Here is a 144,179-nt window from a genome sequence, read left to right as displayed (position 1 = left end):
GGCAGTGCAGTACCCCCCAACTGAAGACCTTTGCCGTAATGCAAACTCCAGAAAGCTGCTGAATTTTTCAAAGTATGCACATGAAATAGCACAACCCATTGGCAAACATTTATCATAGAAGTAATCATCTTGTACCTTGAAACCCAGCAAATGATAGCTTTCCTTGTGTATTGGCAACAAATAGAATGCGGACTCTATGTCCGCCTTACCCATTAGTCCCCCTCTCTCTGTGGCTTTCACCATCTCCACTGCCTCATCAAATGATGCATAATGAACCCTGCACTGCTCATCTGCTATCCCATCATTCACGGATTCAGCTTCCGGGAAGGAAAGGTGCTGTATCAATCTGTACTGCCCTTCCTCCATTTTGGGAACCAAACCCAAGGGTGATACCACTAAATTCTCCAGAGGAGGGAAGGTGAAAGGGCCCGCCACCCTCCCCAATTGGATTTCTTTCCCCACTTTCTGAGCCAATACCTCCGGCATCACCAATCCTAACTTCAGATTGCTGGCCTCTTTGGCAACCTTCGCCCCGGTGAAAGGAATCTTGAACCCCCACCTAAAACCTTCCCATAGAATTTTAGCATCGCCAATGTTATGGCACATATTTAGAAAAGGAATCTTGGCCTGTACTTATACTGGTGTGGGTACATTATTTTTAATCACGCTTTGTTTTCTCCTTGGGCTTGACACTGCTTCGCTGTTTCCCATCCCCAGCTGTGGAGCTGCATCCCCTGAGTCTTTGCCCTTCGTGTGCTTGAATCTACAAGCCTTGCCGAAGGTACAGTTCCCCTCTGCAAACCCCCAGCATTTAGGCTGCTCCCCCTGGAAGCTGGAACGGTTGTTCCAGGAGGAGTTCCCTCGAAAAGACCCCCTATCTCTGTGCGGATATGACCCTCTGTTTTTCCCGTAATGTGGCTTCTCCCCTTGAACCTTTTCTCCCGCTGCCCTGGCAGGTACCATCTTGTCTATGTACCCGCCCACATCCACTTCATCCCAGGTCATAGCTGGCCACACCTGCATCTTAAGTCTAAACCCCCATCATAGTTGAGCCATGCATCTGCTCCATGTTTTAGATACAGTTCATGAATGTATTGCTCATATATGATCATTGCCACCCCATCCTGTGGAGATTTCTCTAGCATGATGGTAGCATACATCCTAAATGCCCTCAACCAGTTGTGAATAGTAGACTCCACCTTTGGTCTCTCTCTGTCTTTCTTCTCCCTCTCTCTCTCTGTCTCTGTTAATTCCCTTAACCCTTGGGTTCCATCCACACCAAATCCAGAATTTCCAGGAATTCTTTCCACCATACCCTCTTCTTGTATGCCAAGGGTATATGCCATACTAATGCGTTCACTGCCACTCTTGCGGGTGAAAAGCCCAGCATAGGCCTCCCGTACGCCGTAATATTGCTCGCCACTCTACCCTGCACCTGACTAGCTGTTGGTGTTGCTATTGGCTGCACTCCCTGACCGTCCACACCCCGAGGGATGGTCCCCTGTACTGCTGACCCTTGTCCCCACCAAAACGGTCCTATCACCTGAGGGCCTGTTGGCGATGGCCCCCCATGTGGCAACTGCCCCACTCGTACCACCTCAACTGGCCTAGGTGCAAGCAAGGCCTGCCCCACCCCAGGGCGTGGGACACTCAACAGCATTTCCCCACAGCCCCAAGCTGCATTTGCACAGAAAAAGTCAAATGGCTGCGCTGACTCCTGTGAGCGCCATGGCTCAAAAACTGCATTTTGCAACAACAACCAAAAATGGCTGCACCGTCCTGCCAAAGCACCCATTGCGCAAGATGGAACAAGGGGGCAAATTTTAAGGAGATTGTCAGTGTGTTCTGACATAAACAAAAGGAAGATAGTGAAAAAAGCAGCGTGGCTTTACTGCAAAAGCCAAAATCCCCATTGAAAAGAAACCCTTTTTCACCTTTAAAGAAAAATGCGACTGTGACGCTAATTCCCTCTGTCCCTTAAAGCCACTGTGATTAATAAGCCCTACCAAGCCCTGTGTGTCGTACTGTACCTCAGCAAAACCAGGCATGATTCTGAATTGACAAGCCCTGTCAAACCAACTCTAAAAAAGAAATCAACCAGACACTTTACTTTTACTTACACGGGAAACGTTTTAATGTTCTGTGCAAAAGTATCCAAAACTCAGCTGTTCAGAGAGAGACTCTAACTACCTGAGCCATGCCTGTTTCAATGTATCTGTGCTTCAGACCAACTCCAGCATTTCAAGAGAATAAGTATAGCTGCAAGACAGTGTGTGAATCTGCTGGAGATGAAAAGTCGAATGTAAGAAGGAAGGCCAGCCGCACCAGGGTAAAAAAATGGGCCTTTGCAACCAAAGAAAAACAAATGCCTGTGTTGGAACAGTACACTGGTGAATGAAAGCCTGCCATTCTTTAGCAATATGAAGAGGTTTATTGCTGGTGAGACCATATACAATGGGTTATTTTGTGCAACCGGCCTGTTTTAATTTTGGATCTAAGATCAGAAAATAAAGGTTAAAACAATGGTGGCTGGAGCTGCAAGTTGAAAAACAGGTTTTCTGCTTGGAGGGGTGGCACCAAAAGGAGGGCTCTCTTTCAGTAGATACTAACAGCACCCTGATAATTACGGGGTTGCACAGACTTTCATCTCTGCTGGGACCCTGACAATGAAGCTCCCAGGGAAGGAAGTCTGGAGTGTGAAGGGGCAATAAAACTTCAATCAAGAAAGAAACCCCCACCATGCTCTGAAGGAAATGACAGTTGGCAGCAGTTGAAGGAAAGGAAACAAAAATGACCCATGGACAAAGGGACTGCCACTTGTTCCCAAAGACTATTTCAGGAATAAACTTTAAAGACTTCTATCTCTGCAGCAAGACTTTGAAAAATTGTAAACATTTTGCAGTTTAAAAGTGATATTTTTGTGCTTTCTTTTGAGACGCGATAGAAGTCACTGACACCTTGGGTACAGAAAGGTCAAAGTATTGAGGATAAATCAAAAAGTATCAATGTTGCAAACATAAACTTTTGTACATACATCCCTTGGGGTAATTCACATCTGTGTATAAAGTTATGGAATTTTAGGCCGAATCTTTCATGCTCAAAATTACCAAAATGTAGCAGAAGGGTGGAACAAGGTCCCACAGACTGGAGCATTGGACTGACATGTACTGCACAAAATGTGTAACCTGCGTATACAATTTGCAAAGCGATTGCAATTGTATAAATGTATGTTTTTGGCAAAATCGGATTTTAAGTAAAGTAATTGTGGGAGTTTTTAGACATTGAAAAACTTGCATCATAAATCTAATAACATTCCCTTGGAGATTCAACCAGTTGAGAGCGAGGCGAAGATTAGTACCCCTGTCCAATTCAAGTTTTAGTTAACCCTGCCAAACCTATACTTTGATGATGTCATTAAGCACTATAAATAAGGGTCCATGACAAGACTCTACACACACACTCTTCCTGATTTCCTGCGCTGCGTTCCTGTTCCCATCATCTTCCAGATCCAGATTCCAACTACAAGGCCAAAGCATTGCTGATCCTGCTCCAGGGTCCACTGCAAAACCCTCAAATCTTAAAAAAAACACTAAATCTCCTATTAACAAGGGGCAAGCTGTGGTAACTTTTGGCATCCTGATCCAGCCTGGCTTGTTGCCACTCACTGCATGCTGCTGCCATCCTACTACCCTGATGACCTTTAGTATCCAGAATGGCCTGTCCAATCCTTGCCAGCCAGTGACCAGAACCGCACAGCTGTTTGCCAGGTGCCCTGCCGTGTAGTGACCAGACCCTGTTGACTGTCCAAAAAGCCCAAAACTGAAAAGTGGATTGTGAGTATTTCATCAACACATAGAAATCTAAAGTATACCTTGCCTTGTCCTTATTCCCCTCTATAAGTCATCCTATCCTTATACTGATAACTTGTCCAACTGTCAGAATTCTCTGTGCAATTTGTCATTAACCTCCAAGCATTAGCGCTACTTTTCTTTTCATTTCTGTCTTATATAGAGCATATGTCATTAGCGATATTTTGATTAAATAAAGTAATTTTCCTTAAAGAGAAGCTGTACACTTCGTGAAGGGTTACATCTGCAGCTTAACCTAGAGAATTCACAGGTGGCGTTCTTTTTTCTTAGTCCTTAAATCTAGTTAAAGTAAACTGTTCTTTTCACAAACTGATTTCCTTTCCAATTTCACCCTTCATTTTACTCAAAGCTCGCCTCCTTCTAGATTGCATAACTCTTTCAATCTACCAGCTAGAGACTTACTTTCAATTCTATTTGGTACCTGTGATCTATATCTATTCCCCAACATATAATCCACACTACTAATCAGTGTATTTCACTGTTTATATTAAAAACCGTTTGGGTAATTTTAGGCGGGAATCGCATAAATTGTAAATTTTAAACGCGTTATTTGACTGCAATTCTGTTTAAACTTTCCACTTATTTCTGAACTGTATGCTCTTGGTAACCCATTCTTTGTGATTGTTCATATCTTTGCATTGTTGCGTTAGTAAAGAATTGTATCTGCTCTAAGGTATAACACACATTCATTATTGATTTACCCAGTTCCGAGTGTCATTTCACCACATTGCAAGGGGTTTAAAATCTGTTTCCTCTTTTTTTTGGGGAGGGAAGGTCAGAATTGATTATTAGTGGGTTGAGGGAACATTGCAGGTGGAAATTCTAACTTGGGTGCTATCTTTCCTAAATCAAAACGTGCTCCCATTCTGCTCTGCTGTGTATGCTCCATTAAAAAGTCAAACCCAGTGCATTGCTCACATTTGCATTGTCATTCATCACCCCATTGGTGATTGCTGCCCCATATTAAAAAGTGTGTGATTTCTTTTGAATTTTAAATAAATAAATATTGCATTTGACCAACCAGCCTGGTTCATGGTCCATTGTCACCGGGGGTATTTGAAAAGGGGGTGTGATATGAGTGGTGTATCATCTCAAAACTGAATCCACATAAATAAGGAGAAAAGCACCTCACTTGGTCTCAGCCTAGTATGGGCGCTACATACTAGGCCGAGTCCAAGGTATGCATGTCGCCTGATTGAAATCCTTAACAGGGGCCCACCTCTCTTGATGCCAGGGCCTCCCCTTGGAGATGAACTGCCTCTGCATTTCTACCAAACTGGTTAAATGCATTAATATTATTACATAACATTTGCCCATTACTCCCATTTCCTCATGCTTGCATACACTGCATGAACATACCTTTTACCATCTCCAAGGTTGTGGTGCCCTCTGCTGCTACCGCCGAGTTGGCTGCAGCAGTGTTGGGAGCGCCGCCATGATTCCTCTGAGCCTCAGCAGGTAGAGGCGCCGTTGCAGCTACAACCACCTGCGCCCTCCCCTTTCCTTTAGCACCAGCCGCTTTGTGTCTTCTGGCAGCTTCCGCCTGCTGCTTGCTGGCCTTTGCTTTCTCTGTCATGACCATCTTCTTTTTGGCAACTTGCTCTTCTTCCTCAATCTCTTCTTCTTCCTCCTCTTCACCCTCTTCCAGGGCATGGATCTCCACCCAAACCTCCTCATTGGAAGTGGAGGGGAATAACAGAGGTGATTCATCCATCTGGTTGCGCCCAGCAACCTCAACTCCCATTTCAGATGCCACCAGCTCCATCCAGCTTGTGCCATGTTTGTTAGCCGCCATCCGTGCCATGGTGAGGAAAGCCTCCAGGTCCTTCCAAGGGCAGACAGACCCCTTAGCACCTTGGCTCTGTGCTTCCATCCTCTCAGCTCACAATGCAGTCCAAATTCTTACAGCTGGTCCCTCATAGCGCTTCACCAGGTGCGCCCGCTTAGCGCAGTTTACGCCAGTCCCAGAGGCCCCCAGAAGGGCACGGGCTGCTTCATCAGGCCAGATTGTTGTTTAGAACAGGACAGGCCTGGTATTGCAACAAATGTAAAGTAATCCCTTCCGGCACAGTTCTCCCAGATGAGCCTGCTTTGCGCAGCTCTACATAATCAAGTAAGGGGGAAGTATTTGTTCACCCAGGCAGGCCCGTTATCTTTAACAGTATTAAACGTATCCTGACCTTTCCCCGGCTTCTTTCCCTTAGGCTGCCCGCTTTGAGCCGCTGACCTCAGTCACAGAAGGGGACGTTTTCGTTCACCCAGGCAGGCCGGTATCTTTAACAGTATGTCCCGTATTTTGGCCTCCCCCGGCTTGATTCCCTTAGGCAGCCCGCTTTGCGCAGCTGACACCAGTCACAGTAGGGGATGTATTTGTTCACCCAAGCAGGCCCGGTATTTATAACAGCATGTATCTTTTTCCGGCCTCCCCCCGGCTTGTTTCTTTTAGGCAGCCCGCTTTGTGCAGCTGACCCAGTCACCGGAGGACCCCGGATAAAAAGAACCTTTCTTTTCGCGCCGTGTGTTGCCGCCTGTCTGATCCTCTACTCCTCCTCCCTGCTGCTTCCGATTGCATGCAGCTGCTCCTCTTTCTCCTGACGCGCAACGCCTCCCTCGCTGCTCCGGCGTATTCCCTCGTAACTCTGGCGTCTCCCCCGGCCCGGCTCCCTCATTGCTCTGGCGACTTCCTTTGTCATGGCACGGCTCCTTCACTGCTCTGACAGCTTCGGTACTCGCGTCTCCGCTCCGCTGTTCCTGATCTCCTCCGCTTGACGCTGTCCTCACAACAAAGCCTCCACACCATGTGCAGCACCCACGAAACCTCCAAGCGAGATCATCTTCCAAAAGAAACGAAACAAAATGAAATCCTTTTCCACAGCGGCGGGTGTCCTTCTGCTGAAAGCTGCAAGTCCTTTCCAGCAGGATGCCCGCCACTTATATGGGGCTTGCCCCGCCCCTTTCTTTTTTTGCCCTTCGCGGGCTTTCCGAGTGCTTTGGCGCACTTTGAGCTTCCACCTCCCCCTTACCCAGGGGGGAGAGAAGAGGAGTGAGGCCCCTGCCCTGGTTATCGGGGTGCCTCCTCCATTTTGGCAGCTCTTTTTCCGTCGTCACCTTCAGATGCCATGCAAGTGACGGCCAATGGCCTCCAAAAGGAATCCCGGTGATTTCCATTGTGCATGTCAACATTATAAATACTGTTAAAATTCAGCGAAAAGGCACTTGCGCAGGTCCTTTTTCTAAATGAAAAATAATATTTTCAAATTGCAAAGACATGGGGCCTATTTTACAAAAGCGTTTTACAATAGCACAAACCCATTGAAACACACTTGGTAAATCAGGCCCCTGGTGTATTGTCAATGGGGGAATACCTGGCGCATGCCCATTGGTAGCGTGGCAGTCTTCCAAATGTATTGGTGTATTTTCCATTTCCTGTATCTAAATAATTCGCCAAGGCTGTAAATTACAAATCCGTAAAACATTTCTTTTGCAACACAGATCTTCAGGGAGCTATTCATATTTTCTTAAGACCCACGTTCTGATACAAGAGCCGCAAAACATGCCTAGACTTTCTTCTCTGCGAATCATGAATTGCTTTCTTTTTACAGGCTGGGCACGTCTGCAGCGCTGGACCGCCACTCCTCACGCAGCCAGGCTGCAGGCAGCGGCCATTTTAGGTCATCTGGTTTGGGTGTAAGTCGTCACTGAGCGACATTATAGGTCAAGTAATTAGAAAACCTCTGGACAAAAGTGCTGCTTTTATCCTTGAATGAGTGGGTCTGTGGCAGCCAGAGAGTGCCAACCCCTTCTCCAATTAGTCGCACTTAGCCTTGGAAGGCACACAACATCTTTAAAATCCAGGAAGCTTGCCAAGTGACTAACGAAAGTCCTCGGCTTGATGGAGAAAACGGGTCTAATTTTAGCCCAATGCAATGAATGGAGCAATGTCTTGCCTCTGCATACTGCCTACCAACAAAGCACTTCTGTGCTTTGAACCCTAAACGGGCAGGGAATCGTCCATGCCCAAATTTAACACGTTAATACCGGAGGGAGAAGTCCACATGCTGAATGCATGCAATGGAACAACAGCACTGCTAACTAGGCACATGCGACAATGTGTGTGATTATGCATTTAGCCATCAGGTAGCACAGCAAGTTTAAGCACTCTCCTCGAGGAGCGGGTCAGCAGCCTGCAGTCACAGGTTTGAATCCCAGCAGGACTGATTTGGACATCCATCCTTGCAGGGTTATAAATGGTCATTGAGTGCAATACAATTGGGTAATAATAGCACCAGCTATTGTGGCAGCATCCACAGAAAGATATGTATACAGTATATATATATATATATATATATATATATATATATATATATATATATATATATATATATATATATATATATATATAGTTGAACCTATGCTAATGGTTTGACTGTGGAAAGGTGGCAGAACCTTTACGTTGGACCATAGAAAACGCCATTAAGATGAAATACCAATTCTGCCCTAGATTTTGGTATGTTTGTATGAGTTTGGCTTTGCCAGCATAGAACGCGTACCGTACAGAGGTAGTGTTCAATATGTACTGTGGTCCCCTGTACTCTATCAAGGAAAATCGTAGAACACTGCCAATCTTACATTAAGTACAGCAAAACCAACTTATCCTTAATCTGTGAGTATTTGGATAGTCTAAATTATGAATATTGAATAAAGTACAGCTTTGCAAGTCTGTTTTGGAAAAGTGTTGACTACGGACACCACTCTGGCATGCCCACGACTCCACTAAAGTCTAGGGGCCCGATTCATGGAATTTATTGCGCGATTCAAAGTGACTTTGCACTGTTAAAAAAGTGACTTTGCACTGCCGGCACAAACTCTGATTCATGGAACCGTGCAAAGTGTGTGGTTGTAGTGCAGGCGTGAAGAGACAAGAAAGACTGAACCCTGGTGAACACCCTGCACGATGCCTAGGTTTGGAGAGAGGGACAGCCAGAGGCAGGCAAGTGACGCTTCCGAGGATAAAGGGCCCAGTGCCGCTGCCTTCCGGCGACCAGGCCCATTTGACATGGGCGATCAACAAGCCCTAGGACAAAGATTGGAGAGATGGCTATGGAGATCTGAAAACTACATGGCCGTGTATGCTGAAAAGGCCCCTGACAAGTTTGCCAGAACACTGCTCATAAACCTTGTTGGGGACAAAGTTGAAGATCTCATCCCCACGTTCCTGCCTGAAGAGGTCAAGACGTATGAAGGACTTATAGAGTCGTTGTGTATGTACTTCGACCCCCAGCGCAACATAGACCACGAAAGACACACTTTCAACACAGCCTATCAAATGACTGGTGAGTTCATGGATGCCTTCGTGACTCGACTGCGCAAGTTAGCGGCTCACTGCGACTTTCACAAATTCTCGAATGAGGACGCCATTCAACTCAGGATCCTTGGAGGGTGTTTGTCATCCACTTTCAGAAAGAAACTACTCTGGGAATCGGTCCCTCTGGCCACCATTCTCCCGATGGTACAGACGGAAGCGAGAGCAGACTCACAAGCTACGCAGATAGAGACTGGCAAGGGACAGGTGAAAGAGCAAGCGTACTACATCAGTGAAGGCGGGAGAAGTGGTGTCAGCGTTCACACTTCTAAAAGAAAGTATGGCACCACTGGAAAGTGTTGCAGGTGTGGTCTGCCTTTTCCCCATGAAGAAGGAATACCGTGCCCTGAGTTTGGACAGAAGTTCACCAATTATGGACGTGAAAACCAAATGGCGAGGGTATGCAACACACTGCCAAACAGGGTGCAAGGAAGTGACCCCAGCAGGGTGAGAAGGGAGTATCATTCACATACCCAAGGGCCCAGAAGAGACACCAACGCGAGAACAGACCTGGTCAGTCACGCTCAGCAAATCACTGGACGGTCGCCATTTCCACCACCAGAGCGAAAGAGAGAGACCCACATGAATATGCATACATGATGAGCGACGTAGTCACTGACCCAAGCTGAGAAATCGACATTCAAGAGGGTTAGCACTCCGCCAATTTTGACATTGACACGGGAGCCACACTAAACATCGTGTGCATATCTGAATTTCGCAAAATGGAACACCCACCAGAGTTGGAACCCTCGGAGCTCAAGATATTCCAGTGGGCCGCTAAAGGTCCAGTTTGGAATCATGGAAAGTTCTCGACGCTCCTTAATTACGAAAGGAGAAGAGCCATGGCAGAGCTGCACGTTCTTCAAGGGGAAGTGCAGGGAAGTAATCTGTTAGGTCGACCAATGGCCCTTGAAATGAAGATTGCAGCCGTGACATACTCCATGCAGCACAAAGTGTCAGTGGTGCAACGATTCCCAGAATTAGTCAAAGGACTGCAGTGCTTGAAAGGGGACCCCATCACCTTACACATAGACGACTCAATACCCCTAGTGGTGCAACAACCATATCGGAAACACATCCACCTGCATCCGCAAGTAGAGAAAGAGATCCAGAGTCTGCCGAGGGAGACATCATAGAACAAGCTCCTGGCCCCACTCCGTGGGTCTCACATGTGGTGGCGGTACCCAAGCAAGGGTCATTTGAAAAAGACTCTGTGTGGACATGCGCCAGGCTAACAAAGCAATTCAATGAGAGAGACAACCCAGCATGCATTTGGACGACATGATCGGCATGCTAAATGGAGCCACGGTATTCACAAAACTTGACCTCTACAAGGGGTATCACCAGATCCCGCTAGATGAGCAGTTGCAGTACATCACCACATTTCCAATGCACAAAGGCCTATTCTGATATGAGGTTATGTTTTTGGATATCGTCAGCTGCTGAGATTTTCCAAGAGAGCATCCGGAGGGTCATTCGGCATATAAAGAACAGTTTCAACTATAGAGACACCATCTTGGTTTTCAGAGCAAACCTTGAACAACATGACAAGGCACTACACCAGGTATGCCTAGTCTCTTCCAGACGGGGCTGATGCTGAATGCCGAGAAGTGTGCTTTTCACAAAAGGAATCTCAAATTCTTTGGACACGTGTTCTTGCAAGAAGGAATGAGCCCTGACCTGCAAGATGTGAGCGACATAAGGTCATTTCTGGGGATGGCAAGCTACTGCAGAAGGTATCTGAGAGACTTCACCACCACTAGTGCACCGCTAAGAGAACTCACCAAGCAGGGGGAACACTTTTCAGTGGGACCAAGCCTGCGAGAGTGAATTCAGCCAGATCAAGAGAGACATTGGAACGGCTGAGTGTATGGCCTATTTCGACCCGGCAAAATGCACTGAGCTGACAGTGGACCAAGCGCGGTCGGCTTGCGCGCCATTCTAACACAGCATAAACCTGGCAGAGACAGTTCAAGGGCCATCGTCGCCTATTCGTCCAAGAGTCTGACAGACACCGAAAAGAAATACTTGAGCTGGAAAAGGAGGGGCTGGCAGTCGTCTGGGCATGTGAGCACTTCCAGATGTTCCTCATGGGAAAAACGATCACGGTGGTGACCGACCATCAGGGATTGGTCACAATCTACGGAAATCTGCAGTGCAAAATGTCTCAGAGGATTGAAAGGTGGGGACTAAGACTGCAAGATTTCAACTTCACCATCATGCACAAGCCGGACAAGGAATACAATCTGGCGGATTTTATGTGAAGGCACCTGCTTATGAAACACGACCGTGGCTCGTCTAGGGCGGAGGAATACATAAGCTTCCTCGCTCAGAAGGGACCACCAAAGCCACTCACGATGAGCAAGGTGAGAGACCACACCATGAACGTATGGTGCAGAAAGTGAAATAACTCATTATGTCACGATGATGGAGAGACATCGAGTTAAAACACACACACACAGACAGAGAGGCTGTGAGGCAAGAAATGCTGACTTTCAAGTAAGTGAAAGATGAGTTGTCAGTTACTGAGGAGGGTCTTGTGATGTGTGGAAGGCGGAGCATTATACCCACAGGCTTCCGACAGCAAGTATGAAGGGCATCATGACATGGTGGCCACCAAGCGTCAGATAAGAAACACAATGTGGTTCTCAGGGATTCACTGCATGGTGGAAGACACAGGGACAGGATGCCATTTATGTCAGTGCACGTCGAAGCCCAGTAATCAAGAACCACTCAGGATGTCTGAGCTGCCCGAGGCACCATGGACAAGTGTTGCGATCAAATTCTTTGGACCGTTTGGTGGAGGGAAATACTGGATGGTGATCATGAACGAATTCTCTCGATTCCCTCTGGTACAAATGATCCCATCCACCGCAGCCAGCACTGTCATCCCTGAGTTGGACGTCATATTCTCAGCGTGGGGCATTCCTGAGATGCTTAAGTCAGACAACGGGCCTCCGTTCAGCAGTTGGGAGTTTGCCTGATCCATGAGCCACATGGGCATACGTCATAGAAAAATTCCACCCCTGTGGCCACAAGCCAACGGGATGACAGAAAAGGTTATGGTAAGTTTGAAAAAGGTGCTGCAACAGAATGCATTGAGTCAGAGGTTGCTGAACCAGGCACTGTGTAGCATGCTCCGGGATTATCGGACCTCACCACATGGAACTGGTGTTTCAGAGGAAAGTGAAGAAGAGATTGCCCCAAGATGGGACTTCCGAGAAACAGATCTGAAGGTGCACCAGAATGAGGATGCAACAAAGACACAGGAGGTGAAAAGGTATGCTGATGAGAAGAGGGGAGCAAAGTGGTCGACACTGCAAATGGGTGACAAGGTTATCGTGCGTCGGAAGCAAAAACGGAAGTCAGAGTCCAGATTTGATCCTGATCCCTGTGTCATCACGCAGATCAAAAGGTCTATAGTGAGTGCCCTGTCCATCACAGTGTCTCCCCTCCCCTTGTCAATGCCCAACTTTCCAGAAGCGGCCTAGCCAGTGACCCTGAGAAGCAGGTAGGGCTGCTGGAGAGTCAGGACTCTCACTCAGTCATTTATACCTTTCCTAAAACTGATTTCCAGCACAGCAAAGTGTGACTTGCACGATCTATGTTCTATATCAATTCCCGTAAAACAATGTTCCAGAAAGTTCTGCCATCTTTCCTTACGATTATTAAAGGACATTGAATGGGAGAAGAAAACACCAGCATAATTTCTGATTCTTATTATAATACAAAGTAAGAAAACACCCAAGAGAATAGAAGTAACAGAAGAAACCAAATGAGTGAAAAGGAACAACTTTATCCTGCATCAGACGAAAACATAAGATATTTAGAAACAGAAGAATGGGACTATGCATAGCCTTACATTCCACTTCCCAGGCTATTCTGAATCTTTGACATTGCAATTTTAAATTCATTTTCCTATTGATCTTCGATGCTTGCCAAACATGCCCAATGATAATTGGGAGATGGTGGTCCAGGCCTATTTTATTGGGTCTTAAGGGAACAGCAAAAACAGTAGTCCCAGGAAGTAGAGAGAAACAGGGCTGGAAGGAGCATGTTGGGTCATGCTTACTGTTTGCTAGTGCAGGGGAAGTAGGTAGTCGCCGGCCACAAGTCAACAGCAAAAGTGGGAGGACGGCTTGCCCCTACTTTCTTCGGAGGGCAGACATCATCCATCATATGTTTTTTTCAGGCTGGCAGTAAAACATTTTCATTTGCTCCATTTCACTGAATTACTAACTGCCAGGCTATTATGCATGTCTATGTAAAAAGGATGCGCATACTCATCCTTGGCACTTATGCACGTGTGGCAGCATTATGTTCCCAGACTGCTGGAACAGGCACTTCCCCAAGTAGACGGCATAAAAGCATAATGTAGTACCTTTAAAAGGTCTCATATTGAGACTGTGCTTTGCAGGGCATGTTTCGATACAGACTTGTTGGGTTTAAAAGTTATGCACATTTTGGAGGAAAGTTCTACAAAAAACTCCCTTCTCGTGCGATTTCTTGTGTGTGCATGATTTTCTGAAAGGCGCATGTCGAGATTACATTTTAACTTCCTGCGCATAGCACTCAGGGCACAAAATGTGCACTCACCACCAGCCATTGGCTAGTGACGATCTTCTCTTGGCGAGTAAGAAATGGCATGCTCTGTGTATGTGTAGGAACGAGGTGGCGATTGACTTTTAATGGCTGGCTAGTAGCTTGTAACTTGACATTTTTACCCCGGCATAGCTTGTCTAGTGCTTGCAATTAGCCCTGATCAAAACTAGAGTGCATAAATTAGTTTCAATAACTGCGAATCAGGTTGACACCGACTAAGAGGGTACGCTACACAAGGGTTGAGGCATTCTCCCCGGTGCATCGATTGCATTAAAGGGTGAAACGCCTTGCAGAATATTTGGAAAGCTCGACTGAGGCGGGGGCGATGCTCATCATTTTGTGCTATGCCGATTGTCTGCACAGAGGCAGATTTTCATCAAGAATTACAAAATCTGGCTTTATTGGTAGAGATCAAAGAAGGCAAACACTTTTTTTTAGATGCAATGAAGCAAATGGAAACTGCAATGGAACTTAAAAGGCCTTATTTACATTTGTGTGTTGCTTGAGTGGGGCTGCCTTTGATCTCTGGCCCTTTTAAATATGGAAATATAGGAGGATGGAAGCTGCACTGGGAATCTTGTTTATCTAGGAGGCAGCCTGAGAAGAACACGAAAGATGGGAAAACTATCAAAGTCCAACATGACAGGCCTATATTCTGAGTCATAATAGAGGCTCCAAAGAAAGAGTGCACAGCATCGAGCCTGTCAAACTAAAGAGGGGGGAAAAATCAGCAAAAAACGAAGGCATTGGTTTGAAGAATGTTCAAGGGATTAGGGTGGAGCGGGGGATGGAGATGGGTAACCACATGCCTAAGGGGAGCCAGTGGGGCTCAGGGTCGGACTGGGGAATACAATTGTCTCCAGTACCAATGACAAAGTGGCCCACAGTTGCAAATGGCAATTCATTCCTTTGGCAACAGACTGTTTGAATAGTGCCCAAGGGGGAGTTTTTTTGATGTTATGTTATGTTAATTTATACTGTGCACCGCTACCACCCAAGGGCAGTCTCCAGGCGCTCACGTGGCTCTGCAAGAAAGCGGACGGGGTTGGTTAGTGAGGGAAGAGTGACAGGACAGGTTCAGAACCAGGAGACACTGATACCTGTGTGTGTTGGCTTGAAGATGGTAGGGCGTGTGCACTGGCTTATTGTATCCGCACGGGTAAGATTCAATGCTTGAGTTGTTTCTATGTGAAAGTTATGTTGGATTGTGTCTGTGTGTTTTATTTGTAGAATACATGGTATTTCAGGTTGTGCGCACTGGCTTGTTGTATCTGTATGGGTATGGTCCAATGCCTGGGTTGTTTCTATGTGATTGTTTGTTATGTCGGAGTGTGCCTGTGTGGTATTTTATGTCGATTGGATGGTATTTCAACTTCTGCAAACTGGCTTGTTGAATCCGTATGGGTAATGATCAGTATCCAGTTTTGATGTTGTAAGTTTGTGTTACTTGTATTGAATTGAATTGATATCATTTTTATATCACGCTCATACACAAGTGTTTCAGAGCACGACAAGTCAAGGAAGAGGAACAGGGGAAAACAAAACAATAAACTTAATAGGCCCAGTGACATTGAGAATGCGCAAGTGCATGGGAAAAGGAAAAGGGGAAAAGTGCATGGAGGTAGGGAGAAGTGGAAAGTTTGGAGCACAGGAGAATCAGATAAATAACAAGAGATAATTTAAATAAATAAATAAATAATAAAAGCAATGAACAGTGGAACTGCAGCCAGCAAGTGCTGGGTTAAGCAGCCACGGTATGTCTGATAAGTGCAGACAGGGTATGTCTGATAAGTGCAGAAGAAAAGAAAGGGGGTGGGGGACTTTATAGGTACAGATACAGACCCCAGAGTAAAGGGGTGGCCCGAAGGCAGTGCAGGAGGGTGGCAGGGTGAGCAGGTACCTGGGCCCAGAGGACAGAGGGTGGCCAGGTGCACAGTGCCGAGAGAGGGAAACAGATCAGCAGGGGATGGGGGTGGGGGGCAAAGGCAGAAGCAAAGAGGAAGGTCTTGAGGTGCTTACGGAACCGGAGATGGTTCTCCTCAAGTTTCAGAGTGGCAAGGAGGCTGTTCCAAAGGGAGGCTCCAGCCGAAGACAGTGATCTACCCCCAGCTTGTTTCTTTAGGTAGAGGAGCGAAGAGCTCGAGAGGGGAGGTATATATTTAGGGATAGTTGAAAGTATTTTGGACCCAGGCCCAAGAAAGCCTTGTGGACAATGCAGAGGATTTTGAATTTAATCCTTGCATCCACTGGGAGCCAACGAAGGGATTTCCGAGCTGGAGAGATACCATCCCAGGGCTTGAGGCCAAGGACAAGTCTCGCAGTCCTGTTCTGGATTAGTTGTAAAGGGCAGAGAGTAGAGGCAGGTAGATTTAGAAAGAGGCTGTTACAATAGCCCAACCTAGAGAGAACCAGGGCTCGAGAGACGGTGAGCTTCTGGGGAAAGGAGAGGAAAGGCAGAGTACCTCTGAGGAGGTGCAGTAGGAAGTTTCACTTTTTAGAGACGTCAGAGATGTGGGCGGAGAAGGAAATTATGAAGTCAAAGATGACCCCTTGTGTTGGGTGTGTGTTAGTGTATAGTTTGGCTAGCGCAGTGGGCGTGTATAGTGTTTGGTGGTGTTTTGTAGGAAGCAGGAGCAGGGTGGTTAGTATATTGGCTACTCTCCAAGTTCTTCTATGTAGCTAATCTACACAATTCTGTATAGTGATACACTTGGTTAATTTCACAGTCTTTCTAAGTGTGACGCGTGCCTAATCTCCAACAAATCTATCTAAATGTGAGGCATGGCTAATCTTCACAAATGTATCTAAAAGTGCTGCATGGCTAATCTTCACAGGGCTATGAAAATGTGCTGCATGGCTACACTTCACAATCTATCTAAGTGTGACACGTGGCTAATTTTCACAATTGTATCTAAATACGACGCCTGGCTAATCTTCACAAATGTATCTAAGGGGCTGCATGGCTAATCTTCACAGGTCTATCTAAATGTGCTGCCTGGCTAAACTTCACAATCTATCTAAATGTGCTGCATAGCTAATCCTCACAGATCTATCTAAATGTGCTGCCTGGCTAAACTTCACAATCTATCTAAGTGTGATGCATGGCTAATTTTCACAAATGTATCTAAATGTAACGCATGACTAATGTTCAGAAATGTATCTAAAAGTGCTGCATGACCAATCTTCACAGGGCTATCTAAATGTGCTGCATGGCTAAACTTCACCATCTATCTAAGTGTGATGCGTGGCTAATTTTCACAAATGTATCTAAATGCATGCATGGTCCTTGCAATTGTAAATGCAGAGTGCGGCTACCTGACACAATTAGGCTAAAAGCAGAATATAGCTACATGACACAATTGGGCTAACAGCAGAGCATTTCTGCCTGGAACAATTAGGCTAAAAGCAGAATTTGGCTAGCTGGCGCAATTGGGCTAACTGCATGTTAACTAATATGATATTAGTTAATAGGAGGGGTGAGGTTTTTCACAAAACAGGGTGAGTGCGAGATATGGCTGACTAACACAAATGGGCTACAAGCAAGGTGAGGCTACCCTACACAATTAGGAAAAATGCTAAATATGGATAACTTAGACAGACAGGCTATATTTATAATCAGGTGGGGATGGTCAAGCCCCTTTTAGCTTCCCATGTCGAGTAGGCATGTGGATGGGTGCTGTGATGAAATGTGATGTAAATTGTGCAATTTAGAGAACATTTATTCAGCAACAATGGTCAAAACTGCTAGCCGCACAGTGAAGTAGCTCATCAAACTGGCACACATTGGCCAAAAAGGTGGGCCAATTTCATCCAAAAAACTGGCCAACACTGCCATTTTGCATTTTTGGTTCCGGCCTTGCCATATTTCCCTATAGACCAGTTCGAGCCTGGTGGCGCTGTGCACGGATTAATGCTTTGACAAGTCAGCTTTTTTACAAATGTATTTTGCAAAAGGCAAAGGCCGTTTTTTTCCATAGAATTTCATTGAAAGGGAAACATTGGTTAAATGGAGTATGTTCTTTGAGTGCAACAAATAGGCGATGAGCTGAAAACGTCCTGGCGTCATTTGCGCAGCCTTGAGCCCGCATTTGCAGTAACAGCGAGCAACACAGAGATCCGGAGTGGAAACGCGTTGTACGCTTGACTGGAGCCCCACCAGTTAAAGGGAAGCTGTCGAGGCACAAGGTCATAACATGGATTTTGGGGAGGTAGGCAGGGGTGGAATGGGAACCAAAAGAGGCCATGGAAATATTTTTCAAAGTGGCCCCATTTTGCATATTTTCAGCAAGCCCAACCTTTTTCCTATGAGAAAATGTGGAAATAATTACCACACAAAAGAAGCCCAGGCGGCAGAGGCCTACCAGAAAATCTTCAGAGTTTTCTATAGTCCAGCCCAGGATGTAGGTCTATATGTGCGCATGAGCAGGCAAGGTGCGAGCAATGGCCACTCCGTGTGTAGCCGAGTCGCAAGGACAGTCACCTGATGCTAAAGAGGTTATCGACAGGCTGATGCGCCTGTCGCTGTGCGAGGTTGGCAAGCAACGAGGTGGAGTTGACAAGCAACACCGTGGCATGCGTCCATCATTAAGCTATCCTGAGAGAACTGCTTAATGAATCCTGATAAATGCCAGTGTCAATCAGCGGCAGCCAAGAACTGAGTATCTACGTGTAAGGAGGGCACCCACAGTGCAGTGAAGATACCACACTATAGCGAAAATAAATGAAAAGAGGGAAAAAGAGGGCAACAAATGAAGCCGAAAACAAAACCCGCCCCAGGCTAAGATTTTCGGTGTTGGGAGGAGCGCTGTCCGAGGTGGCCCTGGGTCCCATATGTATTTGCAGTTGGTCATGGCAAATATACCTGGCCCGCCATTGTTCCTTCCTGTGACAGGTGAACCCACAGTGAAGTGGAAAGATTGGGAGGAAGGATTCATGAAATACATACTGGCAGTGTATGGCCCAATTATTCAGTTGAGAGGACAGACGCTCTCCTGTTTCACTGCCGGGCCAGGACATCTACAAAAGGCTGCCTGAACCAATGATGGTCTGAGGCAACGGGCCATGAATGTCTTTGAGAACAGTACAGCAAATATGGACAAACACTTTGAAGTGAAGGAAAATACGATGTTAGCACAAGACCATTTTAGCACCAGGAAGCACAGGCAGGGAGAATTGATTGAGGAATTTGTGACAGCAAGACTTTGGGGGTCATTCCGAGTATGGAGGTAACCATACCGCTACTAGCGGCATGGCTACCCCCATACCGGATACCGGGTCCGGGCTCCTTGAATGAGGAATTACCGGGCCATTCCGACCTTGGAGGGCCCAATAATTCCTCATTCAAGGAACCCATGCCCATTCCCATTCGAGCCCCCATAGGGCTCAATGGGAATGGGGAGGGTGCTAACAACGGGCCTGTTAATAACGGGCCCGTTGTTAGCACCCTGGTCTGTTCGCGAGACCCGCTAAGGCCGCCTGGTTTTACCAGGCGGCCTTAGCGGGTTCCGCAAGCAGAACTTTCAATGTGGCGGTATGGGGTTGACGGCTCCGGCACCTTTACCAGCGCCGTTAAACCCTTACCGCCACACTTGTAATGACCCCCTTAGTGTTGAAGTGTGATTTTGAACATTGTCATGAGGAGCACATACATGACCAGTTGATGATAAGGTGCTCAAATTATAACATTCGAACAGAGCTGTGGAAGCAAAAGTTTCCCACCCTAGATCGGCTGATAGAGATCACCAAGGATGTTGAGCACACAGAGAAGTGCATCAAAGAACTTTAGGGAGACAAGCCAAGGAAACAAGTCGAGACCAACGTGGTTGCAGGATCAGTAAGGAGGGAAGTTCCTAGGGAAGGACACATGGGACAGCGATGGAAGGCAAGTAGATGACGTTAAAAGAAGACTCAGGGAGGACAACAGAAGAACATCAAAGAATGTAAGGATTGAGGAATTTGCGATCGCTTTGCAAGGCTTCGCATTGAAGTGTGATTTTGAATATTGTCGCGAGGAGCACACACGGGACCAGTTGATGATAAGTTGCGTAAATGCTAATATTCGAGAGGAGCTTTGAAAGGAAAAGGATCCCATCCTCATTCGATGATCGCGCATGAGCCACTGAGAATTCAGTGGGACGAGTTGGCAGTGGATTTGTTAGGGCCACTTTTCAGGGGTGCGTGGAAGATGTACATACTAGTTGTGTTCGATTTGTTGTCAAACTGGCCATCTATCTTTGTGTTGAAGGGCACATCATCTTCTAGCCTCATATGAGCACTGGAGTCTATATTTTGGAAGGAAGGGTTTCCCTGCAGGGTTCTCATGAACAACGAGCCACAAATGGTGTCTAGAGAATTTGAGACATGTTTTTAATGATTGTGGCATCACACATGTGACCACTGCACTATATCACCCCATGACTAATGGCTGTGTTGAAAAATTCAACCGAACAATAATCCATTATATAAGGATGTCCATTCATGTAGGTCACGATTGTATTTTGAGCATTGAATGAAAGAGTATTCCAATACAGGATTTCATTGCATTACACCACTAGGAGGTCACCATTTGAATTGTTGAGGTGTAGGAAACCCAATACACATGTATGTCCAGGATGGCTGGGGAGGTCAATTTAAAGGCAGCGAAGGAGAGGATGAGGGAACACAGAATTGCATCCAAGGTGTGCTATGACAGGATAAATGGGTGTAAGGAGTTGTTGTGTACCTGGCACTGAATTAAAGATCAAACTACCCAAACATGTGAAGAAAGGTGAATCAAGTTTTTCTGGTAAAAAGATTGTGATGGAGGATCTTGGTAATGCTGTCAGATTACAGAGCGGGATGTTTGGAGCAAGGGAGGATTGCAAAAATGAGGAAGTAAGGAGGGTGTGGCAACCAACTGTTGAGTGTCAAACATCAATGGAAGGGAAGGAGGTGTGTTGTGTAGTTATCAATCAATCTGAAGCGTGCATATAGTCATACTTTTAAGTATTGTATATAGTTAAGGTCAGTAAGCAGCTGGTTAAATTGGTAGCGAATTGCAAATGTATAGAGGGCATGTGCGGCAACTTAGAACAATTCTTACTTTGGGACTCTACCTTAACTTAGCATAAGGACTTATTTTGCTTTTATACAAAATTGTTTTGTTCTTTTTTTGACTCTTACTTTGTTGTGAGGTAACAACCTAGTTAGAAATACTATTTTAACCTTAAGAAGAAACATTTGGTCTTGACCTAATGGAGAAACTGAGCATGTAAATGACATATATTTTCTTTCATGTTTAGTTCTGTTTCCTATTTTCTCCTTCTAAAAAAAAAACTTTTTTTATTTTTTATTTGAGTTATTTTATATTTATATATTCATTTCCAAGAATGCGTAATTGTTTATTGATTTAATACGCCCCCCTATGTTGGGCTTCACTGTGTGTAAATTCTTTGTTCTTTTCCACAATATATGTATATACCTTTTTGTAATTACAACATGTGAAATGTGATTCATTGATCTTTTTGTGTCCTCGATGATGGTATTCTTAATAATATCATTTTTTCTGTTTTTAAAATTTGGGACTCATAAGGTGTCGTTTTGTTATATATAATTGTATGTAGAAGTAATAACCTATGTGGTTAAATAGGATTGGACCAGGTATTTGCTCTAAATAATTCAAACCTAACAGGGCCAATCCTGGACGCACCAGTACCCTCTTTTCTGTTAACATTAGCAGAGCATGCCGGGACAGAATATTATGTTATAAAGATGGGGGATGTAGAGGTCCTGGTGCGGAGGCTGAAACTGTCAACTACTCATCTTAAATAAAGAAATTGTGAACCCAAAAACATTGGTTGAATGGAATAGGTTCTTTGAGTGCAACACTTTGCATGCAGATTTGATTGTTTCTGGTACCGGCTGTACTCAAGGCACTGCATTCTGGGCAGTGCTGTGTTTCCCTGACTCGTTACCATCATTACCCTCCACTCGCCATGCACTAACATGAATCCCTATGGGTTCCAGCATCTCCGCCCCCAAACTCCATGCTGCGAAAGCATGGAAATTACATTGATCGTAATTTACTAATGCAGAGCTTGTCCCCGTCCGTAAATTGCACTCTGGCTCTTTTTACAACAGGCCACTGACAATTACTCCCTTTGTGTTTTAGCCATGGGAGAAATGTCTTTTTTTTGTTACTGCCCAATCCATAAACCGCCTTCGTTTAGACTAACCATGATGATGTCCTGGACAAAGAAGGTTGTGTGCTGCATGTGTTTGCCATCTCTTCTGAAGGCATCTTTTCTTTTATCTAAGAAAAGGGGTCTGGTGGTTGTCATTCAGTGGTGCCACATTCTTCGTAATGGCTGATCACATGCAACCTTTGTAAATGCCATCGAACATGGCAGCTCTTTGTTCCCGTGGTGCAGCTAGGAAAAACGTTGCCAAATGCTTTTCTCATAGTCATTTCTGAAGTAAATTGTTTTCCAGTAAAAACAACATGTTTAGTCCTGATGAAGGCTGAAACACAAGGTGTCGACTTTTATTTTTCAGTTCATGCCACACTGATGGTATTTAGGAAGAACTCCAGTCTTTTACAGGATAGGGTTCCAGATTGTACTCTCTGGACTTAAACATCTTTAGAAGACAGAGCCCTGCCTACACACAGCATTTATTAGACTGCCATTATTGCTTTAACCATAAATGGCTATACGCTGTCACTTAATAACTTATGAGTACAAAATATTTCCATAGTCTCCAAAGTGCTTCCTTTTGTCATTTCATGGGTGGGGGGGAAGGGTGGTGGTAGAGCCCTCAGTGGAGTCGGCATGTGAACTTTCATAAGCATGTCTACTCACTAGACTTTCACCAGTATGGGCCTAGGGCCTGAATGCACCCACTGTGGTTGGGGCAGTTAGGCTCCTGGAGGTTGCACATGCGCAACCATTGATCAGAAGAGTACCCGTCTGCACAGGCAACATCTGTGCTTTTCACTCATATTGATTTGAAGGGGAACACCCAAGAGCTATCCAGTCCCTGGAAATATCCATGACTTCTTGCAAAGCCTGTGGTGGTGCAGTAGTGCTACCTGCTGATTGGCAGATGCCCTGTTGCTGCTGCAGGAGTGCATTCATACTAATGGATGCTCATTGGTGCGACGGTTATTCCCTGCGCTCCCCCATGCAAAACAGGGAGTCTCCTCTTTAGTGATCGAAGTGAGCGGGAACTGTCGGGAGCGGTGTTCCACCACTTTCCTTTTTTTCTCTTTACCATTCCTCTGCTTTTTACGACCATATTCGCTATTGTATACAGAGGATTTGTGCAAGTGTAAAGTTGTAATAGGAGCCTTACAAGTCACCAAGACTATTGGAATGCCCCGGCCGCAACACTTGTCACATGTTGCCCTATGCTTCCACCTACCCTCTCCCCTGCCGAGACCACAGTTCCACTACCTTTTCCGGTACACTTCTACCACTGGTCCTCTTCTGAATGTGAGGGTGCTGCTTTGGTATGACAGAAGAGGCAGCCCTGCGACTATCAAGTTAGTGTGTGGCTGGAATTGCAAAGATCGCTCAGTGCCCTTTGATGAGTTGCCATATAGCTGTATAGCACTGCACCATGCCGTAATGGGGGCATTTGACTGTATTGTGTATGGGTCTACAGCCATACTTGAGAATGACAATGGAAGGCTTGCCGTGCAGCCTATCCCTCACAGCAAGGATATGAATAATGCCTGCCTGCAAGCCACCGTTCCTTTTTGAAACAGCCTGTGGTGAAATGACCCCTAAAGGGACATCTCGCACTTTCATATTGCGGTTTTTCGTTTGACGACTTGCTGTTTTAGCTCAACGCATAGCCCCCGAGAGTATGAGCTGCCAGGCCATTTTACTTCAGCGTTCTTTTGCATTTAACTGCAGGGGCAGGGGGGCTCTTAGCCTTTGAAGAGAGGCGAGGAAGACAAGCGAAGATGGTGGGGGCAAGCAGATAAGTCCATAGCGATGCTTGAGGGCTGCTGTGCGCTTTATAAATGGTAATAAATAAATAGTGGCAGGGAGGTAAGCCTTGAGAGGAATGGCACAGTAAAAAGACTCTGCTGCAAGTATCAGAGTGAAGATGATTCTGCAGACCCCTCTAGCCAAGGGACCTTCAACCTTTGGCTCGCTGATTGTTTTGGACTACAGCTCCCATTGGCCCCCAGCCAAGGTACTCAATGGTGAAGCAAACCATAGCCAGGCCTAGGCTTGACTGAGTGTAATGGTGAAACCTACCCTTGATGTCGGTTTATGATCATTGCATCGAGAATCCCTTGCATCGAGGTGCCTTTGCATCACATTTTTTCCATCTAAAAAATTTGCATCAAATGCATTCTTTTTTTCTTTTTTTATTGGCGGGAGGTACCCCACAAACCCCTGTTTTTACCTGTAAAAAAACCAACTAAACAAAAATTAACCTTTTACCTCCGAAAAACACGTATTCAATGCAGATTGTTTAGATGTAAAACATTTGATGCAAATGCATTCGATGGTATGGCTTTCGATGCAATGACCAGATACCCTTGATGTCTACGTTTCTGGGTCTGTCTTATTCTCTTGGACATTTCTCTGTCACATTCCTCTTCAATATTTCTACTACGAGGACACCAATTACCATTAAATGAGTACATACACAAATACCCATCTGTGGGTTTTACTCTTCATTAGTATCACTTTGAGAACGTTCAGGGTAACCCAGCCAATCAGAAACAAGTACCTCTGGGCACTCATCTCTGTTTTCATTCCCAAGGCTGGACTGACCAGCTCTTCCACTGTGTCCCGCCTCAGCCCCAGGCTTTTTGTCATGCATGCTTGTATGTTGTGGCTGACGGCACATGGTGTGGGCATTTTCAGAATACTCTCCCCGTTCGCCTCCTCTTCTGCAGGTATTGCCTGCCATCCACGTACAGGCATTGCTATGTCTATGTGGCAGGCTAGAACGGGTGCTTAATTTTTCTTCCAGTGGTACTCTGCTTAAGGAGGTCAGTGTTGCACCTTGACAGCAGCTAAACGCATTATAAGATCGAGAGGGAGGTCATTCTGGGCATTAGGTGCCCTGAGCCCTCCAGAATGGCCATCACATCTCTCAGGACTCTTAAGTAAGGCTTCCAGGCACTTAATGGCCACCATTCCCCTCCACCAGGGGAGGGGGCTATCATTCTCAATGAGATATATCCTAATGTGTGCATCACTGTAAAGTATATGTATGCCCTTTCCACTACACACACCTTGTGCCTCTGAGGTTTAAAGGCAAGCAATGTTTTAGGGAAGGCGAGTGCACACAAAATAATCAGTCTTATGCACGCTCTGCCACAGGAGACCCCACTGATCATCCCACTAGCTTCTTTAGATGATCAGTGACCACCCCCATGGCAAGGAGGACTATCATTCACAGACGACTGCCATATACACCAAGCATAGTGGAATGCATGCTCCCCCGGCCCTCTCTGAAAACCCTTCAAAGGAAAAAGGGCTTTGGAAATATTTTGAATACTTGAACCAAAATACACTTCTACTTGCTGCTGGACATTTTTTTGATTGGTGGTTGGTCAACATTGGAGCAAACTAATGAGTCTTTTAACAGGTTTCAATGTAATCCCACCAGGGATTTGCAAGTGCCTTTGAAGTGTTACCCAGATTATCTACTCCCCAATACCGCATTGATCCTGTTGTTCACAAAGGGTCTTGGAGTTCAACTTTGCAGTAAACATATCTGTGTTGTGACAGGTCTTAATGTAAGCCAGCCTGTTGCTTTTATAGGGTTCCCTAGTGTATAAACTATGAGATTACTATTTCTCTTGCCTCTGGGTGCATTGTTTGGGGAAATGTGTTTGTGTTCAAGCTCATTTTCAACATTCTTGGCCTGAAGACTGCTAAGTGCTGTAGAAAGGGTAGGTTTTCCAGTAAACTGAGCTGTTTTCCCCAAAGCAAGCTGGGATTCTCCTTACTGACCCCTGTTCACCTAACTATGCAACTGACGCTGAAGGAAGTGGTCGGAACGTGGTAGTTTATATGCAGCCACTTAAAAGGGGCCCATTCTCCACAACAGTCCAGGAATCCTGAAAGGTTTGCTGGCAGAGCCATATGACTGCTCAGTTGGCAGCCTCAGGGCTTTGTCCTTAGCAGGGAACCTACCTCCTGAAAGCCACTCTCACTGGGAACTGTGTCCAAGGTCACCCATTTATCCCTACTATAGCACTGGCTATTCGTGGCCATTCGAGACGGGGAGGTCCTTCAATGCTGCACTTTGGGTGCACTTGAGTTGACATTGCTGGCCTGCAGCCTGGCAGATTTCCTCCCTGCTCCTTTGTGCTGAAAGATGGCCTTACTATGGCATGTAGCACTTTACATGCCACAATGTTTATTTTCCATCTATGTCTAGACATTATGTAGCTGCTTTATTAATTCTGTTCATCTCACTCCCTTGCCTGTTGATACTAAACATATTCACCCTTCACATGTTCTGCTCGTGGATTTGGCTGCCTACAGAGTTGACTTGGCAGCCCGGCCTGTGGTGCCATATTTATTTATTTTTCTTTGCTTGTTAGGCGTATGTACAATAAGAAAATACTGTTTAAAGCACCCACAGGGCAAAGAGGGAGCAAAGGTGGGAAATACATTGCAACATTACAACACAATATTTAGGAGGGAGGGGGACAAACCTACTATGCCTGTGAGTATTCAGAACGTGCAAGTGCAGAAAGGAAGAGAGAAGAGGTGGTAGGTGCCAGGGAGTCAGAGATCGTAGGTGAGCCATAGATGAAGTGCTAGGAATGTTGAGGTAGACACAGCAGGACTTTTAAGCCTCTTTATCTACTAGGATTGCCAGAGGACTCTCTAGAGCCTGTTACACACCCAACACTAGTCGATCCCTAGCTTATAATACCCCAAATCTGCCTTTGAATCCCAGTGCGTACATTAGCACAATGCCTACTCTTGTGTGTCGCCTCTCTCTAGAAGATAGTCCATATATTATGGACAAACAGACATCCATACTAATACAAGCATCTAGCCCAGCCAGGCCCCCTCGCTGTGTCAGCAAACTCTTTTCCTGACTGTCCTCCATTTTGCTTGCCCATGCTCTTGCTATTCTTCGGAGCAGAATAAGGTCTGGTGACCCTGGGCGGGTGTCATACACTCCGGGAAGAATCCTTCCTCACTCACAGCTTTGCATGCCCCTTCTGGAGATAGGGACGCCCAGACACATAGTGTTGGAATAGAAATAATATTATGCCTCCTATTGCATTATTTAAATGTGTGTTGGCCTACGCCAAGTTGTCTAAAAACATTGTGTAAGTAGATTCCGCGGCAAGGTCTTGACCTTAATGCACTGTGTAAATCACCATCTTGGATTTAGCCGCCATTTTAGGTTCTCTTGTAATGTGGAAGTCACCCTGAACACCAAAATGGAGGCCGAATGACATTCCGAGTGAGATTCTGGCCGTTGTGACCTCCGCACACATGAATAAATAATATGCCTGCAGGCCACTTGTTGGGGTCGCGAACTGAGACCTTGTCCTATCCCTGACCTATGTGTAAATGAACAACTGTATCAGCGAAACTGATCAAAATGCATACATTATGGGATTGACCTGGCAAGAAACCCTAGACCTGGTCCTAAGAATGGTTAACCCGCGAGGGGGTTGGCCAGAGCTGGATAAACAGTATAAAAACACGAGTATCCCAATGTACGGTCTCTCTCACTAACGCAGTGAACTCTCGTTGAAGTTCGTTCTGTTACTCTGAGAGCCGAATAGCTATCCGTTTGTCAATTGACTTTTTGGTAACTGTTGTAGCTTTTGAATAAAGCACTTTGTATGTTCTTTGTAACCTGTGTTGGTGTGTTTCCTTTGGGCTCCCCGGCCTCATATAATTTTTTCTGTTTTCACAGTTGGCGCCCGAATAGGGACTCTCAAGATTGATGCCGGATCATTGAAGGTTGACGCAGACTATCGAACCGGGATCCGACGGTGTGATTCTGCGGGCCCGACCGAACGAGACGCGATACCTCGGCAGCGCTGCACGATCCGATCCCTGGACGATAGTCGTGTGGTCTGACACGGCATCTTGACGAGGGTCCATTTTTGAGGCGGGCAGATTTGCCGAAACCACCAAACACAAGGTAAAATTTGTTAGGTAAGTTCTTTGATAAACCGTACGGTCCTCCTTAGGTTTGGTCAGGTGCAGTCGTGACCCGGCTCTTAATTTAACCCTGAGAATTTGAATTTGGCGTATTGTATCTGCAGACACAATTATTGACCAGGTAACACCAATTTTTTGTGAAATTCCTGGGAAATTGTCTAGCTGCTTTAGGGCTCTGTTTCGCAGCGATCGACAATCCTTGGAACTAAGCCGCCCGGCACCACAGGAGGGGTCACCGGCATGTACTATGTACTGTAAGTATGGCATTGGAAGTATAGTATTTAATGATATTTGGCACAGACAGACCAGACATGCCTCCGAATTTCAGTGGCCAATCAACGGTAGTTTTGAGATCCCCCGTATTGAATACTTAGAATCAATCTTGCTAAAAAAGAAGGCTAGACCTGCAGCCTTTGATGTTTTACAGAATTGGAAAAAAGAAGCGTTACAGCAGCTTAAAAGTAGGGATAAACATGCACGTCGTCATAAAACAAACGCCGAAAAAGCATTGTTATATGATAAAGAAAAACGTTCAGAATCAGTAAAAAATAAGGATAGAGCTTTTTCACTCGGAATCCAGAAAATTTACCCCTCTAAAGATTTCCATGTTTCTGAGGAATTTATTGAGAAATTGTTAAACGAACGCAGACCTGATGCCTCAGCGCCACCTCCGTATGCTCCTATTTTGGGCGCTCTGCCCATTCCTGCTGTCATTCCTGTTCCCCCTGTACAACCTATTGTTCCTAGTCCTCTAGTTGTCGTTCCTCCACCTATCGCACTGCCCCTTCCTTCTGCACCGATAGTTGCACCTTTATTAAATTTACCTACACCTCTGCTCCCGAGTGGCCCCGTATTGACTGAAGTTGATCCAGGTGCAGGATCAAAGATCGTCACCTGTAATACTGTTTCTGCAGATAAGAAACAGGAATTGTTTGCCTGGGCTAAGCATTGCATGGAGAAAGGTGATCAAGTTAATGTTTTTTCCACATTATCTAATTTGAATAGTTTTCCCGAGAAAAATGTTTTTATCGAAGGTTTGGGGACTCATTTGTGTGTGATGTGGGGTAGATTACAAAATTCAGATCTCCCGCAAGGAGTGAGAGATCTGAATGCTTTGGCACTTTCGAGGGACACAGAGCAGAAAGTATATGGGCATGTTGAAAAATTGTTCGAGTTTAGGGAAGACTTTGAAAAGTCACGAGATGAGGACGACGAAGACGATAGAATATATGTACAGAAACGGTTCCTTCCGTGTCGTAAATCGGCACCTGAGGAAGTACGAATTTGTACTAAAGATGCGGTTCGATGGATCTCGGATTCATCGATTCCGCCAGATGAAGTATATGACACGTATAGTCAGTATACAGTAGAAATGCAAAGAAAGGTAATTCAGGTGATGGTACAGTACCTGCAAGAAGAATGTGTAAGAAAGAAGGTTAGTTGCCCCATAGAATTGTTGGGGATTTGTAAAAGGGCTTTTTCGCCCGATACTTCTACAGCTGCCTTAGCGCTCGACCTGGCCCAGTTGCTTAGTAAGCGGCCGGAGGTACCTATATCTCAGTTACCTATGAGAGAGATTCCTCCGACCTTTGTCCCAAAAGTTGAGATCCCCGCCAACGCTGGGACTGGTGCCCCCGCTGTGGATATCCCTGCACATTATGTATCACAATTTGTTCACGTCCCGTTTTCACGACAGGAAGTGAACACAATTAGACAATCAGTTCCCGATATCAGGAAAAACCCGATGGGGTTTTACAAAGAAATAGAGTCCGTCTTGCAGTCCTCTGTGTTCACCTTGAGTGATATTGACTTGTTATTCCCTGTACTCCTACCTGTAGATGTATGGAAACAGGTTCGGACAATAGACGATGTGCCAGGGTTGGGAGATACGTGGGCTAATATGATTATAATTGATGGGGAAAGACCAGCTGGTGAGAAACCACCACAGGTAATACTTACTTTGCCTGATAGAATTGTCGCAAAACTAAAAACTATAATTCCAGAGAAAAGAATTATTTGGGACAAGTTTACGGCCTGTGTCCAAGGAAAAACTGAAGGCGCCACCAAATTTTTTAATAGATTCGAGCAGGTATTTTCTGACTTCAGTGGACAGGATTTAGGTACAGAGTCTGGGAAAAGGTTGTTCGTGGACAAATTTGTACGTGGATTGTTACCTGACATCCAGTCACAGATTATGTCCTCTAAGAGCGCTTGGCAGGCAAAATCTCAATCTGAGGTTTTGCACATGGCTCAGTATTATGAGAACCGTGTTAATAATGAGAAGGAAAAAATTGAAAAGAGGAAAGGAGATTTGAAAACCAAAGAATTATTACAGCAAATTGTTAGAAACCCCAGAGGAGGCACGACACAGACTAGAGGTCAGTATGTCCCAAAAGGAAATGCTACTTTGGGTCCTGTGAATATTAATCAATGTGCTTATTGCCGTCAGGAAGGTCATTGGCGAGCACAGTGCCCTGTCCTTCGCCAGAGGTCAAACAGTGCGTTTGGGGGTATGGGTAGACTACCTAGGGGCCGCCCTGGAGCAGGGGGCCCTGATAGAGGTCAGCTTTTACAAGATCCTCAGCAACCTTTTTCACGGGAAAATCAGACCTCGAGTATGGACTCGAGGAACATATTTGATCACCCTTCTGCTGCCTATCTTTCTGAAGAGCTTCCTTCCGACGATACTCTATTTCATTAGGACTGCCCGAAGCAGGGTTTGGAACCTTCACCTATTCCCGTTAATCAGAAAGGCCCCTACGTTTAATTATTAGTAGGGAATAGGAAACACCAGTTTCTGATAGACACTGGAGCGCAGAAGTGCTCCATTGATCATTTGCGGGTTCCAAACATTCCACTGTCAGGGCAAACAAATGTTTCCGTAGGGTTTTCTGGTATACCAACTGTCTGTTCGGTTTCTGGACCGGTATCTGTTTCTTTGGGTCCCTTTACAGACCATTGCCCTTTTCTTCTCACTTCAAACTGTGGAGAGAATTTGCTGGGGTTGAATTTGTTAAAGAAATTGAACGCAGTAATTCATTGTTCTTCTGATGGAGTACGGCTGACGGTTTCACCACAGCAACTTCCTAATTCTCAGTTCTTGATTCGACCTTTACCTCCTGAGTTTAGCATTGTCCCGGAATGTTTGTGGGCGGTGGACGACAATGATGTCGGGGTATTACAGATTGAGCCCGTTAAAATAGTTCTGAAACATGGAGTGAAACTGCCACGCATTCCGCAGTATAAAATATCAGTTGAGGGCGAAAGTGCTTTGAAATGGATTGTCTCCGATTTTGTGCATCGTGGGGTGATCGAGGAGATTACAGGTAGTTTGTGTAACAGTCCGATCTTGCCTGTATATAAGAAAGGCGACAATGCAATTCCATACCGGTTCATAATTGATCTTTGTGCTATTAACAGAGTGGTCGCCCCACAATTTCCAATTGTGCCCGATGTGACGACGATATTAACAATGATCCCTGCTACAGCTACGCACTTCAGCGTTGTGGATTTAAAAAACGCTTTCTTTAGCATTCCTATACATAAAGAAAGTAGATATCTGTTTGCGTTCACCTTGGGGGGACGCTCATTTACATTTACAAGGGCACCTCAAGGGTATACTGAAAGTCCCAGCATTTATAGTAGAGCTTTGAAAGAGCAGCTCGACACCCTTGAATTGCCACCTACTTGTACGCTGCTTCAATATGTTGATGATTTGCTTTTGGCTGCAGACTCTGAGAGTGCTTGTAAAGAAGGCACTGTACTGTTGCTTGTTCATCTAGCTAAAAATGGTCACAAAGCTTTGCTTAAAAAATTTCAATATTGTTGTCAGGAGGTCGCCTATTTAGGCTACCTCCTGTCAAAGGAGGGGAGAAGATTGACATCTGAAAGAATAAAACACATTTCTGGCATGTCTGTTCCAAATACACAGAAGGAAGTCAGAGCCCTAATAGGTATGGCTTCTTACTGTAGGTTGTGGATCCCAAACTTTTCGCTAGTGATAAAACCGATGTTGGCTTTGACGAAGAAGGGCATTTCTCTGCCACTGCCATGGGAATCAGAACATCAACGATCATTTGAGCTTCTCAAAACCGCGCTATGTTCTGCACCGGTTCTGGGTACTCCAAATTATGACAAAGCCTTTGTGTTGTTTGTGCATGAATGTGATGGATGTGCTTTGGCTGTGTTAACACAGGAACACGGAGGGAAGAATAGGCCGTGCGGCTACTACTCCTCCGCCCTTGATCCTGTCGCATGCGCTTTGCCAAGATGTTTGCGCGCTGTTGCTGCTGCTGCCGCGTCTGTAAAACAGAGTGAGGGGATGGTCTTAGGCCATGATTTGATTTTGATGGTACATCACTCTGTTGATATTCTATTGAACAAAACCCAAACGCAACACCTCACCTCTGCTCGGTTAACAAGGTATGAACTAATTCTGTTTGCCCCTCACATCCAAATTAAGAGGTGTTGTGTTCTTAATCCGGCTGAACTCTTACCTTTCCCGCAAAACACTGTTTGAGGTGACGAAGAATTACATGACTGCCTGTACACCACTGAACAAGAAACGAAGGGCAGGATAGATCTCATAGATACTCCTTTGGATAATGCAGAAGGGGAGCTGTTTTGCGATGGCTCCTGCTTCAAACTTTCGGATGGTACATCTACAGCTGCTTATGCAGTTACTACATTGAGCAAAGTTATTGAAACTAAGAGAATTTCGCATAACTCCGCGCAGGCCGCAGAGATTATAGCGTTGACCCGAGCTTGTGAACTTTCCCAAGGGCGTAGAGTAAATATATATACTGATAGCCAGTACGCATTTGGGGTGGCTCACAACTTTGGAAGGCTCTGGTCGGAAAGAGGGTTCCTGACCTCACAAGGGACCAAGATCCAGCATGGCCCCTTGATAGTGCAATTACTCTCGGCACTCTCACTCCCTAAACAGTTAGCGATTATGAAATGTGCAGCACATCGCAAGGTCATAGATGATGTGGGCAAAGGGAACGCTTTTGCGGACTTGATAGCCAGACAAATGGCCACAGACCTTAGCACGGACATGTATGCCTTGAGGGAAATGAGAGATGCTTGCATAATGGATGAAGGTATTGGGTCTGTGCGAGATATTCAAACTGATGCCACAATAGAAGAATCTAAAAGGTGGGCTGAAGGAATGGGGAAGCTGGATGATGAAGGGTGTTGGGTGGATACATCCGAAGGGAAATGGTTGCTCCCTGATTCATATGTATTGGCAATGGTTACGATGGCACACGGTCCTACGCATGTGTGTGCCCAGCAGATCACGAAAATGTTAGAACAAGTTTGGGTAAATGACAAGATTCTGGAGACTGCGAAGAGGCACGTCCAGAACTGTATGATCTGCTTACAGCACAATGTGGGTAAGGGGACAGTGACTCCAAGGGGAAGCTTTGGGCCCCCTTCTGTTCCCTTCGAAGTCATTCACTTTGATTTTATTGAAATGGAACGAAATAATAATCTGAAATATGTTCTTGTAATTATTTGTGCCTTCAGTAAATGGGTCGAGGCTTTCCCCGTTAAAGATGCTACCGCCATGACCACTGCAAAGATTATGGTAAAAGAATTATTTCCTCGATTTGGGCTCCCGAGGGTAATTTGGTCAGATAATGGTCCCCACTTTATTGCAGCAGTAATTTTGCAGATATGCATTGCCTTATGTATTGAGAAACGATTTCACTCAGCTAGACATCCTCAAAGCGCTGGGTTGGTGGAAAGACACAATGGTATTTTAAAGAATAAGCTTGCAAAAACATGTGCTGATACCAAACTAAAATGGCCAGATGCCTTACCTATTGTGTTATTAGCTATGCGTACCACACCTCAGACTAAGACTGAGCTTTCTCCATTTGAGGTAGTGATGGGGAGACCTGCTAACATTTGGGGTCTCCCAAAACCTAAAGCCCTGAGAGAGGTGGAAAATGTATTGCTTGTAGACTACTGTAACCAGTTAACTAAAAACCTGTATTTCATTTATCACCAGGTGCACTCAGCTTTACCTGTACGGTTCACGGGCCCAGGACACGATATACAGCCTGGAAGTTGGGTCCTAGTGAAGGCCTACGAGAGGTCTTCCTGTCTCGCGTCTCGCTGGCGGGGACCCCACCAGGTGTTACTGGTCACGAGGACAGCAGTGCGGGTGGCTGGAAAGAAGAACTGGATTCACGCGACGCATATCAAGAAACTTCCTCACCCGACGCCACACGTTACAGAAGAAGCAGAACCCCTCGCTGATGCTACAGTCTCTGATCTTGGAGTAGCAAACAGCGCTGTGAGTGCGTCGGAGAATTTCTCTGAGCCCGAGGAGCTTGGGGAACAGTCCATTTCGTCTCTGCACTCTCTTGAAAAATCACTTCCGGAAAACACTGTTTCAAGTTCTGCGACTTCCGTCGCCTCCGACACGTCGCTTCCCTCAGGAAGTGACGACACTTTACTTCCGGACCAGACAATTTTGGGTACCACCAGGTACAACCTTCGACGAAGGAAATAGAACTACGGCACGGGTTTTTCCGTGCATCTGGAAAAAGGAAGTGATTGGAAGTTCTCCTTTTTATGAGAAAGTTCTGTTGAACAAAAGGGATTCTGCTGGCTAGGGTTGGGAAGGACTAAGAAATCGCACGACCGTAGTGTCGCCAGCAACGAACATTGGGGACGTCGATTGAGGAACTACAATGCCTGCCACCTCCGCTGCTGCCCCCCGCACTGGACTTGTGAATAAGGGGGTGACCAAATTGGACAATGAACAATGTGCCTGGGCCCCGAAAACGTACTGCTGTGTTTTGATAATGATAATTGTTATTTTTGCAACTGCTGCTGTAGGACTTTGGTATTTTGAAGAAATCTATCCTCTGAAACCTTTACTACCGACCAAGATTGTACCAACTGTTTTGACTCCCTCTGTACACCTTCACACTCTGTCCCCTAGAGACTCCCAACATAGACAAAAGTATCATAATAACACTCTAATGATAGTAATGAATGCAACGCATGCCATTTTTAATAAGAGTAATTGTTGGATTTGTACTCATTTACCGCAACATGGGAACAAGGGACTGGGATGGTATATACATCCTTTACCTTTAACAACTGCTTGCTATGCCTCTCTTAGAGCACTATTCTTTGACCGATGGAATGATAGCATCTCAGGGAACTTTGATGGAACTAATCTGAATGATTTCGAGAAACGTGAATTGACTCCCCTGGGATGCTCGCTTTTCACAAATAGAAGTAAACCTAACGTCGCTTCTATTAGGCCGTCTGATAAACTATCTCTTCCTTTTCAAACTCTAATTTCCTTTAAAATGGCTCCGATAGGCAATAAGGACGCTGTACCTCCTTCTTATTCTATAAATCATAGCCCTGACTCGGTTCCCTTCTGTGTACAAAGAAATGGCACTAGGCCAATGGGAGATTTTGAAGGTTGTAAAAACATTGTAAATTTGACTGGAGAAAACAGGCCTCTGTATGTAGGGGGGCCTGTTTATTTTGTTTGTGGTAGTTTAGCATTTCCCTGGTTACCCAAGGATTGGCAGGGAACCTGTTATTTAGGAATATTGTTACCCGGGGTATTTGTAGCTAGTACATTGGAGGTTTCTAAGGCTCGCCCACGGCGAGACAAGAACGGAGATACCCCTGGGCAAGTATTGGGAGATATAGCGAAATCAGTTGTGCCCTTTTGGGGACAAATAACAAACTCAGAGAACATTAGGGGATTAGCAAGGGTACTGGAGAGAACGATCAACCGGACCACGGACATACTCTACAATATGACCTTAGAGCAAAAAGCAATAAGATTGGTAGCACTCCAAAATCGGATGGCATTAGATGTCATTTTGGCAGAACGAGGTGGAGTATGCAAATTAGTGGGGTCCGCTTGCTGTGTTTTCGTACCAGACTCCTCGCCAACAATTTTTAAAGCAATACAGAACTTGCATACTCTTAGTTCTGAAGTACATATCCCTGTAGGAGACTGGAATTTTAGCACTTGGTTCTGGGATTCTTTACGATCTTGGGGTTGGAAGGTGCTTTCTGTTATTCTGGTTATTTTGGGGATCCTGCTATTTCTTTGTTGCTGTTTTCAATGTCTTCCGAGTATATGTGGGATGCTAGTCGGATGTTGTGCCCAAGCAGTGAGCACAATAGGGCATAAAATATATGCCCCAGATACAGCATCTAAAGAATTCGTGTTACAAGAGGTTTTGATGAACGACCTAATGGCTATAGACATTACAGACAATGATTCGGGATCTATGGATGACAACACATGGAGTTATTTTCAAAAGTGTTAGGAATGATGTTAGCACTTGGCATAGGCCAAAAGGAGGGTCTGTTGGAATCGAAATAATATTATGCCTCCTATTGCATTATTTAAATGTGTGTTGGCCTACGCCAAGTTGTCTAAAAACATTGTGTAAGTAGATTCTGCGGCAAGGTCTTGACCTTAATGCACTGTGTAAATCGTCATCTTGGATTTAGCCGCCATTTTAGGTTCTCTTGTAATGTGGAAGTCAGCCTGAACACCAAAATGGAGGCCGAATGACATTCCGAGTGAGATTCTGGCCGCTGTGACCTCCGCACACATGAATAAATAATATGCCTGCAGGCCACTTGTTGGGGTCGCGAACTGAGACCCTGTCCTATCCCTGACCTATGTGTAAATGAACAACTGTAGCAGCGAAACTGATCAAAATGCATACATTATGGGATTGACCTGGCAAGAAACCCTAGACCTGGTCCTAAGAATGGTTAACCCGCGAGGGGGTTGGCCAGAGCTGGATAAAGAGTATAAAAACACGAGTATCCCAATGTACGGTCTCTCTCACTAATGCAGTGAACTCTCGTTGAAGTTCGTTCTTTTACTCTGAGAGCCGAATAGCTATCCGTTTGTCAGTTGACTTTTTGGTAACTGTTGTAGCTTTTGAATAAAGCACTTTGTATGTTCTTTTTAACTTGTGTTGGTGTGTTTCCTTTGGGCTTCCCGGCCTCATATCAATTTTTCTGTTTTCACAATAGGGACGCCCAGACACCTAGCATAGCCCAAATGCCCTCTACACAATCGCCTCCTCATTATGCCCTGTTACCTGTGGTGCGTAGGAAACATCAGCCTCCGTGACCTAGTATCAGCCGCAGGAAGCAGCTTAGTTCGTTTCCTCGTTTTCCTCATTTTCGCTGGCAGCTGCCATGGAGGATACGAACGGGCTGGGGCAGCCAATCACGCCCGCTTCCTGGTTCCGCGTCGGCATCCCGATCACGTGTCACGAAACCAAATCACGTGATCGGATATCGACGGACATAAAAGCCAGGCGATTCAAACGCTCCTCGCTTCACAGCTGTTTTCTACACTGTTAGGCGTTTACGTTACGGATATTCTTGTTCAAGACCTCGGCTCACGACACTCGGACTGGCTTTCTTGCTCCTCAAACTTTTCCTTGGAGTTGCTCGAACTTTGATATTTGGACTTTGGCTAAACGGAAACGGACTGGTTTTGGATATTCACTTTTCTGATTTGTTAACCTGGATCTTGATCTTCGGAGCATTTTTTGCTTACTACTTTTGGATTCCTTGAACTATGTTTTGTCACAGTACTACGAAAGACTCTAGTCTCTCAGGTGATTACTCCAGAGTCGGTGTTTCTTCATCTGGCTTTCAGGATCGCTGGCGTTCCCTCGCACCACAGCTTTGAACCCCACAGCCCTTGACTTTGAGTTTAGGTAAGCCTTATTCTAGTACTTATCACTGACTCAAGGTATTGTTGTTGCTTGTGTTAACCTTGCCTTCCTTCCAACAGCTTTGGGGTTCTCGACGCTGCTGATCCTTTGAAACACCATCCACCTGTGGTCCCAAAGCTCGCACAGGGAGTTCATTCTACCTCTCTGTGGGGAACTTGGGAACGGAGGTCCATACTCTCTTCACTACGTGTCAAGTCACGACAGCGGGGTACACTATTCCTTCAACGAGCACTAATCGCTCTGAAGCGATTACAGGATTGATCTGGCACAGTGCAAAAGCAGAGTGACATTAAAGAACAGAACTGCTGATGGAAGAGGCGGGGACAATGGCAGATTTAACTTACTCTGCCAGTAGGGGGCGCACGACATCATAAACTGATGCAAAGAGCTCAATGAATCTTTAACAGGAACTAGAAGGCCTGGGCCAGACGGGCAATTAAACGTGATGTCCGGTGGGCCAGCAACATCAAGGAGTCCAGCGCTGGCCCCTTGATGGTGTAGAACATCCTCCCTGCATGTGATCACCATCCTCCCACCTTCCCTCTAAAATCAAGAGATGCCTCAATGGATTCCAAAGAATTAAAAACACACATTCGCCTCCCTTCAGCACCCTCCTCCTGCAGTCATCAGTGTAAAGAGAGAATCGGTCACTAGTCTGCACATCTACACAGCTCATATCCATCGGCAGGCAGCTCACTCTGCTAGGTGCTTGCGGCTGTGGTCCCTGCCCCCTGCCACAGATAGCACGTTCAAAGGTCAAATCAGTTTTTCTTTCTGGATAATGTGCATTAACACCAGTGCGGTGACCAATGGTAGGTAGCATTATATAAACAATCAACAGTTATGTTTGTGTTTACCATGGCCTGTGCACACTGCCTTTGTTCCCCAATTCAGAGCAACGTGTTTGAGAGCATCGCTTCCTTATCTGGGGATGTGACCACGTAAGCAGCCAGTTTAGAAACTCTTTTTTGGCAGTGCTTTTGAGTATAGAGGCATTCACAGTGGGGGTATCACGACAATATTTTAAGCGGTTTTTAACTGGACTTGAGTCTCATTCTGCCAATGCTGCTAATGGCCTTCTGCCACCTGCACCCCATGCAGGAGGCTAGAGGCCCTGCTTGAAAGTCTCTCTGATTTGAATTATTCTTAACTCCAACCGATTAAAAAGGATGATATAACTCAATACGACAGTTCTGTGTTGTAATACATCTGCTGTGGATATATCTGTGTCCACCCACAGGCTCTGATCAGCTTTCCATCCTTCTGAGCTTCATCAAATAGGCAGCGCTGAGTTGGTTACTACCAACACCTTTAATTTTCAAACGTTACACAAAAAAAGGTTATTACTGAAAGTTGGGGATGTTTTACTGATTAGTACCTGGCGAGGGACAATGAGATTGTAACAAGCAATCTCATTGGCCCTCGCTGAGTTCTGCCCGAAAAAGCCTTCCTCCCGGTCACATTCACTGCTCGAATGGCAGCCATTGAAAGGGAGAGGGGACTACGTGTAGTCCCTTCTCACTTTTCCATGGTGGCCATCTTCTTTGTTTACCTTTTTTTATCCCTTTTTAATGGCCACCATGGAAAGGGAGAAGGTACTATGTGCAGTACTTCACCCCATTCCATGGCGGCCATCTTCTTGTTTACTTTTTTCTCATCTTTTGAAAGGGCCCCCATGGAAAGGGAGTAGGGAAAAGGTACAGTCCCTTCTCCCCATTCCATGGCGGCCATTTTCTTTGAGTTGTGAAACGCCAAAGGCTTTTAACACAACTTAAAAAAAGTGAATGCTAGTACCTGCTCTTACGGACCACAATAGTAATGCAATACGCCTCTCACTGGGGGGCATTGCCACTTCTGGTAATGACCCGGGGCCTGCTTGTAACTACGGGCCGGGGCATTACCAGAAGTGTTAATGATCCCCCAAGCTTATTGCTTACATCAATGTTGCTGTGACTTCTTGCCAGAAAAACATGGGCCCATAAATATGTGCATTCACAAAACTGTAGGAGACAATCTTTAATCGCAATGGCTTAAGGTGCATATTTCAATCTATGCTGAACTTTTCAAAACCTCCCTCTGTCAGATCTAAGAAAGGAGTGCATCAGGAATAAATGAATCTAAACATCTTGTTTTAAGTTATTCCTTGAAGGGAAGGTATCACATTCAACACATTGGCTGACATTTATGCGTAAATGTTACATACTCCGATTTCCCACAAAGGCCTGCTGTAATTCTGGATTTCCTTTTCATTTTAATTAGCTTGTATAAACCCACAACAGATGTTAGTCCATTTAAAGAAAAAAAGGACCCTGTGCTTGCCATGAATCTCAATGAGGCCTCTCTCTGTTTAAGATTCTTGGACGTGCCATTTGGAAAGCATGTGCGCAAATAATAATGACTAGTCTTTGCAATTCATAAATATGCTCAAACACGCACACACGCGCACGCACACACGCCCGCACGCACACACTCGAGGAGAATGCATATGCATGCATAAATGATGCTAATAAGCTGTAAGATTCCGTGCACCTGTGGACGCTGTAATATCACACCCTTCTCACAGCTGAGGGGCCTATCGACTGGTTGGGGTCTACAATAGCCCGTAAAGGGGAGCCGCGCATGCGCTCCTTCTCCTGCCACGCCCCGACCTTCTGGAACTCAGTCCCGACAGGGGCTTGAAATGCCCCCACAATCCTTCAGTTCCACAAACCACTGAAAACGTGGCTCTCTCAACAATACCGGCCAGACAGATAAAAAATCCCCTCTCCCTTCAACAACAGTGTTGCACCAGTGCATGCAATGGCAAGCACAATGCTGCCATCTGTTGTGAAGCGCTCTGCCCGCTCTCGAGCTGGGTTCGCTAAATAAGCAATAACATATTAATAATAACAATACGTTTATCTCCAAGTTCAAGTTATTTGAGCGCGGGGGCCCGATTTACAAAAGCCCCGTTCAATGGTGCAATCCCATTGGAAAAAAAGTTCTAAGTCAGGCCCTATGTGGTCCCACATTCAGGTTATTTAGCGATGTCCCATAGAGAGATGCCACATGCGGGGCTTCTAGCCAAAGCCCAGCGTGTGATAGGGCAGCGGCCCTCGTGTCACCTTCCCGCCCCTTATGCCTTCATCCCAAGCATGGGATGCAGTGCACTGCCAGTCTCCTTCTAAAGCTGCTAATGGGATCTTCTTTCACATCTTGTGACATGGGACATTGTGGCCTTGTGTAAAGTCAGGTCACCAGGATAACCCAGGGGCCGGCCTCATGAGTATAAGAGTGCAAGCTAGCCGGCTCCAGTGGCATTCAAGATCAATAGAAGTTGCCATCATAGCAAACATTTAAAAACGCCTATCTCACTAAAATCAGCTCTGAAAATCTAGGAAAACAATTCTCAGCGTTTGCAAAGTCAAAAAGGATTCTGGCAATGGCAACTTTAAGGAATTGTAAAATTGGCTTAAAACATGCCTGCAGTCGCTTGTGCCCCTGTGCAGAGGTGACGTGGCTCTTGGCAGACTGCTTCCATTGGTGGCAGGACCAAGTCTGATTTGCATATGGCTGGCCGCCTTCTTCAATGGTGCAGACAGGATAAAATGCCAGTGGTTATGATTAGTTCAAGGTCTTTCAGCCATCACTTTTTTACTGTAGGACAAAGTCTGTGCACTGAACTGCACCAGATGTATTAACTTGATCAAGAGGCGACTAGAGGGTGAGTAGGGCTATGCAAAGATAGATTTTGACCAGTGACATTTCTAGAAATCATTGTGTGGCGACACGGATAATAGTGCACAGTGAGAACCGAAGAGTGCGGGGAGAAGGGCAATCTATCAATCCATTCTGCTTCTGAAGGGGAGAGCAAATAAACACTAGCTGTAAGAATACACAGACTTAGGATATACATGTCACTAAACAGAGTCGATCGTTTATTTCACGTATCATTTGAGGAGAATGACAGGGCATACACGTGAGGCTGCCAGGAGTGAGTCGCGTGGCCGTTCTGTATGAGCAGGGCTTTATTTGGGAGGATAGCTCACATATTATGTATTCGCCTGATATGGGGGTCAACCTGCACATTACCAGTTTGGACCTTAAAATGGCTGACTCAGCCCTTCAACATTTTGAGGTTGATAAACTGAGCAACATTAAATTGAGTGGTATTACAGTGCTTGGAAGTGGGGGGAATCTGGCATGGATTGCTATATTAAGCCCTGTTGATGTTATTGTTATCTTGCACTCCTGTTGTTTTAATGCACCCAGACCTGCCTGAGGCATTTGCAGAAGGCCTCAAAGTTTGACCACCTCAGAGCAATAGACATGCTCACATTACGAGAAAACATTCTGTGTCTGCTGTAGCGGGAACGTCTTGCCTCTGCTATCTGTTTAATGGAAAGAGTCCCAGATGTGTCAGGCTTGACTGAACAGTGCTTGTTTTGCTCAAGCGTTTAGTTTGCAGTGTGTGCCTTTTTGTGTTTTACTTTGTTGATTATCACTTGTAATGCCCCCCTTTCTGCAAACCCCAGTCACTGACACCCCTCACACCGGCCAAATTTACCATCACAATTTACGCACCCAATCCTATTATTCTCCTAGCCATGCTCATGCTCCCTACTCATGTCATAATACCAAGCCACACCTTGCACTTGCCTGACCCTGCCATATTCCTAACCCAGGTCCCAACCCACCCCTTACACTCTCCAATGCTTCTTGCACTGCCTAGTCATTTATTTCTAACAATCTTTCTTTGCCCAGGTCTACCCCTCTTTCTCCAAATCTCTCATGCCTCCTGCATTTCAAGTTCTCCCTCTCAGCCTCTCGCACTTTCCTTCCATTCATCTCTCTCAATCGGCTCCCAGATGTCTGGCCCCTTTCTCCACCCAGGTGCGCGCGGTCTCTCACTACCCCCCCCCACCCGCCCTCTAATCTCCGGGCATTCTACCGCTCTCTGCCTCCCTCTCATCCTCTCTCTCAACAGGTCCCACTTCTCTACCAAAGTTGCTCTCCCTATCTCTCCCACAAGGCATTCTCCCTCTCTTCCCAGGTGTGTTTACCTCTCTCCCCCCTAGGAACTCTCCCTCTCTCCCCCTGCCCCATGTGCTCCCCTTCTCTCTCCCTAGGAGTTCCCCTCTCTCCACCCCGTGCCCCTTCTCTCAAGCCAGGTGCTCTCGCTTACTGCCCCGGGACACTTCCACTGACCCCTGGTGTTATCCCTCTCTCTGCGGGCACTCCCCCTCTCCCCACCAGGCGCGCTCCATCCCCCGCCAGGTGCTCTATCACTCTCACCCTGGCACTCCCCCCTCGCCCATCCAAGGCATTCTGCTCCTTTGTCGCTAGTTGCTCACCCTCTTTCCCTCCGCCCCAGACGCTCTCCCTCACTACCGTAGGGGCTCTCCCTCCCTCCTCACAGGTTCTCTCCCTCTCTCCCACAGGCGCTCTCCCTCTCTCCAGCAAGAATCTCCCTCGGCGCACTATTGTGCCACACCCCATTCCTTTTTCCCCTGTTCATTTTCTTATTCACTGACAGTTTTTATGGGAATTTGTTCAAAAAAATCAGATTTTGTTTTTTTAAGGAAAATCAACATTTTCAAGTTTTTTTTAAAAGTCACATTTTGCGTATTTTTTTTGTAAAACAGCGGATTTCACTATTTTTATTGCGATTGCTAAATTGCTGTAAACTGAGGGGTGCGTCTACTAGTCATTGACAACAAGTGTCACATGCATGTATGTCAATGGGAATGTCTCCTCCCTAGTAGTCCCAACCTAGGGTCCGTAGGGGCTGCAAGGTCATGGAGGGAAGTGTCGTAAAGTCCTTGGACTTGGCAAAGTGGAAGAAAGAGGTCAGCATTACGATGGCGGGTCCTGGTTGCAAGTTTTCGAGAAATGTCGATGCTCACTTGTCAAACAGCAAGGATGTTTCACGACTCTGGACAGTGGGTGGAGGAATTGGTGTAGCAGAGAGAGTGCGATGGATTTAAAAGTGTGTGCTGGGCACTGGAGAGTGGGCTGAAAGCATCAGTGAGTGGGAGGTCAGGGGAAGGTAGGATGGTGAAAGCGTTGTTATGGACGGGGGTCGCGAACCTCGGTGGTCAATGCATCTGGAGATAGCAATGGAAGGCGTGTCTAACACTGTGACTACTCAGAGTTTGTGCATGAGGAAATGGGCACCTAAGTTGACATCGCCACGGAAGTATCACCAACTGGGAAGGTGTCAAATGGGGAACGTTCAGCGCCGCGGAGATCCCATCCAAAGTTACTGAGGCTTGTTTAATATACACGGGCACTTGTATGTGTCTATGTACTATAAGTTAAAGAGTTCATTGGGCTGGGAGGATAGCTCACAGGCAACGCGTTTGTCTTGAAATCAAAACAACCCATTGCAACGAAGGTTTGAATCCCCACTCGCTCCACAGTATTAAGTGTGTTGTAAAAGAACACTTATTACATTTAATATAAAAAGCTCCTTCACTTTTGTGATAAGCTAGTGCACATGAGAGCGATATTCAGAGATATCACTCTTTTTTGACACCCAAACCAGCCCTCTCATCGACAATGCTCAGCACCGGTTTGGTCCCCATTGACCTCTGACACCTGCCCGATAAAGCCCGGTGAGCCTATGACTGGGAGTCTTCTTGCCAGTCAGCAACTGTTGAAGCACCTTTCCCTGCTCGCCTTCTCTAAACACACAGGGGCCCTGGTCGGTATCCCTACATATTATCCCCACCAAGAAAATTGCCGTACATATGGTCGTTTGTCTCGCCAGAGGCGATATTTTTGAGGGGGATAATTTGTGGGAGCAGGGGTTGTGGGGGTATCCCACGCACATTTAAAAATAATGCGGGGGTTGCGGGGTGTCCCCCGCAGGGTCCATGGCTGAATATCGCCGCAAAAAGATGGTGATATTTTCATATTGCGATATTTTTGCGGGGATATTAACACATGGAACCCCCTCTTCTTAGACATAGAAGCCTTCAGGAGCGTGTCACTCCGGTTGCATTGGGAACCGGTTGTTAGACGGCTCATTTGGGAACCCGGAGTAGTGGGCTCAATTCTCCCCACCGGTGATTCTTTTCTTAGTATAGATAAGGCTGAATGCACCCCGTTCTTACTTATACCCTGCTGTTGGGGGGTCCTTTTTACCAGTTCTGACCACATAGTCATGTACAACAGTGCATCGATGTATTTATTTCACTTTTGTTTCATTCTAAACGTTCACTGGCGTGGACTTATTTTCTTGTGCGCCCAAATCGTGAAACGTTGCAGGACATGAACATGGGGCCAGATTCCAATGAACCCCATATGCAGGAGATATTAAAGGTCTGAATCGCTGAGCTGTGCATGGCGCTGGTAGTGAGGAGCACCTGAATGGCTCACAGCAACCTATCCACTTAACTAGTACCCGGTATGATCTCTCCTAGACAACCAATGCCAGCTGCGGAAGCACTGAGAAAGGAATATTTCCAAAATGTAACCCCTGTAAATTAAAAATCCCCTTTTTGTTTTTAGCTCTGCCGCTCTGCCCATAATAAATACTAATAATGACTTGTGTACAGTCTGGGCCATGTTGTACTTACAGGGCTCGAGGGGAATGACGTCCCTCTGACACGGGCCGTCTCAGTGAGCAAATGTTGCTGAATGAATGAGAGCAGCAGCTCCTATCCAATCACTGCTCACCTTAAGCTTCTCATAGGACTGGCTGCCAGGCCTGCAGAACTGGGGTGATCAAGGATACTTTGTGTTGCGTTGCATCCCAAGTAGGCAGCACTAGTTCCCTACTTAATCAATGTTCTCATAGCCCGGCAACACCTCCAGCATAAACAATAGGTCATATCCATGGTTCACATTCTGAAAACACAGCACTGGGCCCTGTAGCTAATAGAACAGCACTGGTCTCCAAATAGAGGGGCAGGGGTTTTGCAATTGGCGACCAGGACATGCAAATAGCTCCAGTTCAACGGCAGATAAACATGCGAATTTAGCTAATTGAAATTTTTTCTCTACACCTACCAGGGTAATTTTTCATACACCCTGGAAGGCCCCATGCTGTAGGAACAATTGGTATCCTGCAAGGATTGCTTTATTCTTCTCATTAAATGCTCTTGAACAATCCACGTTTGCGATTTGATGAATATGTTGTTCTTTTGTACTCTATGTATTCATGGTGAATGTTATGTCTTATGTTTTTCTTCAATGTTTTCCAATTGCTTTTATTCATTTTTGTCAAAAGTATAAAAATTCTGATCCATTAAGAACTGTGCTTTCAACAATAAATGTATTGTCAGCATACTCTAGACTTCTTCCTTGGTTTATCCTTAGTGACTAGCCTTTGCAAGCACTAGCCTCAAATTGATATGGAGATTTAATTCAAATTTTTGACAGAATTTAGGACTGTCTACAATGTGAGTACCCGTTTGTCGGTTCTGTTTAACCAGTTCATTGAAAGACCAGTGTTGGTATGTAACGTGTCAGTCATGAAAACCATGACAATGAAAAACCCTGAGAAGAAGGAGAGAAGGAGAAGAAGGAGGAGAAGAAGGAGGAGAAGAAGAAGAAGAAGAAGAAGAAGAAGAAGAAGAAGAAGAAGACAAAGAAGAAGACGAAGAAGAAGACGAAGAAGAATAAGAAGAAGAAGAAGAAGAAGAAGAAGAAGGAGAAGAAGAAGAAGGAGAAGACAAAGAAGAAGACGAAGAAGAAGACAAAGAAGAAGAAGACGAAGAAGAAGACGAAGAAGAAGAAGAAGAAGAAGAAGAAGAAGAAGAAGAAGAAGAAGAAGAAGGAGAAGAAGAAGAAGGAGAAGAATAAGAAGGAGGAGGAGGAGACATTTTCTAAAACACCCTGAACATGTGCTAGACCTTTTTCATTCATTCATTCATGCATTCATTTTGTCATTTGTATAGCGTCTTTCAACATAATTATGGTACCAAAGTACTTGTTGGTTGAATGCCCTGGGAGGGACTGGAGTCCACATTTTGGAGAATCGGGAGGTGCCATTATGCGTGTGTGCATTTCAGCCATTAGCGTTATGTGAGGGTGGCCAATACTCTGTCACCCAAGTCTGAATGGCGTGTGGATGGACACAGCGGAGGTAATCTATGAACTAAACAGGGTGGATTGTGTTTAAGGGGATAGAGATATGGGAAGCTACAGTTCAAATGTATGTTGTTAAAGATAGCTTTGTTCTTATGGCACAGGTGTGGTGCAATAGTCTATGTGTAATATGTGAGTGCATGGTGTGTGGAATGACCCCATGCCTTCTGCTAAATTACGAAGGTGCTGTGTGTGAGGTGAGAAAAGGCTCAGCTGTACAAACAACAATGTTTACATCCTAGGTTCTGTCTATGTACAACAAGCAGTGCTACGTATCACCTAGATTTAAAGGGCGAGCAGGGCCTAAAGTGCATAGAAAGACTAAATGAGGACATCATTAAGAAGATGCCTGGATTTAAAAGGAATAATTACAAATGGATGAAAGCTTTGAGTGGACGCTCACATGTGCATTCCTGACAGCTGCTGTGACACAATGTTCCAACAGGCAGAGGTGGCTTTTTAATTGTCTGCACCTCTGATTCAAAACATAATAATTGTGTATCCTAGTCAGCCTAGTGGCACATTACACTGTAAATATATGTTATGTTTGGTTATTGCATGGAGGCTGCTAGGGTCATGTGCAGCCATATCATTTGATATCATATTAGTATCAGCTTGGTAAGCAGTGCTCAGCTATGACAGAGCTGATGTGTATTAGCCATCTGACCTGGATGTCTCTACAAACAGCCATGTGGGACAATTGCCAAAAAGCTGCCTTTTGCCAAAGGCACAATAATCTTACCCAGGAGGTCCCTGGGAACTTCAAATGCAATCCTGATATAACAAAGCCCCACTTACACTAGGGTGCTGATCACTGGAGTCAGCAGACGTGGGAAGGTGCTGGGATTTAGGGTAGAAAGAGGAGAGATAGAGGCTGAGACAGGGCTTCCACTAAATTGGTTTGTGCTAGGGATCTCTGCAACGTCCTACCCTTCCCACTTCCTGTAGACAAAAAACTGAAGGCAAATGACAGTTGTCACTGCACCCTGGATTGGACTACTGACAATAGGCTTGCTTTCGACCAATTCCCTGAAAGATTTTGGGTTTATGAAGAGAGGAAACTCTCTCCGTATCTGACACATCTTTCGATTTCAAGAAAAGAAGGATTCGCCTGGCACTCTGTTAGAGATACAGTCTTTCCCGTAGCCCTCTGCCAGCCCTCTGCCAGCCCTCTGCCAGCTCTTCCCCTCACCCTCCTGAAGGGTATATTGGAGTGACACAGCTATGGACAAGGCCTCTGCCACTGCGACACTGTTACCCAGGAACCTGCTTATTTTAGAAGGCAAACCCCGGCAAGTGTGCTCTTCAACCCTTCCTGTCTGGGAAGCACAGGATAAGACCTACCTTGTCCCTAAGACGCTGAACTGCATCTCCCAGCAAGCACTGAATCAAGGAAGGTATCCCTGGCCCTCCCTGCATCTCGAAACTACCTCATCGCTAGTTTGGGTAGCTTCAACATGGTCCAAGCTAGAGCACAGGGACCACTAGAGTCAATTCCAATATTGCTTCTCGATGCCTCTGCATCTCTGCGTTTTGCCCGATGCCGAAGCTCTGTGATCTTCTCATCTGAGACTTGCCAAGTATTATAGCATCCCAAACTCAACACCATTGCCCCGTGACCAGCTTCTTCGAGCTCCAAGCCGTTGCCACTGCAGTACCCCGGCACTTTGTTGGGCCACCTGAGCCTCCTCAATGCTGATGTCCAGTCTCTCCTCTCTTCACCCATGGCTGCCGAGTCTTCAAGTGCTTCTGCCCCGACAATGCCTGTAGTCCCCAGCATCTTTGAACCCCAAGCCTTTTCTGCTGCTGAACAACACTGCTTCGATGGACCCAGCACTGTTGTTCCCCAACTCAATACTACACCAGTGCCGAAAACACCCAGACTCCTGGTTCAAAGCCACAAATTCTGGCTCAATGCCGTCAATCCCGAAAGGCAAGAGAGAAAGGTACTTGAGGAGGCCCTGTCCTCCGGCTTCAATTTAAAGGACTTCAGTGATTGTTACGCCCCTCTCCGCTGCCTTTTAAAGAAATATCCTTGAATATTGACATTGCTGCTGAACTCTTTTGAATGAGCATCCTTGCCTATCAAGTCATTTTTACGACTGCCTTTTAAACGAGTATAACATTATGAAAAATGTCATCAAACTTTTTTGGGGGGTGGGAAAGGGCAGATAAGGGCTTGGGGGGTTTGGAATAGTTAAAAATAGGTGGGGGGTGTTTAACAATTTCGATGACAATTTTCGTAATTTTGTACTTGTTTAAAAGGCAGTTGTTAAAATGACTGTCGATGGAAGAACATAGAACCCAACCCGGAGTGCCCGTTCTTCCTGAACGTACGATGTCCTTTCATCGCTGGATTTTTCAAAGCCTGTCACTTCAACGTGCACTAATGTTCATCACATTTTTTAGGCGGCGGGGGGTCAGAATCGGCAGATAAGGGTTTGGGGGTTAGGGAATAGGTAAAATAGGTGGTGGAGCGGGGAACAAAAAAAACGACTTCGATGAACATTTCCACGTTGAAATGACAGGCTTTGAAACTTCTGGAGGTGAAATGACATGCAACCTACCTGAAGTCTGCATTGCTTGTTGACTTTAGATGGGTGCGTCTTTAGTGTTTCTAATTAGCTGCTTGCGTTGATAGTTTATAACACAGTTCCTATTGATCTAGAACACAGATTGGACATTCTTTTATTTTGGTCCAACCACACTATTGTTGTTTATGATGCAACCGTATGAGGTCACACCCCTCCTGAAGAGCATAGCATGCCCTCAGCCTGAGCTACCACAAGAGGCCAAATAGCTGTCACCGTTACGCTTCCGGTCACTGCTGGTTTAGTAAGGCTGTGAGGCTGACTAGGCGGCTTAGCCAACACACATCCCTGTGGCATTTTATCACAGTAAGTACTTTGTCCAATTGTGTTTGATATTCGGCTGTGGCCTCAACTGTGGCTAGCTGCTGTTAGTAGGACCACACAAGCTCTGCAGTAGCATGAACTTGCATTCCTCTGCCAAGTGCATTCTATAATGTGTATCCACAAATACGTCACAGTCAGATCCCCTCAGCTGCCAAATCTGGGAGGCTGATTCCTCCCCAATCCCCCCACCCCCCAAATAAAACATGACATATGAAGAGGGCTGCTGACTAGCCAGTGCTCCTTGGCATCAGGGTCCCATGCTGCTCGCCTGTGATGCACCCTGCTGTGCTTCCACGCTCTTTCCCAGTGTCCCTTGGCTTGAGATGGAAAATGATGATGCACTCAACATCGGAGAAGATTGTCATTTGTATATTTCTTTAACTGTAGGTCATGTAAGGCCATTGTTGGCCCAAGAAATTCAAATTACTAAATGGTATCGAAAAAAGATTTGAACCCTGGCCCTAGGTTTCTGCTTTTTCTAAGTCCAATATTCAAACCTCTTCAATGCCAATGTCATCAAAAAGCCTGTACTGCCTGTAAGAAAACTCAGCGGGTTGACCGCTTGCTGAACATCGCCGGTTTGAATCCTGGCAAGGCCAACTCAGCCTTTCATCCTTCTGAAGTCGATAAATGAGCACCAACTTCGGTTGGGTGATATTGTATGTAAATATGTTCACTGTAAAGTGCTTTGGCAAAAGCACTATATTAATAACTCATTATACATACACACACATGAGGTTAAACCCAGCATGGTGCATTTTTTAAAAAAATTTATTAATTTGCATGTTTAAAGCGCTCACACAGCCAGGGGGCATCGAGGCGCTGTTACAGGAATATGTCTTAGTTGCGTATTTATAACGCGCTTATTAACCAGAGGTTTCTAAGCGCCGACACGGGGATCGAACCTGTGTTGCTTCGTGTCGTCTTGTTTCCAAGGCAAGCACGTTTCTGCTCGAGCTATCCACCCATGACAACACATGCAATTCACTCTGTGCCATCTTGATGGATGGCATTTCGTTCTGTCTTTGCAGGGCAGTGAATAATGTGACATGCTGGGAATGGCAGAAATCTTGTGCATGGCCAGAGCAGTTAACACCTAGTCACCCCGGAGTGAGCGCAGAGGGGCAATTATTTTGTCCTAAGGACTATCACCGATACTGAAAGTTTGTGGGAGGCAGCTCACTGAGACGAAGGACCCGATTCATGGAATATTTGCCAGGTTCAAAGTGACTTTGCACTGCCTGTTTCATGGAACCGTGCAAAGTGCATTTTTGCCGTGTAAAGTCCGGGCAAAGTCAGCGAATGGTCATTTTTGCAGTACAAAATGACTTTGCCCGGCAAAAAACATACTTTGCACAGTTCCATTCATCAAGGCTTGTGTCGGCAGTGCAAACAAAGTCACTTTTTCGGCAGCCCAAAGTCATTTTGAACCGTGCAAATATGCCATGAATTGGGCCCACGTCTTGTGCCTGCTGATATTACAACAGTCAAAGACAGGGACACTGGGTAGCGTGTGTATGTGCTCAAGGTATTCAGCCCCTTCTCGAAGATATGCCTGCATTCCATTTCTGCACTCTTTCTGCATATGCAATAGCGGCCTTGGAGGCGGACGCTGCGCGCGCGCCTATCGACATGTCCTTGCGCCCGCTTCCCGGCTATGGAGGGCAGGTCGCGGGGCAGCATTAATAACTGACAGTGATTGTTAACCACCGCCAAACACCGGCTAACCTTAGTGGGAATCGATAGCCGGATCTTTGGCAACAGATTAATGAGCCCCGGTGGAATGCACGCCGTGGCCTTCTTTGTCGCCGCCATCGATCGCCTGCAGACTCCCGATGGGCTTCGGGGAAGGGGGAAAGAGATCATGGCATCGATTATTCTATTTAGGAGCCAGACTCGGACCACGCACGATTAGAACACACGTGCAGAAAAAAAGGAAGCGCTCCATCACCCCCCTGCCAGGTCAAGTCGTGGGGCAGGGGGGTGCGAGGGACCCGGATCCAGGAAAAAATCCACCCTGAGAAGCAACTGACACAAGGGACATTTCTGTAACAATTGCACGCAGTGACGGGGGGAACCCATGCATGTCCACTGGCTACACGGGTTGAGTGGCGTGCTGTTACAGCGCTCCCGAATTGAAATGTGACATATATCGTACTCCCAGAAAGCCCACAGACACCCTCCAGGTGCCGTGCAATATTACTCACAGTCGAATGATGTAGTAAAGGGTGCAATGATCCATTGTAAACACACTCGGCTTTATGATGACCACCTCGAGATGTGTGTTAAATCCAGCGTTCTCTTGCCAGTCACTGTGTAATGGTTGTTTCCCATCTGCATACGAGTACCTACTTCTATCAAGGCTACTCATGTCTACATTGGCAAACCTGATGGCGTGGATAAACCGCCACTCATTATTACACATATAAATACAGACGTAAATTCCTTTCAGGTGAAATTTAAGGAGATGCTGTCAAGCAATAGATATCTGAGACAGTTGTGATGCTGCCACCAGCACGTGTGGTGCTGCACAATTGTTATTTATATCATAGGGCAGGAGAGGAAGATGCAAATGGTTGTCCAACTCCAGGCCTCGAGGGACGGAATCCTGACGGGTTTTCAGGATGCCCATCGTTAATATTCATGATGAAAACATGTGCATACATTTAGAATCATTGAATGCAAATTTAGCTCATGAAAATTAATGGAGGTCATCCTGAAAATCCGACATGGATCTGACCCTGGAGGCCTGGAACTTGGGGAGATTAGGCAGGTGGTGCACCTGTGAGAGCAGGGATAGCGCACCCTCTTTTTGATTCATGGTGTTAATGACTGTTGTAGCTGCGGTCATTAATGTACAGACAACAGTAACACAGCCCCCCATGCAGGTATAATGCCAGGAATTGTAGCTCATGGTTGATGTTGAAGAGTCGTCCAACCTACATTCCTCCATTACAAGTATATTTAGGTGCAGTTTGTGATGACAATTGCCTTGCGCTTATGTTCCACCCAAAGACATGTATGGGTTTCACACCGAACGTCAAAGGAGACATCACACATAACCCGTGCATCTGTCCATTCTGGACCCATTATTTGGCATTACTCACACCCCCCCCTTTTCCCCACAAAAAGGTGTTGCATGAGCCTTGCTTGGTTTTTTGGCATAAAAGGCCGCAGATTTTATTCTCCACAGGTCATAAAACACACTGCACACATTAGTGGAGATACTTTGTAAGATGCGGCGACTGCTCCGTGTCCGAAAACCTGCTTCCCCCTTGCTTTCCAAAAGTCCTCATAGGCCCAACTCTCCCAGCCCTTTTGCCTGAGCCTCGCCTGCCCCTGCAGGTCATCTTGGGCGGGGAGAGCGCCGTTTCTTTGGGGGAAGCTGAGCCCTTGTTGTTCCCCCCCAGACGCCCCCGCCGTGTTAGGCTCCCAAGGGGCGCTGGGACTGGAAAGGGCGAAGACCCTTCCCGCTTGCACCTGGCTCTTCCGGAGTCTGTCTCTTGTGTTTGGTTGCCCAAACACCGCCACACCGCCTGTCGTCCTGCGACGTCGACGATCAGGCCTCTTGTTCGTTCTTGTTTGTCGGGTGGGTGGGTGGAAAAACAATGTCCTCGATGGCAAGCGGGTCCCACTGCCAGGGGTGAATGAGTTCTGCAGTGGGGACCCGCCTGCTTTAAAAGGGGTTAACTCCTCCCCTTTTCATTGTCCCGCTTCGCGGGCTTTTCCGTTCGTTTGCCGCGCTCCTTTTTTCACGGGCTTCTTTTGTTTTTTGCCGCGCTCGCCTCCCCCCCTTCTGTGGAGAGGGGAAGGGCGCTTTTGGAGAAGGACACCGCTCGGGTTATCGGGGTGCCTCCTCCATTTTGGGTTTCCTCGTCGACACCTGCATAACCCGTGCATCTGTCCATTCTGGACCCATTATTTGGCAATACTCACACCCCCCCCTTTTCCCCCCAAAAAGGTGTTGCATGAGCCTTGCTTGGTTTTTTGGCATAAAAGGCCGCAGATTTTATTCTCCACAGGTCATAAAACACACTGCACACATTAGTGGAGATACTTTGTAAGATGCGGCGACTGCTCCGTGTCCGAAAACCTGCTTCCCCCTTGCTTTCCAAAAGTCCTCATAGGCCCAACTCTCCCAGCCCTTTTACCTGAGCCTCGCCTGCCCCTGCAGGTCATCTTGGGCGGGGAGAGCGCCGTTTCTTTGGGGGAAGCTGAGCCCTTGTTGTTCCCCCCCAGACGCCCCCGCCGTGTTAGGCTCCCAAGGGGCGCTGGGACTGGAAAGGGCGAAGACCCTTCCCGCTTGCACCTGCCTCTTCCGGAGTCTGCCTCTTGTGTTTGGTTGCCCAAACACCGCCACGCCACCCGCGGGTTATCGCCCGCTGTGGCTCCCCCCTGGCTCCCCCTTGCCTCCTTGCCTACCAGTCTGACAAATGTGAGCAAATGTTCCAGAAAAACAACTCCAACCCCTGTGGGGACAAATGCACCCCGTCCCTCAGGAAATACTCGGGTGACTTTAAATTGATTAAGCCGTGCCTGATCTGGCCAAAGCCCCTCCCCTTGCAAAATCTGGCCATCGCGCCGTTCAGTTTTCTTCTGGACCTCTCAACGGCTGCATGGTTGTCCGCCCCCCGCCATACCTGCCTCGGGATTAACTCGGACCAGATGATTTCCGTGTCCCCCAGTTGACCTGCCAGCTCCTGTAAGGAGGCCATCATCGCCCGCATCAGAGCCCCTCTCCCTAAGCTCGTTAGATCGTTCCCCCCAAGGTGTATGATCAACCGATCTGGCCTCTGCCGCTTTGCCAGCAGCTTGTGCACCTGCCCCTGTAGCTGAGCCCATTTCATGCCTGGACTCCCGTGCCACTCCATTCGAAACCTGCCCTCCGTCATCTCCTCATGTTCCGTCGACCAGCAGGCCCCTGCCCTTGACACGAATGAGTGCCCTATCACCCATACCGTCTGTTTTCCTCTCGGGGCTGCCGCTGTGAGAGAGAGAAGGTGGCACGTTAAGTTAAATTTTCTCAGGCCTGATATATCTCCTAAAACACCCTGACTTCCATCTGCCCATCTGTTTGATCCCCGCCTCACTCATCCCCATTACCGCGGCAGACGTGGCCGCTCCAATCCTGAATGAGTGTGTTCCAAAGACACCTTTGGTCTCCCCAATCCCCTCCAGCGCCATTTCCATAACCCGTCTAAATTGAAAGCGGCTTAAAGCCAACCCCTCCTGGTGGATGAGCAGCGGTGCCTCTTCACCTGAGGGCGGCCTCACTTTTAGGAACTCGGCCATTGCCCTGACTGGGCAAATAGGGTCGCCCCCGATGGCTTGGAGGGTAACTGTGCACCCCCTGCCTCCTTGATCTGTTTTAGACCGTCTGACCCATACTGCCAGCTGGGCCCCTGTGACCTGGACGTCCTTTACCCTCACAAACCCTGCCCCTTTTGCCTCTTTGTTTTCCGGTACCAGTTCACTAATCCTGAAGGCCCCAAAAAACGCCAGTGTAAAAGCTGCTTTAAACAGGGCCAACTCGAACCCTCCCCGGCACACCTCTTGCAAGTGTGCCACGATCCTCTGTAGTTTGGCCACGTCTATGGGCCTCCTAACGTCACCCTGATGCACTCCTTGCTTCGCCCAACCTTTCATGGCCGTGACAATGTAGTGATCTTTGGTGGGATCCCTCTCCCCCATAAGTTTGCAGTGATGGGCGATGGCCGCCAGGTGGTAAGCCATCCATGACCTGGACTTTCCTTCGCGCCAACCCCATCCCACGAAGGCCCTTACTGGTTGCTCCCCTTCTACGCCAGCCAACACCTCCTGCTTGAATTGCAAATAGCGCCCCCAGCATGCCTTGTATCAGCTCGTGGTGCCCGGGGCGAGCGCCGTTTGGATCAGTGCGCTCAGATCGCCCCAATCATGCCCCACCATTGCGCCTTGAATGTGGCCATCGTCCTGTCCGCTCCCGGGCAATTCCTTCGGAATTTCTCCAACTGCAAACGAGAGAGAGCATCAGCTGCTGTGTTCTGTACCCCTGGAATGTGCCTAGCTCGCACTTCAATGTTGAGTTGCAGCATGCATTTGTAGAGCCCCCTTAACAACCGTAGAACCCTGGAGTTGCTAGCGGTCCCCTGATTAATGACCTGGACTACTGCCAAGTTGTCAGACCATAGCACGACTCTGCTGTCTTTCAGTTGTGCCCCCCACAATCTGAATGCGACTACAATGGGAAAGAGTTCTAACAGCGTGATGTCTTTGGTGACCCCTGCCCGGTGCCATTCCTCCGGCCAGGCCATGCCGCACCATTTGGTGCCCAAGATTGCCCCGAATCCCAGAGCCCCGGATGCATCTGTGACTAGCCTGAACCTTTCATCCTTTTCCCTCTCCTGTCCCCATAATCGAACCCCGTTGAAATGATCCAGAAACTTATCCCACATGTCGAGGTCTTCCTGTACCTCCGGACCCAACCGTACGTGTTGGTTAGCATGTTGCAACCCCACTGTTTTCAGTTCAATCTTCCTGGCAAACACTCTACCCACTGGGATCACCTTTCCTGCAAAGTTAAGGTTTCCCGCCAAAACCTGGAGTTCCTTCAACGTGGCCTTCTTCTTCCCTTTTAGACCCTGGATGATTGCCTTCAGTTTGTGTACTTTCTCCGGCGGAAGCCTGCACTCCCCCTTTAAAGTATCAATTTCGATTCCCAAAAATGCTAGACACGTCACTGGTCCCACTGTCTTGTCCCCTGCTAATGGGATCCCCATCTCCTTTGTCAATCTCTGGAATGTGCGCATGAGATCCTTACACTCGTCTGACCCCTTCTTCCCCACAAACAGGAAATCATCTAGGTAATGTACCACTGCCCCCTCCTTGCACTCGTGCTTGACCGTGAATTCTAGAAAGCTGCTAAATGTCTCAAAATACGCACAAGAAATGGCACAACCCATCGGCAGACATTTATCAAAATAGTACTTGTCTTGAACTTTGAAACCAAACAACCGTTGGCTGTCTTTGTGGATTGGTAATAGCCGGAATGCCGACTCAATATCTGCTTTCCCCAAGACTGCTCCTTCCCCCGCCTTCCTTATCACCTCCACTGCATCTTCAAAGGAGGAATACTGTACTTTGCACAGTTCCCCTTTGATCCCATCATTGACTGAGTCTCCCTCGGGAAAGGAGAGGTGGTGAATCAGCCGGTATTGTCCCTCCTCCTTCTTAGGCACCAGCCCTAACGGGGATACTACCAGGTCCTTCAGCGGGGTTTAAGGAAAGGGCCCGCCACCCTCCCCAACCTGATTTCTTTGGCTACCTTGGCTGCTACTACCTCCGGCATTGCCAATGCTGACCTGAGGTTAGCCGCCTCCCCTCCTTTTCTTACTCCTGCACATGGTATCCTAAAGCCCCATCTGAAACCTTCCCATAAAAGTCTGGCGTCTCTGTCGTTATGATACATATTCAACCACGGAGTCGTTGCTTGCAGTTTGACCGGGGTTGGCAGCCTCTCTTTAATGGTATTGTTACACAAATGCAGTGTTGGCTTGTACATACTGTTACACTCATCAATCCCTCTTAACTTTTTCATTTGGTTTGGGGCTGCTCTTACGCTTCCCTTCACTAGTTGAGGAGTTGTGTTCCTTGGCCCTCCCCCCTCGGGGGTGTTTGAATCTGCATGTCTTCCCAAAGGGGCAGCCTTCCTCAGAATTGACCCTCCAGCATTCCGCTTGCTCCCCCTGGTAGCTGGTTCTACTGTTCCAGGAGGAGTGCCCGCGAAAGGACGCCCTCCCTCGTTTGGTGTAGCCCCCCCTACCTTTCCACAGTTGAGGTTTCTCTCCTGGGGATTTCTCAACCCCCCCCCAGGCTGGATCATTTTGTCTAAAAAACCGCCCACATCCATTTCATCCCAAGACAACGCTGGCCACACTTGCATTTTTAGACGAAACGCTCGGTCATATTGCAACCAACCTTCCCCCCCATGTTTCAAATACAGGTCATGGATATACTGTTCATATGCCACCATTGAGAGCGCATCTTGTGGATATTTTTCAATCATAATTGATGTGTAAACCTTAAACGATTTTAACCAGTTGTGAATGGACGCCTCTGTTTTAGGTTGCTCCTTGTCCCTCTTCTCTTTCTCCTTTTCTGATAGTTCTTTCAACCCGTTACCCAGAGGTTCCATCCCCACAAAATCCAGGATATCAATAAATTCTTTTCTCCACACCCTCTCTTTTATCGACAATGGAATGTGCCATGACATGGCTTCTTTTGTTTTTTGCCGCGCTCGCCTCCCCCCCTTCTGTGGAGAGGGGAAGGGCGCTTTTGGAGGAGGACACCGCTCGGGTTATCGGGGTGCCTCCTCCATTTTGGGTTTCCTCGTCGACACCTGCATATAATCACTCACTTTGCATATGACGTCAGCGTTCCGATAAGCCACACAAGTACCGGAGACGTCACAGCACAATACATTTAACGGTGCTGTGCCTTTTATCTTTGGTAACACTTTTGGATGGGGCTGACTGGTACGCCTCAAACTATTTTGTTTTTATTTTTCCCCTAGTATGGGCATGCGGAAGTCGTCACATACCCAGAGCCTTATTCGCCAGGAAGACTCCGGGTGCGCATAACTGTTGAAGCAAATAGAGAATTGCAGGAACTTAAGAGGAGCATGTGTGTTTGGACACTCAATACTTCGCACTCCTTTACAATGACAGCATATAGACACCAGGAGTGTCTCTGGAAAGCACATGGACGCCATCAATGAACACACAGTCAATGTTAGGTGATGTGGTACGTGTAAAGGGCTCAACAGCCATTAGTGCGGCTTTGTAGCCCTGCGGGATGTACCTCAGTGCAGTGATGCACGGTTCTGGGCTTCCAGTAGACCCTAGCCCTTTCAATGCACAATTATCATTATCATTCGTTATGTATAACACACTTAATACCCAGGGGTTTCTAAGCACAGACCCGGCGCTCCAACCTGTGCTGCTCTGCATCGTCTTGCTTCCAAGGTGAGTGCGTTGCCCCTCAGCTATCCTCCCGAGGGTAATGAATATCAATGCACACAACATTTTCCAGAGGTTTTGAAATGCTACTTTGATAACATTGTACAGAATCCTTGTTCAATATTGTTTCCAAATCTGGGTCAACTCCTTACCATTACCGGACATCAGGGTGGTGCTGCGGCCCGTGATGGGCAGGGTTGCTGCGTGCTGAGCATTGAACTGTCAGTGACCAACGATACACCAGCAACAGGGTATATTAACTTGTACTCTGGTTGCAGTGAGTGTGTCTGGTTCAGGGAACAATTGCTAGGAGGAGGTGGGTGAGAGCATTGCAAGTTGTGTATATTACACTTGTTCGGTCATACTGAAAAGGATGTAGGGTATTTGTTTACAAGAGATGTGGGAATAGGAGCAGTGAAGGATCGGGAGAGGTTGAAAACTCAAATATTGCTCCTTTCAAGTGCACAAGCCCCTTACTGAGAAGTTGTGTTATGTTATGATATGTTATGTTGATTTATACCAACACCGTACCCACCCAGGTGTAGTATACTGGCGCTCACGTGGCTCTGCAAGAAAGAGGATGGGGTGGGTTAGTGAGGGTAGAGTGACAGGATAGGTCCAGAACCAGGAAAAATTGACATCTGTGTGTGTTGGCTGCGTGCACTGGCTTGCTGTACCCGTATGAGAAAAGCCCAATGCCTTGGTTATTTTCTATGTGAATATTTGTTATGTTGGGGTGTTTGTGTGTGTGTTTTATCTGTAGATTGGCAGGTATCTAAGGTTGTGCTTGTGCACACTGGATTGTTATATCCGTATGGGTAAGGCCCAGTGTCAGGAATTGTTTGGTGTATGTGAGTCTTACTTATGTTGGGTGTCTATTTTTGTATAATTTGGCTAGACCAGTGGGCATGTATAGTACTTGGGCGGTGTGTTGGAGGGGAGCAGGAGTGGTATGAAAAGAGGAAAATAATATGAGGCCGTGGAACCCAACGGAAACACACCAAACACTGGTTACAAAGGAACATACAAAGGACTTTATTTTAAGGTCAAGCAATGACAAAGTCAAATGACAGGTCAGATAGCTATCGGCCCTCAGTGCAACACAACGAACTTCAACGGGGTTCGATGTATTCAGTGAGAGACTGTACATTGGGACATTCAGGCTTTTATACATTTCTCCAGCCTGTTGTCCAACCCCTTCGCGGGTTAACCATTCCAATAATGTATAACAGGTCTAGGGTCTCTGCCAGGTCAACTCTAATTTATTCATTAGTATGCGCATAGATCAATTTCCATTGATACAGGTAATCCATTTACATGCAGGTCAACAGAAGGACAAGGTCTCAGTTCACGACCCTAACAAGTGGCCTGCAGGCAAGTTATACATTAGCTGTACGAGGTCATGCCGACCAGGTTCTGTTCGGAATGACATCGTCCACCATTTTGATGTTTAGGGTGACTTCTACACAGCAAGAGAACCTAAAATGGCGGTTTGATTCAAGATGCCGACTTACATCAACTTTTTAAGGTCGAGACCTTGCCGTAGAGAGTTATTCGCGTACAGTTTTATGCAACTTGGCGTAGGCCAATATACATACAATCGTTTACACTAGGAGGCATAATTTAATATCCAGTTTGACAGCGGGGTGGTTACTACATGGTCTAATCTCTAAATTCTTCAAGGTAGCTAATCTACACAATTCTTTCTAATGTGACGCATGATTAATTTCACAATCTAACTGCCTCATGGTTCATCTTTACAGATCTAAGTGTGACGCATGGCTACTTTTCACAAAACTAAGTGTGACACATGGTTAATCTTCAAAATTCTATCTAAGTGTGATGTGTGGCTAGTCCTTGCAACTGCTAAATGCAGAATATTGCTACCTTACACAATAAGGCTAAATGCAAAATATGGCTACCTTAAACAAGTAGTCTAAATGCGAGATATGGTTGACTAACACAAATGGGCGAAAAACAAGGAAAGGCGACCTTACACAATTAGGCTAAAAGTGGGAAATGGCTGACTAACATAAATGGGCTAAATGCAAGGTAAGGCTACCTTAAACAAGTAGTCTAAATGCAAGATATGGTTGAATAACACAAATGGGCGAAAAACAAGGAAAAGCTACCTTACACAATTAGGCTAAAAGTGGGAAATGGCCGACTAACACAAATGGGTGAAAAGCAAGGAAAGGCTACCTTACACAATTAGTCTAAAAGTGGGAAATGGCCGACTAACACAAATGGGTGAAAAGCAAGGAAAGGCTACCTTACACAATTAGTCTAAAAGTGGGAAATGGCCGACTAACACAAATGGGTGAAAAGCAAGGAAAGGCTACCTTACACAATTAGTCTAAAAGTGGGAAATGGCTGACTAACACAAATGGGTGAAAAGCAAGGAAAGGCTACCTTACACAATTAGTCTAAAAGTGGGAAATGGCTGACTAACACAAATGGGTGAAAAGCAAGGAAAGGCTACCTTACACAATTAGTCTAAAAGTGGGAAATGGCTGACTAACACAAATGGGCGAAAAGCAAGGAAAGGCTACCTTACACAATTAGTCTAAAAGTGGGAAATGGCTGACTAACACAAATGGGTGAAAAGCAAGGAAAGGCTACCTTACACAATTAGGCTACAAGTGGGAAATGGCTGACTAACACAAATGGGTGAAAAGCAAGGAAAGGCTACCTTACACAATTAGGCTACATTCGAGAAATCACTGACTATCACAAATGGGCAATATTATAATAGGTAATAAAAGTGGCAGGAGTTACTGGAGCAATACAAACAATCAAATGTACAGGTGCACACCGATATTAAGAAATCTATTTAATGGCCTGTCTATTAGTAAGAGGGTGCGGGGGAGAAAGAAACAGCCCTGGCACTGGGCTGCATAGTAACAATGGCAAAGAAACCGGTGTCCACAATCTGCGGAACACTCGCGTCCCCTGCACACCGAGTATTAATGTGTAACAAGCAATAATTTTGATTACTAGTCTCGATTGGTACTTGAATTAATTCAATCACACATTAGTTTACAAAAGAATATTTTTTGAGGTAATTTTGACATCGAAAAATTTACAAATTCTTCACAATATAATCCTCAAGGATTACACCATATATAAAATTCCATAGATATCTGCTCTAGGTGTTTGAGGACCACTGTCCCTTCATCAGGAGCCAAACCCACCCAGCTTGCGCGTTTACCCCATCGACTCCCCTTCCGTCTTGATAGTACAGTTGTAAAACACTGTGTTGCGGGGATTGGAGGAAAGGTAGGACTCAGATATGGGGGTTGTATATTGAGGGTAGAGTGAGGGTGGGTATGAGTGTGGGCGGAGGAGGGCAAGGCGGGGCAGTGGGAAACAAAGTTCCATTACATTTTTTGCTGTGTATAAATGGTGTTATTGCCACACCCTTTCGGCTCTCCCCTTATCATTTGTATATATTCGAACTTCTGGGCCTAATAGCGTCGTCTTTGGTAAGGCAGGCAGGTGTCGATGACATTGCATCCCGGATGGAGTGTCCCATTGCCAGCGAACACTTTCTTGGCCAAGGAACATGATGGACCTGAACCTGTGCCCAACTTGGCCAGGGGTATAAGAGAAGCTTTAGGCAGGTGAGGTGGTGGGCAGTGTCCGGGAAGTTGGGTTGCAGAGTGCATCTCGATATCGGCAATGAATGAGTTGGTGATGGCCAGCATCATTGGACTAACGTTTGGGACCCCTGCTGGGCCTTGCTCCTCTGCCCATCTCTCTACACCAAGCGACACATGGCTGCAGCAAACCTGTGCAATGCATGCATGTGAAGGTCAGCGCATTTCGTCTTCAGCTCTTCACAGACAGGCTGAGCGCTAGGTGCAGGGCCCACGGATTGGCCAAGCGGGCAACCTATGGCTAAACTCAGAGCGAATCTTCCTGCCATGTTGGGAGCATGTGTGAGTATGCAGATCAGGAGGTTTATAGAGCACACAAAACCCTAACAGCTTTCTGGGCGCTAGAGGCACGGTAGTGAAGAAGCAGGTGATAGTTTGCTTGTGCACTAAGTAGAGCCAGAACAGCTTTGCCTTGAATGTTTCCTTTAAAAAATTAGACATTTTCCACCAGCTGTAAAACAGGGGTAATTCCGAAATTGCTCAAGAAATATTTCTATTTGCCTCAAGACTTGTAGAGGATTTCTCAAATTAAATTAACCTGTCAAGTTATTCTCTCCTGTCGCTCAATAACTATAAAGGTTGGAAGAACCAGGGGTTTAGGCCTTTCCAAAGAACAACGCTCTGTGGTGGCAGGTGGTGGCCAGAGCACGAGATCATCTCTTCCTGGCAAACTTGCGGGGTAGTGGGCACAAGCGTGCCTGTGAATCTTCGCATCATTGACTGATCTGTGACTAGCTCCGCCACTCTGACGATGCCCTGCTAATGGACCGGAAATAAAGGTTTAGACAGATGTCACAGATGGCCTTGCACTGGCGTGAAGCGGGGAACCTGCAGAACTGTTCCGCGCGCCATTTCCAATCTGTTCGTCAATTTCGGCTTAATGTTCCTTCATGGCAAGATAGCTCATTTATGGGAACTTTAGGGAGCTCCAGGTGGCGAATTAAAATGAGTTCAACTATTGGCCTTTACTTCCTGTTACTGGGACAACGCCCTTGACTAGCCTTATCCAGCCAATAGACGTTGCCAGAGATCCTGGATGATTTGGCTGACATCCCATAAAATGCCCGGATGATACTTTCAAGAACAAACCACAAACCCTGCGAAACTACTTGCTATATTTGTGTGCTATACAAAATATAAACAAAATACAAATTAAATATATAAAAAAACAGTTAATCTAACAATACGGTTTTCTGTTGATCGATTGAAATTCGGACATAAAGGAGGATTACTGAAACCTTGTACCACACAGCTTTGCTGATTGAATCAAACATGAAATCACTTATGACGTATCAAATTGCCGTGATGGATGTCTAAGCCGTGGGAGAACTTTTTGTCGTAGATGGGGGTCAAGATGCCACATTTCGTTGATTGAATCTATTTCATGTGTCTGAATGATGGTATTTCCTACAAATCCCAGCTGTCGGAAGTTAATGCAATATATGTGGCGAGCCTCCTTTTTACCTAAATGCTTGCAGGGGCTATAATGGGTTTTTCTTATGCTAGCTTGTTTAGTCCCGCGCGGACAGGTTTCTAGCAAGCACACTCCTCCGTGCTTATTAGATCCTAAAACTCTGGGCACACCATTCGTATAATGCAGTATATGGAGTTCAGTAGGGGCGGCATGGCACCCTCTAGCATATACGTTCCCAGAGCCATTGAAGGATTATGCCATTGCATGAGATTTAGTTCTATACAAAAGCGGCCCCCAGACTTCACCAGAGAGTGCCTCCCGGTGCCCACAATTAGCATGCCTTCTATCCAGAGGGATTTCAAGGATGTATTTAATTACTGGTTAGATTGAACCATTAGGTCTTCATATGTGTACATAGATTAAGAAAGAGAGGCACAGCACACTTGCTTTTTCTTCTTAGCCTTGCCTCCTTCAATCAATGATTCTAGATAAATTGGGCCTTCTGTCTCTAACCGAGAAACACATTGTGCAGCCATTTTACCCTCGCATTCAAATCAAGAGGCTGGCTGCAAGAATATATGAGGTTCATGGTTAGAAACACTTTAATGTTCGGGTGAGTGGTCTGAAAATTTTTATGAGCACTGACCCCAGTGTGCTTTGGGTATTTAGTGATTCAAGCACACATCCCTTTTATCAGAGAACTATTTGTCAAATGTAAAGATCTGTGGTGATTTTTGTGTTCCCAAAATGCTCTTTGATTTCATGCAAAGAAGTAAGGAACCCTGATTGGTGCCATTTGCTCCCTTCTGTTCTTTGCTTGCGCTATTTAAAAAGAGTGCAACATGAGTGTGCCAGACTGTCCATCTAGTAATGATAACTTGCTGTCAGATAATAATGTGTATGGTTAAAAATGTACAAACTGTACAACATACAATATTGGTACAATTTAAACATGTCCTGTTCTTTTAATAGCTTCTTTTGCCAAGAACACAGACCATTATGTTTCTCCCAAAGTGACCTTCCTTCTTCAAAAGGGTTGCACACATATTAAAATCAATCATTTGGATTTTCTGTGAGCACCAAGGCAATGTTAAGTTTGTATGATGGCTACTGACTGTACAAACACTAAAAATAAACACAAAATAGAAAATAAACTCAGTTGAAAACACTGTAGCCTGGTCCGCTGTTCTCTTACAAGAAAGCACCACCCACAGATCCTGTCTGCATCACACTCATCTCAGCCTGGACAGACAATGCTTCCTCAGAGCGATGGTGACATTCCCAAGGAACACAAGTGATAGCAATTACCAGGTCGGTCCGCACCTTGGGGGGTGCCTCTGTCACTACAGCTCCCATTCTACGTTTTACCATAAAAAGCACAGCAGCTCGTCCATCACTCCTTGGGGCCCATTTCCCAAAGTATTACCTTACCTGGGGTGAATGTGGCCCTAAGGAAAATGAAGTTCACCAAGCCCTGGATCTGATATTGTTCCAGTTGATTTCTATACATGTGTGCCATATATGTGGATTCCAGCTTTTACCAGTACATGTAATGCCTTTATTAAAATCCACTCTGATCCTACTTCTTAGACATTGTCAATTCTAGTACCAATATATAGAAAAGGCGACTGGCAGCCCCTAATATGTTGAACGGGAAATCATATTATACCCTCTAGATCGTGTGTATATATATATATTGGCCAAGGCCAAGTCGCTCTGCGAGGAAATTCGCATTGCAAGGTCCTGACGTTAAATCTGTACTAGCCGCCATTTTAGGCTCATCCGCCATTTTAGATTTCCACTCCAAAGTCACCCCGTGTCCCAAGATGGTGGACAGTGTCATTCCGAATGTAACATGGCCGTCTTGACCTCTGTGTACAAGCTAATGTGTAACCTGCCTGCAGGCCAAATGTTAGGGTCATGTACTGAGACCTTGTCCTTCGTTGACCTGTGTATAGAGGATTACCTGTGCCAACTAAGCTAATCCGCGAGCACAAGTTAAACATAATATAGTCAAATACTGAAATGTGAACACTTGTTTAGCTGCATTGTATAAAGAGATGTGCGAAGGCTCAACGAGAAATCCGAAGACACACTGTTGCTATTGTAACTCGTTGACGAATGTATTAAGAATAACCCCTAAATGTATAGATGCATAAATTAAGATGCAAACTCGGCACGAACCCTAGATCTGTGATGTATTAACTTGTAGGCGGGCTGGACATCATGTTTTGGACTGTATGAAAGGTGCGACTATTCTAATGTACAGCTCCACTCATTGAGCACACCGAACAGGGCTGGAGTTCGCTATGTTGTACTGAGGGCCTGATAGCTGTCTGTTGCTTTGTCCTTTGAAACTGTTCAGGTATAGAATAAAGATCTCTGTATCTTTCTTTGTAACCTGCGTTTGGTGTATTTCCTTTTGAAGGTACTCAGCCTCGATATCTTCTTTTTGCTTTCACAGATGGTGCCCGAATAGGGACCCTCAAGATTGATGCCAGCTCGTTGAAGGTTGACGCAGGCTATCGGACTGGGATCGGACGGTGTAAAAAAAAAAAGGGGCCCCTTTCTGAATGAGACGCGACACCTTAGCAGCGCTGCACGGCCCGATCCCTGGACGGTGAGCACGCGGTCCGAGTCGGCATCTTGACGAGGATCCACATATCGAGGCGGGCAGATTTGCCGAAATCACCAAACACGAGGTCAAATTTGTTAGAAAAACTTTGAAATCCGATCGGACCTCCTTAGGCTTGATCAGGTAAGTCATGACCCGATTCGTAAGTATCCTGATAATTTGTTTTGGAGCATTGCCCTTGCAAGTTCAATTATTGACCAGGTAACACCAGTATTCTGATATGCCTGGGAAATTGTCTGCCTGCTTCAGGGCGTTATTCCGCAGTGACAGACAATATATGGAATTTAGCCGTCCGGTGCCCCAGGAGGGGTCGCCGGATTGTACTATGTACTGTAAGCATGCAGTGTTTAAAGATATTTGGTACAGACAATCTAGACATGCTTCTGAACTTCAGTGCCCAATCAATGGTAGTTTTGAAATTCCTCGTATTAAATACTTAGAAGCCACTTTATTAAAGAAAAAGGCTAGACTTGCAGCATTTGATGTATTGCAGAATTGGAAAAAGAAGCTTTACAGCAGCTTAAGATTAGAGAAAAACATTTGCGCCGCCATAAGACGAACACCGAAAAAGTGTTGTTATATGACCAGGATAAGCAGTCTGAGTCAGCTAGGAATATGGATAGGGCTTTCCCACTTGGCATCCAGAAAATATATCCCTCTAAAGACTTTCATGTTTCCGATGAACTTATTGATAAATTGTTAAATGAACGAAGGCCTGGTGCCACTGCGCCGCCTCCGTATGTTCCTCTTCCTGCTGCTTTGAAGGTTGACGCAGGCTATTGGACCGGGATCGGGTGGTGTAAAAAAAAAAAGGGGCCCCTTTCTGAATGAGACGCGACACCTTAGCAGCGCTGCACGGTCCGATCCCTGGACGGTGAGCACGCGGTCCAAGTCGGCATCTTGACGAGGGTCCACATATCGAGGCAGGCAGATTTGCCGAAATCACCAAACACAAGGTAAAATTTGTTAGAAAAACTTTGAAATCCGATCTGGTGAGTCGTGACCCGATTCTTAAGTATCCTGATAATTTATTTTGGAGCATTTCCCTTGCAAGTACAATTATTGACCAGGTAACACCAGTATTCTGATATGCCTGGGAAATTGTCTGCATGCTTCAGGGCGTTATTCCGCAGTGACAGACAATCTATGGAATTTAGCCGTCCGGCGCCACAGGAGGGGTCGCTGGCTTGTACTATGTAATCTAAGCATGCAGTGTTTATTGATATTTGGTACATACAAACTAGACATGCTTCTGAACTTCAGTGGCCAATCAATGGTAGTTTTGATATTCCTCGTATTGAATACTTAGAAGCCATTTTATCAAAGAAAAAGGCTAGACCTGCAGCATTTAATGTATTGCAGAATTGGAAAAAAGAAGCTTTACAGCAGCTTAAGAGTAGAGAAAAACATTTGCGCCGTCATAAGACAAACGCCGAAAAAGTGTTGTTATATGACCAGGATAAGCAATCTGAGTCAGCTAGGAATATGGATATGGCTTTTCCACTTGGCATCCAGAAAATGTATCCCTCTAAAGACTTTCATGTTTTCGATGAACTTATTGATAAATTGTTAAATGAACGAAGGCCTGGTGCCACTGCGCCGCCTCCGTATGTTCCTCTTCCTGCTGCTTTGCCTCTTCCGGCTATTATTCCTCCTCCTGCTCCTATCGTTCCGCTTGTCGTTCCTCTTCCTCCTGTCGTTGCTCCTCCTTTTGTTGCTGCTCCTCTGCCTGCTTCTCCACCTGCTCCTCCACTTTTTCCTGTTGTACCAGTGATAACACCTCCGTTGGATATGCCTCCTCTCCATCTTCCAAGTGGTCCTGCACCTGCACCACTTGTAGTTGATCAGGGAGCGGGATCGATGGTTGTTACTCATAATACTGTACCTCCAGAGAAGAAACGTGAGTTGATTGCGTGGGCTAAGTATTGTATGGAGAGGTAATGTTTTTGCCACACTTTCTAATATGGACAATTTTCCTGAGAAAAATGTTTTTATTGAGGGATTAGGTATTCATTTATGTGTAATGTGGGACAGATTGAACAATTCAGATCGCCCACAAGGGTTGATGGATCTGAACACTTTAGCGTTTTCTAGAGACACTGCAGAGAAAGTACAAGAGCATGTTAAGAGGGTATTTGAGTATAGGAAGGAGCTGGAAAGGTTACGGAATGAGGATGCAGATGAAGATAGTTTGGGCATTATGTGGGTGCAGAAGTGATTCCTCCCTTGTCGTGAATCGATATCTGAGGAAACGCAAATTTGCGCGAAAGACGGAATTAGATGGATTTAAGACGAATCAATAACTACTGTTGAAGTATATGACACATATAGTCAGTATACGACAGAAATGCAGAGGAAAGTGATAGTTAATGGTAGAGTACCTACAGGATGAGTCTGTAAAAAGAAAGATTAGTTGTCCCGCAGAGATATTAAGTATCTACAAGAGAGCATTTTCATTTGACACTTCTTCGGCTGCTTTAGCGCTCGATTTGGCTCTGTTGCTTAGTAAGCGTTCGGAGTTGCCTACTTCTCAGTTGCCTATGAGAGAGGTTCCTCCGACACTTGTCCCAAAAGTTGAGGTTCCAGCGGATATCGGAAGAGGTGCAGCTGCCTATGAAATTCCTGCACATATGTGTCACAGTTTGTTCACGTCCCTTTCTCAAGTCAGGAAGTGAACACCATTAGACAATCTATTCCTGACATTAGGAAAAATCCGACAGGGTTCTATAAAGAAATAGAGTCTGTTTTGCAATCCTCAGTATTCATCTTAAGTGATATTGATCTGTTATTTCCCGTACTCCTGCCCATAGATTTGTGGAAACAGGTTAGGACTATAGATGACGTACCAGGGATAGGAGATATATGGGCTAACATAATTAGACTTGATGGAGAAAGGCCAGCTGGAGAAAGACCGCCTCAGGTGATATGAACTTTACCTGACAGAATCGTTGCGAAATTAAAAACTATAATTCCCGAAAAGAGAATGATCTGGGACAAGCTTACGGCCTGTTTCCAAGGGAAGTCTGAGGGTGCTAGTGAGTTCTTTAATCGGTTCGAACAGGTATTCTCGGATTTCAGTGGACAAGACTTAGGCACAGAGTCTGGGAAGAGATTATTTGTAGACAAATTTGTGTGTGGATTGCTGCCTGACATCCAGTCGCAAATTATGTCTTCAGAGAGCGCTTGGCAAGCGAAGTCTCAATCAGAAGGACTGCACATGGCTCAGTACTATGAGAATCGTGTCAATAATGAAAAGGAAAGAGTCGAAAAGAGGAAAGGTGATTTGAAGACAAAAGTATTATTACAGCAAATTGTTAGAGGCCCTAGAAGGGGTAATTCACAAATTAGAGGTCAGTATGTTCCACAAGGAAATGTGCCCTTGGGACCTGTAAACATTACCAGTGTGGCTATTGTAGGCAAGAGGGTCACTGGTGTGCACAATGCCCAATCCTTTGACAGAGGTCAAATAACACATTTGGGAATATAGTCGACCCAGAGGTCACCCGGGTGTAGGGAGCCCTAGTAGAGGTCAGTTTTCACAAGATTCACAGCAACCTTTTTCGCAGGATAATCAGGCACCAAGTGTGGATACTAGAAACATTTTTGATCATCCTTCTGCCACTTACCTCTCTGAAGAACTTCCTTTCAACGATATTCTGTTTCGCTAGGATTGTGCCCGAAGCAGGGTTTTGAACCGACGCCTATTCCCGTTAGTCAGAAAGGTCCCTACGTTGAAATGTTAGTGGGGAATAGGAAACATCGATTCTTGATAGATACAGGGGCACAAAAGTGCTCCATTGATCATTCTCGGTTTCCAAACATTCCACTGTCAGGGCAAACCAATGTTTCTGCAGGGTTTTCTGGCACACCAGTTGTTTGTCCAGTTTCTTCGCCGGTACCTATTTCTTTGGGTCCATTTACGGACCATTGTCCATTCCTTTTGACTTCGAATTGTGGAGAGAATTTGCTGGGGTTGAATCTGTTGAAGATATTAAATGCGGTAATTCATTGTTCCTCTGATGGAGTGCATTTGACGATTTCACCACAGGAACTTTCTGTCTTTCAATTCTTGACTAGACCTTTGCCGCCGGAATTTAGTGATGTTCCGGAGTATTTATGGGCAATCGGTGTCGGTGTTTTGCAAATTGAGCTTGTTAAAATTGTCTTGAAACATGGAGTAAAGCTGCCACGTATTCCACAATATAAGATTTCAGTCGAGGGTGAGCAGGCTTTGAAATGCATCCTCTCTGATTTTGTGCATCGAGGGATGATTGAGGAGATTGCAGGTAGTTTGTGCAATAGTCCGATTTTGCCCATGTACAAAAAAGGCGATAATGCAATTCCTTTTCATTTCATAATTGATTTACGTGCCATCAATAAGATCATCGCTCCACAATTTCCAATTGTGCCTGATGTGATGACAATATTAACTAGGATCCCGGCTTCAGCTACTCATTTTAGTGTTGTGCATCTAAAGAATGTTTTTTTAGTATTCCTATACACAAGGACAGTAGATACCTGTTCGCGTTCACCTTAGGGGGACGCTCCTTCACAGTTACTTGTGCACCGCAAGGCTACACGGAAAGTCCTAGCATCTACAGTAGGTCCCTGAAAGAGCAACTTGATACCCTTGAGTTGCCCTCTACTTGTACACTGCTTCAATATGTTGATGACTTGCTTTTAGCTGCTGACTCAGAGAGCGCTTGTAAGGAGGGCACTGTGTTGTTGCTTATTCACCTGGCTAAATGTGGACATAAAGCTTTGCTTAAGAAATTTCAATATTGTTGACAGGAGGTTGCCTATTTAGGCTATCGCCTGTCAAAGGAGGGAAGAAGATTGACGCCTGAATGGATAAAACTCATTTCTAGCATATCTGTCCCAAATACACAGAAGGAAGTTAGAGCCTTGATAGGTATGGCTTCTTACTGTAGGCAGTGGATCTCCAACTTTTCTTTAACGATTAAGCCGATGTTGGCTTTGACGAAGAAGGGCATTTCTTCACCATTGCCGTGGAATATGGAGCACCAGCGTGCATTTGATTTGCTCAAGACTGCATTGTGCTCAGCACCGGTTTTGGGCACACCAAATTATGAAAAGGTCTTTGTGTTGTTTGTGCATGAATGTGATGGACGTGCTTTGGCTGTATTAACGCAGGCCATGCAGTTACTTTTCTTCCGCCCATGATCCTGTAGCATGCGCTTTACCAAGATGTTTGCGAGCTGTCACTGCTGCTGGTGCGTCTGTAAAACAGAGTGAGGGAATGGTTCTAGTCCATGCTTTAACCCTGATGGTACTTCACTCTGTGGATGTTCTATTGAACAAAACTCAAACGCAACACCTCACTTCCGCACGGTTGACGAGATATGAATTGATCTTGTTTGCACCACACATCCAAAATAAGAGGTGTTGTGTTCTTAATCCGGCTGAACTCTTACCTTTCCCGCAAGGTACTGCTTGCAGTGATGAAGAGTCACATGATTGCCTTTACACTACCGAACAAGAGACAAAGGATAGAACTGATCTAAAAGACACTCCTTTGAACAATCCACAAGGGGAGCTGTTGTGCGATGGCTCCTGCTTCAAACTTCCGGAAGGTACATTCACAGCTGCTTATGCAATCACTACGTTGAGCACGGTCGTGAAAACCAAGAGAATCACGCATAACTCTGCGCAGGCCAAAGAGATTATAGCATTGAACGAGCTTGTGAACTTTCCGAAAGGCTTACCGTGAATATATATACTGACAGTCAGTATGCCTTTGGGGTGGTTCACAACTTTGGGAGACTCTGGTCAGAAAGAGTGTTCCTGACTTCACATGGTACAAAGATCCAGCATGGCTCTCTGATAGTACGACTACTCTCAGCGCTTGCACTCCGTACTCAGCTGGCTATTGTAAAATGCGCAGCGCATCAAAAGATTGTAGATGATATAGGAAAAGGGAATGCTTTTGCTGATCAGATAGCTAAACAGACTGCCACTGATCTCTCTTCAGACACATATACTTCAAGGTAAGCCACAAATGCCTGTACTATGGATGAGGGTACCGATTCCGTGAGGGATATCCAAGCCGATGTCACATTAGAAGAGTCTAACAAATGGGCTGAGGGCTTGGGGAAACTTGATGATGAAGGGTGTTGGGTGGACAAAGTTGAAGGAAAATGGCTACTTCCCGATGCGTACATCATGATGATGGTTGTTATGGCTCATGGCCCCACACATATATGTGCCTGCAAGATGTTGGAAAATGTATGAGTAAATGACAAAACCTGTAAGGTAGCTGAACGTTTTGTCCAAAACTACATGATCTGTTTACAGCATAATGTGGGAAAGGGAACATCAATTCTCAGGGGAAGTTTTGGTCCCCCTTCTGTCCCTTTCGAGGTTATACATTTTGATTTTATTGAAATGGAACGATGTAATAACTTGAAGTACGTGTTAGTTGTCATGTGTGCTTTTAGCAAATGGGTTAAGGCTTTTCCTGTTAAAGAGGCTACAGCCATGACTACTGCAAAACTATGTTAAAGGAATATTTCCCGAGGTTCAGGCTACCTAGAGTCATCTGGTTGGAGAATGGTCCACATTTTGTCGCCACTGTAATTCTGCAGATATGCGCGGAATTACAGATCGACAAACGGTTCCATTCGGCCAGGCACGCTCAGAGTGCCAGACTAGTAGAAAGACACAACGGCATCATCAAAAACAAGCTAGCTAAGACGTGTGCAAGCACCAAACTAAAATGGCTGGGCACCTTACTGATCGTGTTGTTGTTGTCAATGCATAAAACCCCTCAAACTAAGACTGGGCTCTCATCCTTTGAGGTGGTAATGGGGAGGCCTGCAATATCTGGAATCTTCCAAAAATTCGCTCTCTGCGAAATGTAGAAAATGTACTTCTTTCAGATTACTGTAGGCAGTTGACTAAAAACTTGTATTTGATTTATCAACAGTTGCGAGAGGCTTTACCTGTACGATACGAGGGCTCTGGTCACAGCATACAGCCAGGTGACTGGGTCCTGACGAAGGTATTCGAGTGATCCTCTTGCCTTGCACCTCAGTGACGGGGCCCCTTCCAAGTCCTGCTGGTCACGCAAACGGCGGTGCGGGTGTCAGGCAGGAAAAATTGGATCCATGCGACCCACACCAAGAAGATTCCACACCCAGTGCCATACGATACAGAAGAAACAGAACCCCTCATCAGTACTGCAACCAACGATCCCGAAGAAGTAAACAGCATCGAGAGTGCGTCGGAGACCCTCCCTGAGCCTGTGGGTCCTGGGGAAACAGCCATTTTGCCTCCACACTCTCCAACAGTTTTGTCTCCGTAAGCTGTCGTTCTGGATCTTGCATCCTCTCTTGTTCTTGATACGTCTCTTCCAACGGGAAGTGACGACACGTTGTTCTCAGATCACTCAGTAACATGGGCCCCGAAAATGTACTGCTGTGTTTTGATAAGGTTAATTGGTTTAATAATAGTTATTGTTTTAGGCTTTTGGTATCTAGAAGAAGTACATCCGTTCGAGAATTTGTTACCGACTGAAAATGTACCTACTGTTTCTACTCCTTTTGTGCATCTGCACACTTTATCTCCTAGAGATTCTCAGCATAGACAGAGATATCACAACAATACGCTATTCATCATGAATGCTACACATGCCATCTTTAATAAGTCCAACTGCTGGGTTTGCTTGCATTTACCGCAACACAGGGATAAGGAGCTAGGTTGGTATATTCATCCTTTACCTTTGACAACTGCATGTTATGCTTCTCTTAGAGCACTATTCTTTCGTCGTTGGAATGATAGCATCTCAGGGAACTTCGATGGGACTAATTTGAATCAGTTTGAAAAACGTGTTTTGACTCCCTTGGGATGCTCGCTTTTTGCAAATAGGAGTAAGCTCAACGTTGCTTCTATTAGGCCTTCTGAAAGACTGTCTAGTCCTTTTCAATCTTTGATTTCCTTTAAAATGGCTCCTATAGGCAATAAGGATGCCGCGCCTCCATCTTACACTGTTGACCATAGCCCTGATTCAGATTCTTTCTGCATACAGAGGAATGGTACTCAGTCAATAGGTGATTTTAAAGGTTGCGCCAACGTTGCGAATTTGACTGGGGAAGACAGACCTTTGTATGTATGCGAACCTGTCTACTTTGTTTGCGGTAATGTAGCATTTCCATGGTTACCCAGGGAATGGCAGGAAACTTGTTATTTAGGGATCCTGTTACCCAGGGTATTCATAAGCAGTACTGTAGAGGTTTCAAAGGCTCGTCCATGGCAGGACGAGAATGGTGACACTCCAGCACAAGTTCTGGGAGATGTAGTGAAATCCTTCGTGCCATTTTGGGGACAAATAATGAACTCTGAGGATATCAGGAGACTAGCGAGAGTACTTGAGAGAACCATCAACCGGACCACTGACATACTCTATAATATGACTCTAGACCAGAAAGCAATAAGGTTAGTAGCACTTCAGAGCCGGATGGCATTAGAGGTCATCCTGGCTGAACGTGGAGGGGTATGTAAATTAGTGGGGTCCGCTTGCTGCGTTTCTGTGCCAGATTCCTCCCCAACTATCTTCAAGGCGATACAGAATCTGCATGTCCTAAGTTCAGAAGTGCATGTTCCCGAGGGAAACTGGGATCTTAGCGCTTGGTTCTGGGACTTCTTGCGATCTTGGGGTTGGAAGCTACTCTCAGTCTTGTTGATAATCTTAGGAATCCTGCTGTTTCTTTGTTGCTGTATACTGTGTCTTCCTGGTATATGTTCGATGCTAGGTGGATATTGCGCACAGGCGATGGGTACATTAGGACACAAGGTATACGCCCCAGACAAGAACTCCAATGAATATGTTCTGAAAGAAATTCTGGTAACCGATCTAATGGCAATTGATATGTCCGATGGTGATTCAGGGTGTGTGGACATTGAGACGTGGAATTATTCGTGAAGTGATTGGAAGTAGTTTAGCACTTGGCATAGGCCAAAAGGAGGGTTTGTCGAATGGGAAATCATATTATACCCTCTAGATCGTGTGTATATATATATTGGCCAAGGCCAAGTCGCTCAGCAAGGACATTTGCGTTGCAAGGTCCTGACCTTAAATCTGTACTGGCTGCCATTTTAGGTTTATCCGCCATTTTAGATTTCCACTCCAAAGTCACCCTGTGTCCCAAGATGGTGGACAATGTCATTCCGAATGTAACATGGCCGTCTTCACCTCTGTGTACAAGCCAATGTGTAACCTGCCTGCAGGCAAAATGTTAGGGTCATGTACTGAGACCTTGTCCTTCGTTGACCTGTGTATAGAGGATTACCTGTGCCAACAAAGCTAATCCGCGAGCACAAGTTAAACATAATATAGGCAAATACCGAAATGTGAACACTTGTTTAACTGCATTGTATAAAGAGATGTGCGAAGGCTCAACGAGAAATCCGAAGACACACTGTTGCTATTGTAACTTGTTGAATAATGTATTACGGATAACCCCTAAATGTATATATGCATAAATTAAGATGCAAACTCGGCACGAACCCTAGATCTGTGATGTATTCACTTGTAGGTGGTCTGGACATCATGTTTTGGACTGTATAAAAGGTGCAACTATTCTAATATACAGCCCCACTCACTGAGCACACCGAACAGGGCTGGAGTTCGCTGTGTTGTACTGAGGGCCTGATAGCTGTCTGTTGCTTTGTCCTTTGAATCTGTTCAGTTATAGAATAAAGATCTCTGTATCTTTCTTTGTAACCTGCGTTTGATGTATTTCCTTTTGAAAGTACTCAGCCTCGATATCTTCTTTTTGCTTTCACAAATAGATACCATCTGATCTTACTTCTGGAGTCCTCCTTCAAGTTGTTTGGAAAAAAATATTTTCAGTAAATTAGAGGATTGGGCTAAAGAGAAAGATCCACTAAATATTACCCAATTCAGTTTTAGAAATGGTTTGGATACAATTCATTAAAGTATTAACTGGTATCTTACTTTAAGCACCTTTGTTTTTTTATTAAAAATAAGCCCATCTATGTGACCTTTATGGGTCTTAGCACATCCTTTCATTATCTTAAGAGATGCGCGTTGTGGACAACTCTACATTCAGTGGGTGTTCCCAGCGGGCTGCTGAGTATACTGGCTGTGTTGCATGAGTGAAATGATGCTGTAGGTTTTATGGTAACTCATGGTGTGATACGGGGTTGCATCCTGCAGCATCTTTCATTTAATTTGTATTCAAACAGTCTGTATGAGCACCTTGTAAACCAAGAGCTACCTGCTCCTAATGTGAACCAAACATCAGTATCTATTCTATCATATGCCAGAAATTCCGTCCGTAGTGCCCGTATCCTCTGTGCGCTGCATAGACTGATCATGTATGGAAGACCTCTATTCAAAAAGTAATCCCAGGAAATGTGTTTGAAAGAGAATTGGACCTGGGGCTAAATGATATATCTCCTTTCCATTTAAAATTGGTAGAGAGATTATCCTGAACGTTGTCCATTTTGATTTTTTGGGATAAATATTTTCAGAAAACGTAAATGGTCTAAAACACTTTAATAATACAGCTGCCAGGATCTCGCAGGCAATGGTATGCCATGCTCTTGTAGAATGTTTAAAGTGCAATTGATAGACTACATTTTGAACATCTATGAAGCTCCCCCTAAGGTAATTGCCTTATATGGTGTTCCCCTATACAGAAGGGAAAATGTGTTTCAATTATAGATTTTAGAGAATAGGTTTTGTAAACATATTTTAGGCTTTCAACCTCAGCTCCCACCATCACTGATTATAAGGTTTAACCTATATTGCAAATTCTTGAGTGTACCTCCTCTAAGCTTTTCTTTTCAAAACACTAACAAACCCCAGAGCTATACTTTCGCACAAAATTGTATCTGATCTGTGGCATAACCCAATTAGGAACTCATCTCTTGGTATGAAAACATTTTCATCGACCTAAACATTCCTCTCCCTCTTAGGTCTGGGTTGATTTACAGTTTTTACAGTTTTTAGATGAGAGTGATCAAATCTTTTTTGGATTTGATGAATTCTCATTTAAACATAAGAGATTGGCCAAGGAGGGGTCTTTAGTCAGTAATAATTTGTTTTAACGCGTTCAAACTGATGACTGTAGAGACGTATATTTCTAATTTGTTACCTTTCTCAAAGATCGAATTTCAAAACTGAGAATACATTTTAGTAAATTGCCATTAAATACTGTTCTAAACAAATTGAATGTTGTGGCACATATGCCTATTAATTACTCTTTCTGTTTAGTTCACTGAGAATCTTCACTTTGCATATCGTTTTTGGGCAGTAGCCATCATCCTGATACGACTGAGCTTTCATTTAAAAAATGTATCCCGGCTTACTTACGTCTATTATCCGTGGATACTAGTTAAGAGGCTTGGGACTTAACAATCCTTTTCCTTTTTTCCTTTGATCCCCTACTTGAAGAAAGTTACTTACTCAGAACCTTTTATCTATGTGAACCAATATTGATTCATGAAATTGAGAGTGCATTTGCTATTTTATGGTATGGCTTATATTAAAGATTTTTTTATACATATACATATAATGTCTTTTTTTATAGCTGATTGTGTTTTGTAAATTGATTTTATGGCCTGTGCCGAAATAAAGCTTGATAAATAAAAATCAAAGAGCCGGTTGCTCTTATTTTACTCTCCATCCTATAGAATGACGTGGTTTCCTTTGCTCCGCAGCTGGCCAGAAGGATAATGGTAACTGTTACTTTTGTCGCAGCTCGTACTTTAAGAAAATCTCTATGATATATGTTTCCGAGGAAGCTTGTTATTGAGTGCTGTTTACAATGGCCCTGGTTGCGTGTGTAAGATTGTTCATATGCATAGCTCTTATTGTCTTGGGTTTAACACTTTCGGGGGCTTCCTTTGGACAACCTGGGGCCCTGGAAAGCCTGGGTCCTCGTATCCCCTTAGAGATGATAACCGTTCTCATCAGAAGCCTGATCGAAATGTGAAAGATGTGAGTGTGACCCAAGCTCTATGCAGCTATTCATTCTCCGGGTGAGCCGGGAAGGGAGGGGAAGTGGGGTGGATAGGCAAGAGGGCAAGCTCCATCCATATCTTGGGTGAGTCAGTAAATGGTCCTGGACATGCTTTTTAATTTGCTCGCTGTTACAGTGTGGCATATGATTTGATTGCATCTCTGAATGGCAATGTGAGAGGGATCACATGTAAGGCCACGTGCACTGCTACAACAGCTTAGTGGGGGTAATTCCCCTGTTGAAAGTATCTGTCTGTAACCAGAGGTTCAATTTCCTGAAGCCTGGTGGGACTCATACATGCACAATTCTATCGAGAGCTGTTTATTTCTGCATGTCACACCTCCTAAATTCCACATTCATTCCACGTCATGTGCCTCATTAATGATGTCCCCCCACTTGCAGACCTCACTCTCTTCGTGTGATGGCTCTCAGTAATGATATCCCACCAGCTCCAGTTCCCATTCTCTTCAGGATGTGTACTTCATTAATAATATCCCTCCACCTACAAACCCTCCATCCAACACTTGCACTCACTCTCTCTCACTCACTAATCAATCTATGCAACACTGATTCTCTCATTCATCAAACATGTTCCTTCTCATTCACCAATCCCTCCATCGAACACTCAACGTTCTACTCACGTTCTGTATCACTCACCAATCCATCCATCAAACACTCACCATCTCACTTCCACTAATTTATCCATCTAATACACCAACACTCACAAACTCACCCTTTCACCATTCCATCCATACATTTATCCAACGTTCATCTTTTCACTCTCACTCACCAATCTATGCATTCCTCAGCCTAATTTTCTCACTCACCAGCCCATCCATACAACAGCCTAGCATTCACTCTTGCACAATATCACTCACCACATATCCCTGTGCTCACTTTCTCACTTGCCAATCCATGCATGAATCTCATTTCACACAATCCATCACAAATGTACACTTGCCACTAGCGAATAGAGATTTCCTCTAGGTGTGTAAAGATGTATGTGGATGCAGAGAACTGTGCTATGCAGTGCCATTTGTGCACACATGCGACCGAGTGACTCTTAGTTATGGCTAGTAGCTTTCAGCCTGAAAATGTAAAACCATCATAAACTCTCACTTACCAATCCATCCATCAGGCCATGCATGGTAGCCCCTGTCTTCTGGCCTAGCTTTGGCAGGGATTGCGCTTTCCCAACCCCAGGCCAGGAACTGATGCTATTGGAACCAGCCACCGCCACCCATCAGACCAGCTGGATAGGAACGGGTACTGCATCCCCTTAAAAAACAATTGTTATTAAGACAGGAGATGGGCTACACCTTGAGTCCTTACCATATTCATTCATGAGACACAGACACCAAGGTGGATTTTTATGGATTGCAAAGGCAACTGTAGAGGAGGTCCCAGATATGACCTGCACCCCTGCCCCCCCCATTGCTAGTTGCCAGTAAGGTACTCGCCGAAGTACGTGACGTATGAGGAGCAAATGAACCAACAGAGAGCCGCACTGGGACTCTGCCCCATGTACATAAGGAGATCAATACCGGTTGAAGCAGCCATAACGCAACAACCCTGTGCAGCACGGTACCCTATTATACAGCCTTACCGGCCACTGATGCAAAGTGTGGAATACCTGCACACGGTCCACGAGGAGACCCCTAAATCCTTAATGGAAGGCCAATGAAAATAAACCAAGGGCCCCAGCAGCCCCGAGAACAAACAGAATTGGCTGCTGAAAGCACGTATGCCAGTACTAGTAACTGCAAGGATAATGATAATGGATGCAGGAGAGAGACACTGTTAAAACGTAAGAGAATGGTGCCATGATACAAGATGGAAGCAACCGCCCTGTTGAATGTGTGTAAACAAGCTTGAAACACAAGATGCTAAGAAATCGATACTGCCTACAATGCTTAGTAGAAGAATAGAACGGCAAGCGCCAACCATATATCTACCTCAATACTGCACAATGTACACGTGCGACTCCATGTTGTGAAGGCAGAAATGTACCCAGGCGGCCAAAGGCCTGACAGCCCGAGTTTAGAAACCCAGCAAAGACCAGAGAAGGAGCGGAATCGAAACTCAACAAAGAGAGGCTTATGCCGGGGGGATCGAGGTCAACCAGAGAAGGGGAGGTGAGCATGAGCTCACGAGACTCCAACTACAGAGAATACCAGCCCGCCCGTGAAGGTCAAGATAAGAGAGGCCCATGCAGGTGGCCAAGCGCACAAAGAATTAAATGCACAAAAGGTTGGAAACTGAAGCAGATTCACGGTGGACCAGCACGTGACCAGTCAAGTGCGAAGATGTACCACCACCTGATGTCATCCAGAACCCGAGGGTGCCATAACTTTTCCTGATAAGAGACTACAGATCCGAGGCCATACCCAGCCAACTAATTGACACATAGCCCTAAAACACTGATTGATGGAAGGAAGGAAGGGTGAATTTTGGGACACTAGGCACCTGGGTGTCTACTCTGCATGCTGCTAATTAAAATGGAGATTTATGTTTAGAGATGTAACTTGCCCAATCACAAGGGACCATGTAATCTAGGGTCCTATAGACACTATAACCAATGAGACGTCGGACTTGTAGTGACGTCAATCACATGTGTTGTAGAGGGAAGGGCGTAGACGCCCACCCGATAAGAGTTATCCAATTCACTTGCGTTATTTCCATATACAGATATAGCACCTATACTTAAGTTACCTTTCCCAACCAATTATATTGCATGATGATTTTTTGTAGAATTAGACGTCAATGATGACGGATTTTGCCCATAAAAGAGGCTGTTTGACTAAAGTTCGAGGAAGTCGGGGTTAGGCAGGTGTTCGTGATGCTGCTGATTTCCATCTGCTGATGTATGTATCATTAAACGGACTTCCCTTTGCCAATTTACTGAGTCCTGATTATTGAAGCTTGCTGGAGTATGTGAATCCTGCACTCTGTCCTCACATGGTGCAGCTATCATGCATTACTAGTTTTCGAGAGTGAGTACTGACCAATGGGCCCGTCAGTAATTTCCTCTCCTCGTCAACACAACCCCTTTTTATTTTTAAAACCTCATACATCATTTCTTATTAACCATTTCCTAAACATTTCCTCTTGTCAACAACACCATCTTCCATGTTCCCCTGTAGTGAGTTCCCTCTGTGAGATCTTCCCATAAAGCCTACCCTCCTATAGCGGGGACACAGGGACCCAAATGGTGGACCTGATGGGACAAACCCGTAACCATTTCCTGGCACGACCCATTATAGAGGGCAGCCAGTAGATGGTTCCCATGGGTGGTCCCACCCCCTAGCTAGCTCCTGGAAGGCCGCCACTTCCCTTACCTCCCTCAGTCCACAGCACACAACACCCTATTTTCCCTATCCCCTCCCCTTATCTAAACTAATAACCAATTTTACCATCTGCATATCTACATGCCTACCACCTCCAATACCTTTCACTAAGACTGTGATCCAAACATACCCACATAAATTAAATATACATTAACACACACACACACACACACACATGCACGCACACACACGCACACACACACACACACACACACTCCGATATAAACATTTGCTAAACAACATATGGGGTGGCTGCTGCAGTCAGCCACCACTTTTCAGTACATGTTGTGTGCTGTGTTTGGTGGTTGGGGTCTGCACCCTTGATGGATAATGTGGCTTTCCCTTCCCCAGTCTGTGGGTCCCATCTCATCCGTTTTTCTTCAGGGTGGCCCTGTCCACCTTGTGGGGCCACCCAATCTCACAGCATGGTCAACACCTCAAAAACAGTGTTTTCAAGCCGGCCCACGTAGGGACCACCGTCATCACCAAGATGGCCCGCAGTATTTTCATATTTTCTTGAGCAAGCCCTTGACCTGGGGATGGGGGTGCTCATTCTCACTGAAGCAGGCCCGGGACCTTTCATTCTTCAGGTGGCATCCTCATTGGCATGGGGACACTGCCAACATCACAGCTGTAAACTCTGTTTAATTGCGTCAGCATGGCTAAGGGGCAGTCTGCGCACACCCCAGCACTCCAGCTGATGCATCACCTGGGCTGTCAGGACCTGGCCAGCCTAGCACTTCTCTTCCCCTGTGCCACGATAGCAGCTCAGTGTTTTCCTTTACCACTCTCCCTGATGTGGCGACGCAGACTTCCCAGCCTTCTCCTCATATTCAACTTCCAGGCCACACCTGGCATACATTTCCGGGTAGGACTTGTTTTCTTCATGGCCTGCCCCCCCTGACCACGGGGTCCGTCACAGTTCAGCTGCTCGTACCATGCTGCTGGGCTTGCGTGGTGCCTCCTTCTCCCCCAGGCAGCCCCACACAAACGGTCTGGGGGGTTCACTGCTTGGCCCTGTCCTATCTAGCCCTAATTGTGCCTGGGCTGCTCCAGGCATGTAGCTGTTGGGAGGCAGATGAATAGCGTCTGCCACTCCTCCACACCAATACTGCAAAGGTGAGAGACATTACTCTCTGAGACAACCGTTCCACCCTTATCCCTACCAGGTACAGCAGGGAATGGGGACAATGTGAGCTGAAGATGGCAAAAGCATTCAAATTAATGTTGTAACTGTAGAAGAGCATGCATTAGACACATAGAAAAAAGGCATTCCACATGAAGAACACATACAATAGGTAAAATATGCATTTAGACATGAAGAAATTTAACATAGCATCCACAAGACACGAAGAACACTAACATTGCCATGTATAAAGTGAATGCAGCATGAATGATACGCGAAAATAGCTCACTAGCAGAGAAGCAAGGGTATGATTGGGCAGCCATCTTCTTAACCATGGAAGCTGCAGCATGTCTTTGAATGAACATAGGCCTTACGACCTTGGCAAAACTCAAAAGGCTAAATCCACAGATACACACATCCATGCAGATCTCAGACAGTAGCTGGCAACTAGTTCCAAGGTTAGCGTGATATAAGGGAGGATTGGAACTGCAGAACGAAGGCATGAAATAGCAAATCCCAAGACGCAAGCAGTATAATCCCAGATTAATTAAAGTTTATAAGAGCACAGCAAGCCTTTGTTAGCCAAATGCAGTAAAACAGTAAGCCAAAAATCCCCATGAAGAATAACTCAAGAGTGTCCCCAGTGGCAAGAGAAAACACAACACACACCTCAATATTGGCTAAATCCTCAGTAAATAAGGGGTAAATCTATTCCAATCACTGCCCCATCACACGTGATCCATAATTGGAGAACACTGACTATTCATTAGAAGCACTCACAGATATGGCACCTGTGATATTCCCTAAAATCACACAAAGACATAAGGCGCCACACAGGGCCAAGTACAAAGGGATTACCCAGTGTCATGGCCTGAGAATGAGGGATGGTACCTTTTAATTGGAGTAAGAACGGTCCATGGGCATCTCTCCCACTACTCAATGTGTTGCTTATATCTTGATGACCTGTCAAATGTCTGAGGCTGGTTAGCAGACAGTCAATCTATCAGAACCCTTAGTGTTATACCACCCATTAAGTAGAATGCAAATCAACCCCTTGCCGTGAAGATGATGAAGCTTAACCTCTATCACTATAGGGGTGGTTCCAGGTGGAGCCATCAGATACTTGTAACACACTAAAATGTTTAACCCCTGTAGAAGCTATATGTAGCCAAACTCACTAACCTTTCACCATTCCCCATAGGTTTTATAAACAGATATATTATGATGTAATTGATGACATGTTTGTAGTACTTAAGCAATTGATTTTGAATATCATGTTGAGAGTAGCGATATTTGAATGCTTGTATGCCTCTCGTGACTTTGTGTTGATAATAAAGCTCGATTTTGCTGTGCACTTTGTCTACTCCATCATTGAGTCTGGTTTGGACGGACTCTGATTCCTCTGGGTCTATTTGGGATTTTGGGACCGCCTTAACACAGCCATGGCCCACGGTAGACATCAGGTATTCCCACACATTGGACCCGGTTGTCAAAAATGTATTAGGGCTTGGAGGTGCGGCTCAGGCTGGATTCACTACCTCCTCGCTTCTCTCTCTTCAACATTTTATTTTTATTTTTTCCTGTAATTGTCTTGTTTTGGAACATGTACTCTCCCCTGCCAAGTCCACTCTTGGGCAGCAGAGCTCTGTTTTTTTTTTCTTCCACTTTCTGTCCAGCCGCAAGACAAGCTGGATTTTTTAGTCCAGGAAAGTGCATTCATGTAAACAGAACACAAACACTACATACACAATGCACAACGTTTTTTCCCTGCACCATAGTTTATGTGTCTTTATTTCTAACTTTCTCTCAGGGGTAATTATAAAGCCCTGCCGAGCTGGGCACAATTTGGGCCACAGGCTATGGATGCATCCATTTGTCCAACACTCATCCACTCACTTGTCCTTTCAGTCACCAATCCATCCATCCAACACGTTCCGACTGCTCTCGCCTTCTCATTCAACAGTCTATTCATATATCCATCATCGTATCACTCACAAATAAATCCATCACTCGCTCTTACTCACAAGTCCATTCATCCATCACTCATTATCTCATTCCCCGATGCATCCATCAATCCATCTATCCATCCACCCATCAAGCCAACAGTCACCCCCAACCTTCTCTCTCACATTGACCATCCATCTATCCATCCAACACTCATGTTTCTAGTCTCTCTATTACCAGCACACCCACCCGAATCTCGTCCCCTCACTCATTGTGCATAGTTTGACCATGTTGAAAATAATTCTTGAATTGCACTAAAACAAGAAAGAAATATATGCATGAATTAAATTATTTGGCACCTTGTAGTGACATTGCAGTCTTCATATTATGTGCAAAGACGTATCCTTGTGGCTCTGAGCCTATCCCTGTCTGTGGAGCCCTCAATAGACTCTGCTTGTGACCCTCCACTGCTTAAGAGTCTTGGGTGCCTAAAATCACACACGTACAGACATGACCACCAGAAGCCCACAACATGGATCTGGTTGTTGTGTAATTTGATCCAACCTTTAGATGCACCGTCTCTCAGGTGGAGGTTTTGCCTGAAGGGTCACAAAGATCATGTCTGAAGATGTGGAGCCAACTTCAGGATGCATCTACTGGAGTGAATTGCTGTACCTCTATCTTGGTAAAAAGAAAAAGCCCATTGAGATAATTCATAGAATGTATACTTTTTTTTCTCCCGCTTATTGATGCATGCTATTGTCTATTTTTAACAGACTTTCTGTGGTGTTCACTCTAAATCACTCTGTAGTTCCTATTAATAAATGACTACTTTTATGAGCCCAATTCGGACCTTACGTCCATTCATCATTTCCTTGGGATTGTGATTCCTGCTTTCCCCAGCCCTCTTCTCAGTGGTGAAGTCTTGTTCTTGCCCTACTTTACCTATTGGTGAGCTAGGAATACTCCAAGGAGGTTATTTAACATGCCTCGGTTAGCAAATAGCTGGATTAGGGAGTTACTCTCCCACTCGTATTCATTTATCAGAACCCTCATTGAAACCTTCTGATTGGCTCTATCAATTAGAAACGAGGATTCTGAGCAATTTCTGGGCACTATTATCCAGCATTTGCTCAGAGTTCCCTTTAACGCCCTGCCCGCCCACGCAGAAGGCTAATGGGTGCAGCCCAGGTTATCCCCCTCGTCACTGATCTCAATGTCACCCAACGCTGCACCTCCTTCCCGCACCCTGACCTGCCTTACCATTTACTCCCGAGATGGGCTTCATACCCCCTCCTCCATCTTGCTTCAGTATTCGAACTGCCCACCACACGCAGCCGCACGCCACTCTAAGCCAAAATGGCGTCCAACAGCCTAGCCATGTTGCCATGCCCGTGCCATGGAGTTTGGACACAGGAGTTGGCCCCACAGTGCTCCCTCTGATATTTTGGTAGGCCTGCCCCATGGGTGCTAAAAGCCTTTGCAACTGGGTTGACGGGAATTCCCAGACATGAAATGCCTAGCGCATAACAGCCTCGCTTCAGTCGGTAAATTAAGTCGGGCTTACAGGCACCTGATGCCTGGGAATTTTATTCCAGTCACCCCTCCGCCCGCATTAAGGCTTAAGTGGCTTCCTTGAACCTCAGAAGTAATATTTTTGGGCGATGTTATTTGAGCTGTTTTATATCCCCTTACTGACTGTCATCACATGTTATTGACAAACGAGGACAGAAAGCAAGCACGAGGGACGTGGTCGATTCATTCCCCCTGTTTCTGCCTGAATAACTGCGCCACTGTAACTGTTCCAAAATAACCCAGAGAGACTGGCAGGTGAGGTTAGTACCCTTGCCAACGCTTGACAGCTATTAGACAAGAAGCCCTCATTTCTGCGTTCTAATTAAAATAGATTGCGAACCATCCAATCTTTCAGCGGGTTCAACGAGAAGACGTGCTTGGCATGGCGAGCTGAAAGCAGGCACGACAAGCTACTTGAAAACACAAACTAACGTAAAAAAAAAAAGAAGAAGAAGATGCGGCCTTCCTTTTCCCGACAGCTTTTCCAGTAATTTCTCAGGACTGCGATTTGAAGGCAAAATGACGCCTGACAGGCTTGAGCCAGTGTTCGGCTATCTTCACAGCCCCTCGTTGCAGCCCAGCACCAACCAGGAGTGTGCTGTGAACAGCTGGCCCTGCAGATTGCTGTGTCCTGCTTTGTTAGGGCTCCCATTCATCTACTTGCAGATCGCCCAAAATGGCGGATTCCGTGTATGTGTCTAATTCGGTGCTGTGGCGAGACAATGTGAGGTTGTGCTGGCCCATGCAGTGCTGTAGATTGAGACAAACTTTTTTCAATGTAATCAACCGCCCTACCCCTGCCTCCTAAATCGTTTGTCTCTCGCATAGGTCACCGACGTCAGTGTGACAGGAATAGCTAAATCATGAATTTAACAAAAAGAAAGTGTTAACCCATTTCCGTGATGTACGTTTCCATTTTTCAGTTGTTTTTCATAGGTACGTTTTATTTCGAGCAAGCGGGTGACGGTGGAGCACTTTGCCCCACCTACCACTTGCAAGATGGCTCCTCTTTGCAATTTATTTTAGGTTTCGCTGCTTCGCTGCTTGTAAGTGTTTGTAAGTGCTGCCTGTAATCCAAAACTATGGTCATGGAAAGTGAAGATAGGAGAGGGATGGGATGAGGAACAGACAGCCTGTGGCTCTTGTTTCGACTTTTGCCCACCCGTGATGCCCATGGCCATGCTAATCCCTATGGCCACAGTCACACCGACTTCCACCACCCACTACCCCCTCCCCACCCAAAACACGCCCTGCTGGCTCTCTTTGCGCAAGCTCCATGCTTTCTGAGCTGTCTTCGGAAAGGTAATGTCCGAAATGCAGCTATTAACTAGCTACTGGTGTGATTAAATAATTAAATGTCTTAACCAAGTGAATACTCCGTATAAATCAAGAGGATCAAGGCACGCTTGGTCCAGGCATTTTTATGAAGACTTCCTCTTTTCCTATATCGATAATCCTACAAGGTTTTGCAAAACTCTATTTTTAATTAAATTAAAACCCGTTAGTCTACAGAAGTAGGCCCTGAGTGAGTCACGCCATTGCTCCCAAAAATGTAGACACAACATGGTGAAAGGACTTGAAGCTACCAAACAAAGCCTGTGGACATTTCCAGGAAGCAGAACAAGTGGTAGATGATTTTCTGAAATGTGATTTAATGTTAATGAGCGAACGGAGAATAGGACACCCGTGAGCCCAAAACATTAGTAAGTAGGCCCCCATAGAGCACCGAATAGGGACCCCTGTGCGCTTTTAAGCCTAATAGGAACATGACACATTTGTTATGGGGCCCTCAGGTAATGATTACAGTAGAACATCTCAACATCGCCGCACTGAGCGGGCCTCCAGAAGGTTGGGACGTCGCTGGCACGGTGCAGTGAAATGTCTAAGTAAGTGATGTGACAACACACTAAGATTTAAACTTGGTAAGTGACAGAAACAGTACATTGTGATACAGCGTATTCTTACAGCTGTGCCTGGGGTAACATGGGAATAGCTAGCCAGCAATGGCCTAAGTAGCTAGTACAACAAGGAGATTAATGATAAAAGGTTTAGTAGATAAACTACCCAAAATCATGTTCGCTGGTTTGTTTTCACAGAAAGTACAGGATGGCTACAATCAAATGGCTGTGTACCTCTCCACGGTGTAAGGCTGATTAAAAGGGGCCTATAAGGTAAAGCCGGACATTAACATGGCTGGTCTGGTTCAAATTACTAACAGAAGGGTTAAGCGTGTGCAACACTTCCCAGCTGCAGTAGACACGTCTGACCCCACAGGTGGGGCATTACGTTGTATGTCTCAAAGCAGCATAGAGCATTTGGTGGCTGGTAAACCAAGGCATTTGCCAGTAGCAAAATCAACCAAGTACACATTAAGGTGCCTGAGTCGGTCGAAAGAACTACAGCTCCTGATGAAGTTCCCCGGATTAAGTCTGAACTCAAGGATCGAAACATGTTGGACACACAAAGTAGAGCTAGGCCTGTACAAGATACATTGTAAGGCTGCATTGTTTGCATATTGAGAGTTGTGATGTTTACAGGTATATGTTTAGCGAGCACAGAAACACTTTATTTCTGCACTTTAAGGTCGTTTTACTGTAAAGTTTTTAAAGTGTGCAATTCTGTGTCATTTGTGATGTAAATTTTTTTTTAATGGATTTGTGAAACAGTAATCTCAGTTTAAACTTGTTAGTGATTATCTCATTTATAATTGATGAATACATTTTTCCAAAGTTGATTAAGTTTTCTTTTTTGAGTTCTATCTAAGCTGCCTGCATCAGCAGTCCAGAAGGTTTGTTATTTTCTACGGTTGGTACTACCAGGGGAAACCTTCCTGCTGCTTCATCAAATTCCCTGCAGTCTCTTTTGGTTTGTTTGAATGTAATGGGATGTACCTGGATCCTGTAAAGGGCATCTTATGCCATTTTTGGCCAGCCCTTTGTCTCGGGTTTCTGTTAGAAGATGGGTGGGATGGATTAGCTGGGAAATAACTAATGCCCTCCTTTTTGGCAGAACCTAATATTGCCTTGATATGTGTCCTTGCTACTCTGGGCAAAGCCTTTGAACGTATACCATTCACCACAGCCTCTGCTTTCTCTGATTATGGTAGCTTGAGGCATGGTTATCCATCGGAAAGTCAAAAAGCATCAAGCGGGAAGCCCATCGCTCACTCTGCACGTCCTAAGATCACAGCAGGACACCCTCCTGCCAATCATGCATGCAGGGTCCAGAGTGACACGTTCCCAGCGTCACGATGCAAGCTCATCTCCGGTGGCCACACACCACACTCACTAGTACGATAAAAAACACACGTCCACCACATGTCTCACAACCTGACACCGGACCCGCATTATCCTTCTAGGAGGATTGACGCAACTGCTTCCTACTATGAAACGAACACCTTCCACAGCCACACACAAAGCTTCAAGCACAAGCACAGCACCACTAGGTGGAGGCATGGGTGAACCCCAAATTGTACTATAGGAACGGGATGTTGGCGGGAATTCCCCATAGATCTGCTTCTCGCCTCGAAAGGGTGCCCAATGCAGCAGTGATGCTCATCTTCAAAGTATCTAAGACTGCGCATATTCCTGCATCGCGCCGCTCATTGCATTGTTCACCAGCACAACTGGGCGCCATCATATCGGGCAGATCAACTGACGAGGTAACAGCTGCTCCGCATGCTCCGTTCTGTGGATACGTTCCTCCTGGTGGTCCCGCGGCCTCCCAGTGTGTTACCAGGGGAGACAGACAGTTCTCACTCTATGTCCCAAGCTTTGGAACACAGTGCCTTCGCATCTCACTCTTGCACTGTGGGAAGGCATTACAAACGTTTCTTTTTCATTAAATCATCTTAAATGTGGCTGCAGCTTGAGGCTTACACAGCATTGGTGTGAGTCTCTGGTGTTCATGAAAAAAAAACCTTCACCTGCGCTCATATGCAGTAAATTCTGCTCAGTTCGCGCATTTACAAAAGTATCAAATCAAATCAAATTATTTGGAAATGCATGGATCATCCTGAGAACCAAGAGTTTGAAGCGCAATAAACAACTTTAGGATGCTGTACCATTACTTCCTGGGCTCCGCAAGGAGAAGACCGGCTTGCTTGGATGTTAATGTTAAAGGATATTTGTACCGTGCACTATCACCACCGGAGTGGTCCCCTGGCGCTCTGGTGGCTCTGAAAAAGGGAAGGATGGGGGGTGAGTCAGTGGGTATAAGCTGGAAAAGTGCAAGAGAGCAGTGATGTGCTGTTGGCAGCCTCAGCCTGGTAAGACCGGTGGCTGGGCTTGGGGTGTTTTACGGTTGGTAGTCATCGTGTGCTGTTGTGCGAGTCTATGTGTGGTTTGTTTTGTTGTTGCAGTGTAGTACAGTCCATTTCCAGTATGCACAACTATGCTCTGTACCCAGTGCTACAGTGTACATTTTCTCTGCAGAAATTTGAAGTTTGACCGTTTATTATCAAAAAGAGTTCACTGCAATTCACTATTAAACAAAAATGTAAATACACCTAGATGTGGTATGAGACTGTGTACTTTTTGATACTGTAACGAAAAAAAGTATTACATGAAAAAGCCACTGGGAATCCCTTCTCCTTTTTCATTGCATATAACATGAATCATGTAACATTCCAGCTGATTGAAAGCCATTCAAAACGTCAGTCATTTGTTTTGCACTTTTGTGTGCAATATTTACATTTGTGTGAATGTTTTAGAATTCTGGTTGATAGTTCAAGTGTCAGTAATAACACCTATGGAGAAAACAGCTGTGGCTTCATTCTCATTAAACCCAAACCGTTCCCCAATGTATGGCAAAAAGGTTGCCTTCCCAAGCATATTGCCTTACCCCCAATAGTGTCAATTATAGGAAAATGACACTACTCATAGAAATGACAGCGAAGGCCACAGGGGGTAGCCTAATGTGCCTGGCTGTGATGTAACTTTAGAGGAAGAGCTTTACAGTTCATTTTCACAAGCCCTCAGCAGGGGAAATCCCGTCTGTGATTGTTATGCAACTTTCACAAATACTTGTTCCTCCATGCGAGCAGCTGTAGCAAACAAAATGTTTATCAGTTTTGGTCAATGAAGGCATCTAAACAACCATTAGCAATGGCAACAGTTTGGGCTTTTGTGTAGGTATAAGAAAGGCATTTGCCAGACAGTACCGTAATGGTATTAACTGCCCTTTGAAGGTAGCAGGTGCAAAATGGTGTGAGTACCTGGACATCTAATAGCAGTGCCTGGAAAATGCCTAATACTTATACGTATGTCAAAACTGTTGGCTTTGCCAATGTTTGTTTTTAACAGGCCTTCAGTGAAGGACACGCATAGTGCTTCTAAATCGAGTGGGTGAAGGCAGACCTGGTTAAGACAGTTTTTATTACAGCAGTAGTGCATTTACAGCACCACTTAAACCATCAGCTCTCAGAAGAATGATTTGACAACACCCTGGCAGGCACTTCGAGTGCTAAGTTTGATTTTAAAGCATGATAACATTAGCTCAAAAAGATCCCAGGATGATGTGTTTTGGGCGTACAGGAAGTGGCTGGAAATAGCCATAGGGATGAGCATGGCCACTGGCAGTCAATGGGTGGGCAAATAACCAAACAACACCTACAAGCCCTGTGTCTCTCCTTATATGCAATTTCTCCCTATCTGTACTCTAATACAATGATAATGATGACTATTTATTGTGTTTTAGTTTAGTTAGAACTTTTCACACATTTCATAGACAGTTCATATACATTGCAACAATCAAAAACCGAATACACTTCAATAATATAAACATACTAAAACTGTTTACACAGTTATAAACCATTTTTAATCAATAAAATGAACTTAAAATAAATGTTACGTTACAATCCAAGTTTACTCTGCCAACAGCTAACTATGGCCACTGATCACTGAACCATATCTCCGCCTAAGGTTAACCTCTTCTCTATTATACACCATAAGCGGTATAAGGCCATATGGACAGAGGTAAGCCTTGAATTAAGGCAATAGTGCCAAAAGGCAGCAGATTTAATAGCCTCATAATTGTGTACCAGATGACCCAACATACACATATAGACTGAGGCTCGTTCTGTACACTCTGTAAAAACATGTTTGTCAGTTTCTAAGTAGTGCTTTAATTTACATATGAAGCAGAAACATTTGTCGCGGGCTAGTTTGAGCTTTGCCCCCCACACAGCTAACAGAGGCAATTGGTTAGTTCATAATAATAACACCAATCGTCTGACTGACGGGTCGAGACATATGCGTAAATAAGGTTGGGCCTTCTTGAATTGGCGTGTCACAAAAGTTACTGCCGAATATGATTTGAGACCTGATAGGTGTATATAATTGTTGGCCCGATCCCAGTTCTCAAGTTTCTAATCAAACCCCAGTTTGGTAGCTACATAGCTCGAACTCATGGCTAGATTATGAGTCCAGCCTATAGTTTCATACAGTCCCACATTCAAAACTTTGAAGGTTTTCCTTCTACGAAACCTTTCGAGCTCCTGGTGCTCACCCAGTGTATCCAGCAGCGGGCAACAGGGACCGATTCAATGTCTACCTCCCCCTTCTTCTTAGTGCCATTCCACGCAAGAAAATGAGCCCCAGTTTGACTCTGAGGTACTTCATGAGGAACGATTGAGGCAATCTCAAGCACTTCTGCCAGAAGGCCCCCTCGAGACTATTTAACTAAGTAAGGTAACCCATACTAAGGGCGTCAAGCCATATAGAATCATTGGGCAGTAACATGGCTTATAAATCGTTACGACACATTCAAAAGAATAACCAGCATTCTCAACAGAGAATTTAAATACGTCTGTGCAATAATAACCTTGGCTTTCCTAGTTTTCATCTCGATATTATACTTATATGTCCCATCAATCCCATCTCCAAACCAAGATAAGGATAGCGGCCAACATATTCCGATTCGCCTAGCACAGTCTTCAATAATGGCCTATTGGTTTTCTTGCCAGATACCACCATGACTTTTGTTTTTTCTAAATGTATTAACAGCTTGTTTTCTGCAGCACATAATTCATTAACCATATTCGAAATAACAGAAGACATTTGGTTGAACAGCACCCAATCGTTGACATGTAATATGGCTGGTAACTGTGAGTCTCCCAATCTTGGAGGAGAGCTAGCCTTTCGTCTCAAACGCCTGGGTAAGTGCACTAGATATAAGTTGAACAATAGCACAACCTTGTTTGACTCCCCTATTGACTGGCACAAGTTCTAAAACGCTGCCCGAATCAGTCAGGCGTACACAAGCTTTGTTATTACTATGCAGCTCAATGATTATCTGTAATAACCAAGGTGGGGCAACCCAACCTTTGTAGTTTTTCCCATAGGATGTCCCTGTTCATGAGATAAAAAGGCGGCTTTAAAGTCCACAAAAGTAATGTACCGGGAGGGACTGTTCGAGCCGTAGTCTTTCCCCCGAGTCCCATGTATCAGAGAGTCAACTGCTCTGATATTATGTACCGAAAGACGCTCGGAAAGGGTACAAAACATCATACATCATACCACTTCTGTAGTTCTTTCAAAACAAGGGATGCAAAGATTTTTCCCCTCACATCTAATAATGACAGCAGTCTATAATTCTCAATGCACAAGCGACTCCCTTTCTTGTGAACCAGGATCAAAACCATCTTTTGCCATGAGGGAGGAATCTTACGTTGTTCGCAAACCTTCATAAACAAATGACACAAGATGTGAGCCTAGTTAGCCGAGTCTCTTTTAAGAATCACGTTGGCAAGACCATTAAGACCGGGGGCCCTTGAACCTTTTCAGTTTGTTTATTGCCTCCGCTATCTCCTCAGGCTCCATCTTCAATTCCCAAGGACGCACATCCTTCCCACCATACAAATCAATTTGGGCGTCATCAAATTTAGTGGAAGTTATAACACTCATCCAGGTCTCTGAGGAAATTGGATTGATCAGACTTTTAGCCTTTCGCCCTTTAGCAGAGGACAAGATTTGCCAGATTGCACGGGTGTTACGACTGCACATTGTTCTCACAAAATGCTGCCATTTACCCTTCCTAATAGATCACTTATAGCACAGTAAACATTTATGATTATCCCTTTTAATCCCATTTGTTACTGCAGCTGCACCGCTAGCGGATCCAAGCATGTTCACAGCCCTACGCACATCTCTCCGCATCTTGCGTTTAGCGTTACAAATGTTAATATCAAAAGGTTTAACGTGCTGTTCACCAGCCCCCGGACCCTCCGGCGCTGGTGTTCACCCCACCTTAAGTGCCAGGCTATTATGCAAATCTATGCAGAAAAGGACAAACATATTCCTCGTTAGCATTTAAGGGATTAAAAGCCCAGTAATGGAGCCAACCCTCAATCTCACTAGCTGCACATAGAGAGGATAGAGTCCTGCCCATGTCTCCCTCAAACAGGCTTGAACCCATTTTATCGACATGCCTTCTGGACCAACTTTACTGGTTACCTGCATAGTTTATGGAAACATGATCACATTTAGGACTATTCGACTCAACCTGCTCCAATGAACATTCCATGGTCACTAAACCCCAAAGGTCCTTAACACGTTCAAATAATGCATTATTATCGGCAATGTAATCAATAGTAGCCCTTTTACGTCCACCTACCCAAATGAGCCCACCTGGATTGTCACCTGTGATGCGACCGTTGAGGATTGCCAGGTCCCAATCCCTTAGAAATCCCAGCCATTGGATCCCACGAAAGTTAGACAGCATACTACTGATAACACACTTCCCGACACATTTTTGTACTAAGGAGGCTCAACATTATCCACACATGAAGCATTCCAGTCCCCACACTGTATCACTATCTCAGTGGCTGTGTGGGTCAGCCAGAGTGACAAGGTGGCTTCAATGTAATCCAAAATGTCAGCATCAACAACAATGCCAGGACAATCATAAATGTTAAAAGTCAATAAGTGGTAACACCCTCCTGAGTTGGTAATCGTGACCTCCACTGCCAAAACATTGCCCCCAGGGTCCACCGGCACAATCATTGAGGATTTCTATTCATTTTCACACCAACATTCAATCCACCACTAGGCGACCCAACGCACCTTTCTTAGAAGACATTTGATGTATGCAGCAATCATCGATGTTACTCACACCCACCAACATTGTCTCCTGAAGAGCAAAAATGCCTGGGTGGTGGAGGAAGCCAGGAGAGCCGCAGCTAGACAAAAGATGAGCGTGGGCTCTGGTGTTCCAACTAATAACCTTACAATTTCACTTAATACAATCACCCGTAATCGGAAGAACACTTTTCTGCCACCCTCGCATATTATCAAATTCACGTGGACCCTGCTCTGAAGGTATATGCGTAACCACTCGGATATGGGACTGCTTACACTTACACTGGGCACATTTCACTGGGAGATGAGGCACTAAAACTGTCTTATCCAGTGTAAACCCTTTGTAATTCAGAGATACTTTAGATGCACGTATTAATCCTACACCTACAGCATCTTTTTTGTACATCAAGGCGACTACCTCCGGTTCTCTTGATGACAGCACGCCAGAGACCTGTGACAGTTTACACAAGCGGTCCATGAAATAGTTCTCTTCTACTGAAGATAAACGCTCCTGGTTACCAACATTGCTCTCTTTACCCTCAAACAGCCAGCTTGTGAGCGTATGCACAGACTTAGCTTTTCTTTTTCACCTCCTCGCCTCCCCTTTCCTCCGTTTCTTTTACTTATTACATAAGGTTGACTTAGTTGTAGAGTTGAGCGGATAATTGGTCTTTCCCACCTCTGGTGGTGTTAACCCATTTTTCGTACTATCTTGACCTGTAGGCGCTTTGCACGCCGCCTATCTTTCCATGTGGTGAAGAAATCCAGAGGAGACTGCACCTCGACAGTAAGTACTGGAACGTTGTATCCTTCTTGCTTGTTCGTCAAAGGATTGACAACAGAAGCTGAAGAAGCACTCCGAACGCTCCTCCTTCGAGGCAGGTCAGATGACTTAAGCTCTATTTATCCTGTCATCTTTGCTAGTAAGCTGTCCTGTTTTCTTAAGTCCTCATGGCTACATCTACATAGTCTTAATAACGTCTTCAGGGCAAAGTGCAGGACCCCATGGTCGATAGAGGTGCAAGCTTTTCAGGAATCGCCGTAATTACTCGGAAAAGGGATGTAGTGAGCCATCCCCGCAGCAGACGACATATGAACACAATCAGTTTCAAAGATCAAAATAGGGCTCCCTGATAATCTTTGAGAGGCATCAATTATAATCAGCAGAGACCGTAGCTGCCCCTATATGTGACCCTGATGCTGGCCACTGGGTATGATTTTGTAGGGCGTAGCATAGTTCAAGAAGAGCGTTGTTATAGATACAATAACTCTCTTAGTGTGGATCTCCGACTCCTTCAATACCGGAGGCCTGATTATGGGGCCAGTCCGCCACCATCACTGTTGCTACACTCGCCCCGGTGGCTAAATCGGACTCAGCTTCCTGGTGAAAGAAGGCAGTGATTTTGTTTTGAGGGCCCTCTTTGCCCAGCTGGGCCCCTCCCTGGTTGACAGACCTAAGTCTCATGTTACCGGGAGGTACTTCTCCACCGAACCCCTCGCCATTTTTATTCTTTAGGACACCAGATGTTAAGTCATACGGTTTACATTTTTTCAAGTTGTAAACTTTGTTTTTCCTCGTGACCTTCCCTGTCATTGTTGAAGGGAAAAGGGTGCCAGGTAGGCGTCTCCCGACACACTATCAATAAATAGTTTAAACAGTTATTGTAGAACGATTGTGCTTACCACCTGCACCGTCGAGCACATGCAGGAGTGTATACGTCCAGTTTTGTAGGGAGATTTAGATTAACAGGGGAGGCTATATCCAAAAGTCTTCCACTCCCCTGATGACCCCTGGGTCAACCATGGGATAACCACACCACTTCGCACAACGCACAGCGCTACCGCGTTGCTCTAAAATACTTGTAGCCGACACTTGGAACTCCTCCTCTTCCAGTCAATGGTAGGGAAAACAGACTTTCTCATCACTCTGGGATGTTTTTACCCATGCATCCAAGCCCTACAATAAAACTGTGCATTAATGGCATTGAAAACATCATGATGGCCAGAACTTCCCAGAGAGTGCACAGGGAAAACATGAAGAATAGGCTGCCACCCATTTTTGCCTATGTCGTGAGCACAGGAGGGCACGGCCTAAAACCACCATTGGGCTACACACACAGTAGCCTGAAACCATTGGGAATGGCAATGCTGATTGCCAAAAGCAACCCAGAACTGTGGGGAATTCATTTTCTTAATGTCAAAATGGATGCAATACCGGTGCTCACCACTATCAGAAAGCCGGCGTTTTAAAACCACCAGACTTATGTGTAAAACTGAACAAATGAACCCAAACCAGGCCAAGGAAAGACTTGCTAAGAGGTGGATACAATGTAAAACTATATTCTGAAATGACTTGAAGGAAGTAATTATTTAATGTATATATAAAAAATAGCTGGGGATGTCAGCAGCTTAAGTGAATTTGGGTTTAAAACCACTAAAATCGAAATGTTTAAATTAAATGAGTGACCTACTTTTGAGTGTCACATAGTTTGCAACTGTTAAATGTCATGGTTTTGAAAGTGGAATCAGCATTCTAGCTGCATGTGTAAAAATTGTAAGTTTGATTTAAACTGGCAACAAACAGGACATTTAGCTGAAGATTGACTTAAAGAAATTGAATTCTGCCTGACGACTACCCCCGACAGGAGTTGAACTGGCTCAACAACTCTTCCCATGCCTGGCTGCATCCTGCTGCCCCCACCAAAAGGAGATCACACCTCTCTGATTGAATTAAGGGAGGGGTACCTGCAGACTGCAGGAAGTTGAACAAAGCCCTGTCCTGGACTCAGGCAAATGTTATATTGGGGGGGGTCGTAAAATGGCTTACTCTTGGGAGAAACTGGGAGGGGCAGTGCCTGTGCTAGCAAGCTGAGCTTGGGGGAAGTGGACAAACCAGAAACTCCACCATGTGCTTGGGGGAAACCACACCCCTTTGGGCCAGAGAACAATTTTAAAAAAGATGGATAATTCATAGTACGGACTTGTCAGAATTATATAAGTAATATCATTATTCTTGTGATTTTTCTGTGCACGATTTAAGAGGTGTTAGGACCCTGTGGTGTATTCTGGGGGGTTGCTAGCAGAAAATAGGGTCTTACTCCAAATGTCTTCATGTTAAAAATCTGACACTTCATCAATTAATGTCCATACTCCTTACGCACATTTGTGTAATTTTTGGTAAATGTCCGATATTGGTAAACCGACCAAAAAGCGCAAAATGTTGTCATTTCTGAATCCCAGCTCGCAGGAACACGGGGCTTGAACAGAGACCTGTCTTAATTCATCTGTAATTTGTACATGTAATGTCAACCACTTGTGTATCTGGGAAATATGTATTTGAATCAAATATAGATTTGTGGGCAAATTGACCAGGGGAGGATCCTCTGACCCATAAACAAACCTCATCATCATGACAATCCATTTCCTTCCCCCAATCATGGGAGAGGGGAGAATTGGGCCAATGACAAGTAGAGAGGGGCAGGCTCAGTTATGCCACGCAAACACCCACTTTCTAAACACATAAAAGCAGACAGTGCAGGACAGGTAGGGACATTCACTTTCCGCTTTCTTTCGGGAAGCTTTGCCGGGAGACTTCAGACTTCACATCCAGAGATCCAGACTTCAAATCCATCAATCTCCAGAACCTGTAGCAGAAACTAACTCCAGAATTTGTAGCAGAGAGGCCTGAATCCACAAGCTGACTCCTCTTCAGCAGGCCTCAAAATCAACCAAACTATTCAACAGCCGAGTGAGCTGTTTGAATTTTTTGCCAAGAACTTTTGCAAGAACCTATAGCAGTATCCAGAAAGCAGTGCTGTATCCGGAACCAGAGAGAACCACAAACCAGACCGTTGTGAGCAGATCCGGTGCTTGAGAGACCCAGAGAGCAGAGCTGACCCAGATAGCCGGGACTTCAGAACCACCCGCCGGAAGTCCCGTCCAACCTGACCAGACCTTGACGGCTTATTTCAAAAATATAGTGTGAGTACTCACTGTTCCAAAACCAATCTCTTACTTTAAAATAATCTAATCCAAACTATTTTTACCTATTTAGAACTACCTCATAGGAATCGTGTGTGTCATTCTGTCCTTTTTAAAGCTGAAAACTGTCACCTGTCATTAACTTTTAAATTTCAAATCCGAAAAAACTACCTTCACAAAATCGTCCGTATCTCCGGAACCGTTTGTGCTAGGAGCGAAATTTTAAGATTCTAGGCTTTCCAACGAACCTACAACCAACTTGCTACTCCTTACAGGGCCTCCATAATCACGCTCGACGCACGCGATTAAATTTGCCGCGATTTGACATTTTGCACAATTTCAGCCACGTGTAAAAATCAGCAGCTTCTTGCTTTCCTTTGCTAAAATTCGTTTTAACCTGCTAGTTACTCATAGAGCATTGCTAAAGTGAGCCTGAACTAATATAAACTAGATATCACCCACCCTGAACCTCTAGAGGGAATTAAAAGCATGTTTAGCACATTTCTCACTTCATTGTCATCACATTCAAAGCATTTTGGGCCTGTGTTTCAAACTTCTACCTGTTTTCATCTAAGCTTGCTGGGGGGGAACTGCATTTCGTATTGCATTTTGTTGGGATTCTTGAAGACTGTGTGCTCTCCTTCCATTTCTTACATTGCATAGGGGGGGAGTGAATTGTCAAGGAAAAGTGATTACATTGTCTTTTGTTGAAGCCATATCAAGTTATTTTCTGTACTGCATTTCATTCATCATTGCGTTTCCTTGAACCATATAAAGCATTCTTTCCCACCTTATTCTTCTGTTCCTATTCATAAGTAACCAAGAACTGTGCTACTGTAGGATTACCTCTTGCTGATTACTGCTCATATTCACAAGTGTACTATCCATTAACAATTTATTTTTAGAAGTGTGATATATATAAATTGTTTAAATTTTCAAATAAACCTTTTAAATTTGCAAAATAAGCCTACTTCTTATCTCAGTGGGGCCAAGGGGGATTCTAAGAGAGGGGTGTTATACAAGGGTTCATCATCCAGATTATAACTTGCCATAAAAACACATAAATAAGGGCTTCCCTTGGGCATCCCAGACAAGGCACTGACTTAGTGGGATTGCTTGATCGGAGTCACTTACAAAGTGGGGGCTCGTATCCGGGATATTCTGGATTAGATTTACCACTTGTGCAGCTTAATAAACTGTGTCAACTGACCGGATAAACATATCCGGTTAGATAAACACGCTGTTTTACACTGTGAAAGCACTCCTCAAAGGAACGCTCTAAGGAAACGGTCTGTTTTGCAAAATAAAATACAAACTTCTGTAAATCAGGAAGGAACTCAAATTCCAGAATGACGACCTTGGTAGATATGAAGATAGCTAGGGAGCACCTCTTACATAAACTGTGAGAGGTGAATGTTCTGAACAGGACCAAAATGTATGGTTGCAGGCGATCACACAACAGGTCACTACAACTGGGTCAGATATGTGGAGAGATCAGGGTCCCTTACATGTGGCACTGAGTGAACTACACATGGCCCCTAAGGCCAAGGATGAGCACAACAAGATTGCCAGGGTAGCGGCATATTTATATTTACATATGGGAGCCAGGCAGGACAAATGTGCTGAAGGCCAAGATCTGGCAAATAGGCAACAGATGGCGTTAGAAAAGGCCCAATCTGACCTGGTCTCTTCTGAGCAGAGGCTGCACAGAAGCCAGGAGACAGAAAACGAGAGTAGACAATACATCATTAAAATGAAGGAGGATATGGATATCCTGCAACAGGAAAAGGCTGACCAGGATACCAGAATTCTGGCTTTGCAGAAGGAGCACCAAGACAGTTTGGACTCCTTACTGCAGAGCCAGAAAAAGCTGGAGCAACAGATAGATTTCAACAGGGCATGCACAAAGCAGGTAGCCACCCTGCAAAGCCAATTGGATAGAGAAAAAGAGGAGAGCAATAAAATGATTCTGAAAGACCTGGACACCCAAACAGAATTTGATGAAGAGCGCCAGAAAGCTGGTGCCTTTCAAAGGCAGAGGGATGACCTGGCGGCACAGATGCAGGCTCTTAGTAAGGAAAGGGACACCTTAGGCCAGGAAGTCTGCCAATTAAAAGAAAAAATTGAAGAAAATCACCTGGCCCTCCATGGGCTGGGTGACCTCCAAAAAGAGCATCACGACTTGCTAGAGCACACCAGGAGGGTGGAGGAGGCTCTGGCAAGAAAGGAGCAGGCCAGAAGGGATGGGACTCAGGAGGTAACCCGCCTGCAGCAGACACTGGCCCAATACTCCAGGACCAATCAGGAGGCACAGAGAGAAAATTAGGCTCTCTGTCAGCACAATGATAGGCTCCAGCAACAGGTAGCCATGCAGGAGAGACTGATAGAGTCTAGTAAGGCCTTCACTGAGGAACTGAAAGCGCAGGCTCTTGCATTGCAACAGGGAGCAGGGGCTGACAGAGATGAAGTTCGCTGGGAAAGGGAAACACCTGAGCATAACCTCAGAAGCCCTAGTACCAGAGGCCTTCATCTCTCTCATTCCCTGGACTCTGCCCCCACATGTCCCCTGGCGCACATGAGCACAGGGCCACAGGGATGGCAGATTACTATCCAGCCAAAAGTATGGGGCTCATAGGCCAGTACCACCCATGAATGGAGGGGCGGGCATCCGGGTATGGGCACCCAAGCACAATGCAATTTAGTGGGGAACCCCAGGAGAGTAGGCCCATTAAGGGCATCCTGAAAACCTCTGCCCAGTTAGGTCAGTGGGGGGGGGGGGGTACCCATCAAATCCTGGCAGCAAGGAGGGATCTGAAGACTCCTCTGAGCGTTACAGGACAAAGGAGACCAGGTCCCCACATTCTGCCAGCCATTCCCAGGCTCGCAGAATCTGGGAAAACCTGGAAGATCAGACGGGCACCTCTGGGAGCAGTGCTTCGGAGTCAGAGGATGAATGGACCAGGGTTACCCGAACCAAAAAGTCCAATAAGGCAAAAAAGGGCCTTGCTTAAGGACCCATTGAAACAAATAAAGGCAATAAGGAGTGTCATCACGCCTTATCATAAGAACGCCAAGTATTCTGTTTGGGAACACTTGGAGCTCTATGAGCAAATGATGGAGACTTTCCATTTGAAGGACAGCAGTAGCTGCATCCAGTACGTCAAATGGACATTCTCCCCAGAATACTCCAGTTTCTTTGTAGGGCTGGAGGACCAAAACCATTCAAGATGGTCCGCATATAGGGCGGCCATCTTGAAACATTTTTCTGTTCATAGAAATCCTCAAGAGGTTCGCAAGGCAGCCTACAATTTGCAATATGGGGAGGATCAGGCCCCACAGGAATTCATACAAGAATTGAAGCGTGCCTTTGCGCAGACCACCAGAAGGGTGCGCACGGACAGCAGAGAATTTGTCAATACTTTTTTCCATGCCTTGCCCAAATACATCATGACCCAGCTAGTGAGAGATTTTCACGAGAAGAGGTCACTAGACTGGGTCATTGAACAGGCTCCCCGGATCTATGAGGTGCAGAAGCCCATAGAAAATAAAAGTAATGCGCAGAAAAACCCCAAAACCAACAGCACCCCTGCTGCCAAGGTGGCGGAGGTAAAGGTTGCCCCCGTTTTAGATTTGGAGATGGGGGGGCCTAAAAACCTGCCTGCACCAAATAATTCACAGCCCAGAAGGCCCTCGGGCCAGTCACAGACAGGGAGTCGAGGAGGTAGTCCCACAAATGGGGTCCCCCGCTCCCCTGATTATGTAAGTCCCCGCTACAAGGGAAACCAACCCATCCTGGGTTATGTGTGGACTCCTCCAGCCCAAGGGGGGGATCCAGCCAAGCCCCTAACCCAGGGAACTTCCCTCATAACTTCCCACAGGAGGGCAGAAATTAACCAAATCCTGGGCAGAACTTTTTTCCCAGGTATCCACCCAATTTCCAGCCCCAAAATCATCCATCCTTCTTTCCCCAATTCCCTGAGCCCAGACAACCTAATCCGGGAGAGGGGAGGCCAAGGGTGGAGGGGTACCCAAATGTTCCCAATCCGGGGTATTACCAGAGAAGGGATAGCTACCCTTCCCGGGATCAGCCCAGGGGAGAAAATAGAGCCCCGTATCAGCCTGAGCGGGTTTCACAACTTGAGCGCCAGGTCCAAAATATGGCACGGGATCTGGGTCACATACTGAGGGCTCAACAGAACCCTCAGATGAGCATGCCACCGCAGAATGCCCCAAACTCTGGGCCTGGTGCTCCAGAACAATGACGGGGGCAGCACCCCGATAACCCACCGGTTCCCAGGGAGGAGGCACAAGGTGAATAGGGGTGTAAAGCCTTGGAGGAAGCTTCCTTCCCAACTTGTAAACAGCCCCTGGAATACCAGGAACCGGAAACAAAATCTCCTACCCCTGAAAGTCTGCCACCCAAAGAGCAAAGAGGAGGTAGGAGAAACAAAGGACCCAAACAGACCCATTTTGTGGAGGAGGTACGGGTCTTCCAATTTAAGGGAAAGGGATCCTCAGAGGATGCTGGGAAAAGGATCTTCTCCTTCAGAGATGGGGGAACTCCTCCCAAGGAAAAATGGGTCCCAAGAGATTCCAATCCAGACTGGGTAGATGAGGGGATTGAGCTGTCGCCGCCCATCATCCCATCCCAGAACCAACAAAACCAAAAACCCCTGGTTCAAACCCATCCTGGTGACTGCCTCCCAAAAGGCAGGGGCAGCCCAGAACCGGAACCAGGGGAACCTAAAACCGAATCAACAGACTGGGTAGATGTGGGGATTGAGCTGTCGCCGCCCATCATTCTATCCCAGAACCAACAATACCAAAATCCCATGGGTCAAACCCATCCTGATGACTGCCTCCAAAAAGGGGGGGGGAGGCGGCCCAGAACCCGAAACCATTTCCAGTTGCCAACTTTTTCTTTCAGATTCCCCAGGCTCTCCACAGAATTCTGCCCAAATCTCTTCGCTAGCAATGTCCAAAACCAGAAAATTAGCCCACCAGTTGTCCAAAAATGTGCAGTATCTGTGCCCCCTTGAGAAGAAGGAGGGAAGATACTATGCCCTGGTACAAGTACAGGGGTAGGGTACAATTTTGGCACTGGTGGACACTGGATCCCCAGCTACCCTTCTGTCCAAAAGGGCCTTTGATGAACTAAATGCAGGAAGGGGGGAGAATTACCGTATTCCTCTCACCTCTCTTCCTGGACAACTGCAGAACTTTGACAGGAAGGAAATTCCTGTCGAGGGGACTGCAGATTTGGACATCAGAATTGGGCGACACAAGGTGAAACACCCGGTCATAGTAGTGACTCCAGAGGGCACCCCTTGTTTACTAGGGAACAACCTCCTGAGAAGGTTGTCACCCCTAATAGATTGTGTAAACAAGGTCCTCTGGACCCAGACTAGCCGACCAATAAAATTAAAACAGAGTGTCAACCATGTTAGTTTAAACGGCACCTGCCACATGGTTGAACAAAAATCTGACCAAGTAGAATTTCACTTCCAGAACAACCAAATTACAGACGTGACAGTAATAGCAGTAGGACAACAGACTGGTGATGGGGGGTCCTCTCTATTTCTGAAAATCAACCTTCCTTCCAGTTTAAGGTGGTATTCCACACTGGAAGGAAACACTCTGAAATTCTTTACCAATCCACAATCAGACACTCCCACTCCTATAGTCCAGAAAAATGTGAAATCAGCTCAGAGCCTGGCTGATATTCAGCAAATTGGAGATCAGTTGTTCATCCCTGTTCAGTTAAATGATGGGAAGGACTCTGTTCCCGCTCGAGTGTGTGTGAACAATGGTAAGAGCTTCATCAGCGAAGCCATGTTCCGCCAACTCCCAAAAGATCCAGCCATTCCCACATTCAAACTGATAGACAAATGGGAAATGGATCTGGAAACACCCAATTCCAAACATCTCCTGCCAAGCAGGTGTATGCTCAAAATCTCCATTGGCAACAAGAACATAGTCCATATTGTTGGGTCGTGCGAGACGTCACTGCCGCCTTTTACTTAGGCAGTGACATTCTCAATCGCTTCGCCATTAGTTTGGACCTAATAAACTTCAAAGCTTGGTCCCGATTAGCGGATAATCCCATGGGCTTTGATGATCAAGAAAAAGCATTTAGGTCAGCTCAATTGCTACCTTATGCAGTTGAAATTCAGCTTAAAGAGGAGGTCACCGTCCCAGAAAGGACCCGACAATTCTCCCTGGAAGTGAAAGTTAAAAGAGGACAAAAATTGAAAAACCCTGATGGTTATATTCATCTAAATGCTTTTCTCCAAAAGCAAGGGTTAGGGGTAAACCCAACATCGTTAGTCAACATAGAACATGACACCATTCCAATAGAGGTGGATAACAGCGACTTAAAGAGTATCACTCTAGCCGCAGGCACCATTATTGGAATGGCGGTTGATGACCGACATTTCTCCATTGAGTTAGGAAATTAACTGTTAGGACAAATCCCCAAGGTCTGTTTTGACAGTGACAGTGATGACAATACAACACCAGACAGGATTTTCACCCGGCATGGGGGGAACCTCCTGGTGTACACTTCTTGCCCTTATGGTAAGGAAGATGTGACTTGTGACTTCAGAGGGGATGAGGTGATTTTCCAGGTCCATGAGGGCTGCCTTTCCCACCTGAAGCCTCCGGTCGAAATCAGCACTCTGACCAGGGACTGCTCCACCCAGCTGGAGGAGGCCGCTGAGATAGCAAAACCAGAAGTCTTTCCAGGCTTCAGGCAGATGGTTGAAGAGAGAGTCAACCTAGCTGATGCCTGTGTGACTCTGGAACAGAAGCAAAAGTTGAAACAAGTTTTCTTGGATTTCCAAGATCTCTTTGCGGTAGACTCATATGACTGTGGTCGCACTGACATCCACACAACAACAATTCCCACGGACCCTGGAATGACTCCAGTGTTTGTGAAGCAATATTGTTTGCCTCTCGCACCCATGGAGTCCCTTACTGAAATAATTAAGAACCTTGAGTCCCGGGGAATAATACGTCCAGTACACAGCACCTTCAATAATCCGGTGCTGGGAATATTGAAGCCAAACGGCCAGTGGAGACTCTGTGCCGACCTTAGGGAGCTCAACAAACGGGTCCATACTTCCCGATGGCCTCTGCCCTACATCGACCAAGGGCTGGCCCAGATCCAGGGGTCACAGGTATTCACAGCAATAGACCTGACCAATGGATACTGGACCGTGCCTGTCAGTAGGGAGGACCAATACAAACTGGCTTTTACCTTTGGGGGCCAGCAGTACACATGGACCCGGACTCCCTTCAGATACCTCAACTCCGGCAATGAATTCAACATTTTCCTACATAAGGCCATGCCCGACCTGGGTGCGAGGGGTAACCTGGCTTATGTAGATGATGTCCTCATCAAAAGTTCATCGGTGGAAGAACACATAGCGGAGATCCGTTATGTTCTGACACAGTTGAGGGCCGCAGGAGCAAAACTTTCCTTTCAGAAAGCACAGTGGTGTACAACCCGTGTTAATTTCTTGGGGCATGAGATTACTCCTCAGGGTCTCTGTCCCCAGGAAAAGAAAGTGGAAGCACTTCAGAAACTGAAAGACCCCACCACTCTGCGGGAACTAAGGAGCCTCCTTGGACTGACTAATTACAGCAGAAAGTTCATTGAGGGCTACGCAGAGATCACCAGACCCCTGATTCATCTCTTGAAGGGGGGGGTCAAGTGGGAATGGGGTCCAGAACAATCTGAGGCAGTAAGACAACTCAAGACAAGCCTCTCACAAGCGCCTTGCCTAGCTTACCCTGTCAGAAACAAGGAGTTCTTCATGGAGACAGGGTTCTCTAATACGTGCTTGACGGCAGTATTATACCAAAAGCATGACAAGGTCAATAAAGTAATCTCCTATGCGAGCAAAACTTTATCCTCTGGGGAGGAAAAATTCAACGATTGTGAGAAGGCAATCCTGGCAACGGTGTGGGCATTGAAGAATTACCGCCCGTTCATCCAGGGGGAACACATCATAGTGGAGACTCCACACCAGCCTCTGCAATACCTCCAAAGTGACAGAATCTGGGCCGGAAATGTGAGTCATTCCCGAATTACTTCCTGGATTCTGTCAATGCAAGGCTTTCCTGTAGAGGTCAGATATGGCCAAAACAAGAAGAGTCCCCTCGCGCAAAGTCTGGCTGACTTGCATGATTGTGCCAGAGAAAACTGTCTCGAGGACGAAAGTCTGAAAATCAAGGACAACATGGAGGCATACCTTAATTCCCCACACAAAGTCTTTGAAGAAGACAAGTGTGAGGGAATGCCCACTGTCTATGTGGATGGATGCTCTTACCATGTTGACAACGACGGGGAGAAAGAACTGGTGGCCGGCGTAGGCAATGCATGGGTGAAGGAGTTTCCAGAACCCTCTGCTGGATACAAAATTGGTCCCCGAAGTAGTCAGGTGGCAGAATTGATGGCTGTGCATCAGGCCATCCTCACTGCTGTCCAACATCAACTCCACGAACTGGTCATAATCACAGATTCGGATTATGTACGGAACGGGTTCGTGGAGCACCTGGTCAATTGGAAAACCAGAGGCATGTTATGTGCTAATAACAAACCCCTGAAACATGGGAAGCTAATCCAAAATATTGATGATCGGGTCACATGGAATGGGAAGGCCATCTACTGTAAAAAGATCAAGGGTCATCCCAAAGTAGAGGGACCAGACAAAACTTGAGATGACTTAGCTGATCAGCTGGCCAAAACCGGGGCCATCCAAGGGGATCTAATAGAAATAGAGTCCCTGTTGGGGGAAATCCAGGTCACTGCTATCACTAGGTCCCAGACAAACGCTCACAATGATCTTTCAACTGCACAATGGAGTAAGGAGACCCCTAATTTTGATTTGATTACAGCTCAGAAAGGGGATCCAATAATTGGTAAGTTGTACCAACACATTGAGGACCCTGAGAACTTTCCCCTGACGGATACCGATTATATTGGGAAAGAGGACCTAAGAGTGTTGATGAAATGTCAAAAAAGGTTCCAAATCCAAGACAGTTTGTTGGTAAGGAAATCCCAAGCTGGCCATGATCAGTGGGTGGTTCCTACCTCATTCCGAAGCCTGATGTTAATTCACACCCATGATGCGGCCACCGCTGGTCATAGGGGGTTTCACACAACACTTGAGATCTTAAGAGAGATTGCATACTGGCCACACATGGGGCAGGATCTCGACCAATACTTGAAGGGGTGTCTTGTGTGTGCACAGTTTCAGCCATCATCCCTCACACACCGTGCGCCTCTCCAAAAGAGGGGGGTGACACTGCCATGGTCAGATTTGCAAATCGACTTTGTAGGCCCCGTAATTCGCTCGTCTAGAGGAAACAAGTACATGTTGACCATTACATGCTTGTTTACCAAGTGGGTGGAATGTCTCCCGGCCCCAAACTGCAAGGCAGAAACAGCAGCTGCCCTGATGATTAACCACATCTTTTCCCGTTTTGGTGTACCTCAAAGGATTGAGTCAGACAGGGGTAGCCACTTCACCAGTGAAGTAATGACAAAGATGTGGGAGATACTGGGGGTCAAAAGGAAGCTACATATTGCTTACAGGCCAGCTTCTTCTGGAGCAGTGGAGAGATACAACCGAACCATTGTGAGCATCTTAAAAAAGTTTGTGGCAGATTATGGGCCAAGTTGGGATATCCGATTACCTCTGGTCCTAATGGCCATCAGATCTACCCCTTCATCTGCAACTAAAATGTCACCATTTGAGTTGATGACCGGACGCAAGATGGTGCTTCCCCAGCATTTGCTCTACAGGACCCAAGAGCAGACACTGATAAATGCCTCCACAACTCATGAGTATGTGGAGAATTTAAGGAAACACCTTCAGCATGCTTTTGTCTATGCTCAACGGAATCTAGAAAGATCAGCTGATAGCATGAAAACCCACTACGACCTGAAGACCACCAGGAAGGATTATACTGTGGGGGACCGGGTCTATCTATACAAGGAACCAGGCCAAACAGCGAAAATATTTGCTTACATGGAAGGGACCGTTTGAAATTATAGACAAAATCTCCCCTGTAGCGTATAAGATCCGCATCCCCAAAGGTAGTCTGGCGGAAGGGGAATACAAGTGGGTACATATAAATTAGCTAAAGTGTTGCCATCCCAGGCACACACTGCAGCAACTGGAGGAGTCCTCTGCAATACCAGAGGGGGCCGCTCCAGATTGATTCAGTTCCCATCCTAAAATATCCCATATATATTCTCTAAAATATTATGATTTGGAAAAAAAAAATGTTTCATGTTATATCTTGCTTTTAAAACAAGACTGAAAAATTTAACCGGTTGTATAAAATGTATGTGTTCGCCACACCATTAATAGTGGTGGAGAAATGTCTACGAATAGGTATTTCCGCTTTTGCTTTATCATCCTAGGAGAGATGAAACCACGGAGACTAACCAAGGAGAATGATCCGGGGACCGGGAGCAGAGATACGAGGGGCCCGGAGTACCGCCCAATCCTCCCATCAGGACCAGCAAGACGAACTGATTGAACAACTGGATGGAGGAAAAGATGCTGAACTGTGCCATCTACGGAATTGGAAGAAGATGAGGCGAACATCCCAGATCTTGCGATTTCCATCAGTGAAAGATCAGAATGGCCATCACAAGAGGGGGGGCTTGTGGGATGTTTTTACCCATGCATCCAAGCCCTACAATAAAACTGTGCATTACTGGCATTGAAAACATCATGATGGCCAGAACTCCCCAGAGAGTGCACAGGGAAAACATGAAGAAGAGGCTGCCACCCATTTTTGCCTATGTCGTGAGCACAGGAGGGCACTGCCTAAAACCACCATTGGGCTGCACACACAGTAGCCTGAAACCATTGGGAATGGCAATGCTGATTGCCAAAAGCAACCCAGAACTGTGGGGAATTCATTTTCTTAATGTCAAAATGGATGCAATACCGGTGCTCACCACTATCAGAAAGCCAGCGTTTTAAAACCACCAGACTTTTGTGTAAAACTGAACAAATGAACCCAAACCAGGCCAAGGAAAGACTTGCTAAGAGGTGGATACAATGTAAAACTATATTCTGAAATGACTTGAAGGAAGTAATTATTTAATGTATATATAAAAAAAATAGCTGGGGATGTCAGCAGCTTAAGTGAATTTGGGTTTAAAACCACTAAAATCGAAATGTTTAAATTAAATGAGTGACCTACTTTTGAGTGTCACATAGTTTGCAACTGTTAAATGTCATGGTTTTGAACTTAGAATCAGCATTCTAGCTGCATGTGTAAAAATTGTAAACTTGATTTAAACTGGGAACAAACAGGACATTTAGCTGAAGCTTGGCTTAAAGAAATTGAATTCTGCCTGACAACTACCCCCAACAGGAGTTGAACTGGCTCAACAACTCTTCCCAGGCCTGGCTGCATTTTGCTGCCCCCACCAAAAGGAGATAACACCTCTCTGATTGAATTAAGGGAGGGGTACCTGCAGACTGCAGGAAGTTGAACAAAGCCCTGTGCTGGACTCAGGCAAATGTTATATTGGGGGGGTCGTAAAATGGCTTCCTCTTGAGAGAAACTGGGAGGGGCAATGCCTGTGCTAGCAAGCTGAGCTTGGGGGAAGTGGACAAACCAGAAACTCCACCATGTGCTTGGGGGAAACCACACCCCTTTGGGCCAGAGCATAATTTTAAAAAAGATGGATAATTCATAGTACGGACTTGTCAGAATTATATAAGTAATATCATTATTCTTGTGATTTTTCTGTGCACGTTTTAAGCGGTGTTAGGACCCTGTGGTGTATTCTGGGGGGTTGCTAGCAGAAAATAGGGTCTTACTCCAAATGTCTGCATGTTAAAAATCTGACACTTCATCAATTAATGTCCATACTCCTTGCGCACATTTGTGTAATTTTTGGTAAATGTCCGATATTGGTAAACCGACCAAAAAGCGCAAAATGTTGTCATTTCTGAATCCCAGCTCGCAGGAACATGGGGCGTGAACAGAGACCTGTCTTAATTCATCTGTAATATGTGCATGTAATGTCAACCACTTGTGTATCTGGGAAATATGTATTTGAATCAAGTATAGATTTGTGTGCAAATTGACCAGAGGAGGATCCTCTGACCCATAAACAGACCTCATCATGATGACAATCCATTTCCTTCCCCCAATCATGGGAGAGGGGAGAATTGGGCCAATGACAAGTAGAGAGGGGCAGGCTCAGTTATGCCACGCACACACCCACTTTCTAAACATATAAAAGCAGACAGTGCAGGACAGGTAGGGACATTAACTTTCCACTTTCTTGCGGGACGCTTTGCCGGGAGACTTCAGACTTCACATCCACAGATCCAGACTTCAAATCCATCAATCTCCAGAACCTGTAGCAGAAATTAACTCCAGAATTTGTAGCAGAGAGGCCTGAATCCACAAGCTGAATCCTCTTCAGCAGGCCTCAAAACCAACCAAACTATTCAACAGCCGGGTGAGCTGTTTGAATTTTTTTCCAAGAACTTTTGCAAGAATCTGTAGCAGTATCCAGAAAGCAGTGCTGTATCCGGAACCAGAGAGAACCACAAACCAGACCGTTGTGAGCAGAACCGGTGCTTGACAGACCCAGAGAGCAGAGCTGACCCAGACAGCCAGGACTTCAGAACCACCCGCCGGAAGTCCCGTCCAACCTGACCAGACCTTGACGGCTTATTTCAAAAATATAGTGTGAGTACTCACTGTGCCAAAACCAATCTCTTAGTTTAAAATAATCTAATCCAAACTAGTTTTACCTATTTAGAACTACCTCATAGGAATCGTGTGTGTCATTCTGTCCTTTTTAAAACTGAAAACTGTCACCTGTCATTTTGAACTTTTAAATTTCAAATCCGAAAAAACTACCTTCACAAAATCATCCATACCTCCGGGTCCGTTTGTGCTAGGAGCAAAGGTTAACTTCTATCTTAAAGCTAAGATTCTAGGCTTTCCAATGAACCTAGAACCGACTTGCTACTCCTTACAGGGCCTCCGTAATTACGCTCGACGCACGTGATTAAATTTGCCGTGATTTGACATTTTGCACAATTTCAGCCACGTGTAAAAATCAGCAGCTTCTGCTTTCCTTTGCTAAAATTCGTTTTAACCTGCTGGTTACTCATAGAGCATTGCTAAAGTGAGCCTGAACTAATATAAACTAGATATCACCCACCCTGAACCTCTAGAGGGAATTAAAAGCATTTGTAGCACATTTCTCACTTCATTGTCATCACATTCAAAGCATTTTGGGCCTGTGTTTCAAACTTCTACCTGTTTTCCTCTAAGCTTGCTGGGGGGGAACTGCATTTCGTATTGCATTTTGTTGGGATTCTTGAAGACTGTGTGCTCTCCTTCCATTTCATTGCGTTTCCTTGAACCATATAAAGCATTCTTTCCCACCTTATTCTTCTGTTCCTATTCATAAGTAACCAAGAACTGTGCTACTGTAGGATTACCTCTTGCTGATTACTGCTCATATTCACAAGTGTACTATCCATTATCAATTTATTTATAGAAGTGTGATATATATATATATATATATATATATATATATTGTTTAAATTTTCAAATAAACCTTTTAAATGTGCAAAACAAGCCTACTTCTTGGCTCAGTGGGGTCAAGGGGGATTCTAAGAGAGGGGTGTTATACAAGGGTTCATCATCCAGATTATAACTTGCCATAAAAATACATAAATAAGGGCTTCCCTTGGGCATCCCAGACAAGTCACTGACTTAGTGGGATTGCTTGATCGGAGTCACTTACATCACCAGGTCCACGGGATAACCACTTTGTCACACCACTTTGCACAACACAATGCAATAGTTTCAGCTTATGGGTAGCCCAAACAAAAAAAATGACCATTTGAACATTGCTAACCTAGGTCCTCACCCAACCCCTAGCCATCTCCTCGCAGCCCAGGCTGGCATTCCAACCAGTTCTTTTTTTACCACTTAGAACGCTGAGAAAATCCAAATGTATGTTGCTACTTAATGGGATGATGAATCCACCCATTACTCCAACATGGCTGTTAAAATTATTAATACATATTTAAAACACCAAGCCTGTTGGCAGAACATAACAATTAGGAATAATTGTGTCACTGGGAAGACACAGTCAGTTGCATATGTGAATGATGAACGTCCCCAGAAATAATTGTACCAAAAAAGGTTTCACACAATTTGTGTTGCTACTAAACGAAAGAGGTGCTTCTTTTGAATTCTGTCCCAGAGGCAGGGCTTTAGTGTCACGCAGTGGGGCAAACAAATAGGAATGTGGGTTTGAAGAGAGGATAATCTCCTTGTGGAGGCGGAACAACGCTGCAAGTGCACTTAGATAGTTTTGGCTCAATGGTGACATTGGGGATGGCTAATCCGCTCCCCACTGTTTCCTGCCCTGGTTGCTTGTAGATCACTTCCTGCCAAAAGGCCCGCCCTTCCTCTTCTCTGTTGTTGGCTCCCCGCTCCTTTGCATCTCTGCTTCCCTCACCGTGTGCTCTCCCCTATGACTTATAAAGCACTCTGTTGCTCATAGGCTTCGCAATGATCATCATTTTAGTGCCAGCATTAGTTTTGGCTGATAGGTGGTGCTTTAACACTGCCATTCATTTTGCTTTGATGTGAGGCTTTAGGAAAAGCGGGAGTCACGGGTTTTGTTCTAGATTCGTGGATGTGGCTGGGGGTCACCGGGACTGGGAGGCGGGTGGGACAAAGGTGTGGAGGGACACACTGCTCATCTTGATACCCATGCTCCTTCCGCTGTCAGGCGGCTTCCTCACTTTTAATGCCTGGCACCCGGGAGCAGGCCTGCAGTGCTGCAGATGCACTCTTTAGCAGTGTCTCCTCTGTTGTCTTTGACAATGGTTGTGGCCGTGATATGACATTTTCCTCTGGTGCCTACTTGTGGGGTGAAGTGAATTTTTCTCTCCCCTACTTTGCAACATAACTGGCAGCATGCAGACTTGGGCCACTTCAGCCGTATGCTGCAGAAGGCCTGATTATTTTCTTTCTCATTGCAGCCATTGAACCCTTGTCATGCACAGAAGCTACAGGGGGGTGGTGCCAGGAGTGAGCATGCGCAGTGGGAAGAAATGTTCAGCAAAGGTGGCTCAGCTCTGCTCTCCGAGCTGCCCAGGCCAGCAATAAAGCAGACATCTGTGGTAAGGCAACAATGACGCAGGCTTATCACCAAGCAACACAATGTCTTCCACGACCGCAGACCTGAATGCTTGTCAGCAATAAAACATGGCCAAGCCGAATGAGAAGACAATGGGTTTTCAGTGGCAACCAAAGCCGGTGAAAAGTGCTGTTATTCCTGCTTTACTGAGCATGAAATGGAAGTGAAAGGCGACACTAACTGGGCAATTAAACTCCAGGCATGTTGTCCCCTGATCTGTACTTGGGGTCTGATGAATGCATGAAGACTGCCCTCTGTAGAGTGAGGCATCGCTTGGTCTGGGTGGCATGAAGAAAGCCTTGGAATAATGCCCAAGCCTTGCAAGCCCACCTGCATGCATGGGGGAGGGGCGAGGAAAGCTTCTGTTTTGCAGCTCCCTACTCCAGCACCTTTCCTCCATTCTGTGTAACCCAAATGGTAAGGTCCCATGAGCAAAAATCACGCTTTTGCCTCTCACCTGTGCAGAAGATGTGTCTGAAATATCGTTGTGCTAGCTTCTAAACTGTGTGAAGCACTTCAGAAATAAAGTGCAGGTGCCCGTGATTGTATACAGCTTCTCTCAGGCCTTTCTAAAAGTATTATAAAAACACTACAGGTGGCTAAAAATGGAGCACTGAGAGCTGCGTGTGGCTTGGTCAGAACAGATCACGTTATCCAGGCCAGGAGATGCTTGCACTGGCTGCCTGTCCACCACTGCATTTCCCTTAAAATATTATCTTTAACATACAAATGCCTTACAGGGAAAGCGCCTGTCTATCCGAGTTCGGACTGGGCCATAAAATTGTCTCGTGCACCAATGAAAAAGTAGCCCACAGTTGCAATTGGTGCTTCATTTCTTTTGTGACAGACTGTTTTTTTTAATCCTACCCAAGGGGGAGTTTTTTGATAAAATGTGATGCAAATTGTGCATTTTAAACACTATTTATTCAGCAACACTGGCAAAAACGTAAAAATCCAAATTGTTTGAATACAAATGGTCGTATGGACCAATTGGGCGAATTCGGCCTGTACAAAGAAATCGAAGGCCAAAAATACAGAATATGAGGAGCAGGGCTTGCGGGGGTGTCCCCCGATCACTATGTTCGGTATTATGGGTTTTGGAGGTACGAGAGTGTTAGAGGGTATGGAATTGACGCGACATGGATACAGGAGAAGTGGTGGCAGCCAGCAAAAAGGTATTAAGGGGTGCTTGCTCTATGGCCAAATTTGTTTTCTTTTGCCGAAGTAAAAACTGATTTGCAGTGGAATCGACTATGGTCAATTCCACCGCGATTGTTTGTTCTTTGGTAAAACAACCCAAATCTGTCAAAATTGCTAGTCGCATAGTGAAGTAACTCATCAAACTGGCCCGCACTGGCCAAAAAAGTGGCACACTTTGACCAAAAAAACTGTTCCACACCAGAATTTTGTAGTTTTAGTTCGGCCAGGGGTCTATTGCCTCTGTCTATCTGATGCAGAGGCTACAGAAGGCCCGGCGCACATGTCTACTCCGTTTCCTAGGATTTAACAAACTACAACGTTTGAGGATCTGGTCCATCTGGGTGTTATCTACACCAACTACGCAGATGACACTCAGATTCTCTTCCCGCTTTCTGGGGATAACAGTAAGGACACGGGGTTGGTGAACAAAGTATATCTTATCATCCAAGCATGGATGGCCACTCATGGCCTATGCTTGAATGATGATAAACCCGAGCTGATAATCTTGGGCTCACAGGCTAACATTAAAAAATTAGGCCTTGAATTCTCCTCATTTAACATTGATGGGAACACCACCAAAGTCTCCAAGGAGGTAAAAACCCTTGGATTCTATTTGGACTCCACATTGTCCTTTGATAAACAGGTAAAATCCCTCACCTCCTCCACGGCTTACACCTGCAAGCTACTCAGAGCTGGTAAGCCATTCCTCTCTGATGACTGCTGCCTGATCCTGGCCAGAGTCCTATTACTCTCCAGAATCGACTATTGTAATGCCCTATATAGTGGTGCGAATAAATCTACTATCCAAAAGCTCCAAACACTACAGAATAATGCCCTAAGAGCAGCCTTAGGCATTAATAAAAAAACTCATTTCTCCGCCCTTAGGCTCCATCATAAATGGTTATCCACGGCTAATAAAATACAACTAAAAACGCTTTCTTTGAGTCACAAAGCCCTCAACAATGCGGCCCCCAGCTACCTTACAGATAAAATCCAGAAAAGAATCTCTCACAGACCTACCAGATTTGGGAATGTTAACTGTCTGACCATACCTAAATACAAGCTCACCACTATTGGTGGTAATAGCTTCCCTGTAAAGGCAGCTAAATTCTGGAACTCACTGCCACAAGGTCTGAGAGCCGACCAACCCTATCTTCACTTCAGGAAAAAGGTAATAAAACATATAATTACTACAGACCCCTAGTCTCCTAGTACCCGTCTCAGACTTTTCCGCAACTGAAAGATCTACTCACACTGCATCAGTATTGTAATATTGTGTTAATACCTATAGACCACGTGTAATCTAGTCTTCCTATCATGATATACTGAGGGTATCACTTTCGTAACCTGTATTTCTGTACATTGTTTACTGTTTATCTCTGTAACTACATAGGCCTTTTTAGTTGTCGCTCTTATTTGTACATTTTTGTAAATTCTGTAAGCATGTAATTATTGTATCTGGTGTATTTCTCGCAAGCAATCGCAAGTAATTTTCTTGTAAGCTTTGCATTTTCATACGGCTGCGCCCTTTTACTCACGAGTCTGGCGCGCAAAACAAATGAATAAACAAACAAACAAACAAACAAACAAACACACATCCAGATACAAGGTTAAGTACGGATCTGCCCCTCCTACACTCCCTGGCTACTGACCCCCTGTCTGTCCTGTTTGTTTCTTTATGTGCGCTCTGAGGCCCATGGGCATGTGACGCATTATAAATATTTAAATAATTAAATAAGTCAAAGAACTTTGGGGGCACCAGTTTTGACATCTGCGCACCTGGTCTTCTGGAATTCTATTGTGCCTCACCTGAGAAATATCTCAATCCTCCCTAATTTTAAAAGGGCCACTAAGACCTTTCTCTTTAATTCCAAAGACTAGATTACCCTTCATGGATAAATTATGTTCTCACACCCCTCTGACTCTGGCTTCTCATTGTCATGTATTGTATGTACTGTTTTTTGTTACATGTGCGCACAGAGGCCTATGGGGTAAGAATGTTTTAATAATAAATGTGATTTCAGAAAAAACTGTCTGCTTCTAAGTGAAGTCAATGTTGATGTCCCTTGCGATTCTGCCTGTGTCAAGTTTAAGGGGGTACTCGTGGAGGTATGACTCGAGAGTGCAGAATGGCCGCAATGGCTTCCTTAAAAAGGCCTGTGCCTCTAGAGATGTAGGACACCTCCACTGCATGCAGAGGTGCAGGAGCCAGGGGTGGACTGGGAACCAAAAGAGACCCTGGAAATAATTTTCAAATGTGGTCCCATATTACACACTTTGAGCAAGGCCAACCCTTTTTCCTATGAGAAAATGTGGAAATAAAATAGGTTACCACATAAAAGAGGCACAGGGTGAAGAACCGACCGGGAAATCTCCAGAGTTCCCTGTACGCCAGTCCAGCCCTCGCAGGAGCACCACTCAGGGGTGACATTGCTGAAAGGACATGTTTTAGCCAACCACATTCACCTACGGTGCAAAGAAATCTAGCATGAAGTTCTGTTTCCTCTTTGTGGGTGAGACCATGGATGAGAGGGGTGTTTTAATACATATTGCTTCTGAATATGAGAAAGTTGAGCTCAATTGTTTTGGTCAGGGAGATTTCTACTTCGAAAAGAATGGATGACATCAGAAGCCCAGGCAGCACGCTAAAACAATTTCACCCGATGGGCGAGATTTCCAAAAGATAGCTCTTGATGATTTCAGTGTGCTCTGGACCCCATTGGAGCGATAGAAGCAGGTGTGATAGAGATGAAAGCCATTCTTGATGCATCATTTAGTGTTGAGAAGGCCTAGGATACTAGGGAAGTGGAAATCCCATGCATGCCCATAGTGGGCGCACTGGAATCCACAGGAGAGGAGGATCTCTCCAAATGCCCAAGCTTGGCTGGCCGTAAAAGGTCCCCACTCCCTTAAAGCCCAATCAAAACCAGTCCAGCCGCCACACTGAACCTAGAAGCACTTAGATTGTGCTCCTGAACTTTGCATGCATTTCAGTGGCCAAGAAGGCAAGCACAGGCTAGGTCACCACTTAGAGATGTACAATGGGCCTCTGCATGAGTGCCCAGGCATCTCCTTCATGGAAATGGGCTAATGTGTGAACATTGAGTGAAGCACCATTTTTGTAGAGCATATGTGTGAAATCATGCCTGGGCATATACTGGGAAAATCCCCTTTTCATAAACCATAGATTTTGCCCAATTGAGTATTGATTCAAAGGGAGGGCTGGAAGGTTGAACGATTTGCATGCACTGGTGCAAACGTCTGCAACAGTGCTCTAGAAGAATATCTGGGGTCCAACATCACGGATCAAGACCTGGATCTTTAGTGCGCTTCTCAATAGCAAAGGACCTTTGCTCCATCTAGTAATCTGCATGGCTCAAAATTGAAACGTTTTTTCTGTGTCACTTGTTCTGCCTCAGAATTTGAGTGTCCCTGCCTTGGGGAACACTCTCTCAACCAGGATGTTTTGGGGATGCTTGCCCGTATCACTTGCTATGCCTCAGAATTTCAGTTTCCCTGCCTTGGGGAACATTCTCTCGACCAGGATGTTTTGGGGATGCTTGTTGCATCACTTATTCTGCCTTAGAATTCCAGTGTCAGTGCCTTGGGGAACACTCACTAGACCAGGATGATTTGGGGATGCTTGTCCGCGTCACTTGTTCTGTCTCAGAATTTCAGTGTCACTGCCTTGGGGAACATTCTTGAGACCAGGATGTTTTGGGGATGCTTGTCCGCGTCACATACTCTACCTCAGAATTTCAGTGTCCCTGCCATGGGGAACACTCTCTTGACCAGGATGTTTTGGGGATGTTTGCCCGTGTCACTTGCTCTGCCTTAGAATTTCAGCTTCAGTGCTTTGGGGAACACTTTCTCGACGAGGGTTTTTTGGCTCAGGGCACCATTAGCCCCCACCACGCCAGCTCGGGGGAGTCTTTCAAGGGCTCCCCCGAGCTGGCGTTGTGGGGGATGGCGCGGCAGGCAGCCTTTTGCTGTAAAATGCACCCGCGGCGGCGGGTGCTTCTAAATACGCTTCTCCGCCGCCGGAACTTTTCATAAGAAAAGGCGCCATTAGCCTCACACCACGCCAGCTCGGGGGAGTCTTTCAAGGGCTCCCCCGAGCTGGCGTGGTGGCAGAAGGCATGGCAGGCGCTGCATTGTCATTGAATGCACCCACAGCGGCGGGCTCATTCAATGACAATGGGGTGCCAACGCGCCCTATTTAACGTCCTCGCCGGAGCAAGGAGGTTTAAAAAAAAAAGAGTGGCCCATCCTGGCCCTGCCCCCTTCGACCCTGCCCCCTGTTAACAAGGGGCACGCAGGGTACAAGTGGGGTGCCAATTCGCCCAGGGCGCTGCTGCTATTAAGGCCGGCCCTGGCTCTCACAAAGACCATCGCGCCTCAAGCTTGTTTAAATAAACCTTGTGATTGAGGGTCTGAAATGCTTAGCAGAGTCCTGCCAGTCACAAGCGGGTCCAGTTTACTGTCTCCCAAATTCCCCTTTCCATCTATGCTAACCTGACACCTGAGGCCCGCTTCATGCAATTTTTGCAAGGTGCATAGAGACTTTGCACTACCGACACACACCCTGATTCATGGAACTGTGCAAAGTATCTTTTTGCTTTGCAAAATCACTTTGCGCCGCAAAATGACACTTTGCACTGTTCCATGAATCGGGGTGTGAATGTCTTTAAAGTGTTGTTTTTAAAAAATATATTATTGTACACAATGAAAAAACAATAAAGGAGCAAGGGAAACAAAAAAGGGGGACACGTGGGGTTTTACCCCAGGAAAGCAAAATAAAAACAGCACTTTGATCAAGTAAACAGTTTGCTGGCATTTGCCCTGCCTAAAAAAAAAATGACAAGGATCCATTCTCCAGCTCTCACTTCAAAATTCACAATAACACAACCTGGAAAAGGAATTGCTGCTGGAAACATGTTTCTATTGAATGAACAAGTTTATTTTGGCTGTTCTAGTGACTGGTGTTGATTAGCCTTCTTCATTAACAGGCCTTCAGTCCTCGGAAGCAGGGGCATGCAGCAAAAAAATCAGAAAATGACAGAGGACTACTTGTCTCCATGCTTCATTTGCTGAAGGCAAAACAAAACTGTTTCAATCAATCACAAGAGAGAGGCTGACACAATCCGACAGCCTGCTTTCCTACGCCATACCTAGCCTTGGGTTCCTGCTGTGTCTGGATCCGAGGCTGCAACCTTATTCAACCTTGTCTGTGGAAAGGAAACAGAAAAGGGGCGGAGCTGTCTCGCACGTCCATTCATCAAAACAAGGGCCTCGATTGGGCCTCGATTGGACCTCTACCTCAGAGAAAAAACAATCAGCTTTGCGCCGTGTACAGATGTGCTGAAATTTAAGTAGCAAGTCGGGTGAACAAAGGCACGGGGCAGAGCACGGGGGAGAGATCGGTGGAAGCATACGGACATGCAGCGCGACCGTTAATAAGGGGCAAAGAGTTTGCTGGAAAGAGTCCGGGGGTGATTGGGTGCATTGACTGAAGACTTCAGAGATCTTTTACTTGCATGCAGCAGTTATCAGGTGTCTCTCACACATCCATGTGCTGCTGAGTGTAGATGTCCGTGCCTTCGCTGACTCTGCCCTCTCAAGACGCGCGAGCCGCGATGGACAGCACGGGATGTGAATACAGCCCGGAAGTGAGCACAATCATGACCCTCTAGATACATACATGCAGCCGGATGATCAGGCCTGAGGCACATGGGGTGTAACACATGGAAGGAGCATGTGCACCAACCGGGTGTGGCATGGTGGGTATCTTTGGAGAGTTTTGGTGTTCAGTCGAAAGCAAACAATATGCGGACCACTGCCGGACTGCAAAAAGCAATGCCGCGAAGCAGCAGGTGGAATTAATATAAGAAGCAAAGCAATAACCCATGGCCCTATGTCATGTCCTGCACAACCAGGAGGAATCCTGAGACCTGCAAGACTTTTCAAATCAATTGTTTTGTATTGCAACATTCACAAAACAAGAAAATACAAATAGAAAAGAAAATATTTCAACATACCAAAGTTTAGCAATTAATACAGTAAAATCTATATTTTCTGGCACCAATGGGAATTCAATATGTGAAAATGGCCCCAGGAAAAAGTAGCCAAGTGAAAATGTCAGCAAAAAGTTGTTTTCAAAATTGTAGTCATTCAATACAATCAATGCAAAGTGTAAAAATGTGGCCAGTAATAAGGTTGCCAACAGAGCTATTTTTAAATACACACAACTGCAAGGCTGTAACCTTAAACATGACCCAAACCTTTAATAGAACCTCCACAATCACCCTAATTCTGTTCTTATACCTTCTGCTAACTCTAATTGCCACCCTGAGCTCTTATAGAACACTAACCCTTCATCACACTATAGAATTGTATTTGCATTTAGTCAATACAAAAATCAATATAAAAAAAACAGTGAACCTAACTCCAACCCCATCACCAGCTTTCAACAAAGAATAGCCCTTGCCCCAACCAAAACCCATGCCATAATCATAACCTTAGCCTTAGCCTAACTGCAACTCTAATACTTACCCTAATGCTTCCTTTGCTCCAACCACTAGGTTTATCCTAACCTCTACCGTACACAAACATGGCCGGCCCTCCCCAACTTCCTTAACCCTTTCTTTATCACTTACCCAAACCATTACTCTGTGAGCCCTAGCCCTATCATAACCCCTACCTTAGCACTTACTATGACATTTAATCTACCCTAGCGATTACTGAAACCCCAGCATCACCAACTTTGCAGCAAGCACCCTGACCCTAATTCTTAGCCTAATTATAACCAATGCAGTACTACATTTTTGGCTACTTTTAAGCTGCATTTTGTTTACTACATTTTGCTTGGCAACGTTTCCACTGCAGAGGTGTTATCACCACGACTTATTTGCTGGCAACATTTTCACTAGTTACCGAAGAAAAGACCATTAACACTGGATAACAGGACTAACCGGTCTTCTGCTCGTCTTAACGGCATTCTGCTATCCAGGGTTCAGATATCTTGCCCGCAAACGTGTGTATAATGCAAAAAAAAGTGTGCATCACTGTCAGATATACTTGCAGCCATCGACACCACTAAATCACATTCCTGCTGTGGAATACCATTATCTCACCCCGGCCTACATGATAACAACTCGAGCTCATATGCAACCTGTGAGCCTGTAACGCAGATTCAGCAAATGTCACCACAGGGCTTATTTGACGCGTCCCATATAATTGCAACACAAGTCTTATCTTTTGCCGTGTCTTCAGTGTCCAGTGATTTAAAGGAACACGATGCATTACACAACTCTCGCCAAGGATCGTACATTGGATCAAGTGAATTTTGAAGAATGGCCGCCTTAACTTTGGATCATTGAACAAGTAACAAGAACCTTGAGTGACAACTCATTGACTTGTTACAGCATCATTTTGGTGACCTCGATCATTTCATAATGGGACCAGTTTTAAATGGTTTCAAGACCAAAATGGCACTTTTCGGTACCCTACTGCTGGTTGCATCTTACCCGGCCACCTATGATCCAGTTCATTTGGATTCTATGGACCACTCTGTAAACCTCAATTGCCTCTAGGCTCTTCAGCAGTGTGTGTGGTGATCACATTTAAGGGGGTCTTAGAACAAGATTTGGATCACCAGTCATGATGCTGTACGCAGGCCTCAGGCGGGTGATGATGGCTGTGCCACAGGCAGGGACCCATGCACTTGAAATCTGGAATGTCCTTTTTGTATCACCGGCTTGAGTACCTGATACATAAACTATCATTGCTCACATTTAGGGAAGATTATACAGCTTACGAGTTGTACCCGGCATGCCATATGATGATACAACGCTATCTCTGCCCCCCCCTCTCTTGTTCTCCCTCTCCCGGTCTCTGTCCCTCTGTCTCACTCTATGCCTCTGTCTCTTTTTATGCAGGCAGGAGTCGTGTAGTCAAGCACGTATTTGCAGGAGCCCCCCAAGCAATTGCTGACAGTTGCACAACCAGATGAAAAAAACAGATATTTTTGTGGTAGGTAGTTATGTTTTTTGCAAAAACACCTATTAAAAAGGCATTATTTAATCAGAGAGTAAGCAGGCTCTTTTAAAAATTGTACAATGTTTTCTTTTCGAATGATCAATTAAAGTACATATTGTAGTAAAAATAAGGATTCTCAGTGCTCCAGATATGTTTTTTGAGGTGGGAGCATTTTACTCCCTATTTTTGAACGTTGAGTGTAAATGCTATTTCAAGGGAGTAAAAAGGGGTTTTCTCCTTTGCAAAAGAGTCAAAAGTATGTGACATCCAGCCGACGTGGGAAAAAAGTTAAAAGTGTATTCTAAATAATTATCCTGAAGCAGTCCTCTTTGTAATCGAAATGTAGGATTCTCACAATTGACAAATAAGCAGTGCGCAGTAGCACAAGCACCCTCCTGCAGATGGAAACAATGCACACTAACACTCAGGAGCGAAATGATAATATTGTAAAAAGTGGTAGCAACATTTTCGGTAATTAACACCTATTCTGAAGATGGTGCACTGCATGAAAATCATGGTTTACAAATTTGGTAAACTGCATGCAAACCTATGCAAACTACTAAGTTCACAAAGGTTTACAAGTGTTTTAAACCTTTTTGTAAACCTTTGGTTTACATTGCGTTTACACGTAAGTAAACCGTATAGTTATGCAAGTCCATTTGGACTTAAAGTTCCAGAGATTTGTAAACCCGAAGTTTACCATGGTTTACAAATCATGAATACCTTGTAAACCTAATGTACACTTAATGTTTCCTGCACAATTGAACATTTCATTTACAAAGCAAACTTATTTGTAAACCTTTGTAAACCTAGTGTACACCTCAAATTTGTCAATATTAGTAAACATTTGGTTTACAGCATTTACTATTATTTGTAAAGCTAGTGTACACCTCAAAACTGTCAATATTAGTAAACATTTGGTTTACAGCATTTACTATTATTTGTAAAGCTAGTGTACACCTCAAAACTGTCAATATTAGTGAACATTTGGTTTACCGAATTTACAATGTTTGTAAACCTTTGCAAATAGTGTTCAGCTCATTCTTTTGAGGGAACTTCTACTACGTTGTTTATCCCTTAAAACACAATGGGCCTCATTACGACCGTGGCGGTCCGGAAATAACGGTGGCGGTAAACCCGCCGCCACCGTTGTTTCCGGACCGCCTGATCCCGACCCCTGCAGGCGGGAGGTGATGTTCCCGCCAGGTCTGACCTGGCGGGTTTAACACCGCCCGCCTGCAGGCGGACGAGGAAACACCGGCAGCATTACAAGATGCTGCCGGTGTTTCCATGATCCCGATTCGCATTGAGTCCCATAGGACTCAATGGGAATGGGGATTTACACCATTCCGCCTCCGTGATTCCCGGAAAACCGGGGTTGTGATGCCCCGGTAATTCCGGGAATCACGGAGGCGGAATGGTAATACGAGTCCGGCGTTAACCAGGCGGTTTTACCGCCTCGGTTAACGCCGGACTCGTAATGAGGCCCAATGTTTTAAAGGTTGTGTTTTAGGAGTTTAGAAACAAAACCTCGTAAATACAGACCTGGAATCTACTGCTGTAGCTCTTCTCCCCTCTCTGCAGTGACTTAGAAAAGGCACATATGATTTGAAAAAAACAGCTTCATTGTGCAGCATACCTAATAAAAAGTTATACAAATATTTAAAGCCTCTCAACCATGTGATTGCATGCCAACATTACACTGCAGACATCACAAAAGATATAGGGCCTGATTAACAGAAACATTTTATAATGGCACAATCCCATAGGAAAACGTTCTGTGAATCAGGCCCATAGATCCATACAAAAACATGCAAAACAATAGCAGGGTTCGAAATTGCCAGGAGCTAGTTAGCTCCTGGTTATAGCCAAGGAGAGCCTGGCTACCTCAAAACCAAGAGCTACCAGGAGCTACTTATGACACCCCAGCCAAGTTGTCCTATATAAACACGGTTTTGTAATATTAACAGGGTAGGTTTGGGTATGTGTATAAAAGAGACTCATGGGCTCACAAGAGACGTTTAAATATATTGGATAATATATAAACGGACAAAAAGTTAGAAACTGGTATTACACAAAGGTTACATTTGCTGTACTCTATGCGCTAGCTACTGGTTCCCCCAGCATAGCTCCTGCCTAATTGCTGATCCCCAATACAAAGGGGATGTATTTTGCTCCTGGTCAAGAAATCCTAATTTCGACCCCTGCAATTGTAACCACCAATTTTCTCTAGGATGCTAGACTCTTGCTACACCAAACCTACATCACCTACATGTTTTATGAATTGTTGGTTAATCCTCCAGTTATGGCTCTTTACTTGTCTTTTATAATCTAAATTCACCAGTCGCTCAAATGTCCTCAGTGTGCCAGAGTACCAAAAATAACTTTCACAGGGCAAATTAATGTAAGCAACAGCTACAAATCATTTTTACAGCCATGTGAACCAATAGTTTAATGTGTTTAAAAGTTAAAGAAACTGTTGTATGCTGACCATAAGGCATATAATGGCCACTGGCAAAGGTAATAAAACATTGATGAAGCCAGATGAGGTCCTATAGCACACAGATGAGAACTATAGGTGAAGCTAATGTATGCTATATTGGAAACCCACAATAAAACAAGGTCCTATATATAGAATACCTTGTAAACCTAATGTACACTTAAAGTTCAGCATATACTTCTCCTGGCCTGCTAAAGTACTGGTGTGCACCTCAACCCTGTTTCGATGCAGAGCACCAGCTCTCACCTCCTAGAAGTTTCATTTAAGTCACAATTCCAATCCCAGAGAGTATCCAACATTATTTCACCTCCTTTGATTGAAGTAGGAAAATCTGACAAACACAAGTAGCTTACAAGGCACACTCGTTCCAAACAGAATAATGGCAATTACAATGTGTGTTACTGTGGTCAAGTAGTTGTACAAATTAAGCCTTCCAGGTATTGGGACATATTGTATGCGGTCATTAGAAATATAGAAACAAATCCATGTGCAGTTAGACGCATCTGCTCTGCTAATTCCCTGCTGCAGCAACAATATTATCATTTCGCTCCTACATCAGTCGTTGATTACTTGACAAAGTTCATAAAATATTAATATTACCAATTTACAAAGCATAAATAGCTAAACATTCCATCTTCAGTCTTAAGTGTAGAGAGTATTTGATAGTTTTTTGGAATAATATTTCCTGTTGGAAAGCAACATCATTTGTGCCATAAAAAGCATTAGAGGTAGTGACTTGGCTAAGATCAGAGTTTTGTCAAGTTGGGGACTTAAAAATAAAGCCTGCTAATTCTCCAGTCTATTGAGGCATGTCACTTACTCCTTCAGAACCAGGTATCCACAAAACTATGTTGCCCATACCCACTTTGTAAACTTTGGACTCCTCATTGTGAAGGTATTAGTTCTTTGTGCCCTCATCATAGAACTGTGGTTCCCTTAGCCATTTTCTGAAGCCCTGTAACCCCCTTGTGAACGTGGGTATGAAATTAGCATGGTGTGAATGACCACGTACACGTGCATAACTCAAATTCTAAAAAAGCAAAATGAGGACCATTAGCTAATTGTGACTTACTGCTTATAATGAAAAGGAAGGAGGAAAGAGAGGGAGAAAGAGAAAAGGGAGAAAGAGAAAAAGGCAAAGAGAAAGACAGCCATTAGCACAGAGTGGCAGACCGCTTATAGCGAGCGCCTCCTCCATGGCAGATTGTAAAATAGTAGGATAACCATTAGCAATGAGTGGCAGACCGCTTGGAGCGAGCGCCTCCACAGTACCTCTGATTCAAAGAAAGGAAGAAGATGACCATTAGAATAGTGTGAGACTGCTTAGAGAGACACATTTACTTGGGATACAAGGGACTGGAGGGAGAACAGAGAATCCCAAGCTGGAGGTGAGAAAATTGCACAAGGAGGGCATAAACAAAACCAAGCTTTAAATGCTGGTCTAAAAAATGTTCACAATTTGAGACAGTGGTGCAGTTTACATCACCAAACCTAAATGCCTGAGCATTGTCAGACATTGAGCAGCCTTGTATAAAAATAGCCGTTTATTACTGCTTTGCATGCGTGTGAAGTCTAAAAAGGTCTATCCCTCAAATTCCCTTTAGCGCCTTCATTTCAAGTTAATCATTCTTCATTGAAAGATGTGTATATTGCGCTTTTAATCAACAATCAATAAACTCATACCCAAATTTGAACAGCCTTACCAAAATAAAGAGGATTTATTACCAATCCTGTGTAGTATTAAAATCCATCATCAACATAAATGTGTGTGGTGCTGCTGTTCCCTCGGACCTAATCAGATTTCCAGAAACCCAACTCATGCTTGTAAAACGCAGCAGGCCAAAACCCTGGCATGCCACTATATTTAATCTATTTCCAATTACCCATCCTTCCACTAGCAGTTGTACAGCTCTCTTACCGCGAAGCTGGAACGCCATAGAAGTAAATCTCGGAACACAGACTGGGTTAAAGGCAATCTGGCTCGTAACTCAAGTCATCTGACTATCTTCTACCAGTTATTACCAGCAATGAGGATATGGGATTGTGAGTGAGACATGTTCCAACTAATCAAATAAAGATTTGATGGGCAGGAACACCTAGTAGCAACTCCAATGTATCTGGAATCACCTAATATACAGGAAACATCTCTGGAGAACGAGCAGCTAGTACATGGCATGCCACACGTGGAACTTTGGTTTGAGATCCAAACTATTGTCCATTATATATGCCCCATTGTAATGTGTTTGGAATTGTGTTTGATAATGTTTTTCTTTTTGTTGTGGTGTGATTGTTTTGTGGAAAGTTTATTTTAAGCTGTACACTAGGTTTTATTATTAATATGCTGCATTGTTTCTTTTAAATGTCTTATATGTGTCATAATGCTTCTTTATAGACATTCCCAAAACTGGTTATTTTCACATGAGTATATTTGAATGGCACCGGTTTGACAAGGGAGTCAACTGTAGCTCCTGGAATTGCTTGTTTACAAGCTAACTGGGCTATTTGAATCTACAAGCATGAGATAAATATCTCCCAGCAATTTCACTTGCTGCATTCCAGTTGAGGAGGACAAAAGAGAACACAATGGTCAGTCTTGCACATGGTGCCAACATTTTTCACATGACTCAAAGCTTTGAACTTTCCACAATGCAAAATACATATTTTATTTATTTATTTCTTATTTATATAGCGCCTATACATCAAATGGTGGGTGTTTCAAGGTGCCAAAAGACAAAAAAGTGTGTGTGGGGAGGTTTGGGAGACAGGGGAGAAAACAACAATAATGAACCTACTAGGCCTTGTGTCATTCGGATTGTGCAAGTGCAGCAACAAGGAGTGCAGGGGGGAGGAGAATGGGAAGGGGTGCAGCTACGGGGGAGGGGGAAATTCTAGGGTGGGAGGGAAGTACGGGATAGAGTGGCGGTAAACACGTACAGGGGGACTAGGACGGCCCATTGGGATAGGCAAGTGCCAAGGGGGGGTAGGTGGGAAAGTACCAGGGGGATGCAGGGAGTGTGGACCACATTTGAAGTGCGAGGACAAGGTGGACCAGGCTCGGTAGGGATGCACACCCCATCAGGCTAGTGAGGGGAAGGGGGCCCGGAAGCACAAGTTAGGGAGACCGGAGTCAAATGCAGCACTAAAATCAATAGATGCTGCATATACCGGCCTCCTATGTACTACCCAAGCATGTTGAAAAACAGTGACCAAGGTAGTAAACCATGGTAGTAAAACATTTCTGGAATCTCGTTTGGTTTCCTAGGATAAGATTATGTGATTCCGCCCATTCCCCAAGCTCATTCAGTAATACTCAGGCGAAGATTATAGCCGCGGCGTATAACATCGCCAATATGTGGTAATTACCTGGGTCGGCGAGACTTCTTTTTTTAAGTACAGGGACAATTATACTGTCCCGCCATTTGAAGTGGATGGATTGAGTTAAAAAGTGGAAAGGTTCAAAGTGCATGTCAAGTCACACTGTACCAAACGTGTCAACAGTGGTACACGTTACAGCCGTTTCCGACACGAAAAAAACAATACAGACACAAAACATTAGAAGTTGAACAGGAAGAAATCATTCCTTTTGTCGCATTGTTCTTCCTTCTTCACACAGTTCAGAGAATGAATGTCTGTTTTCATAATCGAAGAGGTTTTCTGGTTTCTATCAAGTCGCCTGCCCTTTGCAGTGAGCTCTGCTCACAAACTGTGCATACATGGTACTCATTTAAAAATAAAAGTTGTTGTATTTACAAGATATTAATGCATAAAAAGGCCTGGTACGATCCTTATCTGGAGGCATGAGGACGCTACACTTGTCTTACATTATGAAAACCTACTATAACCATATACATTATTTTCTAATAAGAAGTTATCAGATTTCTAGTAAAAAAACTGAAAGAAATGTGTGAATACAAATTTCCATGCCGTGCTCTGGCATGTTTCCATGCTTACAATACTTATATATGGACCATCCTTATATACTAATACTACTGTCAACAATTGAGCGATTGGTATCAAAGCCACTGTATTCTCACATCCAAATCCTATGACTGTCTGAATCTGTATATATGCTTCAATATTACAAACATTTCACTGTTAGGGTGAGTATTGCGAAAAATGAAATGAGTACCAACCCCAGTATGCATTATGTATATACAGGATTCAAGCATAAAACCCTGTTATCACAGACCTATTTGTCAACTATAAAGACCTATAGTCATTGTTAGGTTCCCATAGTTATCTTTGATTCCATGCAAAGCATGCTGAAACCCTCATTGTGCTATTTGTTCCTGGCTGCATCCTTGTAGGAGTACTTCTAAAGAGTGCAGCACAAGTGTATCAGACTGTCCATCTTGGAATGGTAACTTGCGTGAAAAACCAAATTTGTCTCACGACTAGTCCATTGGGATCTGTCATACAGGTGGCTGGGGCACAGCCATCGCTATTGAATCCAGACCCCGGGGGTGAACCAGTGCACAAGCATAACCTGGATGGGGGGGGGACCCTGAGGAGTGGGAGTGGGGCACCCGGAGGAGAGACGCAGTATCCCTGCACCCATTTTCCTGTTGAGCACCCTCATTCAATGTACTATGTAGGAACCTTATCCCCCCTTTCCTACACACACCCTGCTGCACGGACAAAGCGCTTTAGAGAAAGACAGAATCACACACAACCAGTCCTTTTGACATGTCCCAATATCAGGGTCAGGCAGAGACAGGTACTTAACCTTGATGAGTCGCACCTGAATCCTGTTACCTTTCTCCACTGGGATAAAAGTCATAGCATGAGAGCACCAAAAGAGCAACCGAAGCGAGCAACACCATCACAATGGAAGGGCAGGAAATCCCGGGAAGGCCACTCGAATATGGAAGCAGAGCAGACGGGACCGTGAGGCGAACAAGAGGCTGTGGTCCTACCAGCTGCAAGGTGAAGGTCGCAACAGAATCCAAAAGGGACTGCTCCCTGCCACTGCAGAAGGTCACAGTCATGCCACTGTTCTGCCATGTCCTGTGATGCAAGGTGGGGAAGGGAGTTTATTAGTTCAGCAGTCCTGAACTAGCGAAACCCAGTAGGACATTATAGTTTGCATTACATTCTTTTGTTATACATATCATTGTCCTGTACCCTTTTGTTATATAGAGTAAGGATTTGCAAATAGGTTTTTTAGAATACGCCATTTTGTTTTGACACAACACCACTAGGACAGCGTTTTCTTTACTTTGATGGCTGTAGCTTGCTCCCATCTTAGATTTAGGTTTAGATTAGGTGTTTTTCTCACCCTTATACTGTTTAATAAACATCCTTGGATTGTACTCCTTGTGTCTGTCGTGCTTCTGATAACCATACCTTCCCTAAACTGGGTTGTAGGTCAGAAGTGTATATTCTCATTACTCCTTGAAAAAAGGTGCAATTTTGTTGTCTTTTTTTTTTCTTACTGGTTGGTTCCATTCGCCATGCCCGTCTTTGCCCCCTTGCCACCTCTCTTTTCTGCCTATCATTTTTTACACCCATTTTCTTTCTTTAACCCATATTTTCAAACATTTTGTTACCGTTTCATACTACAATATACTGCCCAAATACAAGAATGGCCAGCATGGGAATTTGTCAGAATGGGGTCAGAAAATATAGAATTTCTTGGTATGTACTGTAGTCTGCTCCTCCACCTCCCCCACACCCCATAGTGTCGCTTGCTTTTTTTCAACTGCCATGTTATGGGACTCACAAGGAAATATGTGCAAAGGACTGATATGTGCAAAGGACGGGCCACAACCGTGTCCATTACTGTTCCTTTAAAAACACCCATGATATGAAGGCCTAGCAATCCTGAGATTCACGACACAGAAGATTAAATGTTGTTGTGCCATAATCATTAGCAAATGTGATTAAAACAAACAGAGAGAAGATTGGCACCGGAACATTGCTGATTTTGATCACACCTCATTGGGAGTTCCGATAACTATCAAATCTGATGTGTCGGGCGCATCACTGCGTTTCATTAATTTCATTCTGCGCTTGAATGTGTGTGCTGGGATTTTGCTTTCCGCTGCATTGTCCAGATGCCGAGAGGAGGCGAAATGTAGTCAACATAAAAGGTAGTGGGGGGGGGACTCATTAAAATAATGTTGCTGGACGGCGCACACTATCCAAGTCCACTGTTACCAGGAATCGCACCAATTAACAGCGAGCCATTTTCCCTCTGAATATATATTGACACGGTAAACCCAATAATCTCCGAAACCTGCGACTCATAGCGTTCAAAATTATGACGTGAATCCCTCTCCATTTTACTGAGGTAAGTAAAAGTCACAGCAGACAGTAATGGGCCAATAGCGGCAGTGCACCATCTGCCTATAAAATATTCTGGACAGCGGCTTCCATAACGCCGAATGCCACGTCTGTTTTTAAACATGCAGTAATTATGGCTTTAACTCTTTCACTCATGCCACTACCCCAATGAATGGTACTGTTTTTATCAATCGCCACAGGGAAAAATAGCCTGAGGGCCCGAATTTTTTGCAGGGAAAATCGGGGACTTGCACAAGTACCCATTCGGCGAATCATGGAATGGAATGTGCAGGACTTCTCCTGAACTTGCATGGAGATTGAATAGGCTTGGCACGTCTCTGTGAGCCATCGAGCGCCTTGTAAGAGACACCATGTAAAACGTGGTTGTGGCTTGTACAGAGGGGGCGGAACTCCAAAAATGAGGAAGAACTTGTGAACAAGAGGGCGTTTCAGAGGGATGCCCTGCAGGCAGTACCTAACACGCCCACAATTGCATGCCACGAGATGTATTCATGGATTTGATTGCGCAACCACTCGGCCAAGAATTGGCTATGCAAGTCCTTTCATACTATCCACCACCTGAAGGCAGACGTAAGTACACTTGCGAGTAGGAATCACAGCACGAAGGTGGGGTTTCATTTCAGATATAGGGGTGCATGTACACAATGGGGGTTTTGATCTAACTTAGGGGTGTGCACATGCAGTTTAGCGGGGTGCAGGAACAGTTTATGGGGATTCACATGCAGATTTCCTGAGTAATTACAGAGTTACGATTTTTCATGCGCATGTTGTCGGGCTGCCAGCAACAGTTACAGGGGACCCTGCGCATGGACCCCGAGATGCAGGCCCGGGGACCCCACGCTCTGTTTGAAGGGTGCATGTATTTGCACCCGGGGGAAGCACTCAAAGATAGCTGTTCTGGGTGCTTTTGCTTTGCGTGTGAGCATGTCTGGTTCTTCCGGGTGTGACTTGCGAATACGGGTACTTTGCCCTGTTAATGCCATGAATACGCGAGGCGCATATTTTTTCTTCTGTGCACAGGCTCGCACAGTGTCCTTCTCGGCCCGCGGCCGTTTGCCCGATTTCTGCCCACATTTCCATGAATCAGGCCCTGAGTTGGTTCCGTGACATGCAACTCATTTGCAGAAGAAGTAGAGGAAGTCCGTCTGGAGTCCCCTCATGAATCCAAATAATACATAGCTACCGATTTTGCTATTCTCCAAAGCAGCCTTTGAACACATTCCAATGAATCCAACACACATTAGAATAAAGCATCTTTTCTACATCATACATTCTGTGATTCACCTAACAGGACTGGCATGCACGGGTGCTATCACCAAACATTCTTTCCCCCTGTTTCATCTCACCCTCCTTTTGTCATTTAATCTGTGGCATGTACCCCCTCTTTCCCTTCCTATTAATCATCCTGCTACTTGTCCTTATGCCAAGTCTCGGGCAGGCCTAGGTGCTCTGAGACTACTATGCAGATGGTATGCCAAAGTATTAAAAAAAATTGTTAACATAACATACCATACCTAACAACATGCCTCATTCCCTCTGACAAGTCCTGTTCCTTTCCTTACATTCCGGGTCTTGTAGTTCTGGGTTTGAAAATACATGACTACAAGTCCCAGAATGCAAAGTGAAAAAAAACAGGTGAAAACCTGGACTGTGCTATTATTTCCCAAATGGGATGGGGATGTTGGATTGCATATGTGTTTAATTTTTAAGTGTGTGCACTCACCAGTTCCTAAAGGGCCTCTGGTTGAGCGCTGAGATTTGTTTGCTGTTTGCTACACTCCCAACTAATGGAAACAATTTCCTTCTTCACAGTGGGCCAACTAAGAGACATGGGAGGTGTGCTGTATTACTGATAAAATGCTCCCACACGCGAGCGCACACACACACACGCATAGTCATTTATTCTGCAGGTGTCTGATGGGACAGCTTGCGCACATCTTTGAAATAAGGTGACCTTCCAATTTCCCATTCCAGCCCCTCTCACCTCCAGCTGATGAGAAAATTCCCAGCAGCCCTCTCCCAGGAGGCAGCTCGAGCGCGCGCAGATGACTCCATCACCAAGCGGCTGTGCACACTGTCCCCCCGAATTACTCTTCTCCAGGTAAAGAGCTTGTCGCAGACAGCCGTAAGGTCAGCAAAGGAGCTTAGATGTTATTTCCCTCCGCAAGTAGAGGGAAGGGAGGTCTTCCTCCCCCTCGGCTGCTGAGCTAAAGGACATATTTGGAAAATACGAATAAACGCGCTCTGTGCATAGGAGACTGTAGTTGGCACTTGCACACAGCAATGGACTTTAATAACTTATGTGATGTTTTGTGGTAAAATACGTTTGGTGCATAGCAGACTACATACAGCCTGCAATGGCGATTTAGTTGAACGGCGCATATGAAAAACTGCCACACGCACCACTCATTGAAGGCATGTAACACGTTGGAAGCACTGCTTCATTTGTTGGGGTGTTTGCCAGGGCTCAGCCCCGGCACTTATTTCTGAGCCCCGGCACTTTTTGTCTCAGAGTCAGATTCATGATGAAGTATTGATAGCCAGAGCATCCAGGAACCCCAATGAGCAGGTGTGAGCTGTAGTTTAACCCCAAATGTATCGATACTGTGGGCAGCAGCTGTGGGTGCTGGCAGTGGTGGGGAACTGCCCGCCTGCAGTGTCACAGGAGTGCTAGAACATATTTTGACCCTGGCACTTATTTTCTTACAAATTAAGCACTGGTTGCAAGAAAGCCATGCACTAGGAAGTACCAAAAATGCATGAATGGATAGAAATCTTTGTCTCAATAACAATCATATGTAAAGGGAACCCATTTTAGTAGCTTACCATTCCATCACTTTTTAGCCCATCTGCGCCACTCGAGGTAGGGAAACACTATATACATATCGGTTTTGGTTGCGCCCCAGAAGGTACCACCTCCATTTTAAATGAATACACTACACTTGGTATGCATGACCTTTGTCATCCATGTTTTGGCCTTCTGGGTCATCATCAGTGACGTGTCATGTGAAAGCAAACTCAGGACGGAGATATAGCTGTGAAACTAAGTGAAGTGCACATTTAGAAGCTTTGGACAGATATGGAAGAGAGAGAGGGAGAGAGTAAAAGAGAGAGAGAGACAGAGAGGGAGAAAGAGAGAGAAATAGAGGGAGAAAAAGAGAGAGAGAGAGAGAGAGACAGAGACAGAGAGGGAGAAAGAGAGAGAAATAGAGGGTGATAGAGAGAGAGAGAGAGAGAGAGAGAAAGAGAGAGAGAGAGAGAGAGAGAGAGATGCAAGAAGAGAGAAGAGGGGATGGGGTCAGGGTTGATGGAAGAAGGGTTTGGGGTGGGGTATGTGGTGGCACCTCTTCCCCCCTAAAATTAACAAAAAGCAAAATGACGAAAATTAGATGGACAAACATTACCGCAAACAAAATGTGTCAACAAAGCCACATTTACCCTGTTGTAACCAGTGTGCAGATTGAAAATAAACAGGCTGGGTGTGTGGTCTCCATGTATTGGTATGCAGTCCCTTTGAACATGGCCTGGGTTTACTCTTAGGTGGACACACAAGTTGGGCATTTAGTTGATATCTGTCATCGCAAGGTTGAACACGCTTGTGTGTTGTGTGGGAGGGGGGCTATGAGCTAGTATTTGCTGTACTAGCCTATCTGATCGCAGCCATTTTACTGCAATTGGTGAACAGCATTTTGCCGCATTTTGCTTTGTTATTTTAGGGGATGGGCCAGGTTAAGATACATTACAAATTGAGTTTGGTGTACATAGGAAGAGGGGGGGGTGAATCCTCACTCTACCCTGATCAGGTGCTGGGCACAGTGGATCTTGCTGGGATCTTTGTCTATCAGCCCAATCCCAAGTATTGGACAATCAAAGATAAGAAAAGCCTATGCAAGGTGGAGTGAGAAAGTCTCCAATGGCAAAGAGGAGCAATGACACCGAGCTTAAATAAATCAAATAGTAGTAAATAAAGGACGAAATGGACATAATCGTGGTCTCCCCCATGTGATACAGAAGTTGAAAACAAGGGCTATTCATTAATTTCCAGACAAAGATAATGGTGTACCTACACTCCCTTGAACATCCCAGAAAGAGAAAAGGCTGCAAGCTCAACTATAAAGAAGAAGCCTTGGTTTAGGGCCTGACAGATGAGCGATGATGGACTAATTGGTCAAGTGGGTAGTAGTCTGATGTTGCTATCTGTACCTGAGTTTTGTTTTGCTTACGTGCTGCTAACGAGCTGATAGTCCAAGGTTGGGAGAGAATGCCGACGAATCAGAGGGTCTATGTAGCAACATGCTATACAGTGTTGCAATGGACAACCCTCTGCTGTTATTCTGCTATAAACTGTATTATACATATTTAGAGGTGGTTCAAGGCGTGCCCACTAGATAAGGGATATTACTAATACTCATTTGATATATAGGTATATATGTTCCCTTAACCAATCCCTCCCTGCAATAGGTTTTACAGTTTGCCACGTAAGTGTAACGCTCACCTGATATCCACGAGGACGCCACCCAGCCTGGCTGAACCGCTTCCGACCTCGGACCCACTCCCTTAGACTCTTGCTCGGCTGAGGACCAGGTCTGAAAACACAGGAGTTTGGATTGAGCTTTATTGTCTCTTCTAGCCCGGAGCCCACATCCCTTGTGGACCCAACGACCCCTTAGTGCTCTCCTCATCTTGCTTTTTGGTATGGTGCGCTCTCTGTCCCGCTGTTCTGTGCAGGGGCGCGTTGTGGATGGGCGCGTCGCAACCTAGTTGCTTCACTGGTGCGGGCCCCTCAGAGTCCAGACCTGCTGAGACTCCATTTGTCAGATATGTCTGCTGTTTTGGCAGTTTGTCCTTTATTTTGCAATTGCCCCTATTAATGTATTTCCTTCTTTCTTAGGTGTTAGGTGCGAAAGGAGTTCTGGTGATGCCGTGCTGCCGGGGCCTGTGCAAGAGATGGTAAGCGAAAGCGCAAAGCACGGCGCTATGTGCTTTTCTTGTGCTGACCTGTTTGTTTTCCCTTTCTTGCAGGCCACCGCGATGTCCCGGAATGTATGCTGCCGAGAAGATGGAGAGCGGTGAGTAAAGCCTTGCACATGCCGCCTTCTAGAACTTCTGCATGTTAATCAGCCTTTTCTTTCTTCTTGCAGGTCGTTAAATGGCCCGGGATGGATGTGGGCCAAGGGCAAATCAAGTACATGTAAGCGTGCGCCTTTTTGGTTGTTTTCAATGCCGAAGAATAAATGCTTACTAATGCTGCTTTTCAGTTCTCTTTCTTCCAGGTTGCAGCTTTCAAGATAGAGAGGGCGTTCACCGAGATGCTGGATGTTTGGGATTCAGGAGCAGAGGACAGAAGCAGGGATCACTTGCAGGTAAGTGAATACAAACGGTGTTCTTGTTCTTACAGGTAATCGGGCCAGGGATGCAGATGAGGATTCCAACGGACCGTGGTGAGCGTCACGCTGCAACAGCGTGTTCCCCAGCTTGGGCGTGGCTTATATAGCCTGCAGGTATCCCAGGTGCCCCCAGGCCTGACCACACCTAAAATGCTAGACCGCAGAGCTCAGTTCTTGAACTGAGCTATGCGGGGGCATCCATGTTGTGTAAAGGCTATTTTAAGTCCCAGTTCTCTGACTTCCCATATGAAACTGGCGCCGAAGGCGCCAGGACTGACTCCAAGAGAGTCTTGGGGAACATGATGGGGCCCTTGAGGCCATGATGGAAGACCGTGGTGCAGCCCAGATGGCCTGTCTGACAAGGCCAGGGGCAGGGGTCATGACAGTAAAATGAAGACATAAATGACGTACATTGAGGTATACAACCTTTGTGTAATCAAAATTGAAGTGTGAGCATGGGGAATACAGTTTGTTGTTTGCCAGATTTCCCTACTTTATTCAAGCTGACAATAAATTAGTACTTTGCCATATTCTTTGCGTCTGTTCACTTATTTGGGTCTGGGATCATTATTGGTAATTCCCTCTAACACATGAGAAGGTTCAAGGTGCTAGAAAAAATCTGCCACTATCCCGGCAAAACGCAGCTACCGTTTCCACCGCCTGATATCCCGGCAATACCGGGATAATACAGACGGTGGAACAAACAGTAAATCCCCATTCCATGGGATTTGCCAGCATTCCTTGCACCAGCAATACCAGTGACAAGAATACCATCTGTTTTATGCCGGTGGAGGCCTGAGTTATCTCCAGCTCTTGGCTGGAGGTAAGTCTGGTTGCCCCCACCAGCTTATGTGTACTCTGCCGGTCCGGTAAAGTGCAAGGTATATGTTAATACCGACACATTATTTACCAGACTTGCAGGGTTAAAAAGAGGCCCATAAACAAGTAAGATTAGAAGTCAAATCAAAATGAGACGTCGTGCGACAGGACACCTGATGTACTTTGCTCTATTATGATATGCTTCAAGGTATGTTGCCTGTTCAGCAGTGGATTAGGCAATACAGACGGGAATACAGATATTAAGAAGGGCCACCTTAACATCACCCGCCTAGAGATAGTCTATAGCTATGGGCCCACATAACCCAGGTAGTCCAGGTAACTACATCTGCTCCATATTCAAGAGATTCACCTAGAATATACCAGAGCTAAGCAGATTAAACACATAACAGCCCAGACAGAGTCTCCAGAAGTGGAAAGGGTAACACATCAAGTAGTTGGAAATAATTCTGACGCAGGCAAATGTGGGCAGAAAGAACACCCTCGCCAATGGGAGAAGAACGGAAGGTGTCCACCATGACTTGTGCCTCATTTGGACATTTATACTGTTGCCTTGTTTTGAAAGCAAAATGGCTGATGTGTGGTGGCCATTGAAGGGTTGGCAACAATGTGCCAACTAGAAGTTGAATTGAAACATAATACTTGTTTGAAGAGACCATTAAGATGGAAGCACACATCATTATTAGAGTATTTATTGAATGCATATATTTATTAAAATGATTTACATGTGTTATGGTCCATAGAATGTTGAAAGGTTTGAGCAAAATTGTGCATCTGTGTGGGGTAAAAGACATTGCTGCTGTGGATTGGTTGACAGTCGTTACTGCCATGAAATGGTTAACAAGTCCATGGGGATTTGGGAACATAATTTGTGATAAAATCTTGGAATCCGGGGCCACACACTCACATATTTTCTATATATGGTGTTTAAAAGGAAGTTCTACTGAATGACTTGAAACACCGTCTACCTGTAATGTGAGTAGTATGGGCCACCTGCGCAGAGAACACCCAGACTACTGAACCTCTGGGGAGCTTTTTCCATGTCAAGGGATAAGGAAGCATTTCCAGAGTTTGGTGGCCAGTAAGGAGAATCCGAATCCTCCCCGCCTTTTTCTGATGAAATTAGGAAGGAGTACTAGAGTGGCGCGAAAGTACCTTACAGTCCTCACCGGTGTGGTATATATGGCACAGTTGTTATGTAAAAGCACAGCACATTTTGTATATGACACACAGATTGCATGCATTCCACATGTATTGTATATATTGGATAGAAATGTTGCTTAGATTAGCAAACATACAAGACCAGAGCCTACATGTCAACTGAAAAGCACCAGTTTCGCTTCAGGCATCACATATGTAACCGCCGGAGTGGCCATGCTTCCAGGTCACTATAGAAGGAGATGCTCTCGCCCAGCTCAGCATCACAACCTGGACCTGCCACCGTTCACATGCGGCCCTGCACCCACACCGTTTCTTTGAGACTTTACAAGGCATTGCTATGGCAGGCGGCGGTGCACCGCGACACAGGCAGCCACTCTTCCTGTGCCTCTTTGTGAATGAAAGAATTGTTTTTGAACCGCTGGTTCCAACGCGCTGGTCTTGGAAGCAAGCTCACACAGAGCAACAGAGGTTCGAATCCCGGATCCGCGCTTAGAAACCGCCCTCAGGTATGGTATTAGGTGCGTTATAAATCAAAATTAAATAAATAAGGTGTTTCGTTAGGTCCTCCGCGGGAAAAAGAAGTAGGTCAGATTGCCTTTGTACAGAAATAAAAGAAAAGCTTTTCAAGTTGCGTTTGTTAATAAAGCCCTGGGGGGATTCATATAAGTGAGATGAAAGAAAAATGGAGGAGCAGACCCTCTGTCTTCTGCTACACGAGAGGTGCTTTCTTTCATGTTTGCACATAATGTGCCTGCGAGGAGCCGCTGGAACCTGAAAGATGAATTCTTAAAGCCAGTAGGCCAGGCTTTGTAGATATAGCGGCTTAGATTGTATAACTAGAGCTCACACAGAACCAAATAAAACCAGACCATATACATGTACATAGCCAGAGTCACACTGCCTTTGCTGATGATTGTTCTTTTACGGAGTAACACAGTCCCCATTGGATATCCTTCTTTTTTACATCTAACAGTAACAAGGCAGATCTTCAAGAGGCATGCCTCACCGACAGAACACCAAGGAGCTAATTTTTGTAAAATGTGTAGTTTGGCAGCAGGCAGCCATTACGAGTTGACATAGATGTATGTAGGCAGCTCCCCACCGCCACATTTTCGTCATTTGCACGGCAGAGTATAAAAATGCAGGGCAAAAGGCGGCGTATGCACTTCAACATGCAAAGGGAGTAAACGCTGCCTGACATGCTCTACAGGCAGGCAGGGTTTACTTTTGGCACTCACAATTACAATTAAACCCTGCCCAACTCGAGCATGTCGGGCAGGGTTTAATTTCCGTTGTGAACATGCATGGTAAGCAGTGTTCACAATGACAATTAAACACTGCCCGACATGCGACCAGATTGGGCAGAGTTTCAATGTAATTGTACACGCTGCCTGCCATGCGGGCATGGCTGACAGCGTGTACAATGGATCTGTATAGGGTCTGCCTGCCTTATGTTGGTGCATTTGTAGGCAGAGAGAAAGGAGTTGGTGAAAACACAAGTTGCAATCTGCCATTCCTCTCCGCCACACAAATGATTGAAAATGAACTGCGGCATCAATGAAAGGGGTTAAAGCCTTACTCAGGGCTTTCACGCCTTCGATTGACTTAATCGCTCATTGGAACATGAGCTCATAAATATATTTTAACACGTGTTGACAATCCTTTTTTATTTGAATCAAATGGGGTTATTCATATAAATGTTTCTATTTCTAAGGGCCTGAGCAAACTTGTCACCCATTCCTTTAAACATGTATTATTAATATGTCCTAGATATACAAAATAGGTCAGGACATTGAACAACTGTAGGTAGTATTATAGTATTTTAATGACCAACTCCCTGATGGATATTATTTCTAAAATGACCATGAAGGTCCTAAAATAAAAGCAATGGACTAATGTGAGGAAATCGACCATCCGCATGGGGAGTGTGTGCTTATTTAAACATTTTGTAATGAAATCGAATGATGGGAGATCAACATCTGGAAAATGTCTGGGGCTAATCCGCACACATTTGCCTATGCTCGCCACACAACAAACACATAGTTACCTGTACTCTGGGGGGGACACAGCCTACAGGTGCAGTCCTACTGTCAGGTTCTGCTGGAATGTGACAGTCCCAGATACATCAAAGCATCTCAAGAATGGGGAAGGCAACACCTTCCTTCTGCTATGGCCAGCCTCATTAACTGACAAATGCTTGATGGATCCACCCTATCCTTTGTACGCCCTGCTGGTGGCAGTGCATACTGTTGAGAAGTTAATTGAAGCAGGCCTGCGATAGGCCAGGCCACAGGACTGACAAAGGACAGTATTCCCAACACCCTTTTGATATGCATTGGTGTGAACCTGAAGTCAGCTCACGCCTCTTAGTTTCAAGGGCAGTGAAATGTCATGCTTGGGACAACTGTTTACTTTGGTCATCCCTGCAGGGGGACCCCATTCAGGAAGGTGCGAGTAGGTGGTTTGGTGGTGACCATAAGTGTGGTCTGACCGTCGCTTCAATGAAGACCTGCCGCTTCTAATTAGGAACCACAGAAAGCTCAATTAACCAGAGATACCTTTTGATCAACAACAGACAGGAAGATGGGTGGGACTTGATAGTACATGTTTTCACCCCTTTATCTTTCCTGTTGCAACGCACTCTGGTTATGACCTCACACATAACAGAAGATTGTTGGTGGGGACCCATGATTGGTTCATTAAGGTAGGATTAGCCTGTACCAATCACTGGGTTCCATTTGGCCTTAAAAGAGGGCTGAGCCCCTCTTTAGCATATCATCCGATGACTTTGAAAGGAGTAAGAAGAAGGACCCATTTGGACCCTGGCTGAAGGTACAGTCTGCCCACATCAGAAGAGAGGTCCACTGGCTGCCAATTAAAGCTAGAAGCACGTTCAAAGCCCTATGCATTACACACAAATGCATCAACAATACCGGTCCCATAGAACAGAACAAATCCAGCTCTACAAAAGTAGGTAATAGAGCACTAAGATCTAATGCTAAATCTCTCCTGTCCATCCCACGCTACAACAATAGTAGGGCTGGTGGAATAAGCTTCCCAGGGCTGGCTCCCACTCACTGGAACACCCTCCCTATTAATCTGAAAAATGAATCTTCATTCCCCATATTTAAGAAATTACTAAAAACATGGCTATTTAATAATAATAATAATAATTAGGCTTTTATATAGCGCTACAAACCCTCAGGTATCTGAGCGCTGCTTATTATTACCCACGGTGTGTGGTGCTCATTTATCGACCTCGGAAGGATGAAAGGCTGAGTTTGGCCCCGCCGGGATTCGAACCTGCGTTAACAGGCTCTGCACGGGTGTCAAAGCGGGCGCTCTACTCGCTGTGCCACTTGACCGGCTTAACTCAGTCTAACATAGCTTGGCCCAAGATCATCCATCTCTGGTTAGACCTCCTGTTACTACTGACCTTGATCTGTCTGAACACTTGTTTTTATCTGATGCTAACTGTATTTTTCTACTCAAATCTATGTGTAACTATGTGATTATCCTTGATAATCTCCTGTAACCATCCTCTTTAACTGACTGTAACTACGCCGTGATACCCTAGGGTCTGGGCGTAGTACAAATGCAATAAATAAAATAAAAATAATACAGCTTCCGCCAGTGAAGGATGGGCAGGATTTCCAAAGAGGGAAGCAATATCCCTCCCCTAAACATCTCACAGGGAATAGAGGGAGATACTGAATCCAGTGGACCATCCAGCAGCTCCAGAACTGGTACTCAGTCAGCACACAGTGTGCCCTGCTAGGCTTTACAGCAAGCTTCCTAGGTGGGAAGTGCCAGAGAGTGTCTGAACCAAAGCAAGGACAAGGCCGTTGCCTGCAACACTCTCCTCAGCATTGGGTCGTCCACCTTAAAGGAAGTCACAATCCCACTGAAGAAGCTAGGAGGATTGCATCCACAATGATCAACCAGCGTCCACCTTAAAGGACATTTTTGAGCCACTTGAACCCGTCGAGCTGCAACCGATTGCACCGCTGACTGTTGTCACGCTGCAGTCGC

This window comes from Ambystoma mexicanum, chromosome 4p, assembly GCF_040938575.1.
Source record: "Ambystoma mexicanum isolate Mex_15411 chromosome 4p, UKY_AmexF1_1, whole genome shotgun sequence".
Taxonomy (NCBI): Eukaryota; Metazoa; Chordata; class Amphibia; order Caudata; family Ambystomatidae; genus Ambystoma; species Ambystoma mexicanum.
The sequence above is the reverse complement of the archived record's forward strand: the minus strand, read 5'-3'. Positions refer to the sequence as shown.